This window comes from Cylas formicarius, unplaced genomic scaffold, assembly GCF_029955315.1.
Source record: "Cylas formicarius isolate icCylForm1 unplaced genomic scaffold, icCylForm1.1 PGA_scaffold_6__28_contigs__length_40554024, whole genome shotgun sequence".
Taxonomy (NCBI): Eukaryota; Metazoa; Arthropoda; class Insecta; order Coleoptera; family Brentidae; genus Cylas; species Cylas formicarius.
In genome coordinates this window covers 13,523,937-13,668,115 of record NW_026844347.1, presented here as the reverse complement: position 1 = coordinate 13,668,115, position 144,179 = coordinate 13,523,937, and the positions used below count along the sequence as shown (strand labels likewise).

Genomic DNA, 144,179 nt, shown 5'->3' with positions numbered 1-144,179 from the left:
GAGAGATACACGACTTGGATATGTTTGAGATATTGGGAATTGCATGACATAAAAGAACATTGGCCATTGCTTTTCAAATATACTAAAGCGCAGAAAGTTCACTTACTCATTTTTTTTTTAATCATAAGTCAGAAATTCTGACATAAGTCTCTCGTAATGGAGCATCCGATATATAGCCCAATCCATAAAGAATGGGCAATCTCTAAACTGGAGGTACTAGACACCGAAATGTTATGATTAAGCTCAACTTGCCTCATACAAATGTCTCGGACGTTCAATGTTTCACTTTTACTCTAAAATTCCAAGCTCAACTTTGTTTCGATTAGTTAATGTTCACTAGAAAGGAAGGACTGAGGTGATAAAGCGATAATGAACGGGTTTGCAATAGTAGTAGATTCCCAGGGAAGTGTGTGAGATATATGAGATTAGTCAAATTCCATCATTTGAATCATTGCATTTACTGGAAGTCGTGAAACATTGCGCCAGTTTTTGCACAAAATGAGATTTAGATTTATAAACATTGATAAGCGTAGATGCATTAAGGAGATCCAACCCTTGGTGGAGTGGAGACAAATTCATCAATTTTGCGTAGAGAAACGAAATATATATTATTTAGACGAGACTTGGTTCTACACCTACGATGTTGTGGCGCATTTGGACGTATTGCATAATTTTCAAAAAGTTCGCTTGTCATATCCTGATGGTAGTCCAATAGCCAGGATACCACACCACATCTTTCTGGATATGGATGAATGGATATTCTCTTCCTGTAGATTCAGGTATAGGGTTATATTTTATACTTGCGCAAGGTTATACCACCTACAGGGGTTAACTGGAGTCACCGAGAAAAAATGTTAATACGAAAATTGTATAAGTTTTTTATTTTGAAAGAGAACACCCTGTATATTTTATGTTACGACAAAAGATCTCTTTCTCCTGATTGATATTTGGTTAAGCCGTTCTTTAATTATTTAAATTTTTGACTAACCAAACAGATGTTGATGGAGTTGTCCAGGCGTTCAGTGTGATACATTGTTACTTTAAATCGACGCATTCGGTTAGGAAAATGGATTACTTGGAGGAAGAAAAGCTTCTAGTATTTCGTTATTATTCCAATAACAATAGAAATAGCTGCAGTTGAACGGCAATATCGTCAGATTAATCCTGAGCAAGCCCCTCATCTGGCAATTTAATGAAACCGAAAGTCTCAGTCGACAAAAAAGAATCGTTGTTAGAAATGAAGATGACAACATATTAAATTAATTTTATATTATTTTTTAGGAAATTCTGAAAGTTCAATCTCAATTGTTGCCACATTATTTGGTAAATGGAAATCCACGTGAAATTCAACCCGTAAAAATAGAGGGTCGTAGATCAACTTTTCTTGATGGATATCTGACGGGCAATCGATATTTAGATTTAACTCAAAATATCGTGGAAAAGTATTTGGAAATTCTTCCAGTTCGCTAATACATTACATATATAGGCAATAAGATGGGGTACCACCCCACAGTTACTGAATACCTAAATGACAACTAAATGTTCGGACGATGTAAAAAATGATAAAAAAAGACATTTTTATATGTATTTAAAATTTACGCACATTACGATAGCGCTTTCTGTTCAGGCCGACCCCGTAAAATTACTGAAAGAGATCGTCATATTCTGGTCAAGATTTGTAAAACTAGCAGACGAAGCGTTTTACGGCAAATTCAAGCCCAATGGAATCACGAGGCAAACTTAAATGTCTCCATGGAATGTTGTAGACAATAAATGCACAAGTCTGGTTTGAGTTTTTATAAGGTAAGATTATAATTTTTCCTGTTTCAATATAAAAATTATTAATATTCTATGATCTACTTTTGTTAAAGGCAAAGGAAAAACCACTATTAACGTCTATTCTGAAGAAAAAATGTTTGGATTGGGCAAAATCTAAAATATCCTGGACAACGGAAACGTGGAGTAACGTTATCTTCAGCGACGAATCAAAATTTGATGTGTGTGTAGGTGATTTTCGAAAAAGGGTGATTCGTTCAAAATCTTTCCTTTCACAAAGATTGTCTAAAGCGCACCGTAAAATTTCACCAGGGTGTTATGATATGGGGGTGTATGAGTGGTAAAGGGGTTGGCAACTACGAGTTTATTGATGGTACTGAAAATGCAGAAAAATGCCAACAAATTTTATCAAGAGGTTTGATTCCATCAATAGAAGGATCTTGGTTTATGTGGTTACAAAATCCAACTCGTGCAAGAATTGAAGCCAAACGATCATCAAGTAAGGCGTAGATTTGTCGAATGGGCCCAAAACGAGATTGCCGTTGTTCCCGATTTTAATAAGCGAATTTTGTTTAGCGATCAAGCGCACTTCTGGTTGAATGGCTACGTCAACAAACAAAACTGCCACATTTGGAGCGAAGCCAATCCTCAAGTGTATGTTGAAACAACGTGACATCCAGAAAAACCGATTATTTGGTGCGCTGTATGGACTGGTGGAATCATTGGTCCGTACTTCTTCGAAAACGATGATGGCCAGAACGTTACAGTCAATAGCGATCGGTATAGAGCTATGATTACTAACTCTTTCGTTCCAGAATTGAATAACCATGATGTCCAGGGGATGTGGTTTCAACACGACGGCACAACATGTCACACAGATCGTGCCATAATCAATTTATTGAAAGACAGGTTTGGTGACCGCCTAATTTCACGTTTTGGACCTGTGAATAGGCCTCCAAAATCCTGTGATTTAACACCGCTAGACTACTTTCTGGGAGGCTATGTAAAATCATTGGTCTATGCGGATAAGCCACAAACGCTTGACTATTTGGAAGACAACATTCGCCGTGTTATTGCCGATATACGGCCACAAATGTTGGAAAAAGTCATCGAAAATTGGATGTCCAGATTGGACTACATCCGCGCCAGCCGTGGCGGTCATATGCCAGAAATCATATTTAAAATGTAATGCCACAAGATTATCTTTCGGATAAATAAAATTTATGTTAATCGAATAATCCATCGTTGTTTTATTGCAACTTAAAGTTCTATACATCGAAAAAAAAACACCCCTTAGTAATGCTAGTTATCAGAGCATTTTAGAAAAAAAGGACAAACGAATAAGAAAGAACTATTACAAGAGTTCCTTATTTAGGCATGACCTTTATTTTCATAAGATAATTATACAAGAAAACAACTAATTGTTATGGTTAACCAAATAGTATGATAAAACTTATTTCGAGAACGATATCATAAGAAAATGCGTTATTCTAACCACTATCATTTATCACTTATCAATTAGTCGCAATAATATAAATTCAAAAATGCCGGCCCATGTAATTGATGAAATGAAATGAAATGAAATGAAATGAAATGAAATGAAATGTGAATTAATGTCAGAGAGCAGTAATTATAAAAAAAAACTTGAGACAACCTCGGGGACAACGTAAGACTGTAATTATATTCTTGGTTGATAATGACAGCATATATTCAAAATATTCCGACGACTAATTTTATTGAATATGCCACTTACTTGTTTATGTATTCGCGTATTTTGTGTTTCAATTGCCTTATTAGTACCCTGGACCGGTTTGATTTATTAACCGAAAAGTGGGCAGCGAAAACCGTTATTACATTGAATTACATTGAATTTATACCAATTTTTCGAAAATATTGAAGGTCTAATAAAATATTTAAATAGGAAAGCTTGTGCTTCAGTGTAGTATACGTGTAATGCCACGACAGCCGCAAGGCGGGAAAAGTCGTAAAATCCTCTACGTATGTATCTACGTACGTATCTAATCATCGAAGAAGAATTTGGGCGTCTGTCCGGTAAAACGCCAGTATTTTTTAGGACACCTGATTTAATCGAAGCCACTTTTGAAATGTATTATATAGTTACGCTTACGTTGATATTCCTCCAAAAATCCAGTGAGTACAATTTTTCTGTAGCTCGTCGGAGGAGTTTTATCTTCAAAAAGTCCCACGTAGGTGACATCGAACCCATGTTCGGCAAGCCCTTTTACCAACGCTGTCCCTAAAATATCGTGACTTCGTGTCGGCAAAGTAAAGAGCACCAATAGTCGATGACACTTCACCCCAAACACGAGATGAAACACTAATAGAAATTTAAATAGACGCATGTTTAATTTGCCAGACGTGCACTAATAAGTTTGTCGGATAGTCAGCATTATTTATTTGTCGCTAAAGTCGGTATAATGATTATTTGTAACGGGTCGGCACTGCTATTTACTTGGTGTAAGCGTTTATTAAATATGCGATAAATTTTAACATTTCAGGAGATTTTTTCAACTGTTGCATTAAAAAAAAGATTGTTTAAACTGAGGTTAAAGAGTTCGATCACTTGATGAAGCTTTTCTTAAAGATACATTGTCTAATTTTCTGGTAATTCAGTTAATTGCGAGGATTCAATCGTTAAAATTTGTTTTTGGCCAACCGCTAATCTTGTTTAGTTATCTAGTTACGTTTGCCTTAGTTTAAATGATATGAATAAAATATCGTAAATGTATATCTGTTGGAGAATGTTGTAATAACTGATAAAGGTTATCATCAAATATAAACCATACAGAGTGAGTCAATTTTCAAATTTTGTATCCAATTTTACGCACACCTAATACCTATCTCTTAATTTTCATGGGCAAAAAAAATAGAAAACAGGAATTTAATTTTAAAATGAACCAGTAAGTAGCTTGTTAAGTACAGTAACGAAAGTGAATATCGCGACTCTAAATGAAATTCAGAGAATTGAACTTTTGAATTTTTTGTTATTTGTTGTGTCGATCGGTTTAAAAACTTTTCCAAAAACTTTCTCCCCAGATTTTCATTACTTTACTTATTTTTGTTCTAATTCAAAATTTAGAAACTTCGTTTTTTTATTATACACATTTTATTTTGATTAATTCCCAGTGGAAAACATTGAATACTTATATTGTTCTTATTTTTTCCGGGAAATGTCGTATTGAAGTATAAGATTTTTTATCGGGCATATCAGACTGATTTGGATTAGAAACTGCAAAATAGGAATTAAGGGATTTTGAAAAAATTGAAATATATTATTTTGTTATTCAAAACCCAAGCCGAAAAATTTATTTTTTGTGGATGTTGTGTATGATTGTTTCACGGATCCCAATTATTTGTACTCCAATACCTACAATTTTATTAAGTTTATTTACCGTACTAATTAAACAAAAATGAGCTTCATCACTTAACAGTACTTGTATTTCGATCATAGTTTTATAAAACTGTGGTATACTGTTGGGATCATCTTCGTTCAGCTCCTGTAGTAATGTCACCTTGTGCGGGTTGTCCGATCTCAAAACTCGAACTTTAAATTTGCCGCAAGGGTGCGACTGTATTCGCATGCGCGGTAGTTGTGCGATCACGCCACCTGTGGCGAGAAAAACAGTATGCGTTTGAGTATGTATCCGTAAGCAGCATGAGTATGTATTCGTAAGGCATATGTACGAGTGTCGTGTAACAACAATAAATGTTCAGTTCACTTTTGAAGTATTCAATCAATCAATGGTCCTTCACCAGCGCAACTAGGTGGTTAATGGCAAGTGCGTAAATTAGTACGTGCACCATAAGACCCCACACGGGTGATTATTTAATACATGCAAAGCTATTTTCTAGCATCACTATTTGAAACTACTTCAGAAGATGCAACTTCACCTAATATGTTTCATCTTGTTTTCTTGTTAGTTTTTGTTTTGATTCAATAAATTTTCTCTGAATTTTGCTCACTGTGGAGCTTGTAATGTCCCTTTGTGGATATTGTGAGTGAAACAAATTACAAAGTTCTTCTTGAGTTCTCGTTTCGTCGCCATATCCAATAAAAATTAATCAATTCTCTGGGTTTCATTTAGAGCGCAACAGACAGAAGAAATTTATGTCTGTTTTTTGTTCTTGTCTTATTCATTCACTGTATAATATCCCACACGTTCTGATTTTCGCGATAATATGGTTTCTTTCTATGAGCTATACTAGCTTTTTTCTTTTACTGTGAAAGTCCGTCCACGTTTTGAGGAAAACGCCTAGTGTAAACAAAAACTTTTAAAATCCGGTACTTTTTTTGCAACATTTTGACACCAAAATTTTTAAAATCTGTTAAAAAATTAGCTCACATGAAGAAAAAAAACAGATAAGTAAATACACATATATTTTCGTGTCGTGTGTAAAAGCTCATTTTGATTATTCAGTTACTTGTTCCAAATTGAACTGCAAGTCAAGCGCTGTTCGACCAAATGTATTACCTTTAAAACAATATATAAAAATAACAAAACAAAAATCGTCCAAGAATTCTAGGACATAAACTTAAATAAACGCTGGACAAACGGCTAACCAACCACTCCAGGAGCTACTGTCCTGCTAGTTCCAATTCTGGCACTGGTTTACTGCAAAAAATGTTAAAGAAAAAATTATATACCTCATTTTGAAACAACATTTTTCCATATTTTAGCAGCCTGCTCTATATTATTGCCTACGATGAGATAAGATAAGGTTGAATATTTTCAATAGGTGACGACTGTTTTGAAGGTTAGGTGTCTTATAACAATAGGATTACTTGAGTTACATACATGCAAGGGTCTAAATTATACTTCTGCCGGTTGATGGCGCTCATTACTAGTTTATTTTGTTTATTTTCCAAAAAGTTTGCTATTCAGTTTAAATGAGAATTAAATTCTCTGTACGAGAATTCAGAAGAAAAATCGGCTCTGCATTTTGTTCAGTGGCGTACCGGGAGATAATTTAACAGGTTTTATCAACTAAAATTACACGTCACTCACTCTTTTGTGATTTCTATTTGCTTTTTAGACTGAACAATCCAAAATAACACGTTTTTATTTCTTCAATTCTTCTCGTATATTCCTTCATTTTCGAGAATATAAATAAAAAAAATTGTTTGGACTTCAGTGATGTTCGAAAATGAAAAAATATACGAATTTAATTGAAGACATGAAAAAGTCTTATTTTTCCTTGCTTAATCTAAAAACCAAAATTAACATTACAAAAAAGTCAGACGCGTGAGTATTTTTTGTATATAAAATTTGTTAAAGTATCTCCAAGTACCCCACCGAACAAAACAGTTTTTTTTTTGCTAAATATATAGAATTGAATTCTCGTTTTCACTTTACAGAAATAAATATTGATTTCATTTGATTTTTTTGAAAAAATTCGTTATAGTGACAGTTAGGGCCATCTAACGGCGACAGTATAAGGCTTAAAGGCTTCTTGAAGGGCTAATCACAGTCGTTCAAATAAGATCTAGTTATGAGAGTTTTTCTATATTGAAGTTCACGCTTCCCCATCACCTTATTTGAAGAGAACAAAAAAAATTGAAGACAAAAGTTGTGCGTGATATGCGTGGGAATGGAGTAGAACTAGTGTCGATATAGTTCATTTGTGTAAGTTATAGAGAAAATAGTAATTTTTATTTTTGCTGGACCAATAGAGCCCCTAGCTAATGCAAAGAAAATTTACAGCATTTTCACGTGGTCAATTTTATTATTAAATTTTTTGCGCCGCGTTATTTAGCCTTGTGGTGTGTGAGATACAGCCGCTATCTCGTTTAATTAAATATGTTTGATACCGCACCTGATTGTTGCCCGACGCCGGTGGGCTCCGTAAGACTCCACACTGTATTGTCAGGGTGACTTGGATTATGGCCACTAGCTTTAGGTTAATATATATAATATTATAGCTATAATATTATAGCTAGCTCTTTTTAATACACAATAACGCGTTTTACCACAAACCGAAACTCAATTTTACATACTCGACGCGCGTTTCGCCAACCAAGTTGGCATCTTCAGGAGAAGATTAAAACTGTTTTAATCTTCTCCTGAAGATGCCAACTTGGTTGGCGAAACGCGCGTCGAGTACGTAAAATTGAGTTTCGGTTTGTGGTAAAACGCGTTATTGTGTGTTAGTGCAGTGCCGACGGTTCCGGTTAAGAGTTTGAGCTCTTTTTAAGTTTAATTTTCAAACAACGTAAAAATTAAGACTGGAATAACATCTAACATAAGGCAACACGAAGATGTGGCGCATCCTTGTGCTTCATCACATACTTCATCCAATAAGCTGCTTGTTGAATGGAGCTCATGGGTCGATCGTGAAGAACACTTGACCGATAGTTTATGTTATCTCTGTATCTACAACTAATGAAGAACACAGTTTCCATCGTAATTATTTATTAATTATAAAACTTTCTCATATTAATTGAAATTAAATGGAACCTATTTTTTTTGAAACGGTTAAATTTATGAACAAATGTCAGGAACAGCTATAGCCTCATCATTATCACTAAAATTATGGAAACGCTACGTTGATGATACTTTTGTTATGGTCAAGAATCTCTCCATAACACAGGTTTTAAAAAATAATAATAAATCTCCCATTCTGATCGGTCAAAATCCGTTGCTAGGGTAAATACCTATTATTTTACATTTCAATCGCAAAAATGTATCATTGATTTGCGGATAAAATTTTATGAACAGAAAATGTTTGACTTTGAACAAAATTGAAATAATTGATAACTCGAAGATTAAAATAATTGCAATTGGCTTTAATTATTTATGCTTCAGTGTTCAAAATAATGGTGTATGTGCAAGGAAAAGTAAACAAAGAGCTTAACTTTGACAATATGAGTTATTTCTTGAGAATATTTTCATATGCCGTAGGCATACGAGTATAACAAAGTTTATTTGTCCTAATTATATCTTCAAACATTGCCCAGCTGCAAACTCACCACATAACAAGAATTTCAACATATTGAATTAAAAGTTGACATCTGACTGTCTGTCGCAATAGTACGGGATTGGTCGATATCTTCGAAAAGGCTGACATACAATAATGTATAAAATATTTATATTTCTGTTTTTTTCTTGTGTTATTTCAAGTGCTACAATACTTTTTTTTGTGCGAACTTACAGAAGGAAACAATCAATGCATTTGATTTTGATTGGAAAGGTTTTGACTATTTGACTTTTTTTTTATAATTCTACCTATGCGAACAAATACAATTTACAATTTTAATCATCTTTTAATTATTGTTTTTATTAAATGTATTACTACGGTCACTACAAACATTTCGAATTCACATATAAAAAAAAATTGAAGGGAAAAGTTAAACATAAAATTTCTCAAAAGATATTTCCCCAAAGCGCTTAACTAACGCTCTGTATAATATATCTGGTTGCTCACTGTGAATGATCTATTTGAAATATGCTGGGAACATTATTAATTCCCACTAAGTTGGTATTACCTCAACTACATAGGCGTAGATTTTTAGGTTTATAATATTGCATCTAATTTTGTTTTTTAATACGGCCCATATCATTTTTATAGGATCGAAATTACTATGATGGTCTTTAAAACTTTTAATTTTCAAGTTCACTTGTAATGTTCTGAGCCGTACTTCACTTTTTTTTTGCTGAAAGCACCCCACTTTTCCTTCAGTCACAGTGTAAAACGCAGTTCGATGAAGACTTTTGCCACTCTTTCTTTATAGAGTTATGATGGTCGAATCAAGCCTCCTCTAAATAATAAATATTTCTTTGATAAATTTGAGGTATATATTTTCTTTAGTTTTGTGCATTTCGTGCAGAAATCGGCGCAATGTCTTACGACTGCCAGTATATCGGCCATTTTTTTTTAACTTTTGTTGCAATAATTCAAGTGGCGGAAACTGATACTGTCAAACATCGCACCAACTTCCCCACTTCTCTGCGAATCCAATCTATGTCACTATACTTAAGCACTTTCATTATCTCTTGTCAAATCGTTCCTTCTTTTTTAGTGAATCATGTGACTCCGCTGCAATATAAATATACATTATAAAATATTCATTATCCTTCTTTGCTATGTTAAAACTTCAGGAATATTATAATAAACGTTTACTGATGTTTTTTGAATTTAACTACGTAGCAACTGCATGTGCTATTGTCCGATAATAAAGACAACATTATTAGTATTATATAAATTTTTCCTTCATATACTTCTCAGAGCACATATTCAAATGGTTTTGGTTCATTACTCCCCTTCATTCCGTTATCTAAATTGTCTTCAACTCACGGTCACAAAGAATAATTGTAACACCACTAATGGCCTAGCGTAATTGATTTAGAAATTTCTAAGGTGTCGACACTACTAAAATAAAAATACCTCCCTATACTGATAAACGGTTTATTGAAGGTAAAATGCACTCCGTTTAAGATAAGTTATTGAATTTTTTAGATGGCACGGTGTTCTAATATAAAATTCAATATTCGTAACCCAGATTATTGAAGTTTCCATATACCTCTCTTTTTCTCTTTGAAATAAAAATATGATGGATGGATAAATATGATGATATATCAGCATCGGAGTAATAAAACAAGAATGGCAGATAGGTACAGAACTTGCGTATTATAATGTGAGTATTTAAGGGAGCATGTGCTATAGAAAAGTTGTTCATAATTAATAGCAAAATCCAATTCCACAACGGAAAATATAACCTTACTGTGTGTGCGTAAGAACATCTAAACAAGTAGTTCGAGTTGAATGCTAAATGAAAATTTTGTAAATGCATATTCGATATATGTCTGCCCTCCCTCCACGCATGAAGATGGAAAATGTAAAAACTGTATGAATGGTTTAGTAGGTTAGCTGGGGTTATCCATTTCCGAACTCAGGGTAATGGCTGGTACACAATAAAAATATTGCGACTTTCAAGGCAAGTCATTTTAACACGATGGTTCAATTGCTAGTACATTCTTTAAATCTTGTTTACTTATACTACCCCTGAAGATGAAATAGAATATTAGGTGTAGCTTTTTTTCTGTATATGTACATGAGTAAATGAAATAAAAATTAATCAAATATTTATGTTCGAAGTAGATAATTAGCCAATACTTGTTAATAGCAATATAACGTCTGCGTCTAAAATTCATATATATTTTGGCAGTATATTTTATAAATTATAGTCGTTTTCTATGGATTTACGATTTAAAACTAAAAAATGAATATAAAAAACATTATTCTCAAAATGAATGGTTACAAATTAACATAAAATAACGCAATTCAGTTGTGGAAGTTAATTAGAAAAAAGAGAAAATTAGTTGCTGATCAATTTGATTTTATATCAGGACACCTACAAGAATGGAACAGACAAGAACTGCAAGTATTTGCAATAACGGTAATACAAATTCGTGATTAAACAAAATACGGATTCCAACGAAAATAACTAAAACAATATACAAGCAAGTTGTTAATGGTAACCGACAGAGAAGGTCCCTATAATGGAGACCTTATTTTACGTAATAGCTAAAACGATAGAATTAAAATTTATACTCTGAAGGTGAACCGAATTCAAATATTTTGTATTATTAATAAATATACTTGGTTGAGATCATTTTCCCTAGTGATTATTTTTTTTAGATCTGTCTGCAAATAAGTTTGATAGTTGCATATATATAAAAACCTTGAAAATTTGGTTACCTTTCATCAGTTACAGCTCCAAATGCTCTGTCGATTTTTGGCATATTTTTCTGTACCATAATTAAACAATTTAAGATTTTTAGGAGAATATTTATACAGCTAACTTTTAATTAAAGTTTTATAGCATTTCTCTTTGTAAGTAAAGCATTTTCTTCGGTGGTCATTTCTGAATTTTGCATTCTTTTATTAAATCTACGGCTGGCTGTTAAAATAGCATCATCTTGACATGCATTTGCATATCATTAAATCGTCTGCAGACTTTCATTTTCAACTAATAAAAATATTAAGAAAATAATGTTGAACTTCATTTGTTTTTATTGAACAAGATTAATTCCTAGATGCTAGTAATTGTAATACTATTATTGTCCTTATTTTTCCTGCGATGACAGCAAGGATTCACTTTGCTAAAGATGCACTTTATATTCGCGAAATGAGAGCAAGGTAGCAATTGATATTAATACGTAATAATAAATAAAAATTTCACACAGCATCTTAAAGTGACTTTTGGATGACTTCTAATAGACCATGTACGGAAATGTGCTCGGAAATGTCAAAAAAGGTGATATTGACAGAATAATGTGAGTATTTCGCAAAAGAGTCATTGGTAGGAAAGAGGTTTTTACATTCGTATTTCGTCGTTTTCCCAGAACATTTAAAGAGATCTAGGTATATAATACAGGCGTAAAAATGCCGCATCCAAACTTATATGCGGTCTTTCAGCGGCCATATTGGTTGTTGAATACCACAAGGTCATGTTGAATGCATCTTGTCACAATTTTTTTCGTAGTTGCTTCATAAGTTTATGTATTATTGGCATAGGCAGGATCTCTATACCTCTAGGTAGCTATATGGCATGCTGCAAAAAACAAAACATTAATTTTAAATGATGGTTCTCGATTCAGTTTCACGGGGTATGGGGCATTACGAGCATTGGCTTTCTTGCGTGTTGTGATTGATTTTTCTTATTTCATTTTAAAATTGATTGAAATTCACATGCCAATCTCAATTTGTAAGCTACGTGAATTTGTGCGATGTGCACCGGCCATTATACCGATGAAAAAATAAACCCCGACCAGCCTGCAAAACCTGTTTTTTCAAATGTAATAGCCTTTTTATCTTCAGACGTTCGACAGGCATTGGAAATATGCATTTGTTTAATATTTTTTTACTATTTCATTTTTTGTATAAAGTCAGGTGTCATCGAGTGTTAGTCCTGTTTTCCTTGCCGATGCCTAGTCATAATATTTTGGGGACGGCTTTGGCAAAAGGACTTGTTGAATATGGGTTCGATGTCACCTATGTGGGGATTTTTGAAGATACAATTCCTTCGACGGGCTACAGAAAAATTTTGCTTACTGGAATAGCGGACGAGTATCAGCGTATGTATCTTTCTTCCACTGAGTGGTAAAACACTGCCAATGATAGTAGTATAGTAGATGACAGTGTATAGTGACTCACTTCTACAAGTTTTCGGGTCAGGGGTTTGTGGGCGATCGGGTATTTTCGGGAGTTTAAAACATTGATGGTATTTTTACTTCTTGCATATTATGCTAATAATTCCTAAATCGATTAAAATTACTTAAATCTATTTTTTACAAAAATTAATTAAGCAGTTAGAAAAACAAAATCGTTTGGTTTTTACTTACTAGATTGTGCTTAAAAATAAAAAAAATGATTTGGCCTGCAGAAACGTGAATTTACACACTTATTTCTTTTACTACCTCTGAAAGAAATTTTTGAGTTAAAGAATTATTGTGATTAGTTTTTTTATAGTTCAGGTAAGTGAAAAATATTTTACATCGTTATTTTTAGTTATTTTAAATACAAAAGAAATAAATTTTGGTATAGGATTAATTTACATTTTTAGTAAAGTTGGTGTGAATATTAGGTTACTTTAGCAATTTTGAAGGCTTTATAGATCTAAAAGCTGTACACAATACCGCTATACCTTTCGTTGTAATTAACTACGAAGACATCATCACAAAAAACGATCAAGGAAAATTAGAACGCCGAATTGAAGACGATAAAATTGGAGATCAAACTGGTTTTGAAAATGATAATGATTTAAATGCTTTGGAAATAAAAGCCTGCCAGTTAAGTAAAGAGCCTCTCCGAACACTTCGAAGTGTTTTCGGATCGCTAGCATTGAAGATGCCAAGTGAGATCTTGGCGAAACGTCTGCAGGATTCCAGCCGTGGTAAAAGATTATGAATTTATTTCAACTTTAAAACATTATTCAAAGTATCATTAATATAAGAAAAATTTTACAGGAAACCGACTTACTTTTTTTTCAAATTTTTAGGAACATCTATATCCCAAATACCGGACCTTGTTACACTTACTTAGATATTAATAGAAATTTTTAAAATGCCGACATAAATAACACATCATCTTCATCAATAAAACAAATAAAACACTTTTTGTGTGAATATCGAGAATATTGAGAATTTAACAATGATTTATGAAAACCCTTGACTGAATAATTAAAAAGAGTTCAAATTAAATGAAATCTGCTACGTACATTGTTAAGAAACTAAGTAACAATATAATTCGATTATTAATTCAATTTCAATAAACGCTGAAATTCGCTACGAGGGTTGGTTTTTTCATAGAAAGGGGATGAGTTAAGCCTGTTTTAAATCTTCGGATCTGTATTTGGGTTCCCATTGGGAGTTAAGTAATAAAATTTCCAAACTATAATTTTTTTTTCTTCTACTCATCTTTTTTATGACTGTATAACCCAGAGGGAAGACAACCTACCCTAGATAAGTTTTCTATACTTAAAAGTAAAAAACACAACCTTTCCCAAATAGGTTTCCTATATTTAAAAGTAATTTAATTAATCATAGTGTAAAAAAGATTTTTCATAAGAATGCTTTTAGCAATATCTTTTTTCTACCCCCTGCGGTATAATCGAGAGAACATGAGATTGCTCCAAAACCCGTGCGGTTATTTCCATGAAATGTATGTCCGAAGGAGCTCAGATCGTGGAACAAGAAACTCACGTGCTAAAGTTACGCTTTCCGGGGTATACTTCGGTATTTTACAGGCGGGAGTTGAAAAAGTATAGTATGCAATACGTTTGGTAATCTTTTCAAGTCACTAGAATGCTGGTTAGCACCTTTGTTGCATAATATACTACTAGCTCTAAAATCTAATCTCGACATTATTCAGGCTTCTTATCTATTATAATCTGTGAAAAAAACCACTTTCTTTAGTTGAGAGTAGATTTTTCTTCCATTTTTCAGATTCCAGTCAAAATCGGCTCCTCTAAAACATATCGTACCTAAAACCGCATCAAAATTGCAAATATCAGCTTAAACCATCATTTTTTGATACAAAGAGTTACATATTCATGTCAATATCTTTCAAATACTAGTCAAAATTGGCGTCTTTAAGCATTATAGTAAGGAAAACCTTAATAAACCATTAGATTTCAACATAAAACCCCTTTTCTGAGTCAAATAGTTGCCGATTTCGATAAGATCCCAGTCAGAATCCGCTTTTTCGCCTCTTATTGCACGGAAATCTAGCAATATATATATAGTCGGTACGATTTGTGAGTACAGAAAAAAAGAGATTCCTTAGGTATACCACAATTGTTTAGTGATCAATGCAAGGCAGCCGTCACTAACGATTATATTACTTTGGAGTAAGAGAGATAGAATCAGTTGTACTTTGCGCTTATTAATTCAACTAGAACGCCCATAGAGATGGATTCATGTATTTTCTATGTAATAATAGAGCAGTAGGTGATTTAAGTAGGTGAATTCACATGAAAAAGTTATGAAATTTTTTTAAATATTCTATTGTGCGAAAACTCTGTCCATGCAATAAAAATTAAAACAATACACTATGCAATACAATACAGCTTTTCCAATTTTCTATCTAACTCATAATTCCTTTTTTTCTTGTCGATACATTTGGTACAAGTCTAGAATGATATCGTGCATTACCTATAATTATTCGAGTTTCGGCGGCAGTTTTTCAAAAATACGACCCTGTTTTCTACTAGACACTACTATAATTATTCGATAAATCGTGCTATCTCTGTTGAGTGTAGGACATAACGGCGTAATAGACAAGGGTAGAAAGGTAAATGGCTGGGTTTTGCCATTCTTAGTATACGAGTGGAAGCAGGTAAAATATTGGTTTTATGACGGATTATGACTCAAATGGCAGTTACCACACTTGTTGCATAACAAATTATTTTTAAACACGGTGGAATTTATACGTTGCTTCAAATATAAAAGGTTGCAATAATTTAAACGTTATTATTTCGCATTTTAGGGATACTGGCAGGTAAATTTAATATGGTGGATATGGAACAAAAGTCTCCGTTCCAGCATATACCCCTGATGAATGAAGTGGGGAATGCGTTAACGGAAAGTGTCTTAAAACATCCAAACATGCAAAATATTCTTCACTCGAATGAACATTTCGAGGCCGTCATCATTTCTCAGGGTCTAAATGATGGATTAAAAATACTCGCTACCCATTTCGAAGCTCCGCTAGTAATTTTCAGCAGTTTGGGTCCGAATCCTTGGATCAACAATGTCGTGGGCAATCCTGAACCTCCCAGTTACGTTCCAAATGTATATTTAAGATACTCCCCAGAAATGAATTTCTTCCAGCGATTTTACAATTTTGTTTTTGGTATCTACAGAAAATATGATCTAGATTATGTATTTTACCCTCAACAGGGTAGAATCGTTAAGAAATATTTCCCGGAAGCGCCAGATTTCGACGAAGTACTGTACAACGTGTCACTAGTTCTTTTGAATTCGCACGAAAGCGTTACGCAGTCAGTGCCTCTAGTGCCAAATATGATCAATATTGGAGGATATCACCTACGTCCTCCAAATAGTCTTCCTGAAGGTTTAAAAGAATTTATGGACAATGCCACAGAAGGAGTGATATATTTTAGTTTGGGATCCTATGTAGATCCTTCATTCATACCAGATTCAACATGGGGAACAATTTTAGGAGTTCTGAGTTCGCGAAAGGAAAAAGTACTTTTAAAATGGCCTTACGATTTCTTAGCAGATCAGCCACACAACGTCAATATTTCAAAGTGGTTCCCTCAGCAAGATATATTGGGTAAGTGTAGAGGGTATTTTAGTCAAAATCCATTTTCTAAGCTACTACTTTACATGTTTCGCACCGTTAACGTGCATCATTTTAGCTCATCCGAATTTAAAACTCTTTATAACGCATTGTGGACTTCTAAGTCTTACCGAGGCTGTTTATCATAGTGTGCCCATTCTTGCCATACCGGCAATAGCAGATCAAAAGTTAAATGCAGCTCACGCGGAATTTTTCGGTTTCGGAAGAAAAATATTTTTATCGGAAATGACCGAAGAAAACTTTCAAAACGCACTGAATGATGTTCTTCATAATCCCAAGTAAGTAAACGGAAAACTCTGAACAAAATTAATATTAGTACAGAATAGGTTCAAATTCTAAATTCAACTTACGGGATACAGCACCTACTCTCACAATTGATCTGGAAGTGATGGGAGTCTTTATTTGCCTAATCAGTCAGTCCCGTGATGGTGTGACCACCAACCTTGGGACATGTTCAAAAGATTGTTAATATTATCAACAACAAAATCATTCCTTATTGCTGTCCACATATTACTCCGATTGTAAAATTTTGACAATTCAAAGAGGCTTGCCCTAATATTTGGAAAGAAAAGTAGGTCAAATCATCTAGAAAATCTAACAACATTGTTTTTAAATAGATTAAAATCCGATAATCCACAATCAAGCCATCTTATCTTAATTGAATAATTCTTGTCTGGAGCATATTTTTCTTGTAACGGTCAAATTTTTGAACAAATATCAGCTATTTGTTGAAGATTTTGAGGAAAAAACTCGCGACACCTTAAATCTAAACCAAAGTTATGGAATTTTTACGTTGATGATACATCCACACATACAACATAGGACATACCATTGATATTCGAACCTAATAATAATTTCTCATAGATAGATATTTTTATTAATAGAAAATCAGACCTGACATTGGGTTATTTCGTTTATAACATTAAAAGGCCTTAAGAGTAAACTCAACCGCAGTTGATGAACACAACCATTATACCGGACATCAAATCTTATTAAATAAAATTAAAATTCTTGCATGTAATCAATTCTTCTACCAAAGAAAAATCCAAGAAATCTTTAAAAAACCAATCTTAACAACGACTCAGGTTATAACTTTCACCAATATGGCAATCAGGTGTCTAAGAGAATGTTCGTGGTCCTCCTTTACGCCCCCTCAAACAGAGATAGAATGCGATGGCGTAAAATGCGATGATTTGAAAATAGTTATAGAGTAGCTTGTGCAAGTCTCCTTGAAAAAGTAATACGTCAAAGTAAGTTTCGAAAAAAAATGCGGCTCTTTTGAACATAACTGCTGATAAAACGAATTTGACGGTTCTAGTTTTAAGAGACCATCCAAAGCGTTCAACACGGTAAAGCATACTTTGATGTCTGGTATCTTCAAATCTGTTGGTTTCGCTGACATTCTCTTAAGGTTATGGACGAATTGTCTTGTCCACAAATCTGATAGAGTCAAAATTGATTAAATGATTTATCTCGTGCTAGGATCGTTATTGATCTTTTTCCGCTGGTTTTTTAGGTTCGTTGTTTTTTTTACTCTGTCTGTGTCTAATACTGTGTCTGATACTAATATTTTTTTATCTATCTATCTGCTCTGAGAAAGAGAAACATGTGAAAACTTGTTAAATAATAACGCACTGTACATCAGTACCATAAAGAAACCTTCATGCATGCTTTCTTGGTTGGTTAGTTAGTTAGTCAATTTATTCCAAGTAAAGCACGTAATTTCGGAGTAATCTTTGACAGTCTACTTTGGTGCATATAAATTGTTGTATAGATCATCTGCTTTGTTTAACCTGAAACCTGAAAGTTGAGGGTAACCCTCATCGTGAATCGTTAGAAGTACTTTGAAATAATGATGTTAGACAGTTTAGCGTGTATTAAACAAAAGCAAAGCACAATCAGTACAAGATTACATTACTACCGAAACGCAGATGATCCCGACTGTAGACGACAGATTTGTGATCATCAGATACTGTTTAGCGATTAAGCTACGTGTTGTTTAAATGAAGCGGTAAGTAAGCAATATTGTGTGATGTGATAATATCATAGACAATATCTCTCAAAAATAAATGTTTGGGTAGGGATTTTGAATGACAAAAACATTGGCCTTTTTTTCTTCTGTCAAAATCTTACTGGAGCCCGATATTTGCAATTTCTTCAAAATGATCCCATTCCTACTCTCGTACGTTCTTTCCCAAATAGAAATCAGCCTGACATGCCAGTTAGAAAGATGTAGTTTCAACAGGATGATACTGTGCCCCATTTTCTACAGCCGATTGACATGAGGGTGCATATTTAAATATGGTATTTCCCGGACTGCAAGGTCCCCAGATATTACTCCGCTGGATTCTTTTTTTCTGGGGATAGTTAAAATCAAAAGCGTATAAGGCAAAACCGCAAAATTTAGATTATTTAAAATGTAGAATTAGACACGAAATAAGTCAAATTAAGCAAAATATCCTGAGTAATGTTTGGAAGGGTTTTTAACCGATAATATTGCCCAGAAGTTAGGGGTTAGCATTTTCAAGACACAGTTTTACTCGCCACTAATAATTGATTTTTCTGGATATTTTGAGTTAAGCAACTTACAAACTTCTTCTTGAGTTCTCGTTTTGTCTTCATATGCAATAAAAATTAATATTTCGATTTTCTGCGGAATACACCCGATCGCTTTGAATTTGCTTTTTAATGAAGCTAATGTAGAGTAGAAAACATTTTTTAGCAAATGTTAGTTTTTTAGTTAGTTGTATGTGGTGAAGATATTAAAGCGGTATGTATTTCTTTTAATTAGATTATGCCGTTTTTGATTAGGTTTACAAATTTGTTTTAATTTTTTAATTAGAAAATAAGATTATAATGTTAGAAAACTGTGTTAAATTGTATTTTAATTACCATTTATGCATACATTTACAGTCGTTTTTTCTTTTCTCCAATCTCGCTTTAGATATAATTGTTAAGAAATTAAGCAACGAAGTTGATGCTCTCTGAAAACTTTGATTGAATTGTTACATAATTTTAAGTTCAGACGACTTTGGCCTTGACTGGAACGTGTATGGTTTCTAATGAATACTAGTTACTTAATGGCATTGAAAGGCGATAACAATTCTAAAAACTGCATCGATTGTTAAAATTGTAAACAGAGTTGTATGTAAATTTTTTAGACAATAGAATTTTAAAATTCATGTCAATATATGAATATGTTCAATTTCCGTTTTTAGATACAGAGATAACATAAAATATCGATCAAGTGTTCTTCACGATCGTCCAGTGACCCCCATTCAATTGGCAGCTTACTGGGTGGGGTATGTGATTAAGCATAAGGGTGCGCCACATCTTCGAGTTGCTGGTGCCCGGATGCCTTTCTACAAATACCTCATGTTAGATGTTATTGCAGCCATAGTTTCCGCCGTATTTATCGCATTATTTTTAATCAGAACAATATTTGGAAGAATAATGAAGCCCAACGCTAAATATAAAGTGAACTAGCTGTGATACTGAAACTTAAACGCTTCGTATTTAATAGAATTGTCATATTGTGAATTAAATAAATTAAAATTAAAACTTTTTTAATCCAATTTTTATTTGGTTATTTCTTGATAGTTCTAATGGGTACAACATTTTTTTAGATATATGTGGGGCCATTGTTTCTCCAAAAGTAGACAAGGATTAATTTTACTGGCGTTTTGAACTTCCATTGTCTAAAAAGAACGTTTTTTAACACTTATCTAGCCTGCCTATTTTTAACCATTATTTTAAGCCTTCTTTATTTGGTTATTTAATAAAATGTAATGTTAATTTTTATACCAATTTTAAAAACATGGAAACAGTACTTGCGGAACATGGAATTTAGTTTACTAAAGATGGGAGAAAATTGATTTAGCAATGTAATGTGGGTCAAATTTTGAATTTTATTTCTCAAATGAAAGCGGTAGGTTAAAAATCTAGCTGCTAGATAATATAGTGGCCCTACCACAGTCAAAATTGATGCGCCGCATTGATATATTTGTAGGGAAGGGAATGACTTTTCACGCATGACTCTGTTTTTAATAATAATAAATATAAACGTTTAGTGCTAGCAGCATGAAAAATTGCAATAGACATACATAAGTGTAAGTAAATTAGGAAAATATGCAGGCTTGAAATAAAAGCCTCATCTAAAAGGAAAAATCATTGTTCCAGATAGCAAAGATTAAGCTTTATATAGTAAGTAGATAAACAATAAATATTCAGCAGGGAAGGAAAAGGGAGAAGGTAGGAGTAAAAGGAGAAGTTGAATAAAAATGAGCGAGTATTGAGTTGGAAAAGAAAAATATGATCTTCTAACCTTTTCTGTGTTGGTACAGTCAACAATTCCATATCACTCAAATTAAGCTCATGGATGTTTGCTCTAAAGGAAATCTTATTAAACAGATAGCGAGATGACTTATTTTTAATGATCTTGAAACAATAAGACGCCATATGAATCTATTGTGCATATCGAGCCAGCAGTCTTTGAATTTCATAAATCAATCTCAACCATGAGTTTTGAAGTTTTTGAATTCCTCTTTTATCGACTGGATCAAGGCAAGGGCTATGAACACTGGAACAATGGGTCAGCTGTAGACTGGGAGGCTGTTAGTCGAAGAATTTTATTCAATTTTATGAAATGAACTGTTTTGCAAAGTAAAAAATTAGCGGAAAGAATAATTGAAGAATGCGGTAGTTACTTAGAGGAGGGTAATATTTTATCTATCGTCTAACAGTACCTTTTAGAAAAAAACTATCCTCATCCAAATATTCGTATTAATTAAAACATAGAAATTTAATAAATGGAATTTGCAATCGGATTAACTCCCATTGACAGCAGGTAGAAACAAAATTCAACTTCAATTTGAAATTTTTGGCTAAAAGTATTGTTTTCAAAAAGTAAATAATTGTAATTTGTTTAACATGTTGCTTTTCAAGTTTGCCATGGCAACGTTAAGAAGTATTTTATTGGTTGAAAATTGATGGAGTCAAATTTTAACTAATAATACCACTAGAGATCAAATTATTTATTTAATATTTTTAATAAATTAATTTTCAAAATAATCATGGGTTCGAAAAACGTTTCGGATTTAATTTGACCTCGAATTTTACTGGAAATTTCTATAGAAACGTGCTTTGCTCTGTAAATTTGTCAACAAAATCAATTTTGATTGTTTAAAAACTAGTGGTGTGGAATTTTCTTAACGAATACCACATTAGGTCAAATTAAATCCGGAATTTTTTTGGCCTATAGTGGGATTTTGTTGATAAATTTTCAAAGAAACGCATGTGTCTATAAAAATTCCTGTTAGGTACCCACTAGGAAATAAATTGCACTAAAATTCATGCGTTGCTATGGAGATCTGCCAAAAATAAAAAGCGTTTTAATTGGTTAAAAGTAATAAAACATTTTTTTTGAAAATTAGTTCTAACTTTTCTACGAACAATTTCTTTGAATTTTCTATTGTTGATTTTGACATTATTATATATTCGCTAACAGTTTTCTGAAATACCAAAACAGAAAATGACCAAAGTGCTAATTTACTATATATATAGAATAAATATGCTTTTAGCAGAATATTTTCACTGTTATCAATTTCAATCAGTGTGTTTGTAATAGCTGCAGTGTTATATAGGAATTCTTGTATAAATGTCTATGAAATAGTTGTAACATTGTTCTTTAAGAATTATTGGTATTTTGCTCATAGAATATTCCCATAATAATAGCACATAACGAATTGCTCTGTGCTTCAACCTTCACAAAAAGAATTTATAATTTTACAACCCTAATACAATAACAATGGAGCTAAATAGTCTTGTTGCTTAAAAATTATAAAGCAAAATTGTTAGTTGAAAGCTCGTTGATATTCAAACTAAAAAATGTTGACGTTGGCAAAGCAACCGCCCTTGGGGAGTTGACATCCTTAGGGAGTTGAAGGTTTTGCTATGTTTTTTGCGGCAACAGTGGTGTTAAAGATAGACCGGCACAATGTGAAATTTTAAAATGTTCGCTATTTACAATTTATTAGCAACAAATTGATTAAAGAAAACTCGGTATTTTCTTTCCGTATAAGTCAATCACGAATAGCGTTACTAGGAAATCACACCTTTTTAAACAAACAAATCTCATTTATCTAAAGGTTCACACATACCATATTAATTGCTGTTGCAATTATTAGCGCTAATGCTAATAGAACAATTTTTTGTTGAAATAAAGGTGTTATCTTTGTTTCTAATCATTTTAAGAAATACATTTTATTTGTCGTTATGTCGCAAAAGGCCCTCTGGTGGCGATACAATAGGTCTATTTTAGGGTAACGTTGACGACCTAAGAAACGCTTTTTTCGGCGACCCCAAGTTTGATAAAATCCGTTCAGTCATTTTGAAGCCATTGATATTTATTTAAGAAGATGTTCCCCAACACCTTCCCAATTAATTAAATTTACCCCAGCTTTAAGATGGCATATATTTTAGCTATTTGTTATATAAAGTTGTTTCTTAAAAAGCAGGATTTAAAATTCAAAAATGCTAACAGGCCCGATGGCATCTATTCTGGAAATTTAAAAATAATTTCCAGCATTTTCTCTTGATCGTTTGTCATAAGGTTTTTCACGAACGCGGAGTGCCCTTCTTCATTGCCCACCTGGTGCATTAAGTGTAATACTTCAAACATTAGATTAAAAATATAAAACGTATATTTTGTTTTCCAATAGCATCAAAGAGTAAAGAAAAACATAGGACAAGAAAAATCCATTGTTGGTATTTCAGTGCTCCAAAATTGTTTTTCTCATTCACCATTCAAAGAAATTTGAGAGTTGTTTTCCTCACTTAGTGAGTTGAAGGTTGTGCCATGCCTTTTGCCTAAAAAGTTGCGTCAAAGATGGGCCACCAGGGGTTTCAGTACAAGAGAATAACGAAAAGCCTTGCTTCACACATATCATATCATATTAACTGCTTTTGCAATTCCTAGCACTGATAGGCATGAATCAAAACGGTATATTGTGCTATCTGCATTCTGCGTATATGTGTATAAGCTAGTTTAAGATCTAATGGAAGTTTCTAGTACCCAAACAATATATTTCCGATAAATGATTAAATTATTTGATAAGTTATGGGCATGCAATTTCGGTAGTTACCCATCATTAAATCTACTCACATGGTTAACGCGATTGAAATTTAAATATTTCGAATTTCGTGTGGACAGTTGGGCAATATTTAACCATATTGAATGAGTCTTAATTATAATTTACATTTTAAATGTAATAATATATATATTGTTAAGAGAACAAAAATGTGTATGTAATGATAGTCTATCCTGAAAATATTCTCAAAGATATGAAATCATATCTCGCGTTTGCTTGGAAATCTTTTGTTGAAATAAAAGTGGTATCTTTGTTTCTAATTCCTTGAAAAAATAAAGTAAGTTTTTCCTCAAATTCTAGAAATTTTTCACTAGGGCCTCCTTAATTGCCCACCTGGTATATTTCGACATATATTTTCTTTTCTAATAGCATCAAAGAGTCAATAAAATCTTAAGACAAAAGAATTGAATTGTTAGTATTTCAAAGGTCCAAAGTTTTCTACTTCTACACTATACTAGTGAATCGATTTTGAACAATGAACAATCAAAAAGCTGTTTTGCCATTCACTATTAAAAGAAATTTGGAGGTTGACATCCTGACTTAAATGGTTGAAGGTTTTCCCATGCCTTGTGCCTCAAAAGTTGCTGCAAAGATGAGCCACCCGGAGATTTTCTTTCCGTATAAACCAATAACGGATAGCCTTGCTCGGAAATCATACCTATTTAAACAAACGAATCAAATTTATCTAAAGGTTGACATATATCATGTTAACTGCTGCTTCAACTCCTAGCTCTAATAGGCATGAATCAAAAATGTATATTATTATATACATTAATTTGTCAGCTAGTTCACTATGTATAACACTTCTAACATCCGCCTACCAAATTTCTTTTCTAATAGTATATAATATAAAATAAATGAATGTTGTCATTTCAAGGCTGCAAAAATTTCTAAACTAATTAATCTATTTTCATAAACTAAGCAGTAATGTATAGGGAATTGAAATGCCGTTTTTTCCATTCACTATTTAAAGGAATTGGAGGGTCACTTAAGGAGTTGAAGGTTTTGCCATGCCTGTGGTCTCAAAAGTAGCATCTAAAATTTTTTGCTAGTTTTTTTAGTCATAACAGATCCACCAGCCTGCCTACAAAATCTCTCCTTTAAAAACAAATAAATCACATGCCATGCCATGAATCGAAAAGTCATATTCTACGCAATTATCAAATTAAGCTATTTTAAGATTTAATTGAAGTTGGCAGAATAATATAAACTATATTCTATATTACAAGTTATGGCCGGTGCAATTTTGATAGTTACCCGTCGTTCAATCTACTTGCTGCAATAGATTATGTTACTACGTTATTCGTCTATGATCGCCTTTACTTGCGATCGGCAGCAGAGAAACCGAAACGTTCCGGTACTACAAAACACTACGCAATAAAAACCATCGAGATAACATCGAGTTTTTCCGTTAACAGACCAAATATGCTTAGTCCTGTTGATAATGCTATTAGTAGGGAATCAATTTCTGTGGTGGATATTTCTTATCGGTTCGATTTTGCGATGTCAAAGTGCTCGTATACTGGGAGTTTTCCCCATGACGGGCCGGAGTCATTATATTTTGGAAAGCGCCCTCATGAAAACGTTAGCAGATGCGGGACATGATGTAACCATAGTGAGTCCCTACGCCGAAAATTACGTACCCAGAAATGGTAGTTACAGGGAAATATTGCTAACGGGATTTTTGGAGGCATATGCAGGTAAAAATCGCATTCTATACGCTCATTGCGCGGATTCAGGAACACCGAATATGTTATTGCGCATTGAAATTTTGAATTGACTGCTAATACAGACTGTCAATATCGCCATTTCTTACCGACTTCATTTTGTTTAGCCTCTGTTAACAAATGTTTGTAAACATTGACCCAATTTTTGTGGGTACCAGACAGTTGGTCATTTTTTTTAACAGGTTTTTGCGGATTTAAGGTTCTTTAAGATTAAAATGTAATAAAATGCATGTTTGAAAATTTCGTTTGCCAGTTTTCTCCTACAATTTTGAAATTGATGAATTGATAGTCGATACACCTAATACAAACCTTAATAGCTGCCAATGCATACAAAATATAAACCTCAAATGTTAGTTACCATGCTTATTTTAATTACATTTGCAAATTTTCGCCTTAAAAATGTTTATTTACGGTGTAAAAAAACCTTAACGTTTATTATACAGTGAATAGCTAAAATATAGAACAAATTCATTTAAAAATTGACTATTACATTTCAGGAAAAATGCTCGAACACATCTATCATCATTTTTTATTGCGCATTTTTTTCAATAAACACTATGTATTCATTTACTACTTTTTATGAACAAGATAATAAAAAACAGAAATTTAATTTTAAAATGCCGGTAAAGTTCTTAAACTCGTAATTATAGTTCTGTCGGTAATGATTCTTAACATGGCGAATCCAAATAAAACCGAAAAAATAGAAATTTTAGTTTTATTCGGTATAGAGACAAAACAAGAACCTAAAATGTTTTCATTTTTTAACGCAAGATACCTATACAATTCAGAGAAAATTTACAGTGCCTGTAAAGGATCGTCTACGGCCATATATATGCAATGCACTTAAATGGTGCGGTAAATAAACAAAGTTATGGGTATTGGGGTACAAATAATGCACAACATTCACAAAAAATAAATATTTGGGCAGGGATGTTGGATAACAAAGTTTTTGGATCTTAATTCTTCGATGAAAATGTTATCGGAACTGGATATTTACAAATTTAGATTTGGTTTCAACAGGATGGTGCACCATTTTGCTCGAAGAAATATTTAAATATGGTATTTTCCCGACAGTGGATTGATAGATGGGGATAAGTAGAATGACCTGCATGATCTCTAGATATGACTCCGAATTTTAGCCTCTCCGAATATTTAAAATCAAAAGTAAATAAGAAAAAACTACAAACTTTAGATGCTTTAAAATTTAGCATGAGATTCGAAATGAGGCCATCCTGGAAAATTTTGCAAACCGTTTAGTATATTGTCAAGAAGGTAATGGTAGTCATTTGCAACACCTAATAAAATAATTTGTATGGCATGCCTTGTTTCTATCATTTCTTTTCAATTTTAATTAATGCAGATGTCGTAGTTGGTATTTTCAAATTTTTTACTTTAAACAAATTACAAACGCCTTCCATGTCCGGTGCACGTTTTGCCTGTATATCAAATAAAAATTAAAATTTCCATCCTCTGAGTTTCATTTAGATGCTCCATATTCGCTTTCTTTTGAGTAAGACACAGGTATAGGGTATCCTGCATGAATTACGAGTGCAGTTTGTCGCAAAAGTCGAAAATGGATTTGAAAAAATGGTATGGACGTTGGCGAACATTTCTCTTGATTTGCAATAGCTGGTTTTTAAATGAATTTCTTCTATATTTTTGTCGTTTATTGTATATTGTACGTAAGTTGGAGGCAAAGAATGCTGCAAAACATAAGAGGCAGTCATCAGATATCAATTTTAAAGTATATCGAAAAATATTATTAAAAAAATGTTGATCAGAACTACGTTCAAATATTTAATTATATCCAATCACATTAAAAAAATAGTACTTGTGCTTGTTTAACATTGTTCTCATTTTGAATGATTATGTATTTATTGTGATAGACTTCGCGTTTCTTAATATATATTTTTTAATTTTCCAATTTAAACAACAAATAAATGCATCGGAATGAATCACAATATTGTATTTTAGATTTTAGAACATGCCTAACTTTTTATGGAGACTTTGATGATAATAATAATAATAATAATAATAATAATAATAATAATAATAATAATAATAATAATAATAATAATAATAATAATAATAATAATAATAATAATAATAATAATAATAGTGGTAATACTAATAATAATAATAATAGTAATAACCTTGTATAAGGAAAATTGTCCTTGAATAGAAATAGATAATTCTAGTATCAGTTCAGCCCTTAGATGTAGTATACAAAAAGCCATTAAGGTTTACTTACAATTCATTTAACTGTTAACCAAAATAAATTATTAAAACTGCCCTTCATTAAAAAGAAAATTTTTATATACAATAACCTTCACGCATTCTGCCAGGATTTCAGTTTTTGAAAAGGTCTTTTAAACAACTTCCTACACTTATCTGCCATCTTGCCAAATACAATAAAAACTATATGTGCCATTGGAAATTTTAAATTTGCGACACACACAGTCAGAGCCGGCAAAAACGAAAATATTTTTAAATTGTACAGCAAGACCAATTATGGCTATGTCAAGTTTCACAACAATATCTATTTACATCTTATAAAATTTCTACTGGACCGCCACCCTGGAAAAGAGTAAATTAAAGAAAATTCACTTCGCAAATATGTGAAATGAAAATAAAAGTTGTTAAAAGTGTGTATATAACAAATAGAGAAAAGTAAAGGAGGAATATTTTACAATATTTGGAAATGTGATACAGATTTTCCGTTCCCTTCATCTAATCTTAACGTGCCTGGTTGATTTCTCTATCACAGAGCCCTCCAAATATTGTCGACTTCTTAAAGGCAAACTATTTGGAATTACTATGCCTAAAGGTCAATAATTAAATATGGACAGAAGTGGATATTTATTTTTCTAATAGTTCATGTGCATCAAAAAAAACATGCTTTGTATATTAAGAACAATCAATGATTTACAATCTAATAGGAATGTGCGGCAATTCCAAAAACCCGTAATGTGACGGTTTTCTAGAGTGTACCATTCATATAATGTTGGAAATAAATTATTATTGCAAAGACCGCAAAACGTAATTTATTCATTTGCTATTTTTGCATCCTAACATTACTCTATGAATTCCACAGGACAGCATTTTGTATGTAGCATGAGACTTTGAAGCGGGGATAACTTATTCATAGTTTAATGAGATTAGTTTCAAACTTTAGCCTGTTTCAAAGCAAAAACCAGCGTAATTCGAATGAAAAGACATTGCAATTTCTATATTTTTTGCAAAATCCAATATAACAAAAAAAGTATTTTTTAAAATGATTGTTTCAACGGAGAGCGGAATAAAGTATTATTGGAACTAGCTTATACAAAGTTCGAGTAATTAACCGAACTTTTACAATGTGTCGACTGATCTAGGTATATAACTAGTTTTAGTTACACGGTGTGCTAAATATGTAATGATAATATAACATAATAAAAGTAAGAAATGTATTCTAACTTTATTATGCATGCAATATGCAGTTTTAAATGCTAAATTTTACAATTCCGACTTAAAAAACGTATGCAGAAAAAGCATAACAATCACGTCACAATTTTCCCTCTACTTATGGTTGTTGATATTGTTAACATGTCGAAGAAGTGTGTAATTGTATAACCGAGGAATAAATTCTGTCACCACTAATTTGATGCTAATATAACTCTTTACGGAAAAGGACGGAAATTTGGAATTAGGTAATGGCCAAGAAATCCTTCATATGAATATCTGGGCATCACATTCGACAACACTGGAATAGATGCAATAAAATAGAAAAACGGATAGTCAAAGCCAAAAAAGTAATAGGGACTCTGAATGGTATCCTATGGAGCAAAGAAATATCCAAGAAACGGAAATTTAATATCTATGAACCAATGGTAAAAAGCACCCTTCTATAAGGATCAGAGACATAGAGAATTTCCGATAGACATAAGAAAAGGGTTGAGGCTATCGAGATGGATGCAATTAGAAGATCAATGCGCATTTCACGAAGAGAAAGAATAAGAAGCGATACCATAAAACAACGGATGGGATTAGAAGGCACAATAACGCAGGATATAGAGAAAAAACAACTTACTTGCTACGGACACGTGGAAAGAACGTCAAATACCCTATGGCCGAAAAGGATACTCCACTGGCAACCAACAGGTAAAAGAAAACGAGGCAGGCCAAAACTAGAGTGGCGAAAAGCTATGCATAAATGCATGAGTTCTGTATATATATATATATATATATATATATATATATATATATATATATATATATTTACTTTTTTTTATCGACTTTCGTCGAAATTCGATTAATATATCTATATATATATATATATATATATATATATATATATATATATATATATATATATATATATATATATATATATATATATATATATATATATATATATATATATATATATATATATATATATATATGATGACACTATATTCCGGGATATCATCCGTTCGCTCGTTGAACTCCGACTGGAATCCTGCATCCGACTGGAATCCTGCAAATCTTGCATCCGACTGGAATCCTGCAGACGTTTCGCCAAAATCTCACTTGGCATCTTCAATGCTCGCGCTCCGAAAACACTTCGAACACTGGGAGGTTGTTAATTTCGCCCGATTGTAGTTGCGATGTCCCCGTTGGCTGCTGCGCATCGCTCTGCTGTTTGATTATCGTTCTCCACGTGTTGGATAAATGCAGAGCGTCGTCTCTCGTATTGAGGTGTCCGGACTTTTCTATTTCGATGGCCTCTCGTATAATCCTAGTCCTAAAATCAGGAATATTAGCTATTTGTTTGCAAGTGCCGAAATCAATTTTATGGCCTGTCTGATGTTGGTGCTGAAACAACGCAGATGTTGTTTGTTTGTTTCTTATGGCTAAACGATGTTCCTCGAGCCTGGCTGAAATTCTTCTGTTGGTCTGTCCCACATACGTCAGGCTGCACGATCCGCATGCTACACTGTATACTCCTTGGTTTTCCAGAGTAATTTTTTGTTTTGGGTTTCTTAGTATTGCTCCGATGGTATGGTCAGGTTTGTATGCCGTTGATATATCGTGTTTCCGTAATATTCGGCCGATTTTGTCAGTAACCCCCTTGATGTATGGCAGGACAGCGATCGATCTTCGTTGTTGTTGTTGTTTACTGATTGCCTTGCTGATGGTGCGCCTTTGGTATCCGTTTTGTTGAAGACAGGTACTAATTTTCTTCAGTTCTTTATCTCTGTTCCTCTCGTTTGTGAGCCTGAAGGACCGAGCAATTAATGTATTTGCCACTGCCTGTATCTGTGATGGGTGGTGATGAGATTTAGCGTTCAGATATCTATTAGTGTGTGTTGGTTTTCTATAGACAGTGTGTTCCAAGTGTCCATCTTCGGTCCTTGTGATGTGCACATCTAAAAAGGGCAGACTGTTATCCTCTTCAAGTTCTATTGTAAATTGAATCCTTGGGTGAATGGAATTCAGATGATCTAGGAATTTCAAAAGCTCCTCCTTGCCAAAAGGCCATACAACAAATACGTCATCAAAGTATCTTGTCCATAGTTTTGGCTTCAGATTTGCCTTCTCTATTGCTTTCTTTTCGAAGTAAATCTGCTGCTCCATCTATTTGTCTGTAAATTTTCCCGTTGTGCATAAAGTAAGCGTTTTTCAGGCAATGTCTTGACAGATCCATTATGTATGGCGGAAGATCTTCGTTTTCTTCTATAAGCAAGAGTGCCTCTTCTACTGGAATACTCGGGTAGAGGGATTTGACATCGAAACTTGCCATAATGTCGTCCTTGTCCATCCTGAGAGAACCTAAAATCTGAGTGAAATGTTCTGAGTTTTTAACATAGGAATCTGCCTTTTCCACTATAGGCTGAAGTGCACTGGCCAGATGTTTTTCCAGCTTGCATAATGGTGAGTTAAAGGCGCTTACGATTGGACGCAGGGGAACCCCGTATATATATATATATATATATATATATATATATATATATATATATATATATATATATATATATATATATATATATATATATATATATATATATATATATATATATATATATATATATATATATATATATACTACAAGTACACATTGACAATGCAGTATCTACACTTTTTTTTCAGCGATTTAAATCTGCTTACAAAGCCGTACCTAAAACAAGATTGCTTTAGAAAAATCGTTTTTTGTTTTGTTTTAGAGAGACGCCTTATTTTTGTATCGTGTTCTTGTAGATCACTATGTAAAATTCTTGAAAAATACTTGGCGATATTGGAAACACATTTTTTAACATGGCACAGAATGTCCAGAACACCCTGTACAATATGCAAAAACTTTAAATAGAAAAGTTTTAGATGTACATACAGGCTACATGGTCGTGTAAAATATACTGACAACTCAAACAGAGCCTTCTAGTTATAGTCAATTAACCTTATAAGGGAACTCAGTCTTAGTTTTTTGCGAATATCGGGCGATGTCTGGAATCTTCTATTTCGAAATTTTTTTGGATCACATAAACAGTTTTGGAGGATTGACTTTTTTCTTAGACCCTTTCAAACGCGATTTTTAATTTTTTAAAAATACTTTCCAATGGCAGCATTGAAATTTCAAAAGGAACAAAAAATTTGTTTTATTGCATTTTCGAATTCCACGTAAGAATTTAAGCAACTTTCACTAATCATTCCAACACTTATGTGTCATTTTGTTCCCAAAAAAAAATAGATTTTTTTTCTTCAGAAACTGCGCTTCGATTAAGTGTGATGCCCTGGCGTAATTACGAATAATTCAATCAACACTTTTACAGGTGATAACTAGTGAATGGATTTAAAGACTGTGTATGTAATACCGGCAATATTTTATACATACCTACCTACCATCAACAATTGCAGATTAGTTTATTTGTCGTAGTTTTAAGGCTCTTTCATGTTCTTTAGTATAGTTAACATTTTTCGTCCTGTTTCTCCAATGTATGCCGCATGTGCATGGAATTCTTTCAACTCCTTGTGTTTTCGAACTGAACTTTGTCTTCGATAGGTCCAAGATGTTGCCGGGATTTTTGAACAAGGGGTAAATTTGGTTTTGAAGTCATATTTCTTAAGAATTTTTAATATTTGGTCAGTAATATTCTGAAGGTAAGGAAGAAGCACAGTGACAAATACATGGCAAACAGACTTATTTTATTTGGGAGGCTGTGATGAAGTGTATTTTGTAATGGAACGCTTAATATCCCTAACTAGAAAATTATTTGTGGGAATAGCAGATTTCAGGTGTTTTAATTTTGGGTCCACTGAATCGGGTTCAGATGGTTTTAGGGCTTTGTAAACAGGAAAGTTAACTGCAATTTTATATCTGATTTTCTATTCATAAGAATTATATTATATTAGTAAAACATATGTTTGAGGTTGTAACCAATGATTTATTAGAAATACCAAAGGGAATGGACGAACTTCCATTGTCTTTTTGTTTTTGTTTATACAACGTTTCGGCCAGATGTAGCAGATGAACTCTAATTTTAATTCTAAGATTATGATGCTTATATATTAGACTACGGAGTTCAACGGTGCTGGAGTCGGGTACACTCAACCGTGAGGTTGTTCCGTCAGAACAATACTGGTGCACTCTATTAAGCGTTGCCAGATTGTAGGTACTTCGAAGCTTGGATTGCTAGAGATGTTTCCATTGTTTTTAATGAAATACAGTTTCCTGATTCTTGCGCCTTTTCCAATTTGGATTTCACCCCTCATGGTGTGTTTACTATGTTTATCAAGTCTAACGTGTAAAGGTCTGTTTGTTTTTCCATTTACAGGGTATTTGGTAGAGACGCTCTTTCTCTTGAGTCGATGTTTCTGGCTTTGTTCTTGTAAGTATGCTTCTTAATGTAATGTTGTATGTGAGAGAGAGTATACACCTCACATCGTTCTGAAGTTGCTTTCCGTTTACAATTTGATAATGTTTTGTTAATACATTTTTGGGTGTAGTCATTATGGATCAATATTTTTAGTACTACTTAAATTTACATCGAATGATGCCTTGTCACTGCATATTGTCATTGCTATTTTGCAGAGTGCTTGGATGATTTCTAGTTTGCTTGCTTTAGAACGATTTGACTGCATATTTAAATACTATCCGGAATGTGTAGGTTTCCTATATACAGTGGTGCTAATAGAGCCACTATCTCTGCTTCCTAGGACATTTAAAAAGAATTGAGATGTTTGAGAAAGGAATCTATCGGTTCCATTCCAGATAATGAAGGTATGACCAAAATATCGAAGCCAGACCCTAGGTTTAACAGTGCCCGGAACGTTGTGTAAAAAAAATAGGAAGACAATGCAGGTTCGATAATCTCTTGGTATTTCTGGAAAAACATATGTTGGGCTTATAGACTTTAAACGGCTAAGAATATACTATTTACAAATCTTCTGGATTCCTCCTTCTTCGGTTGTTTATAAATCAAACTTGCTGACGTCTTAACAATCACTAGGTTGGCTTCTTTAGAGCTAAACTAAATAAACAACCGACTCAGAAGAAATCTAGAAAATTTGTAAATAGTATTGCAGTAGCCTATGGAAGTTTTCTTAAAAAATTGGCATAGAATATCTCGGAGGGATTCTCTACCATGAGGCCAAATGACAAACGTATCATCAACTATCACAAATCGACTTTTTTATTGTCGGCCCGAATACCTCGCACTTCTAATTTAGAGAAAGGTGATATTGGATATCGCGATATGCATTTCTGTTACAGAAAAGCAAATGGAAAGCAGGCCAGCATTATTAACCTGCAGGCGACGTGCACCAAATTTTTCAAAATAGTATGGTACAAATTAAAATTGTGAAAAAATGACATAAGTCAATGCAATAACATGTTTAATTTAAGTAACATAAAAATAAAAAAAATCTTAATAATAATCGGGAATTAAAAAAAGTGGCCACCGCTCATTTCTAAACATTTTCTTAGACATTTTAAAAAATGCTGTTGAACAATAAAAAATGCGTCTAGCTTATTTCTAATAATTTTACAACCGTTGATTTTTTTTTTTCGTAGATCATTGATATCCGTTATAGGTGTTTCATTCACTAAGACTTTAAGAGCCCCCAAAAAAAGAAGTCCATCGGATTAAGGTCTGGTGAGCGAAGGGGCCAAGCTTGAGGTCCGCCCGACCTATTCATCGATGTTCAGATTCTTTCGTACAGCCAATATAAAAAGGAGTGGAGCGCCATTTTGCATTAACCATAACCCATTAAGCGATCCGTTAAAGAAATGAGGTCCTATAAGATTATCTCCTATAATCCCTGGCCATGCATTTAAAGAAAACTTCAATTTTAGCATATTTGTTTTCAATGTTCCACTGATGCATATTTCGAGAGTTTACAATGCAATCACTACTGAATGCGTTCTCTTCAGTGAACAAAATGACATTTAAGAATTAGAATTTGAAATTATTCCTACAATTTGATTGCATAAAATTACTCTCGATTGCTCATCACCTCATACAGTGCTTGACCCCTTTGAACATAAAAGGGCCGAAGTTCATTTTCACGCAAAACTTCCCACATTGTAGAGCAAGCAATTCTTTCCTGAGTAGCAAGTTTTCTCGTACTCGTTGATGGGTCAGCCTCCACATTCTTCCTTCTCTGGCAGCGGTTCTTTTATACCTTGTTCTCCCTTTATTCATAGTATCACGTTTGAATGATCCTCTTTCACCAAGTCTTCTGTGTATGTTAATAAATGCCCTAGCAGAAGAAACGTTTCTATTGGGTTAAGCCTAGATATAAAGCCGCCTTGCTTGATCTACATTTGCTGTTCCGTAGCAAAAATGCATATCGCGATATTCAGTATTTGAATATTCCTGATAGGCCATCACAGTAGCAGTTGGATAATGAGCTCTTTTAATAGAAACTATTTTTTAACGCATTGTGACAATGACTTTTCCAAATTTCATTAAGTCGTGTTGGATAAAATCACATTTACGAGTAAAATTCGATCCGAGAATAAAAAATCGATTTGTGGTGAAACGATCATACTTATCAACTTAAAATAAGAGTAATAATTTTTGAGGATTTGTGATTCTACTTAAGGCAATCTGTTCTATTTTGCAATATCAGTCTAAATAAATAAAATACCAGATTTCTTAAACACTTTTATTTTCTAACGATGAATTTTACTAAATCAGGTCTGTGTGTAAAATACCAGCTTATTCCGTTGAGAATTAACCCCACTGCTTTAAAAAAAACTGACAAGCTATAACTCGGAAAATATTGCGATTTCGAATTTTTGTTACTTGGCTTACTACCATTATTTTACCACGTTGAATCTTTCCTAAAAGTTTTCGAACTCAATTTTCGAACACCCTGTATAATTAGGAACAGAATACGAACCAGTTTCAGTTAAGCTTTGAAGAAGCCAACAAGATGACCTCCGAAACATCAGCAAGTTCGATTCATCTCCCATCAACGCAGGAGAAATTCAGAAGCTTTCTTAATACTATGAACAAGTTCTAGTTGAACACAGGAAATTCGTATTGAACCATTGTTATCTTAATAACTTTGTGCCACCCATAAGATAACCCGTATATTTTCTAAAACCACCTAACAATGGTCCCTCTTTATACGATAGCAATTTTTTTTTGAAGATTTCTTTATAATCTAGTGTTTGAAAGACTCTGTTTCCGTCGACTATTTATTTTTTGCGATCAGAATATCCTAGCAATACCGCGCTGCTATCTAGTCTTCTTGTCGAATTGTGGTTCGCTTTTATAGGGTGAAAGCGCCTCCTGGCGAAAAGTATTAAATGTTCGCGTTCTTTGTCGTTATGCGGTCTGTGTAGTCAGGCGCGCACTAGGGATATTTTTAATTTCAATTCAAACAATTCAATTTTACTTGATTTTTTTTGTTTCAGAGAAGAGAAAAGCCATCAATTTATTCGACAGTCCCCGACTGAACGCCATTAAAGCAATATACTTGGTTAATAAAATTGGTTTAACACTTACGCAGAATACGTTGGCCCATGAAAACGTTCAAAAGCTAATCGAATCGAAAGAAAAGTTTGATGCAGTCATAGTAGGGCAGTTTATGAACGATGCGTTGAAAGGTCTAGCTCATTATTTCGGCGGCCATTTAATTTTATTCAGCTCAGTCGGCTCCAGTACTTGGGTTAACCATCTGGTCGGTAACCCTTCTTTGCCGTCCTATACTCCCGAGATCTTAATGAGCTTTCCAGCGAAAATGACGTATTCCCAAAGGTTTAGAAATACATTGTTCAATACTGCATTCAACATAATTCAGATATTAATATTTCATCCGAAACAGAACGAAATATTGCATAAATATGTGCCGAATTCTACAGACTTGGATGACGCCTTGTACAACGTGTCCCTGGTGTTGCTCAATTCTCACGAAAGCGTATCTTATCCGTCATCGACCGTCCCATGTATGGTGCATATCGGAGGATTTCACATTAAGCCGTTAAACACACTTCCGCAAAGCCTGCAGGATTATTTGGATAACTCTGTCAACGGTGCCATATACTTCAGTTTGGGTTCAAACGTAAACAGTAAGGACATGCCAGCTGATAAAAAGAACGCGTTCTTGAATGTGTTTAAGCGACTTAAGCTAAATGTTCTTTGGAAATATGAGGAAGATTCTTTAGAGGATTGGCCGAAAAATATTAAAACTGCGGAATGGTTTCCTCAACAGGAAATTTTGGGTAAGGAAACATAAATTACTTATGATTGCATTCTGGCGGAATATTCACCACGTATGGATTGTGTTTGATTATCGTCCGAAATTTATTACTACCTAAAAGCTAAAAGAAACTTTCAGTTGCTTTTTAAAGAAATTTATAGAAGTGTTTACTGATCTACTGATGTTGAAAAATATATGAATACAGTGACTCATAATGGCTTTTGTATATGTAATGTCTACTATTGGACCACGTACGGATGAACAATAGTCTGTGTGTCTGCTGGGATTGTATTGTATTGTATTGTATTGTGATCATAGAAAGTTAACAAATCCTGCATCTGTAAAGGATAATGAGGTAAGAGTTCAAAAAGTGTCTTAAACCAAAACTTGTTTTTTGGGACATTTATGAATGAATTATTAAAGGAATAAAAGATTCTAACTCAGATACAAAGCATGTTGAAAATCGAGATGTTTATTTGGCGGTAAAACAGAAATCGCTAACATGTTTAATGGATACTTTGTTAGTATCGATAGTAAAACAGTTTTGCAGTATTAATAGAGGGAAGTTGGGTGATTCTGCCTATTTCGGTGAGATTGAAATAAAGGAATCAAAGAAGTGAAACAGACAACCTAGAAATCTCACAGATAATAAACCACTTAAACAGTAAGACCTCAGCAGTCAGACATATACATAAAACCGGATTATTCAGTCTGGTATATAATAATCTTATGTGTATCAGAATGTATTAAGCATGATAAATATCAATATCGATTTTAAGTACTCAGTATTTTTGAGTAAAATAGAAGTAACTGTCATTATTTAAATAACATTTATGAATTTGTGAACTATGAAGTACATCATCAGGGCTCGATAATTGGTCCACTGCTATATGCTTTGCATTTAAGTAGGATTTAATTGTCAGATATTATAGGTAGTAGGATTACTACCTATAACTTGCCTTTACTCGATAAGTAACAAAGCTACAATTGAGAAAATCAAAACTGTAGATTAAAATTTAAAGAATATATAAAAAAAAATTAAACAAATAAATAAAATGTATAATCTAATAAAACTTTACAGAATTATGTTGCTTACCTTCCCTACTTTTCCAACATGTAAAACTCTTCTAAAGTTTATTAGGTTCCATTTTTGGAGTTATATTTTAATGTTCCTTCAACTTTTTGCAACTTTTGCTGTAACCAATGCGTTTTACTGCAGCTACTTCTTTTGGTTTTTATGTAGTTTTGGTTAGTTTTGTTTGGTTCAGTTAAAAATTTTAGTTTTATGTTGGCAACTATATCAGAAGTTTTTACGCTTCCACGGCTTTTAACGGCTGTTTTTGAAAAGGATACTAATATTTAACAATTTTTTTTTTTGTAAAAATTTATCATATCCGTTTTGACTTTAATATTTGGGAAGTTACAAAAATAATAAGGTTTTATCTCTTATAGTTTATAAAGTATAAATATGTTAATGTGCCGCAAGAAATTAAAATCGAAATAAAACATTAATGACATGACTCCAGATAACAAGTAGTTTAAAAAATAATCAACTGAGATAGATATAGAAAAATGCAATGTCATAAGTTGGCTAGATTTGATGTGTGATACCTTAGAGAGTTACATGACAAAAACGCACTTTCCGAACGAAAAAAAAATACGCAACAGTCAAACTGCTGGTGAAATTGTGTGACAGAATAAATGTAATTTAATTACTCCGTTTAATTTCAGTCTCTTAGTGTTGGCTTGACAATCCCACATTTATACTTCTTATTTCGATAAAAATCCAAATGTTTTGGAAAATTGTTTAATCCAAAAAAGCAATAAAAAATATGTTCTTATAGCGAATAAAATAATTTAATTGTTTTCAAGTATATAAAGAGTGTTTTACGCTTATATTTTATTTAATACATTAATTTATAAGTTGTACACTAGCATAGAAACTAGTCATAGTACAATCCAAAAAGTTTCTTCAGATGGATCTGATAATGATAACATGCAAAGACGGAAATTAATAACGATAACAGTCTAAGTTGTTATTAACTCATATCCCTAATACACTTGTAACGTGACATTCCAGCACATCCCAACGTCAAGTTATTTATCACCCATGGTGGGTATTCCAGCACGATTGAAGCGGTATTCTACGGCATACCCGTCATCGCAATTCCAATATACGGCGACCAGAAAATGAACGCCGTTTATGCGGAGACCGGAAATTTTGGACTGTCCTTAAACTGGCATGACATAACGGAAGAAAATTTGTATTCGAGAATACAGGAAATTGTGAATGTACCGAAGTAAGCTCAAAAAATAAAACATGGGAAAGGTGTAAGAACATGCAGTTAAATGGCAAAATATTAAATAAATCCATTTAAAAATTGGATATTATAAAAAAAATGCTCGAACACGTCCATCATAATTTTGTCTTGGGCAGAAAATATATAGCGTGGGTCAAAAAGTAGATGCTGATACCAAATTTCGTCTTGTAAATAGCACAACGTTTTTGTAAAATCCGTTTTTGAATTCTGTGTCCCTATTTTTTACCTTTTACGAGAAAAAAATAAAAAACAGAAATTTAATTTTGAAATGAACAGGTAAGTAGCTAAGTGTGGGAATATTTAAATACAATATTTCCCTGACAGTGGATTGATAGAAGGAGATCAATACAATCGCTTGCAAGATATGCAGATATTACTCCAATATAATTTTTCCTTTCAAAAAATGTATAATAAAAAACGCAAAATTTAGATGATTTAAAATTTAGAATTAGATACAAATAAAGATAAATTAATAAAAACATCATTAGTAATGTTTTGAAATGGTTTTTAAACCGATTTAGATATTGTCAACAAATATATTGAAAACCTAAAAAAATAAGTTCTTCGACACGCCCTGCTTCTATCAATTTTCTCTCAATTTTATGGATATTTTGCGTTAACCAAATTACAAAATTCTTCTTCAGTTTCCGTTTTGCCTCCATATCCAATAAAAATTAAAATTTCAATTGTCTTGGTTTCATTTAGATGTGCCATTATTTCCCTACAGAAATGTAATTGTAACAATTTAAGAACTTACTGGTACTAGCCTGTCCATTTCAAAATTAAATTTAACTTTTTTATTATTTTACTCATAATAAGATAACTGTAAGGTCTGCTACACGAATTAATTATGCGTGGGATTTGTTCCACAATGTAATTTTGTAAGTATATTTTTTGAGCCACCCCTAATATTTTCTATTTATTGCAAAAAATGAGCAAGAAAAAATTCGTGCACGAGCATACTGAAATGCAATATTTGACTTCTAAATGAGTTTGCTTCATATTTTAGCCATTAAATGTATACAAGGATAGTAGTGCTTACATATAATTAATACTCCTTGTACATAAGAATGCATAAGTCGATTCACTAACGAAGAAAGAGAGGCAGAACATTCATGTCTAAGAAACTCTGGGATGTGCCTGTATACTGTACTATTGAAATTAAAGTGTACCATAATATTAGCATTTTTTGCATCAAACGTATACTCACACAAGAAGCGTCTAATAGAAGGTATTTTGAAAAATAATGCTCGAATTTAAAATCAAATTGCAGTGTTGATGTCAGAAGTTCTACGTCAGAACTGCCAACCAAAACAATGAACTAAGCGAAAATCTTCTAGTTTTATACGTGGAAAATCATAAAAGCATTATTTCTGTTGTTCAATGTTGTTCAACCAAACCTGTGTTGCTTTAAAATTTAGTTCTTATGTATTTAAAATTTATATAAAATGATTTTTTTTTAAATTTTGCATCACTATGATTATACAACTATCTTTAGATTTAGATCCACACATGGGTCTATCATCCAAACCTCAATTTCTTTCTACCAGCATTTTATAGTATTATTTCGATGGGTCATATACTTTATAAATGGGTTCTATGTACTTTTCACATTTTTTATCATAAATGTCATTGTTCTGTGTGTGCATTTTTAGATACAAAGAAAATGCCAAAAAACGATCGCAATTGATGAGAGATCGGGAGATTCACCCTATGGATCGCGCCATCTACTGGATTGAATACGTAATAAAATACGATGGAGCCTACCATCTGAGAGTTGCGTCTTTAGAACTAAGTTGGTTTCAGTATTATTTGTTAGATGTGTACGGACTTATTTTTTTATTTATATTTGTTATTTGTCTAGTTCTTAGAAAGTTGTTTGTATTATTGTTCTGCCGAAAAAGGAATGCACTTCAAAAATTAAAAGTTAAATAATAAAAAAATGTTTACCACTAAACAGATTAAAAAAAAAAGTTTTATTAGTATTAAATGATGATGAAAGAAAAACCTGATACGCAATCAATGTTAATTTATAAAAGGTTGGTTTTATATGGTATGTATGCAATTTTTATTTAGAAAAGAATATTTTAATAAAGAGAATCTAATTATTTAAAAAAGTTCACTTCTCGCGAGGTTCTGTTAAACCGACTTCTATAAAATTTGTTTATTTGCAATGCGTTTTACTAATATTTCTAAACTAACAAAGCAAATGTTTATCTTTGTGTAAGAGTGGGAGAAAGCTGAGTTCTACTTCAGTGTATAGTAAGTAGCTGATATACTGATACCTATAGTTTAGTTTAAGCAATTAAGCAATGAATTTCTTTTCATTCTTCTTCTCTACTTCGTCTGTTAACCATATTTTTTTCAAAATTTGTTTTTCTTGGTAACTAACCTGTGTTAAACTGTAATGTAATGCCATATTCTATGGTTTTTGAGTCCCAGATTAGCTATGTGCTTTCTACAGATTATGGTCTTTCTAAGGATTGTCCGAATGAACTGCTATTACGGAAATTGAGTGAATGTTTTTCCAGATGCATCTAGAGGAAATGAAAATAGAGTAGAAATATGAGTATTTATCCCACATTTTAAGATTAAATCAGGGTTGATGTTGAACAGCTATATTAACATTTTATGGCTAAAACGGCGGCAATTAATCATGGACTACAATAAACATGAACTTATAAATTAAGAACATAAAAATAGATTAAAAGTCCTGTTTCACCCTATTTTTCTTTGCTAGGTTCCGAACCATGCTGGTATAGAAACACGAACACGAACGGAGCTGTTAAAGACAATCTATGAATTTCCTTGTATTTAAAATGGAAAAGGATGGGTTTTTACAAAGGAAAAATTTATTAAAGCTTCAATCAGGATCTGATCCGATCCGATTAAACCCTGGTTTCGTGTGTCGAATCTCACTAGAAAACAAAATAACTACTGTGTGTAGATTAAGGAGCAACCACTGCTATTACTGGCCTATCTGTACCAGAAGTAGGAAATTTCCATTTTCAGTTATTTGGTTGTGTGAGGCATTGGAATTACTCTCAATCCCTTAATAGAGTTCTGATTAATGCTTTTGTCCCTCCCTTAATTCTTTACCTTTTGCTTTATATTCCCCATGTAATTTGAAGATTACTGCTAAAGCAATTCTAGCTTCTCAAAACTTTCTAAGTGCTTTGAGCTTGTAGCTTTTGATATAAATCAACTAAACTAAAACTATAATTTTACTGGCACATTATTATTGTTCTTAGGACTTAAGGAAGATGCTTAGTAGATCGAATAAAAGCAAGGAAGAATAAAAAAATATACTACGGTTTTAGTTTAACCTTGAGACCGATACGAATGCTATTGGATGAATAAAATAAGCTGTTACTGTTACTGCAAATTTTGAACCGATGCCTATAAATTTGAATTTATTTGGCAATATTTTGCAAATGATTTTTGTGATAGTTCTATGTATGCTCTGTACCTATTACCGCAACACGAGGTTACTGTTTACTTAATTTGAGCAATGATTATTTTTATATATAATCTGTAGAGAGATCAACTGTCACTCAACTGTTACTCATAGTTAGCCAGTGAGATGTGCGAAGTAGCACTAAGCTTTCTAAAAAATTGGAGCAATCACAAAGTGATCCCACAGCAATAACTGAAAACTTCATATATTATAATTATCTTATTATTAATCTGGCAATGGTATAGTCTGCATGGTCATGCTATTAACGTTTTTATCTGCCCTTAGGCATTTTTGGGCCAATAAATCAAATCGGCCCAGGATAGTAATGATAAAACTGACACGCAAAGTACATCAATACATTATGTAGTATCGTATGTATTATAAAATTGTAACTATATTAATAATTAATACATATTAAATAAAATCAATCGTCATAATGTTTTGAATCTGAGCTGTTTATTTAACAGCTTTAGTTAGTAATTGCGATAATTATTATTTACAAGGTGAAAAAGAAAATAACAATTAGGGCAATTAAGTAGCAATATTCAGCAAACTGAAACTATTCGGGACGAACAAATTTACACAGAGTTTTTTTGTTTCTACTTAAAAATAGTTTAATTTGAAACGAGTGTTTGAAAAGACCCTCTGTCGACTCTGTACCTGAGTCATAGGCGAGGAACAGTTCTGTTGTCTGGGTTAAAAATCAGATAAATAAAAAAAAATTAAAATTATATGATACTTCAAATTAGTAACGTAATGTAATTAAAACTTTTGATAAAAACCCAACAATTACTACAAAGAAAGGTTTTAAATTTACAGGTTAATTCTCTATTTATTAATATCATCTATTATTAGCTGTTGGTGGCAAATAGTGGGTGAGAACTCGTTTTTTTATGAAAAAAATATTTTTATTTCCGAGATACAGGATATTCGAAGAAGCAAAACTGAGTCCAATCAGTGATGCTTCCCAACGGTTTTGCAGTAACCTAAAATGCCTGGAATTCCTGTCTTTCGTATTTTGTGTTTTATATCCATATTTTAAAATTTCGTATTGTGACTTCTAAAATTAACTACTAAAATTTGATTGTCAAAGTTATATACAGAATGTCGAAGAAGTGCGTCTGCAGATTATGTTTATTTTGGATTCTGTCGTTAATTTTAAAAGTATTTTGAATAGCATATGGTATAAACAAACTTGATAGCTTTTTGATATTCGCCATTTTGCGCAAGTCTACAAACCCTATGAAGAAATATAAACTTGCATAAAAAGGAAAGCCATAGCTTCAAATCTGCTTCGACCATAAGCACAAAACGTCATAAATGTAATCGGTAAGCCACTTGACACGCATCTTGTGGTTGTTTGTGCAACTATAAATGTTAAACTGTCCATCGTAGCTTCTGTAATGGACTAGATAAATGGTGTAGCGAAAAGGTAACAAACTCCCTGTATTCGCTACCAAAACAAAATGCGCCAGAAAATGAGTACTTAAAAAGAAAATAATAAGAAATATCTTGCTTTTGGTAGTTATGGAGAGTCAACTTCAATTTTCTTAATGTATTGGCGGACGAATTCATTGAAAAACCAATTGAAATGTGTTGCATTAGATGCACCTTAAATTGTAATGAGTAAATTGATGTGTGCATGTACGATTTGCACAAAAAGCTTGAAAACCAAAATCGTTTGCTTGCTCACGCCAAAAATGTTGACTGTAATAATCGGCTTTTATATTATCGGTGATTCTGTTATTTTATTTCTATGTAATTTTTTCTGTATTTAAATTCGTTTAAATTGCCAGAAAAGAAAAGGGATTTGTAGAAAAGCTCATTGAACTATATAAATCAATTCCTTGCTTTTGGAAAGTGAAATCCAAAGAGTAGAGTTCAAAAAATGTCGGGTTCATTACTTAATTATTTAATTATATTATTATGGGAGAAAGTGGCTCTCTTTCTAATCGAAAATTTTTGTTGTTTTCTCTTTTTTGACACTTCATTGAAGGTAATTCGTCATTCTCGTTCATGGTTTTGCTTGCACACTCCACAATAATCGCATACGTCTAGGTCTACTGTGTAGTGGTGACTGAGCATTAAAACGAACATATCTACTCTGTTTTATTTGTGCCAATTTGCAAGGACAAATCAACTTGCGTAAATGGCAAGAGCGTCAAAACCCACCTTTAGGGATTGTTTTTCTTAACACCCGTTTAATTTGTTTTAATTTAAATAAATGTTTAATAGAAAATATAAATAATAATAATAATACTCTTTTATGAGAATTGAGATAAATCAGCTACTCAACATTAACCCAACACAATTAATCTATATATTATAAACCTTTATGACAATACAATGTGTAACAAAAGAACCCGAAGTAATGAAAAAATAAAATATAAACAAAAGAAAAAGAAAGTAATTAAATATAGAAATAATTAATTAAAAGACAAAAATCCCAATCAGCACTTTATTTATCTAATATCATGCCTTTACTGTTCTTCCGAAATAGTTTTAAAGATGGTAAGGCAAAGAACTGTCTAAGCCGATTAAAAGTTTTTGCCGCATTATTATTAAACCCCCGCTCGTAAAAAGTAGATCTGTGTTGAGGCACAGTTAGCGTATTCTCTTTAATATTTACATTATGATTCACACAGTTTTTTCCTAACTTTAAAGTTCAATGTATAATTATTGGCAAATAGAGTCTTAAGTATAAGGTAATTCTTTCACTTAAATTTGAAATGTGCTCACTAAATCTGAATGAGATGTCCACCGTTGCTAATAAGTTTTGGCGTTGATAGCAAACGACAAGGGTTCCCCATTTATTTCAAGTATCTTTTCAGGAAGTGCATTGCAGAGTCGCGAGCAAAGAGTAGCGCCTAAGGTTTATCCGCATTTAACCTTAAAGTATGTCTCTCACTATATGTAAAAACCTCCTGCAGATCGAAATTAATATCTGCTTCAACTTCATCATAATGGAACGGATGAAAAAATTAAACAAGCTGGGTATCGTCAGCATATGATTAAGATTGACAAAACTGCGGCGCGGTACCCAAATAAAATATATACAGTAAAAATAATAGCGACTCCAAGATTGACCCTTGAGGCGCCCCTGATACCACTTCACCAACTTTCGACACACCAGCTGTCGTCCTAACAACTTGTCTTCTATTTTGCAAGTAATTGTAAAAGAAGGGCAGTGAACCGTCAGATGGTCCAAAGTATTGCAATTTAGTGCATAAAGGTGAATGACCCGCACAATAAAAAGCTCGATAAAAGTCGAGTAGAATTTGTATAGTCGCAAGTTTGTTATCTAAACTCTGAAAAATTCAATCTGTCACATTTAACAAAACTATTGCGGTACTGTGTCCCGGACGAAAATCCGATTGACAAATAGATAGGATGTCATTATTTTTAACAAATTCATAGAGCTCTAAATAGATAACCCTCTCCAGAATCTTGCTCAACACAGGTAGTAAGCTAATCCGCCTTAGATCATTAAATGATTCAGGAGAACTTACTTTAGGAATGGGACACACAACAGCTGTCTTCCAGCAGGCTGAAAAGCAACCATTCTAGAGGCATGAATTTATTAAGTGGGTTATATGGTTAAGTAGTATGGGTAAACTCAGTTTTAACATTAAAAGTGAAGATCAATTAATTCTCGCAGTATTTGATTTAAGACTAAGGTAGCTGACTCTATTTCGTCAGCTGTAGGGAAGCGAAAGTGATACTCAGAAACATTATGTCGCGTGGTCTGAAAGCATTCGGCATCGGCATGTGTACCAGAAAAAGCCCCAAGAAAATGTTGATTTTGCGCCGCGCAATCCAGCATGTTATCTGGTAACTCCAGTATTTTTTGCGTGAGAATATGTGCAGACTTCGAACTTTTCCACATAGTCCACGCATCACGAGACCCGACAAATTTCAGATACGCTGCTTTTCCACGCCTCAACGAGGATAAAGCCAAATTGCAAAGGTGATTATAGGTATTCCAATTGATTTATTCAGTTTATAATTTTGAACTGCTCTACCCCGCTCTAGAAATATTTCCCTAAGAGAATCTGTAAGCCAAAGGGGCATGAGGCGGGACAGTCTCACGGAATGCACAAATAAGTCAAATTTTACAATAATCTATAATTGTAACTAAATCGATTTTTTATATGACTACACCAATGAAGATACACAATTAGAAGCCAGCAATAAACGAATTTCAAAATATTTAGAACAGTATCGTTTTCCATCCAATGTTCACAAAGGAGATTTTAATGTTGCATACTCCAAATAAAAAATCCGTCAACAGTAATAAATAAAATAAATCAGCTGAAAGAATTTAAATATAACTTTTAATTTAACGCTAAAATAGCTAATTAGTAAGACTTTTCCAATGATAAAGTCACGGGCGTGTAAAATCCTTTACGTGATTTTTTTTCTTATGTTTTGTATACATTATTATTACTATATTATGCTGACGGTCAAGAACATCAACCAGGTGCCTCCAACACCAGCAGAACCAGGTCAACCATAGAGGCGCTCTGAGTTATGATATTCCATAAGACAAGATTTTCGCAAACCTGTATGTTTGCTATATGTATCGCCAATCAAAAGTCTCTCATCATCATACTATTCATTTTTCATAGCGATTTATAAATATGCATTATTCAATTGAAAAAGAAAAGTTTCCGCCTTTCGGAGGTAAATATAGGAGTTCATTTATGTAAGAAATCATTTTTTTTATGGAATATTAATACATACTCAATTAGATTGGGTATATATTAAGTTATGAATTTCATCTAGGGAATTTCTAAATTGAAATTAGTGGAGTTAATTGTATCATACAGGACCCGCCATTCCCGATGTGGACGCAAGCAAAACAATTTAACATGTATTTGTAACAGATTACATTTGCAGATCGCAATTAAAATTACGACACGTAAGCAATTTATTTTTATAATCACAAAAATCCTTATGACAGGCAAACGTTGTAAATTAATTGGCACTCACGGATCTGAAGATATTCACTAATTTAAATTTATAAATTCCGTAGATGCAATACGTTAACGACTGTTTTGTACTTGCTTAGGAGACCTTTCACCTGGTAATTCCTATCTCTGTGGCATTCTTGTGTGGTCTCCGACACGCTTTAGTTCCCGCCACATTTCCCGAAAAGCAGCAGTGACTCGTGCGTGAAAATATTTATGCAATGAACGACGTAAGTTATTTGTTGTACCTTATCATTTATTTTTAAAATTACTAAAATTGGCCCAAACAAAAGCGTTTAAAGGCAGCGACATTTTCGGTCTCCACGAAATAACTAAGTGCTAAAAGTCAAGTTAATTTAAGGAAGAAAAATATTTTTATTAATATTTCTCTAAAATAGTTAACAAACAAAGCTTTACATAGGTAACTTACGACCGAGTCTTAAGTAGTCTAAGTAGAAATAATAATAATAATCCTAATGCCGGTTAATATGTTGTCTACCCAAGTTTGTTTATATTTAGGACGCGTTCCACCTTAAAAGTGCAAAATAAAATACTAAATCGGTTGGTCAGTTTTGGCTCGGTTTGATTGGTCTTGGGTTAGTTTCGACCACCCTATATGGGAGTCCTGCATATGCTAATAAAAGAGGAACTTGCGAAGCAACTATGAAAACACAAATTTGAGATGGTCTATTCAACATGTGCATGTGCGGTGTTTATATATCCAACAAGGCCGTTGACAGCTGGTCAATAAGTATAGATAGTGACGCTTCCCGCACGCTAATTAGGTATTTTACAGACGGGAGTAAAAAAAAATATTGTTTAATTTTAAATTATTTCCGAGACTAAACTGTCATTTTCTTTAGGGACATTTGATTTGACGCAAGAAGAGAGTGGTATTTTCATTTGATGTTCAGTTAAAGTCCTATATTTTAAATTTCAATCGAAAAAATGTATTACCCATTTTGGACAAAATTGAAATAATTTATATCCCGAAGATTAAAAAAATTGCCATTGGCTTTAATTATTTATGAGTTTCAGTATAGAAAATAATAGTGAATGCGGAAGGAAAAGTAAACAAAGACCTTATCTTTAACAATATGAGTTATTTCTTAAGAATATACGAGTATAATAAAGTTATTTGTCCTAATTATGTCTTCAAACATTCGTTAAATGCTATTGCAAATAACGAAATATTTTAAAAATTAAAATGTTTGCTGTTTTCTTGGGAATTAATAGATAGCTTTATCCGCAACAGTTACTGGAAGAATCCTACCCAAGGTAGATAGCGCACTAACAACAATAATCAGTACCATGATTTGCCCAGTTAAAAACTTACCACATTACAATAATTACAACGTTTTGAATTGAAAGTATACTTTTTACTGATGCATTAGTACGGAATTAAAACGGCTGGTAAGTAAAAACCAGCGTGGGGTAAAATCTCCGAAAACATCCGATTGTTCTCAAACCATAGCTGGGAAAGAAACTCACGTGGTAAAGTGACGCTTCCCGCAAGATGGATCGGTGTATAATTACAGAAGGAAGTGGAAAAATATTATTAGGTATATCGCCAAGATAGATAGATACATAGATTACAGATAGATAGATGGCATAAATAGATAGCTAGATTTATTCATGATAATGCACATTATATAGTGCATACGTAATAATAGCGATATCATTAACACATTTGATAAACACAGATTCTTTAATTATACTTCAATTTACAATAATTCAATGAACTTAAAGGCAATCAGGTCCCGTATTGGGAAGACGGATGTTCTGACAAAATAAAAAAGAATTTATTATGTAAATTACCCAAGAAATCATATTTAAGGTTTTGAAACGGCCACCAGGAGGAGTAATTGCCATCTTGAATTTATATAAACAATTTTCTGCAATGCAAATATAATCGGAAAGTGGTGGGGGTGCTCCACCATTACGGCAAATAAATGTCGATAACTCCAAAATCGATTTCGATTTTAATAAACCTAAAAGATGCTATGAATAAGATGATGTTCTTTTTTTTCATCATTATATAGTCAAAACAGAGCCCAACAATGCAATGAAAATCAAATATTCTATTCAATTGAATATTTTTATCTCAACCTAACGGAACGCTATCCGAATATTATAGAAAAAAATTGACACCATTTGGGATAAGATCAACCATATTTTCAGGAGTAGTAGGACGAGTTTGATAAACCATTACTTTTATTCTACCACAAAGATAAAACTCCAGGACAGTAAGTTCTGGAGATCTGACACGGAAGCAGACTGTCCCTGGCCATCCAACTGTTTGGTCTAAAAAATGCCTAAAATGTTCAAATAAATTTGGCCACTAATTTTACAATTAAAGACGTTCCTCCTCCGATTTTGATAATTCACATCACGCATCCAATCAGGATTGAATTGACTCCTCCATCGCTCGAAAAAGTAGCTTCCTCGGTCCATTATAATCGAGATAAACAATTGGGATCCTTATCTACCATAAAATTTAGTTTACAGTAGTTTAATCTCCTACCAAAATCAGTTACTAAAAGAAGCTAATGTAATTTCGATGTTTTACTAATATCCAAATCGAAACTTATTCTTTTTGAGCTTAACGCGTCGATTTTGTCTAGGCACTGGATTAAAAACACAAACACAGAAAGGAAGTTAATAAAATTTGACAAGCATTAAATAACGACATGAAGGATGCATATAGGGTTTTTCAGCCTACTAAATAATAAACTTATATAATAACACGAAAAAAAATTGATTTTATGAGAGTTTCGATAATTAAGAATAAATAATAATTTCTGTCAAAGGATATGCTTTTTTTCTTTTAAGGTTTGCTAATTAATACTTAAAACGTCAGTAATTAATAAAATGAGCAAGTCAGTCAAGATAAATACAATCGGTCCTTTTCGGGAGGATAGGAATGATACCAATTCTAGATGCTAATATGAAAAACCCACTACGACTTATTGACACTTATGAACACAACAATATGGTTTGTGAGGTAGATCCAAGGAGTTATATCTCATTAGCTGGTGAATGAGGAGATTTGCATCCAGTTCATTTGGGTGAACTGTCAACCGGCTGTGATGATCTTTCTGGTAATTTGGCACATTCTTCAATGATATTTACAGCTGATCTAAGCAATTTGGATTACAAAAGTTGCATCTTTCTGAAATTAGAGTTGCTTGCTGACTCCCGCAGTTGTACACCATAAGACCATATAGGCATTATCATAGCTTGATACACCAACACCTTGTTCGTGAGGGATAGTTATGATGGGCAGCCCATCAACCAGTACATTTTTCTGTAATTTAGTCCGAGTCGTAATATGTTTTTCCCCAGGTTCTTTTTGGAGAAGAGGGCAATTGTTGATTGCAACAGGAGGAGAAGTATTTTGCTTGAGGGTGAATATCACATGAACAGATTTGAAAGTATTAGTTTTGATGCGACAAGTTTTCATTCATTTGTCGATGTTGTCAAGGTGGTGTTGTAAACATCCAGATCCAGTTTCAGTAACTTACAGTAACTAAACCTAGCCTAATCTAAATATAAACCTAAACATATAAGGATATCACAAGCTAGTAATAATGTTTACGATATTTCAATAACCCTTAGAGTGGAGTTTTTTCGGGGGCACATTAGGTCTACACACACGGGCGGTCCTAAGGTCGGGTGTTAGTTAACTTAAATTGTTTGCCTAATAACGCACTCGTATGCTATATCTTAAGAATATACGAGGCAATGTGTTATTTTGTACAACTTCGATAAGTAGAATATAGATATACAACCAGTTAAACCACTATCTTTGTTAGCGCGCTTATTAGCTCGGACAATTATTTATTATGAGGGTAGTTATTCGTTATCTTTGAAAATTGTTGGCGACCATATATAACGTACGTGTTTTTTTTGAAAATATTCTTTAATTATGTGGGTATGTAATCATAATTGTTTTCATTAAACCTTTCTTATCTGTTATTCATTTAGCATGTAAGGAAGTTCCCGATTGGTTAAAAAATCCAAAAGCCGAATATATCAGCTATAATATATATGGAAAAATGTGATGACACTATATTCCGGGATATCATCCGTTCGCTCGTTGAACTCCGACTGGAATCCTGCAGAGCGATGCGCATATATATATATATATATATATATATATATATATATATATATATATATATATATATATATATATATATATATATATATATATATATTTACTGTTATAATTTTATTTTATATAGAATTTTTGACTAATTAATACATATTAAAATAAAAAGCACGAACTACTTGAAGCTTTTCTTACTCTCAGCAACATCAACAATAAACGACAATAAAACCGATAACAACGATAATTATTAAACTAACAATAATGAAAATAGAATGTTAAGTAAATATGAGTTGTCAATATATTCACCATAATTTCCCAAACATTTTCTAATATTATCTCTCATTTTATAATGAATCGCATTTAAAATAAAGTCTGGATGATCTATATTGGGCATGAATATTTCTTGTTTATTCTTGTGCTAAACACTCGTATATTTTCAGTTCTGTCACTGTCACTGCTTTTTTAATCATCCCCACAGCAAAATATCAAGAGAGTTTTAATTCCAATCCAATGGTTTTATCTGTGAATAAGTGGTTAGCAATTGGACCGACATTGTGGGGCGGTGCGCCATCTTATTGCGAAATCAGGTTAATCTATTGGAATACGCTCCAAATAATTTTTGATGTTAAATAAAATCTAAATATCGATTATTTGGTTGACCAGTATGCCACATTCCATAGGACCCGATCTACGACCCTGTATTTTTACTGTTTAAATTTTATGTGGGGTCGGATTTGCCCAGTAATGCTTATTTTTCCGATTAAATATACCTGCCGTCGTCCATCAGCAAAAATATTTTTTCCAAAAAAAATCGGAATCCTCTTTTATATGCCTCGACATTTCTTGACAGTGTTGTCACCGTTTATATTTTTTCCTTCAGATAAGCCTTGAACTGAAATAAATTTGTAGGGGTGATATTTATAATATTTTGAAGTGGACTGAATCTTGTAATATGACATTCCCAATTGTGTGGCAACAACTGAGACTGAACTTTCGGGATTTTCTATAAAGTTATATGAAATTAATTTTATTTTTAATTATAATTCATTCATTCGCAAAAGAGCAAAATATTCATGGCACCATCTTGATTTCTAACAACTGATCTCTTTTTTCGACTCAGACTTTTGATTTCATTAGCTAGAGCCAGCTAATGCATTTGGTTATGTCAGCTGAGAATTTAAACTTAAATAATTCAAGAACGACTTATCCATAGATCAACAGCCTGTATATTTTTGAAATCAGAAGAAAAAGATCTTTCGCCATAACAGACAATATCCGATCAAAAATAATAAAATTGACAATGTTTCTCAAGTATGCGATGCGCATTTGTTTTCTTTTACAAGTCTAAAAGATAATACTGCAAAATATATACTGTATTCAAAGTTTCTTCCGACAACTTCGGTTGACTCCTGTAGGCGAGTATGCGAAAACAAAAAATAACCCTGCACTAAGTTGGTTGATTGGCATCGCCGCTCTTATCATAAAAAGCTGCTATGTAAAAAGTAAGTCGAAAGTGGAGAAATCAAATATGTGTCCGTACTAAAACATTATAGTCCGATTGTGAAAACAGAGTTTCATATTGACGTAGGGATAACTTTCAAGAGGACAACTTAAAACTAGTGTATTATGCCAGCACGGGATGGAAGCTTTTATCAATTGCACAGGGGATTTTATGACTGTCCCGAAATATTAAGTTACAAAAAGTTCCCCTAAAAAAATTATCAACTTTGCCTAAATTTTGAAATATAAGGGAAAACCGGAAATTTCAGCATTTTCGTATATATCACAGATAAATTTAGTTTATACCTAACTTGAGCTACAATTTATACTTCCAGCGAAAATGTTAATATCATGAATGTCTCTAATACTTCGTTAACTGAAAAAATATTTAACGAATAAAGCGCTTATATAGTGACCGGTTAAAATATGGAACAAATTCATTTAAGAATCAGATACTGGACCTCAAGAAAAAAGCACACCTCCAACATATTATTTTCTTGATAGTTTTCTTGCAGTAAAGAGAAAATGTACAGGGTGGGCAAAAATAAAAAATAAGCAGCACAAGTAATGTCAAATTGACACCTATAAGTAAATCTGAAAAGGTTGGGGCATTCTGTGCACATTTTTTCATGAATTTACTTATTTATATTTTATTAGAAAGTGGAATTCAGCTGGAGCTGAATAATAATAACAAACAACAATAACAGAATTTTTTTTATTTTTTTCCTACTTTATTTCCTACTCTGCCGTTTAGATAAAAATTAATTCTGTTTATGTAAATTTGACAATCAAAGCCTTTAGCGTGTGCCATTTAAATGTTGAATGAGTTCGTTGGTACTTGATTTTACAAATAAAATATATACTAAATCGCTAAAATTCATTCAAAAATCACGGATTCGATTTCAAGAATAAAACTCGCACACGACTATCGTCCCCGATACCAAGTCAATTCTTTTTAATCCATTTTCGAATTCTGTGAAAAGTTTCAAGCCAATTCATATAGTACACCCCTATACCCGTCTCTTACTTTTTATGAGCAAAGGAATAAAAACAGGTAAACAGCTAGTCATAGGTTTCTGTTAATTGCAGCATTTTGGAGATCTTGATCTAACCACGAGCGCTTCTTTCTTTCTATTCCCCTTTTTCCTTCGATCTTACCTTGAAGGATAATGTGTTGGAATTCATATCGTTCTCCTCATAATATGTCCCAAGTAGGATTTTTTTTTTACTGTTTATCACTTCGTAAAGCTAATCGTAATCGTAAAGCGATCTTCTAATTATGCTTTTCGAAGAACTTCTTCATTTTTTATACGATCTACCCATGATATTCTCAGCATTCTTCGCAGACAACACAACTCGAATGCTTCAAATTTATTTACAGAATTTGCTTTTAATGGCCCGGCCTCACCCCATAAACAAGAACTGGCTAAACATAATACCTAAGGGTTAGATATCTTACTTTTTCTATTCCCTTCTGTAAGTACCTAATTATTCTCTGATCTAGCTTGCGGAAACTGTCATTTTACCACGTCAGTTCCGTCTCACAAGAATCCAAACCACTTGTTTGAGAGCAATCGGATGTTTTCGAGATATTACCGCACAGCTTGAATTTTGACGTTTATCAATTCTTTATGTCAGTGAATGTTTAATAAACAAGTGACATAAAAAGTTTACCAAGCGTGTTGTTGGGTACATTTTTGCAAAACAACACGCATAGATTCAGGGACATGACCGTCAGAAATTAGGACGAAGACAGTCTTCTAGAAGATTTCCTTCATCATATATGTTATTAAAGAGTTTAGAGATTACATTTATATTCTGTTAATTAATAAATTGGTACGTGTCAGAAAACATATAATCTGGGCTTGGGGATTTGCAATTCTTAATAAGTTTTGCCGCGTGTCTGATTTCACTTTCTAATATATTTGGTCCAATCAGCTCTTATAATTGAATAGTTGAGTTGTTGCTGGGGATTTTCCAATATTTTGTCTGCATCTGCTACTATTTCATTATTTTCAACTCTAATAACCTGTAATGGATTTTTCTGATAGATCCCAGTAAGTTCTTTAACTGTTTTATACAGGTTGAAAGTATCATTAGAATGGTTGGGATGTTCAGCTTTTTCACATCGTTCACTAAGTCATTTTTTCTTTTCCTTTTTACTATTTTTCACTTTCACCTCTAATTTTATTTTTGATTCTTCTTTGTAGCTCTATAGATTCTACACTACTGTTTAGAATTTTGCATTTTCTTCATTCTTCTGTTAGACCTAATATTTATATGTTCATCCATTTGCTCTTTGTTGGGGGTTTGTCATTTTGGACAAACTTTTTAAAAGCTGTTTTCATTTTATATATCAACATTTTTTTTTTTGGTTTTGGTTTTTGGTTGATCATTTAAGTATTGAATGTATTGTAGTATTTATTGGATATCGAGACAAAACGAGAACGCAAAACAATTAACGTTATCTTGTGCGAATGATACTTTTCTTCTACATAAAAAGATGCAGGATGGGGATTATCCTCACCTTCTAACAAAACGTTCATTCCTGTGTTCTCATTAGTTTTTGGACGATCTGTCAATTTTGTGTCAATTTTACTCACTGCCGAACTGCCGAAGATGTTTAGCATTCAACAAATTACAAACGTCTTGAGTTCTAGTTTTGTCTCCATATCAAAATTTCAATTCTCTTTGTTTCGTTTAATAAAACTGCTCCAATATATCGACATTCCCAATAATCAACTAGACACCATCATTTCGGCCAGTGATGTTGAAGAATATATATTAATATAAAAATAGCTTATGAAAATCTAAACGAAAAGTCTCCTCAAAATGACAAACACACAACAAAGAGCGAACGAACGGCCAGAGAAATCTCAGATCTAATGGACGAACGAAGAAAATGCAAAATTCGGAGCGGTAGTAACAAATATAGCTACAAAGAAGAATCAGTATTGAAATTAGAAATAATGAACGAAACAATGAAGCTATTTTAAAGCGGCTCAATGACAAAAATTCAGCTTCCAACATGTAGTTGTCTGTATTAGATGCTGTTGGAGCCAAAAAAGTTTTTAAGAAATTAATTATTTAAGTAAGAACAAATATTATTACTGTACGTACATAATTTAAATTGATGGAACGGTTAATATATAATAACTATTATAATACGTTCTACTCCTACTTTAACAATGTATATAAACATAAATAAATTTCCGAGAGGAAAAAAGGAAAAAGAACGAATGTTAGTGTACGTGTGGAACAAAGAAAATTAATAAATAAAAAGCGTACCATTTATTGTAAAACACCTCAATGCTGACTAAATAGTTCCGGATTTAAATTGTATTTAAACGTTCCAAGAGAAGAAATCATTTACTAAGTGCAACTTGCGTTGTTGTACTTCGAGGCGGTATTTTGTCTGCGCGATGTAGATCCCGACTCTGACGAATTTTCCGGCTGCGCGCGAACAAAGGCGGTTGCCATGGTTACGGACGGACAGTTGGCTCGCGCGGCATAATTAGCGCATTCACTAGATCGAGAGTCAGCAAAACTTTTTTCTAACATTTGGTATTTTAATATTTTATAAAAGAAACATGTTGCATGCAGGATACGCCGATTACGCATATTTAGCCACTTTATATCTCAGAGTTTATGTGTTATATGTTCCCTACGACGGATCCCAAATATAAGGCGCAAGCAGGAATTTTGTCACAAAAATTAAGGGGTAAGAAAACCAGAGATCAGCACAGCATCTTTTTGATATTGCTATTGTGAATACTAATTTTAGAACAAAGCATCCGACCTAAAGTTTTGATGTTATATGTTCTTTAAATCGTAGTTCGACAATATCTTAATATTTTTAGAAATGTAATTGTGGCAATTCAAGAACTTTGCTGGTACTAGCTACTTACGACGTAGCTGTTCAATTCAAAACTAAATTTCTAGGGTACGCAACGTGATGTCGAATTCGAAAATCAAGTTAAATAAACGGCGTTCTATTAAAAAAAGGACCATGGTATCATCTAGTTTTTGACCCACCCTGTGTATTTTATATTTACTGCAAAAAAAATGAGCAAGAAACAAAAATATACCGGAACAAAGATCGAATGGATGACTAGATAAATTTTAGATCTAACGGAAAAACGAAGAAAACGCAAAATTCGGAAAGATAGTAACAAAGGCCCACAAAGAAGAATCAGAAATGAAATTAGAGGTGCAAACAAAAACTGGCTTACTGAACGATGTCAGCCGTCTTAGTGATACTTTCAATCTACATGAAAATTAAAAAAAAATACTGACATATATCAGAAAAATCCAGGATAGACTATTAGAGATGAAAATAATAAAATAGTAGCAGATGCACACGGGTTATCGAAAATCTGGAAATAACTTTTTTATGGACCACAAAGCAACATCGGAAGAGCCGACCGGACAAAGTTTATTGGAAAGTGAAATCAGACACTCGGTAAAGCTTATGAAGAAAAGAATTGTGTTCTGTTAAAAAAAGAGCATAGTATCATCTAGTGTTTATGCTGGACGTGTGCGAGCATTTTTCTTGTATTCCAATACCTGATTTTTACATGAATTTGTTCCGTATTTTAGCCGTTCATTTTATATCGCAACTAATCCCGTTGGAACTGGGCAAACACGGAGACGATGCGGGTCGATCTCGGCGAAAAGCCGCACTTTCTCTCTAGCCCAACCCAATTCTGCGTTCAGTATGCATGCTGTCGCATTGCGTTCTATTTCTTATTTAGGATGGTAAGTCCTGAAAGCGACGGGGTTATGTAGTGGTGAAATAGGTATGTAATCCGAATTGTGTTACAATTTATCAGGCTTTTTGTTTGAGTCGTCCTTTCGCACACGATGCTCGTTACATTTACTTACGCCAGATGTCACGCGACATTTACAGGGCCGCACTTAGCAGTCGTTTAAGTCAGTAAATATAATAGCTGAATTATCAAGGCAAACACGTAACGTTTGTAAACTGTGCTAAAAAACAAATTGGAATTGTATTGCGTCTGCGATCCTGTCATAAGTGTGAGAACATACTTTTTGATAAGTACACCAAATAGCATTCCTTAAAACTTGTGGAAATTCTGATATTATATATATAAATATAAATAGTTATAAATATTTATAGGCTCTAAGAAAAAGATTATTGATTTGATTTATAAATAAATAAAATAAATTTCATTTACATCAGTACCTATGCCTATGTTTAAATAAAAATATTTAAATAAAATAAGGAGAATTAGACCTGGTAGAGTTTTTGGTTCACAAAACACAAAATTGAGTGAAATATTAATTTTTCTACAACCGAGCGAAAATGCTTTGATGCATTCTCAATAGAGTTCCAGTACATTAAGAAATTAAATTTATTTATGACGATAATTATGGTGAATTAATTATGCATATGATGATTTCATTTTGAAAACTCTTGGTAAAAGGTAAAAAAAATATATATATGCTGCACAAAAAAAGCCAGCAAGTTTTAATTTATTACTGATAATATCAGCATTGTTTTTTAAATCTTTAACGCAACCAGTGTTTACTGGATTTCACTTCTATCTGACCGAATAAAGAAAAAAATGCAATGTAATGTAATATCGCTTTATGTTTTTTTAAAATTTTGAGCTGGCAAATAATCCTCCCCATACTCTTTAGGCCCGACGGGATTTCTTAAACACTTGGTTTTATATACTTGCTGATTCTAAACACAATTTATCAATATTAGATGTAAAAATAAGTTCCCTACCGTATGGGACTTTACCCGTATTTCAAATTAAGAGTTTTTGCCAACTCATTGACTTGGGTGTATCATATCCGGTATACGGAAGGACATGCTAGATTGTGTCAAATAACTGAGACGTGATTATTATTATCTAGAAAATATTGAAAATGCCACTTATTTTTGGCTAAATTTTAATACCTAAATAAAGATCTTGGACAGCTGCTGATAAAAAATTTTCAAGTAAAGCGATAAGCAGAAGGCATTGGTAATGTTTATCGCATATTTTATTGAATATTACTCAATAACTGGCACTTTTTCGAACCTATCTTGATGTAGTGCCTTTCTTTCAATTTGGTCCTTTTATTTTTTATTTATTACGACATTTGTGTTTGCGAATTTTTACAGCTATTTCGCATTTTAACCTCTATCTTTGTCGATTTGTACAGTATCTAAAATTTCCATTCCCCCCTCCTTCCTCAAATTGTTTATTACACCTTTTTCTTGATCTACCAACTTCCCTTCTTTGCTTTGGGGTTCATTCGACTATTCTCATTGGCCATCTCGTACTCTATCCATTATGGTGACTTATTCTCATTCCACTCTCATTTTTGTTGCCATTAGTTTTTTTTAATTTAAAACTTTCCTCCTAATAAGTTGTTATATAAGATAGATAATATAAGACTGTCTATCAAAAAGTTGCATAATTTAAGTGTTAATAACATGCTGTGAAGAAAACTAAAAAATTGCCATCACTTCTAAATATACGCAAATGTCGATTGTCTTTGTCGTTACCACAGTACGACATTTTGTTTCAGCGAAATTATCATCAAATTCATTAGTTTATATGGTCCATGAAGAAACTACAGCATGTATTTGTTTTTTAAAACAAATGCAATGATGTACCACACAATGTGATTCTACATTGTTTAAATCACAAAAAGGTTAAATTATTAATGTTTTGGTTAAGTATGCACCGACTACAAAAAGAATATTATAAAGAATGTCCAAACACAGATAACACCTTGCAACTGTCCAATATGAAATATTTCTTAACAATTATAATGTTACTAAAGGTTCGAAGAACTAGTCTTCTCTAAACGCTTAACAAATTCTAAATTTCATCTGGTGAAATTTTTGTTTTCCCAAAATAAAATGAACAGTAGATTTCGCCATTTCATCTATGCGTTCTATTTTTCTAATCAACTAACCAAAAAGAAAACAAGATTTATTTTTGGATAAATCCTGGAAAGGGTAACCATTCTTCTGCCTTAAAATATTATGCAATATACAAGCTGCCCTGACAATCAAAATAGCAAATTCTTGCGAAACATTCAAAGGGCGGTAAAAACTGCCAGATCTAATAGTATCAGAAGAACAGCTGAAAACTACTCTTTATAGTTGAAAAACGTGGATCCACTGTCTTCTATTCACTGATCCAATGAAAACTAATTGAAAGAGTTAAATCACACAAATATCTGGGGGCCTTGATTACTGAAAATAACGAACGACTGGACAAATTAACGGTAAAAAAGAAATAGCAGCACATGCTTTTATTAAAATGAGGATGTTGCGTTGCTATGTTTTTTCCGTGTTCCTGTATGGTATGGAGGCATGGACTCAAAAAAAATGTCAAAAAAACTAAAGCATTCGAAATGTGGTGCTATAGGAGAACGTGGAGAGTATCATGAATGGACAAAGTGACAAACGAGGATGTGATGTCAAGAATGGGGAAAGAAGGTGAACTAATAAAAACTATAAAAAGAAGGAAATTGGGACATCTCGGTCATATAATGAGGGACGAAAGATACGCGTTGTTATAATCCAAGGAAAGATCAAGGGAACGAGAAGCGTAGAACGTAAGAGAAATTCCTTTCTAAAAAAATCTGAGAAATGAGTAGTATAGCGATGATGTTTTCCGACCTCCGATAAGAGTAAGAACCGTAAGAAAGAAGTAATGGAGACTGGAAAAAAATTGTTTAAAGTTCTTAATATTTCTAATCCCAAATGTACATGCAGGCTCATATACAACAGCTTGGAGGTGTGTTTATGGAGAAAACTATTACCATCGAACTTATAGAACATTAGAATTTTACAATATCAAAACAGCAATCATTAAATCCAAAATAGTATTATGAGGCTTGTATGGTATGCTCAAAATACAGTTCTTTTTCTTGCTCCACATGTTTAAGGAAAAATGCCAGATAACATTAAACAAGTCAGCAAATTACGTGCAGGGTGGTCAATTTAAGAGCAGAGTATACCATATCTCGAAACCCAGTTTATTTAAATACAAAAGTTGTTTGTATTGAATTTTTTTTTATTTTAATAATTTTAACTTTTTTATACACAGGGCGGTAAAACAAAATTATATTTTTTTAAAATAGAACACTCTACATTTTATTGGATTTTTGGACAGTCCTTTCAAAATCAAATTCGACGATAAATATGACTATGGGTCTGTGATGCACGTTTCGAACTTATTGGCGATCATCTTCAGAATTCGGGTTATATTTAAACCACCTAACTTTGAACTTTTTTCGATCTATTATTTTTACGAAAATAATACTTGTTTTGCCACTTTTCGCAAAATGAAACTTTTCTCAAGTCTCTTAAATGAGACATTCTGCATATTTCAATGATATAACATAGTACGGGTCTCTGAATTACCGTTTCGGCTTAATTGACAGATAAAATTAAAAACCAGATTTAAGATTTAAATTATTAAGATATCAAACTGTTGTCCACTTGTTCACAACCGTTTTAGAGAATTGTTAAGAAGTCAGATTAAAAACAGAATATTAAGCTGTACTTACTTCTTCGTCTAAATGTCTACGTGAAACGATTACAAAAAAATAACACCAACTACTAATGCCTTACAAGTAAAATTAATTAAATTACTTTTCCAATATGTCCGCCGTTTTGCAGAATACAAGTAGTGTATGCTATTTCTAAATGTTATATAGTATTTGAGCCGTAATTCGTTTCATTCAGATGGTGTGTTGACGCGCAAATTCGTTCCTGCACTTCCAAAACTGTTGACTGTTTATCTTTGTAAACCATATCTTTCAATGTGCCCCACAAAAAAAAATTCATCGGGGTCAAATTTGGACTCCCCGCTGGCCAGGAGATGGTTCCGTTTTGCCCAATCCACTCTCTGAAATTTTCGTTCGCAGCACTTCGATGGTAAGGAGCGCCATCCTGCTGATAAATTAAATTTGGATGCTCTCTTTGCGGAATATTATTATGTATAAGTGGCCGAATTTCGTTCCTTAATAAGATTAAATATTGTACGGATGTTAAATTTCGTTGATAAAATATGGGTCCTAAAATTCTAGATCTCCAGATTGCGCACGGATCTTGTCCCCTGCTTGTTTACTTCAAAAACATATTTTTTATTTTCTGAACTCAAATAATGCGTGTTTTTTCTATTAAATAACACCGTAGACGTAAATATTTATTCATCTGTTCAAATTATGTTTTGGAATATGTTATCTAAAAAAAACCTATCCATCATTATATTGCAAAATTCGAGTCTTAAGTTGAAATCTGCTTCTTGTAGTTTTTGTACTGGTGTGAATTTAAATGGCTTATAACTGTTAATTTTAACATGTTCGAAGGGTGGTTCTTCTTACGTCTATATCTGAAACGGCAACGCGGGTGGATTGTTCGATAGATTCGTCCTTGGATCGTACCAGTAGGTTCAGTGGTTTGCCTTTAGCAAGTGTCTATGATGACTATAGCGTCGCCCTTGTCCGCTGGAAGGATCTTGATGCTCACGTCTTCTGTAAGTCTTTGATGGCTGCTTATTCTTATTTAGTCGTATTCGTTGTTAACATCTAGAGGAAACAAAAAGACCTTTAAACGTTAAAATTGAAGAAAATAGGAAACACACAACGAAGGGTATGGGTATTATGGACCCAACAACACAACATCCCAGGGAGCCTCATTAGAAAAAGCGCAAATCTAAGGAAGCTTGTTTCATTAAAAACAGTGGAAATAACTTTAGCCATCCATGCGTGGATATGTTACCGTGAAAGTCCGAAAACCGCTGATTGTTAGGATATACCAATGAATGTCAACAGCCACCAAGTTACTTGGCGTATGTGTGATAAATTCATCAAAAATCATTTTATTTGTAACTGTCAACAGCGAATGTCAACATTTATCATACACTCAGGTTCAAAAGATTTTTTTATAAAAAGGCAATGAAATATAATTTCATAGATTATTTTTTTGATTAAAACATGAAAGAAGTTTTCAAATGAACATGAAGAAATTATTGAACAAACAAACACAACAAACATATGTAATACTAATATAACAATAAAATGCATTTTATTTCTTTAACTAGAATTTAAAAGAGCCTAGTAAATGTATGGTAGCCTTATTTATTGCGACAACTTAAACTAGCATGACACATTGAATTACACAAAGGCCTCTTATTTTTGCAGCTATGTTTAGACGTGGAACATTTCTTTTTGGTGGCTGCTTGAGCTAAAATCTCATCCATGGAAATTAAATTTTCCTTGCAAATTCGAGGTGCCATTTCTGTTTGCTAATTAATCACCAATTTGGGCCGCAGATTTTTTTTAAGGTTCGCAACTTTTTTCTTACTTGGAGTAGTAGATTTTCTTTTGCAGCTTTTCAATTAATCAGTCAGTGTTCGAGTGGAAAGCGTGGTGACTTGTAGATCAGTCGGCATTTCAGATCAGGACGTGCTGGTTTGTGGATTAGTTAATATATGAGGTAAAGGTGGATATTGTTTATATTTATTGTTTGTTACTTAGTCAATTTTAATCGTTTGCCTTCCTTTTTAACTTGATTGTGATAGATTTAGACTATTTTTGGCGGTGACAATTGTAGTGCAGTAATGTATATAAAACCGGCAAAAGGTTTTTATTTATATTTTTAATAACATAATTAATGAGTAAAAAATTTCAGTAAGAATATGGGTAAATGAACAAACGAAAAGCAAAAATCTCCAATACTAGAAGTTTTTCTAACAAAGAAATTAACTAAATATTGACCCAGAAATTCAAAGGAAATTATTTTGATATTATGGGTTATATTCATATCATACCAGGGAGTAGTCCACTTCATTGTCGCTTCCACAATGCTATACGAGCCGACATCCTCTATCGAATCGTACACTTGAAATCAACAGGTACAATAGGTACAATACCCTAATAGTAGCAGTTTTCCGGAATATTAAAGCACAAGAAAATTCCCTTTTCCACCACAAAACTGATTAAAATTTAATTGAAACTAGTGAATATATGAGCAATAAGGAATAAAATGAATGATTAGAACTGGTTGCACACTTCTACTACAATATTCTATATGATTGTAGGATCAGAGGTTGTATTTTGGTCATCCAACATCGAACATGGTCATCGATATCCACATAGCGCGTAGTTCCGACTTGACTTGGTTGCTGAGTTTTCTGCCATTATGCGAATGCGGGAGCACCAAATATTAAAATAATGTAAAGAAGGCGGTGTGCTACTTCTTCCACTCTCTTAGTAAACAATTATAAACTTGTAATTGCCATCGCTGTGTGTTTGCAAGTCTGTCAAATCGACAGAAGTCACCATTGAATTTACAATGATATCCTCTTTAGGTGCACTGCTTCTCATTTAAATGGAGAATTACGACTTCGTAGGTAATATTTTTGTATTTGACTTGCAATTCTGCAAGCAGCCTCTATGGCTACATAATACTGGATATTCGTTTCATCTGGTTTTAATGCCACAATTAACTTTTGTTCGTCACTCGCTTTTAAAATGTCAAAAGCTTTCAAACGATCCTAGTCTTTACTTTACTTACCTACTTACTTTTAGCGGAAATTACTTCAGAAACGATTTCGGATTAACTTTATTGAGAAAACTAAAAACGATTGTCTTCTCGTTTACTTATTATTAGGGTATTTAACTTTTCAAGAATTTGATCACGGTTTACTGCACAAAAGCCTGTTAGGACCTGTCGTTTCCGACACCGACCAAAACTTATATGCGTTTGTCGATATACACCGGTGAAGGAATGAATTGATAATAAAACCGATAATTGTTCGGTCTTTCACGAATTCCTTTGGTGTCTGTTGATTATAACCGGTGTATGTCAACAATCACTAATTTCGGACTTTCGCGGTATTAACAACCTGGCAACCTTTAATACTCGTAAAGAGTTTCAATATTGATGACCTACCGGAACAAGCTTAAGCTTGACTACACCCAACTCCGTTACGAGTATCCAAATAGTGTGTGAAAGTAATATATCTCGTGTATTTTTTGTTTTAGAGCAAAATACTAAATACAAAAGTTATAGAGGGCGATTCATAAATATGGGGGAAATCAAACTATACCCAGTCACCCAGTGTAGAGTTGTAATGATCTATCATAAATGTTTTCGGATTTATAGCCACATAACATATGTTACTGTATCATAACAATCGTTCATAGAGGGTGAGTCAAAATGAAATAGGTGCATTATGTTTAATTACTCCTATTAATGGTTCTTCAATTTTATCAAGCATTGCCTATACCTAATCTTTTTACGAATAAAATACTGAGACATTTCAAACCGTGCGAAAATATCAGAAAAGATTGAGAACAAAGTAAAAATATTAAGTTTATTCAGTGCTTAATAAAATTTAAAGAGTATTAATAGGAGTAATCAATGGAAGTATAATATACCGGATGTTCCACTTGATTTTTTGACGAAAATTAATATTTTTTATTTTGACTCACCCTGTATAAAGGATTTGAACTAATTTCAACACAAGTATAGGATAATAGACTGTCCGCTTTGTAAAATTTTTCATAATGAACTTTCACCCGTAGGAAATGGCATTAAAAATATAGAGTGTTAAACACTACAACAACCCTATTAGATAATTGAGTATAAATGGGAGTATCTATGAATGCCATCATATATGAATAACCATTTATATTTTAGAACAATTGTAAATTATTTTATAATTTTGGTAGTAAACATTTTTTTTTCTAAAAAATAGTGAATGATGTAAAAGATGAGAGAGAAGCTGTGTAAACAAAAAATAACGCACTTTAAATTCGATAATCTCTTAGTTTTTCTACTGAATCATTGTTTACCACCTTCAAGTAATAATCGAAATATAAATAATTAACTAATTTAAATAATAAAATTGATGCAAATTCTTGATAGTGTAAATGCTGGTGTGTAACTAGTCAGCGTTATTTTCGTAAGAATAAATTTTCAGTTCCATCAAGTTTTACGTTAGCGACTTGTTTAATTTCACCGTCCAATTTGGCTATTTTTGTTTAATTTAACAATATAACAATAACCGAACAGATAGATCATATAATACAACACGTATTTGCAAACAAAACCAAATAAGGCAGAAATTCCGAGGGTAATATTGGAATATTCAACATTCTTGAGAACTAAAATCATCTAATTTGACGTATATTGCGTTCCACCAACAGACAGACTACCGTAAATTATAATCCCATTAAAAGATTATGTGCGACTATCAAGTTTGTAATCGGATTAAATTTTCAGATTTACTTCAAACGTGATGCTGTGTAGTAAAATATTGTAACCTTCGCGATTTTGTCTTGAAATAAAAAAAAAATGTTTATGGGAAAGTTCATACAAGCCTATCTCAAAAATTACTTACTTGTCCAGTTTCTTCTTTGGTATTTGCGAAATTCGCTAAACATATTTTGAGGTACATTTTACCAATATTTTTTTCTACTCCCGTCCGGAAAATATCTAAATACGTAGGTAGCGTGTGGCGATGTAGCATGCGGGAAGCGTCATTTTTCCACTTCAGTTTCACTTCGGACACTTCCGGGATTTTACCGCAAGGGTTTAGTAGGAGCAATCGGATGTTTTCGAAGGTATTTCCATGTGGCTGAAGTTAGATTTGGATTTGGATTCGGATTTGCGAATATTACAGTGGACCAGTTCGTTATTTAATTTAAAAAACGTATTCCTGTGGAAATGCCGCGAAATTAACCAAGGAAATATTGTAAGGGAACTCCCAGAAACCATGTTCAATGTTGCTATAGAGAAACTCCTTTTATACTCGCATCAATCCAACTAAATCGTTATATTCATTTCACAATCACAAAAAAATCTGACGTTGTCCACTCCAGAGCCACTTAGGAGGGCTTCAAAATGATGTACTACTCAATCACCTAGAATCGATCGGGAAGGTATAAAACTACCCCCAATAGTGAAATAACCAAATATTCGTTTTATTTATTTCGGAATCTCAAAGAAAGCTGACATTGTCCAAGATACTGAAATAGACCATTGAAAATGGTCTTCAAGCGGTCGGGAAGGTATAAAACTACCCCCAATAATGATTCCGAAATAAATAAAACGAACAATTGGTTATTTCATATATTAGGGGTAGTTTTATACCTTCCCGACCGTTTCAAGGCGGTTGAGTAGTACATCATTTTAAAGCTCTCTTAAGTGACTCTCTAATGGTCTAATTCAATATCTGGGACAACGTCAGCTTTTTTTGAGATTGAGATTTTTGAGAAAAAAAGTGCTCAAATGTAATTGCTAGAAGAAAATGCAGAAATGTTGGTGCGAAATACAACTGTTTGACAGCACCTAACTTTATTTTTGTTTTCGACATGCAATGCTTTGCATTTTATTTTTTTATTCTGAAACTGTAAGTTTGGGGCTAGTGTCTATGTCAATCACTGAAAAAAAAATATCCAGATAGTTTTTTTTTAATTAATTTCGAAAAATCGATTAAATTGATTATTTGCGACTGTATACGCGCTCTTTACTAAACTGCATTTTTTTGTCTGATTGAGGTTGTACTTAGTGTTTAAGGATTAGGAACTGTAGTAAAGAGACATTTAACGTCAAAACTAACTTTGTAACGAACATTTTAAAAAGCGCACGCCCATATGTGGCACCGCACGTCCCAGACGTAGCCGTCGCCGCGACCCTCCGCGCTACCGTGCATCAGACGAACCACGGAGAAGTAGTAGAACACCGACCGCAAAGGGTTATGCAGCGACTCTCGGAAAACGCGTTTAATTTCGAATATTTCGTTGTCCACCCGTAGTATTTTACTTGAGTTCGGAATTACATAGTTGAAGTGACACATAAATTGTTTAATTTCGTGTACCCGCAAACCCCACCTTACAACTTAATTTAATTCTTTTTAGTTCTTAAATATGCTTGCGATAGCCGGCACAAGTAGATTTGTTTTGTAAATTTAGGAAAGATCTTCGTAGTCGAAGAATTTTAGGGTCTTGCGGAGTGCCTGTTTTTTTATGGATTCCTGAAAAGATGAAATTCTAATGACAGATTCAATTTTGCGTCCTATCCACTATCCGACTTGTAAATCTAAAAACTTCCCTGAAGACCCTTTCATTTTGATTGAATACATTTAAGAATAAATCTCAGGAACAGCTATGGAATATTTTGAAAAAGCAGCCATTGATAAGTTGATGATGTTTTTGTTATCTGGTCACACAGCCAGTAATCTCTTCAAACATTTTTCTATCTCCCGCTATATCAATCTCTAGCATTAAGTCATTAGTATTAACATATATGGCAAAGAAAATGATGGCCATTAGTACCCGTCTCTTTCTACAAAAAAAATGGCTCACAAAACCAATATTGGCTGCATTATTGGACCCTGTTTAATGGGGGAAAACTACCTCTAAAAACGGCCTTCTAGTGGCAGGCGTCGCGCAATCTATTTCTCGTCAATAAGTCGTGTTTTTAAGGTATACTGCACCCATTCCTAGAAACCCGCCGGTAAAACAGTAACATTGCTGATTTTGCGATTAACATTTTAGATAAACATAAATTGTTCAAACCAAAAATTTCATAAAATGACTTCACAACAATAGATATAGATAAGGTTGTTAAAATTTCTATTGTGTTTTTGGAGGTACTAAATGCATTCTTAGCAACATAGAAACATTGTAATACCACGAAATCTGTTGCACATTCGTTCATAGTTCTCAACATATTGATTAAGTTGAATAAGCATGCTACTCATTAGTAGCGATGTCCGGACCAATAGAAACTTGTCAAGCGCTTAATATTTACGAGCCGCAGTGTAGATAGTGTTCTAAACGTACGATTAACCATCGGAACATTCTTATCAAACCCATAATTTTCGTTGATCCTGCGTTGGAATTTTTGACATTTTAAAGACGGCGAACTCGTTATCGATTTATTTGTTTTACCTATAATTAAGGTAGTTACCTAAAAAGTACCTATGTCTTACGTTATGTAATATAACGTTATACCATAGGTCAGAAACTCGAGTATAAGTCGAAATCAGTGGCACTACAATATGACAGTCTAGAAGTAGCTGTTAGATAAATTGAATGTAGTGGCCGCAAAGTACATAAAGTTGTTACATTTTAATGGGTTCTGATACGTTTGCCTTGGTCAAATAAAACGCACATAAAATTTACACACCACACTGAATACGGTGGTCGTAATTGGAATGTTTTAATTGGAGAAACCTATTTCTGAACTAGGTAACACGGGTTCGATTTTTAAGAAACATTAATGGTTAAAAGCGCAAGGCAATATCTTCACCAAAAACGGAGATATAGGTACGGCGTTTTTCCAAAACGTTGGACTCGGATATAAACATTATTAGAAAAAGGATAAAAACATAATTTTTTAGAAGCAACTGCGGTGGCGTTCTCAGATGTGTTCTACAGTTCTCCGTTTTCTTATAAATCAATACAAATTTCTGCTTTTATGCAGCAATCATAATTGACTAAGGTCTTAAAAATGCTAGTATCTAGCCCTTTACGGGCATATCTGGAGAGTTTTAACAGAAAAAACTTATTTTTAAACTAGATAAAGCAAAATCTATTTACATATTAAGGGCTAGATTTTTGAAAAACATTTAATGGTTAAAACAGCATGGCGTTATCTTCACTACCAACCGAGATATAGGGCCTTTTTGATTGTTATCTGCGCTTGGAATCTGTGATGAAAAAAGTCTGAATTATAGGGCATTTTTTGTTTATGTTTTAATAGGCCGTGAATAATATTTTGAAAAAGACGCCAAATAGAAAGAAAAAATAAAAATAATTAATTAAGCACTGGTAATTAAAAAAAAAGGCCAACTCAAAACAAGTGAAAAACACAAAACCTAAGAACCATTTAATAATTTTATTTTAATGTAAATGATCCAATTAAGGCAATACACTAAAGGCACCTTTTTCATACTAAATAGCAACTATTCACTTACTTTATAGGATTGATGGAAGCAAACGCTTCTGGAGTGGCTTCATCCAGCTCTGCTTATGCTTGGACAATTGTATCCTTAAATATAAGATCTTTTAATCTCCCCTATAAAAAACAATCTAGAGCAGCACACGATCTCGCAGGCCACAGAATGCGACCTCTAGCTTCAGTCCAACATTGTCCAAACTCTTCATGTAAAAGTTCTCTTATAATCGGGACGTTGTGAGCGGGGCAACCATCTAGCTGAAGAAGTATGCAAGAATTAATGGTAAGTCTTCCAAAATTGAAACAATACATGTTTGCAATATATTTATATTACCATCCGCTGTCATATTTTCATTAAAAAAATAAGCTCCCACAAATGTACCTCGATGAATTCGTCTCCATGCATTGAATAAAAAGCGATCTTGCTGATTTTAATATACCACACTATTTTATGATAAACCAGTTGCAGTTCTTGTAATTAGTGGACTTTTCTGGTATATGGCTTGAATTTATGTTTTTTTAAAGTACTGAAAACTTCAGGTTTTCAGCATTTGTTGCCCTTGGGAATATTCTTGCATTTTCCTATACTTCTCTAATTATATTCATGTCCCTGATTTCCTGTTCTTCAGTTAAGTCATTTTGATTTTGTCTCTTGACTTTTTGGAACTTATCTGGTTAGTGACGCTTTGGATATATATTGAAACAAATTTATTGGCTGCCTCTGCATTTTCCTTTGACAAAATGTAACACTTTATCATATCCTACAATTCATAATTTTGGTACATTTTAAATTGCTAAGTGAACTAAACAATTTTCAAAAGTGTCGAAAATTGAAAAATGCCATATATCTTGGTTGCTGGTGAAGATATCGCCATGCGCTTTTAACAATTAAATGTTTCTCGAAACGCGAGACATTTACGTCGATTGTAAGTCGATTTAGCTCTATCTAGTTCAGAAATAGGTATGTCCTATTCAAACACTCCAATTACGACCACCCTATACATTTCTCTATTTCGTAACACAACAAAATCTTCCTAGAAAATTTAATGCGCATCTGGTCACACTTTGGAAAATGCCACAGTCAAAATCAAAACGGCGAGCAGTAGAGTTCTGCTCAGAACTGTCTAGAATTGTCCAAAGTTTAGGTAATCAATGTCTTGAATTTAAATTTTACTGTAAAAATAAGCTATAATAATAAATTAATTAAACACGGACAAAATAATGTCAACCTCTGGGAAGCTGTGTGTGCTATATATGTAGAGAGTGATAAGCGAATTGAATAAAATGGCCTTCATAAAAAGAAACTGAATGCATTTGTTCACAGTAAACTTTCGTTTGCTTCAGTACTCTGGAATCCTAATTATAACATCCACATCATGCTTCTGGAAAGAGTAGAAAACAGATTTTTAAGATATCTTGCATATCACAAATATTGATTACAACCATTTTCTTCAAAACAAAAGAACGCTAACAGACCTGTTAATGCTCCACAAAGGTTTAAAAGGTTACGATGACTCTTGAATACCCAGGCAGAATGCAAGAGACTGAGCTCTGTTTGATATTGTGCACTGTCGGGCCAACATCTCTTGGATACAAAAACAGAACTCTCCAATGAAAGGTTTTAAATGCCGTATTAAAAAATATTTTTTAGGATATAGTGCGATATAGGATACAATAATTCATATTCACATAATTGTGATAGTCTTTGTCTGTTAGATTGCATAATGCTATTAACTAAGAAAGAAACTTCCACTATTTCCAAATCCTCCGGATTCCTAGTTTTCTTTAAGTTTACATGATGATGGCTATAGGTGAAATGCACAGTGTGATGCAAATTGGAGCTCACTGGCATTACTGTAGCCCTAAAAGAAATCAGCAGGCGCAAAGTTACTTGTAAAACTCAATGTATCTGTACAGATAGCAAGCAGTTAGTTTTGGTACTTCATAGACCACATTTTAGTCAGAACTAGAGCTATAATGTCACCGTGCCCTCATTGACGCGTCAGTCGACCATATGGTCATCCTTAGTTTGATTAAAGGGCCTATGCGTTACAGAGGAATTCATGCCGCCCACTCCGTGGCTCTAGTGACGTCAGTCATTGTTCGGCAGACAATTTATTAAACAATTCGACGAAACAAGAACCTGCTATCCAAACAATTAGTAGCTCGACTATGTCCAGGAAAAAGGTACAAATGACCATAGGGACCATTGCTTACTTAACAACCCCAATGCAAGTTGGATTTCAGTAGCACTCCCACGTGCAAATCATATAAATCTCCATGGGCAATCAAGGAGACTGTCATTGCCCACGAGAAGTCACTACTAGGCTACTAAAGCTGAGTGTTCTGGCCCGGAGGGAGAACAATGGACCTGCTGAGATCTTAGTACTGTGGTACCCTCCTTCACTTAACACCTTTAAGTTCTTTTATTCTTAATAATAATATAAAAATAAAAAAATATATAAAAATAAAAAAAATCTATAAAGATTGGGGTGTGTTTTTCACTGGTTTGTTAGGACCTCCCAGAAATTCTTATCGTTGCATTTTGTGTTCAGAAAATATATTTTTTTGCGATTACGTCAGAAACCGCCATTTGGTGGCAAGGCCGCACTCATGGAACTATGGGTAGCCTAGAAAAAGCACTTTTTAATTATTTTAAATTTGTTAGAGTGCGTTTGGCTTTTTTGAGATTAGCGACAAATATTTCCGAAAATGGTTGAAAACACTTTTTTTTAATAGATAGTGCAAAGCGCATTAAAGAAAAAAGATTCACCCTAACCATGGTTAATATAATTTTTTTTTAAGGAAGCTGGCTTTCCTTCTTTTACTTACACCTTTTACTTCTTCGGCTGTGAATGCTGAAGAACTGTCCATTAAAGTAAATATGTTGGAAAGTAAAGAAAATGTTTAGTATATGAATAATTGTCTCAAACTAAATTTGGATAAAATTCAAAGCATTGTGTTTTTCTCTAATTGCATTTCAAATAGTGGGAAATCAATGATTGCTTGGTATTCGGACTGATGACTACCTGAATTGGAAACACCATATTCCGGATCACATATTTAGAATTTGCCAATATTGCCAATAGGATTGTCAACCGTATTTTCAAAAATTTATAGTGATGATTATAGTGCATCTTTATCTACTATGAGTTATTAGAGACCCACAGAAAGGAGAATAATTCCGATTGCTACATTTATTTCACTCATTCTGGAGATCTGATTAGAGAGCGTAGGTTTAGCTTTAGAAAATCTTAGAACAATTTTCTAGTTCTGAGACTATCCAACGGCTGCAAGGGGTTTGAGTAGTCCAAAATTTAATGAAAGTATTAAAGCATACCTACATCATTAACACTGTCAGCAAATTTGAGGCCTTATAACGTAGTGTAGTTTTCATTCGTACTAGATAAGTTTTTTTTCCTTTTTATATGTTATGCTTTGTTGTACTCTTATACGAGATGTGTTCAAAAAGTAAGGTGACTTTTGTAATTGGACAGGTTACGTACATCCGATCTTTGATATTTTTTTTGTTATGTTGGTATACACATCCCTAACATATGTTCACAGATTCAGTCACTTTGCATGTTTCCTTTTTTTTGTGCTGGAACAAAGAATTTGCATAAAATTTTGTGTAAAAAATGGCACACTGTGCTGCATTACACGTGACAACGGCATTTGGTGAATTTACTTTGAGCAAAAAAAACAATGTTTTTAAGTGGTACACGCTGTTCCAAGATGGCCAAGAAGACGTCGATAACGAACCTCGCTCTGGATGTCCCAGCACGTCAATAACTTATTAAAGAGTTGCGAAATTGAACAAATGGTGTTTTTCCAAAATTTTGAGCATGAAACGTGTAGCAACAAAATTGTTCCGAAACTGTTTAAATTTTGAACAAAAGGATTGTCGAAGAAGCATTGCCCAAGAGCTGTTAAACGACATCAATGACGATCTTGATATGCTCAAAAAGGTCATAACTGATGACGAATCATAATTATGACTTCGAAACCAAAGTCCAGTCGTCCCAGTGGAAGAACGCAGTATTGCCAAGATCGAAAAAAGCACGTCATATTCGATCAAATGTCAAGGTTTTGCTTACTGTTTTCTTCAATTATCGTATTGTAGCACATCAAGAGTTCTTACCACAAGGTCGTACGGTCAATAAAGAGTATTATCTTGAAGTTGTGCGCCGTTTGTGAGAAGCAATACAAAGGAAACGTCCGGAATTGTGGGAAAACCATTCATGGATTTTGCAGTACTGTAATGCTCCAGCTAACTCATCGATACTTGTGTCTTGCGCAGAAACAAAACCACAATCATGTTCCCAAAACTCATGAAATGAAGGGGATTTGGAACGATTGAGGAGAAACAGAAAATATCACCGGAAGAACTCAAGGCTACACCAGAAAGTGCTTACCAGAAGTGCTTCGAGGATTGCAAAAAACGTTGGCACAAGTGTATTGTATTTGGGGGGAGGGGGTTACTTTGAACGGGACAATGATAATTAAATAAGTACTATTTGTTAAAACTCAAAGCTCGCCCTACTTTTTGATCAGACCTTGTATATTTGATGATTTACTACATTTGAACATTTTCTGTATGAAACGCAGTTAACAAAGAAATCTAATCTAATCTAACTTAAAAATCAAGGTGCAATTCTTCACCATGATGGCCATTTTCTCTGGGCCGATTTACTTAATCATTTTTTTTTCAAACTTTAATACAGTACCTCGATGCCTAATCTAAGACCCCCGTGCCTTTTCTATTAAGCATTTTTCCTCCTGTCTAGTTTCTAATGTCTGCTACGAATCGGTTGTTGTTGTAATTATATGATTTCTTGTGAAAAATAATTTGAAAAAATATTCGAAAATTCATTAAAAAATGCCTTATTGCTGTGACTGCACTAAGTTTGTGCTTGTGCGTGTGTGTATGAGTGGGATACCAGTATTCCGAGTTATGTTTTCGTTATAAGTGTGAAATTAAGGAATTTACACAAGGTCGAGATTACAGCGAATTAGTTGTGCAATCCCAGATGAATTAAGTGTTATTGGTGTTTGACCTAAGATTCGAATTATTCAATTAAAAATTTCCTGTTTTTCTGTATATTAATGGGTTGAGTCTTTATTGCGCCATACAAGTCTATTGATGGCTAATACTTTACTACATAAATAAGGCTCGTCGTTTTGTTTTACAATTTTTCCAAGAATATTGATTGATAATTATCTCTGTACGACAGAAGGAGCTTTGTGTATTAGAAACGAGTTTCATTCAATGTTGAATGTGTGGTGGTCCGCGTTTATCGGTGCGTATTTGCAGGTAAACGATTAAAATATGGAAAAACTTTATTTGAAACTCAGGTATTCGATTTTAAGAAATATGCTGGCCCACTAGAATTTTTTTTGCGCATTTTGAGCGTAAATATAAAATATACGGTGTGGGTCAAAAAGTGTATATGTCGATGTCAATTGCCTTTTTTTAATGGAACACCATTTTAAAAATTCAACCATACATCAGGCAGCTTATTATGAGCAAAAGAACAAATGTACAATCAAACAAAATAAATTAAACTCAGAGAATTAAAAATTATTATTTCTAGTGGATATGGAACTCAAGAAGAAGTTTATGGTTTGTTTAACACAAAATATTCAGAAAGATCCATGACATGATCCGCCGTAAGTAAAATTGAGAGAAAATATAGAAACAGAACATGGCAAGGAAATTTTATTAGGTAATGATAATGCCTAGAATTAACTTCTTGACAAATCATTATTCAGGATATTTTATTTATTTAAATTTTAAATTCATCTAAATTTTAAAGTTTTTTCCCTACTCACTTTTAATTTTAGATATCCGCAAAGGAAAAAGTTGAGTGGAGTGAAAATTACACTTAAAAAAAGGAACATAGCATCGACATCTACTTTTTGACCTTGTATATTGTCTTACTGCAAAAAATACGTAAGAAAAAATTACGATGACTTGTACCAGCAATTTTCTTGAAATCCAATGTCTCATTTTTAAATGAATTTGTTCCATATTTAAGAACTTCGCTGTATATATTCCATTGTTCCATACGTTCAGCTTGCTTCAATTTTTGTTGAAAGTTCCTAATTCCAACGTGCTTATGGGTGATATAAAAACAAAAACTGAATATCCCACTAAATATTTACCAATTATAACGTTAGATATATATGACATTTTATAGGTTGTATATGAAAATTTAAAATTAATTGTTTCTATCGTAACCAATTATGTTCCGTTGCTTATACGGGTTTCAACATGTTTTAGAATTTTCAATGCCTGCGCTATAAACGCATATTGTAAGTTTTTAATTTCTCTATTGATTGATTTTTTCCGAGTACGCTGGCGTCAGAGCAATCTATGACGTCAATAACCAAGGGGTTAGTTACACCTATATAAAGTTCTAAAAACTTACCTGTCCGTTTTTGGTTAGTTATCCCACATTTTCTTCGGGGTAACCCTGATCAACCCCGGTTATCTACTATTATAGTACTAAATGTTAAATTCGTTTTTTCTGAGACTATTACTATAATATTAATACCCCGCAGTTAAATAAGTTTCTTTTTCAGTGACTTAACTAGGCAATTGCTAATGGTTTACATTCACATTTTCTGAAGTTCTACGTAAAAATGAAATTAAAGCAGCATATATCCGATTAAAAAATATAAACTTTCTAATAAGTTAGTCTGTCTATAGTATATTTGACTTTAATAATTTAAATAAAAAATAATTCAATTCAGGGTTTTTCATTAAAAGGTAATTGATGTAATTTAGAAACAGCTTTCAACGTTTGGAGTTAAGGCAAGTGCAGAGTGTTCTTCTGTTTGAAAATATTTTCAACATGTTGTCACTTCCGGTTCAACCGGAAGTTGCTGCCAGCTTGCTTATTTCAAATTGAACACCCCATATATTATTAAATTTATTAATTCTGTGTGAAATTCTAAATATATTTTGTGTATAATGTCCTATACCAATGTCCAACAGTTTCTGAAATATTTCACTTTGAAAAAAAAATATACCTCCGGCTTAACTAACTTTGAACGTGCATGTTTTGGCAATTGCTGAAAATGTGATAGAATATGATTTAGCAAAATTATTTTAAGGAGGCTAAAGTTCACATTTTTGTTATTGCTGTTGTGTACTTGTAAGCACGTTGTCCAAAATTAGGCTGCGAACATTCACATCCTTAAAGTCGATTTTTTCAAATGGGACACTATGTAACTTTAAGTGTAACCAATTCCAGGGCTTATTTCTCTATCAAACTGAAAGCAAGTTGACAGCAACTTCCGGTTGAGTCGGAAGTGACAGGTCGTTGAAAATATTACAAAAAATAAATACACTTGGCACTTACCTTACGCTCATATTTTATTACCATTTTATCACTTTTGTTGTTGTTCCGGATTACAAGTACTTTGAAATTTGGAAACGGAAACGCAAAATATTACGTCGAAACTGACGCGTCCAGTTGATTACTATCGGATTAATTAATCAATCTTGTCTTACGATTTTCGTGTATTGTTAACATTTCCTATAATCAGAGCAATGGTAATCCGATATATGGCAATAAATTATCTACCAATATATTTAATCTCTGGATTTTTGATAATATATAACGGAGGAAACTTTTAATAAATCAATTTTGTGGTAAACGAATACCGAACAAGTGCACAAAAGCGGTGAGTAAAATAAATAGTGAATATTGTCAATTTTAAACAATTCTTGAGAAACATGGAATTAACCACTAGATATAGAAAAATTTCGAGACACCTAACAGTTTCTCAAATTATTTTCAAAGAAAATATTGCCATTTCTTAAATTTACGTATATATTTTGAAGATTGATTTTTTATTTGTTTGGAAATAAAAGTGAGTTGTGGTTCCCCAAATTTCTCAAAACCGTCTGAAAATTTTTTTCTACTCACCGTCTCGTATTCGGAAAGTGATGTTTACCAAGTATTCTACATGTTCGAAGTTATTAAGAAGATCCAATTTTAGGTGTATTGAAACTTTACTTGTTACCTTAATTTAAAAAAAGTAGTTTCTAATAAGTGTCCGAAAAACAATATTTCACTGTCGAGTCACTGTGATCACAATACATAAAAATAGAGACGAATGTTTTAAGGATTCATGAATCGAGCATAAGTTAGATCAGAAGTTTATCAGCGTATTGCATAGTATGTTTTCTCAACGACCATGAGCATGCATTCATTGGATGACATGTCATGTGACAGTCAGAACTGACAAAAGTCATTTCAATCGAAAAACATCCGATCGCTTCCAAACCCGTCACTAAAGTACCGGAAACTCTTAAAGTGGCTCGCCAGAGTTTTTAATAAAACTGGCATTTTAATGTGTAATAGAGTATTGCAGAGTAAAGAATTGAAAACGTACATCCGAAATGGTACGGTTTTAAGGTGCGGCCAAATCAACTACTTTATTTGTCCAACATGTTCAACCTATACATCATCTAACTTTTCGTATGTGCCGTGTTTCTCTCCTTTTATATTTATAGGAGAATCGTATATCGTTAGCTTTTCAATTTCTTTCGCCCAAATTTTCTAAAGTAAACATAAAACCTTATATATTTTCGCCATTATTGAAAAAGGCTGAAAATGGTCTTGTTTTAAAAGCCAAATTATTGTATGGAAAACGGACAATTACAGAAAATATATGAATACGCATCGGACTCAAAAAAGTGCCCTGATAAAAAAGTTATAGGTCAGTTTCTAAATGGCCGAAACACGCTATGCGCTTCCATTGGGTGTAATGACTGTAATAATGTTATTAATTGCTTTTAGTTAGTTAGCAGTTAACCCCACTCTCCTTCCAATGACAGTTTTGACGTTTTTACAAGATTAGCACATAAATTTTGACTTTAAAAATATAAGTTATTATCGCTTTTCTTTATTTTCTGTTTAGGTTTCAGGAATATTATTTATTATGTTGTCATAACTATATAGTTATTACATATTATAAATTTTGGCAAATGTCTTTTCAAACAGTTCTTTAAAATTTAAATACGTAGAAACAATAATAAAGTTAAAAATTTAATATTACCTAAATTCTACCATCATATCCTCTGGAAACGATTGCCTCCCAGCATATATTCAATTGATTTTTTTTTTGATTCGTTACTCTCCTCCATTCCGTCGTCGAAATTTTGTTCAGCCTACAGTCTAAAATAAAAATACCTCCCTGTACCGATAAACACTCGTAAATCTGCATTTTATTGGTTCATTGACAAGTACACTATAGTCCAAGTCACACTGAGTATATAGTGAGGAGTCTTATAGAGTCGTGATCTATCTTAAATCTCTGTATGGCCAATTAATAAAGTACTAATAATACACTTTTTCAAAGCCTCAGTGTGACTTTGATTATAGGAAGCAATGCCTGTGTCAGTAACTCTGAGACGTCATAAAGAACTTTTTGTAATTTAATTGGAAGTTTGTCCATTTCTAAGAAAATTTTACTCTACTATTTTTTACAGGTTATAATGAGTTTTCGATACTTCTACAAGTTGTCTGTGTTATTAATAAGCTAGATTCATAGTAACAATAAAACTTATACGAAGAGCGTTAGCAATATTTATTTTTGCTGTCTTTACTAGAAGAGGAATATAATTGAATTTAGTTATAAAAAAAAGAAATCGCAACAGTATTTCCAACATTATTATTGTTTATACATACGTGTCTATCAATTTGATCTGCACGTTAACGTTTTCTACTTATAGAATTCTGACAGAATAAGATTTGCAATATTCAAAATGGCTATGAAGGAATAAGTTTCAATTTTGTTTATCTTATAAATTCTTAAAAATGAATCCTAAGTATGCCAACAGGTACTTAAACTCAATGTTAACCTTCAGTAATATTTGTTATAACTTTGTGACTAGTTGATGTTTTTCATAGTTGTCATTTAAATAATATATTTAGATAAACCTCTGTAAAATGTGGTTAACCCTGATTGGTGAAAGATAAAAATCCAAATGTCAAATCTATAAAAATAAATATTTATCTTTCAGTAATGATATTTTATTTTGCCGTTCAGATAATTATTTCATGAACTGCTCCGAAACTGGTGCACCTTTTTTGAATATGTCGAAATCATATGATATGTTTTTAAGAATTAATCACCCACGATTAAGTTTATTTTTTTTTGGGACGATGGGGGCTTTCATAAACATATAACTCACAATTTTAAATAATTTTTAGTGTTAATGCAGTGCTGAAGGTTCCAGTCAAGAGTTTGATAAATAATTTTTTATTTAGCATTTAGAAACAAAAAACCTCAAATCGTAAAAATCGTAAAACTGCCACCAATAAGACTAATCAAATCCGTCATCTAGACCTTACGCCTGATAGATTCAAATTTTCTCACATCATAGCAAAATTTTCTGATGTACAGGGTGTTCATAAAAATCAGTTCTTAATAAAATCTAATTATTTATGGTAGGCATTTTAGAAAAATTGACAATAATTTTTGCAATAGCACACAACTATTTCATTAACAGGTGTTCAAAGACGGGAAAACCAGAATTGAAATCAATGAAGGTTAACAAATCAAATGAAATTGGGAAAAAGTTTTTGTTTGTATGACTAGAAAAAAACTTTCTATACGTTAACTAAAAAATTTTCTTCAGAAATTCGTTTCAATAAATCATTCCATTCATCATCAGTTTCATTTCTTTTTTATTCACTACCCTTATATGCCAAAGGAATTCGATCTTTATAGAAACTTGCTTTTATTTGCGTACATGAATAGTATACCGGATTAGTAAAAAGTACCTGAACGCTTAAATATTTCCAAAACTGCCACACTTGGAACGACAAAATTTCATACCTGAGGACCTGGGGGTTCTTGAACATGAAGAATTTAAAAATATACAGCAATGTTGTTAAATTTCTTGATGATAATCTTTCTATAATTTAATAAACACTGGAACTGTAGAAAAGAGAAGGACAATTTGAAATAACAAGTGAAAAACATGAAACCTAAGAACCATTTGATATTTTAATTTTTGATATTACTTTTAATATTTAATTTCAATATTTTTGAAAACAAAATTATAGTGATTTTAACCTATTAAATGAAACATAAACAAAACATAAATACCAAATATCAAAATTAATACTTTTACTTTAATTATATTGAAATGTTTTAACGTAAATATTCAGTTGGGTGCCGCCTTCTTCAATACACACGTAGTTAATGGCAACTATGCACTAAGTCGATACGATTGATGAAAGCAAACGCTTCTCAAGTGGCTTCCTGCAATTTCGCTTTTGCTTAGAAAATTCTATCCTTAATATATAAGATCTTTTAATCTTCTCCCATTGTCCAAACTCTTCATTTAAAATCAATACTAGTTTGAATAATTAATTTCAGGTCTTCCAAAAATGGAACATACATTTTCGCGAAACGTTTATATAAGCATACATTGAATACATTGAAAAGAGTTACAGAAAATATAAGAAAACAATTAGGCTAGAAGTTGAATTTTTACTAGAAGAAACTTCAATAGAGGTTTAACCTCCCAAATAGCACACGGACGGAGAAGCCGACGAGACTCGAGCGAGTCCGGCACGGCACGACCGCGAGTAGTTGCGTCATTGGTTGCAGCCGAACAGTGTTGTCAAAAGGGATCTTATAACAAATATATTAATTTTGTTTTTGTATTTTTTTTACTTAGATAAATCCGTATTTTCTGTTATATTTTTATTAAAATAGCGTTTCTTGACACGTTCGTATCCAAAAATAATAAAAACAAGTTGATTTTAACGGTTTGATTCCAGTTCTTATTAGGGCTTGCCAACACTGACGTCGATTTAGATGTCACACATTGCCAATCAAATGTCTCCCAAAACACAACTAAACTAAACTAACTAAGTATTTTCCTTCTTAGTTCTTAGGTTTCATTTTTTCATTTTTTTCCCTTATTTCTATTCTAATGGTACCAAGGGGATCTCCTCAGACCATCCATTTAGAGGATATCTGTGGTATATCGTGTACAGTAAATCCGTGAGCTATCCATTCAGAGGATATCCGTGGGATGTATTTTACAGATATCATTAGGATATATGTATATCCTAAGAATATCATCATGTCCCGGGACATGCGACTTAAATGGGACATTGACCGGATATACTGGGGATATTATGTGCTATCTGGGCTATAAGTTATATATAATATATACTGACGCCGACGCGGTTGCTAAATTCTGCAGTGCTTTTCCATACCTTAGCTCCTTTTTGTTCCTGTAAATTTAATATTATTTCGACATATTTTGAGAAAATACTGTCGTAAAGATGCCGCATCCAAACGTGGACGGTCTGTTAGAAGCCATGTTTTTTTGTTGAAAGCAACATCTTATGGTTCCAACGTCAGAATTTGCCATTAGAGTTGCTATTGGTTTCAAACGAAATTTTAAATCTCGCGCATGCGCACTTTGAATGGACCTTCTCAAAAAAAATTACATAGCTGCTTCATGAGTTCCTGTACTGTCCACTCTATATGTCTAGTAGGTATATGACATTAACATATCATACTTTTCATAATTCGTTGTGTCCTCAACTGACACTCTCAGCCATATGCACGGTCCAGTATATATACAAAATATGCAAATGTTACAATATACAAAAAATTTCTCTATATTTCCGCCTTTTTTCATCACAGATACTACTAAATCTATATCGCTAAAAAGGGCTCGTCAAGGGCATTTTTCAAATACCATATCCAACTATCATTGGCACATAAAATAAAAAAACTGTATTCATTAACAAGAAAATGGATAACTGTAGAAAAAAATCTGAGTACACCACTGCATTTATCTCGGTTGGTAGTCAAGATATCGCCTAAAATTAAGTTTCATTGCGTAAAAACATATTTCCGATTTCCGATACAATGTTCAATAAAATTTTGACTTGTGTCCAAAATGCAAAAGCTTTTTAAAGAATCCATGTTCAATGAAACTATTTTATAATGTTTTTGTAAACTGTCGCAACGCGTATAAAACTGAGGAAAAAACATTCCAATAAAAGCATTTTCGAAAACACAAAAGATTTTTTTAAATAAATAATATAATTGTTACACGAAAAATTGAAGTACATTTTAATAACTAACCTATCTTTTAGGAATAAAACATTAGGTGAACTATTTAATTATGTAGATTGTTTTATAGCTTAGCCCCTTGCTGCAGAAGCAATATAACTTTATTGTCGTTTCTCAATTAAATATTTGTATTACGCTAATTAAACAAAGGATTTAAATACATTTTAGGTTAAACTCGGTTTTTCTGTTTGGAATTAGTTAAATTGCTTTTAATAATTTTATGAAAATCAATTTAATACATCTACAAACAGATTTTTTCCATATTTTTAACTTCGAATTTGCCATTTCATCGGTTTCAAGCGATACAACACAACACATAATAGCAAAGACAACTTTAAGCCCTTGTTTAATTTAAGTAGTGAGTCGACATATTTCGAACTCTATAATTATTATTTCGAATTTTAAAATCGTCTCGTTACCTCGTCCTTGATTTTACCAACGCAATGACAATGCTTGCCAAAATATTTTTGAATTTGCGGCTCTCTAGAAAATTGTAAAATACTTAAAACCAAGCTTTGAACTTTGAGTGACTCTGTTTAAGCTTGCACGTATTTGTTACTAAATTAAAAATGAAAAAAATCCCCATTTTTCTGTTTTATTCCGCTTGTTCCTATCCTCGCGTGCGTTATTAAATTTTAAATTATTTTCTAGGCAATTCAACTCGGGATGCCATTTAGCCAGAACGGCCCAAGGAAATCCCCAGTTGAGACAATCAGCTCCTGATCACAACTTTAAAAAATCGATACATTTGTGTACGGGTCGCCTTGAACCATTCTTACGGCTCAGTCAGTCCACAACAAACCGCAAATAGATCGATTTTTCACTGCGTGGAGATAGGAAAACGTCGCGATGTTTTCAATCGTCGGAATGTTTAGAGGGACAACCCCTCAACTGATTGCCGTATTCTTCAGTAAGTATTTTGTCGAATTTTTAATCGGTTATTTTAAATCGATTCACACCCTTATAAGTAATCGTCCGAATAGCGCAAGAAAAGGTATTTTTTGATTTTTGCTATATAGATAGTGAACAAAACTGGACCATATATATAATCGCAACACGCAAACAAAATTTGCCTCAGAACACAGGGCCGAATGAACCCTATTTTAAAATAATATTTTGATCGATTTAATTTAAAATTGGCAACCTATTTGCGATTGCCCAAAGATGCAGTTCAGGGTCATCTCATTCGTTTCAAAAGTTATGAAAATATGCTAAGTACAATAGTTGTAAAGATTGCTACTATGCACAATTTAAAATTATTTTAATGGACATAGGGTGGCCCAAAAAAGCGTCTTGAATAAAACATACATTTTTCCAATATTTCAATTTATTTAAAAAAATACTACAGTAATTGATATCAGTGTTATTCGAAGATGACTTAAAAGATACATGTAACGGAATTTGAATTAGATGCTACAAGATGTGTAAAATAAACGTAAAATCTTGATATTCTCAAACGGCACTAACGGAACATAGGAAATACATTGTAAATTTTTAGGTGGTATGATTAACTCATGTGCCTAGTTTGAATAAACCAACCATCAGTTATTAAATTAAATATAATGGCAGAATTGGGCCTCAGACATCAGCTCATATTTTCTATGACCCTATTTCCAAAATTGGAAGACGTGAAGATGGACAATGACATATCAAATAAAATTTGGTTTACAATAAAAACAGGCGCATTTGGTTTCACACATTCAAAATAAACTAAGAATATTGGTATATTATTATGTTTTTCTTAGGTTCAAACTCATACTCGGTTTTTAAGATCGTCTTGTCCCTTAAATCGTTCTTGGAATAAATTTCATTTAAGTGATTATACCGTCCAAACAAGGAAGCTTCATGGAACGACTATAAATTTGACCCTCAAGCCTTTTATTAAAGATAATTAATAATTATAACAAAAATACGGCTACAAAACATTGATAAAAAGAAACATTAATCAAAACAAACATTATATTTTAATTAAACAACAAACAACCCTCCATTAACAGATATCCTAACCGATCATAACCGATCATAAAATTCATTTTTAACATTACTTACTTTTGATTAGTGGATATTGTGCAATCCTGTCACATTCTAAGAAAATAGCGTTTTGTAACTGGTTAAGTTATTCAAATTTAACATTTGTATAGATAACACTTTTCAAGTGACCCCACAGAAAGAAGTCGTTCCGCGAGAGGTCGACTGACCTGGGTTTCCGAAGAATTCGGCACCTTGAGCGAATAATATTTCCGTTAAAAGTATTTTGCAAATATTCCCTAATCATACTGGAAATATGGTACCACATTTCTTGATTTTTGCGAAAAATTTCTTTTAGTAGGGGATCAATTTGATTTTGTAAGTCCAAACAGATTTCGGCCGTAAGGTTATAGTCTATAAAAATTGGCTCAATAATATGATGTCCGTAAATTTCCACCATAAGTTTTCTTTTTTTAGAGTTCGAGTATAAACAAAACGATATTCATTCTCTTGGCTCCAATACCGACAGTTTTGAACATTTGGTTCATTGATGAGCGTGAATATACAATCATGAGTGAATCCTTTTTTTTAAATCCCCACCATTATTTGCAAAATGCTACTCTTTTTTCTTCATCGCCCTCTCGGAGCTCATGGTGCTTGTTCGCAACACTATAGTTTGATGTTTATTTACAACTTGTCCAAGAATCCGCGTACGGATCATTCTCTTTTCCTCCACATGAAGTAAAATGTTCAAATCTCTACTGTCCCTTTCTTCTGCTATATTAACGTCATTTCCAGCTAACAACTAAAGATTGGCGTCTTAAAATTTATTTAAACGCGGCACATGAGTCACAGGTCCTTTCAAAAAGTTCCAATACAACTATGCTACAAAATGTACAAGGGACTGAATATTTGGGCACCTAAAAGTTAACATGCAATCATCCGGTATATTATTATTTTAGCTGATAGAACTTACAACAACGTTGCACTTTTGTTAAGTATATTAATTACCTTTTATTGATATTTTGCGAATTATATTAACTTTTCCGATATTAATTTACCGTTATTTCTGTCTAAGAGAGCAATAGTCTTATTTGGCCATAAAAAAACTGTTAGTTTACAAAATAAGCAGGAGAAAGAACTTTGTTGGAGCGGTAGATAAGGCAACAGGCAGTTATTAGCAATTTTATTATTAGCAAAAAGTAACTAATATTAAATAACTATTACTGCTTATCTTATTTTTTAATTAATATTAGGGCGCAATTAGTCATCAAAACTGTGCCCTTCTACTTGGATACACATATTTTCTTAGACGCTCCTTAGAATAAACGGTGTTATTCTACTGCACGCATCCCAAATCCTATTTTCTATATCTTCTGGTGACAATGACCACCTCTTCCTATCCATTTCCGTCGGCAACGATTATTTAAAAATTCTAGATGATATTGCGGAGGAGCCCCATCTTGCTGAAAGCACATTCGTTAGATCTTAATTCAACAAGATGCTTAAACTTCAACAAAAGTTTAAACATCTAGTCCCGTTAAATGATTTATACTAAACATTAAGTTTTGGTTTTGCACACGCCGCACCTACATTGGATCGATTAAGTGTTGAGTAATAATTCATATTATGATGATCAACTGCACCGCTACTGCAAATAGTAGCTTCATCAGAAAACATTTTTTTATACAAAAAATTTGGATCGGCTTCTATTATTTGATTTATTTTTAGATTTTGTTCAAAACCACGGTCTAGAAGTTCTTAGTGTAATTTCATATGGAGGGATGATATTTGTGTAGCGGTGCGATTAACATAGATTGGGATGTGTCACATAAGTTAGCTACTTTTCGGCTAGTGACTTGGCGATTATTTTAAACTTGCGATAAAATTCGAATTTACCCCTTCTCGTTTTTCATATTATGTACAACCACTAGCATCAAAATGTTGTATTAAACGCTGAAGAGATTTTCTAGTTGTCTAGTAGTTGTCCTTGTAAAGTCTTACTGCCAACAAAGTTTTTTTTTATTTAGTAACACCACAATAAATTTTATTTACTCAGTTGTCAGGTAAAAAATTGTCAATACCATTTTGGCATGGCAATTAATGTTACAGTAATAGTCTTAGACAGATAGAAAAGTAGAAATTTAAAAAAGTTAAAATAAATCGCAAGTGTTAAAAATAAATATATGACATACTTAATAAAAGCTGTAGCTTTTTGTAAGATATTTCAGAAAAAATAATAACAGTTATAGTGTGCCATTTATGAAAATCGAGATTTCCCAATTTGAATTGATCCAAATTTATTCGTTAATTTTGAACGCCCTGTGCCATTTGATTCAAATTCCGTTGCATTTTTTTTACATCTTTTCGAATAATATTGATGTCAAACAAGCGTTATCCTATTTTTTTTGCAACTGTGCAAAAAGGTTGAAGAATAGAATTTTAAAAAGAATTTAAAACAAAATTTAAAAATAGAAGAAAATGAATGTTTTATTAGTTTTGCAGAAAATCGAAAATATACAAAGTAGATTATTTTTTTTTAACTCATTTTGGAATTCTGCGTTAAATATCGCGCTTAATTCATGTTGCATATCTTATACCTATCTTATCTTTTCATGAGCAAAAGGGTGAGGAATTTAAATTAAGAATTAGATACGAAACGAGGTAAATTAGTAAAAATACTCTGACTAATTACCATATTACCATATGGTGGCCTTTTCCAACACCTAATAAAATAATTTCTTTACATGCCCTGTTTCTATAAATTTTGTCCCAATTTTTCAAACTTCTTCTTTTCTCGTTTTGCCTCCATATCCAATTAAAATTAAAATTTCAATCCTCTGAGTATCATTTGGATGACAGAAATGTAATTGTGACAATTTTAGAACTTTACTGGTACCTAGACACTCCATTTAAAAATTAAATTTCTGTTTTTTATTTTGCTCATAAATAGTAAGAGATAGGTATAGGATATGCTACGTAAAGGCGTACAGTGGTGTGGGAAGGGGAATAAAACCAATGCGAGTGCTGGATATCTTCTCAGCAATGTGGATACTGGAAAATTGGACTGATTGTGATCTACGTTCGATTCTGGATATCATTATTCACATCTACACCAGTTCAATAGAGGTAAACTATCTTAGTGTACAAGATAAGAAATATAGATGGCTCATATTAGGACAATATTTCGTAGGTGGGATCCTGTTGGCTTCTTCAGAGCTCAAATAAAACTGTCAATTCGTATTGTAAAACCATCTGATTCTAAGGCTGACAATAGCAGAATATTCACTGTGACAAATAATGTAATATTGGACTACTTATCAATCTATAAAAAATATATTAGCTTCAAGCTTAACAAAATTTTATGATCCGTAGATTACTGTTGAAATATTCAAATGGTACATTTTATCGCAAAAGCAACAAACGACAACGAAGTACTTGGACTGTCTGAATCATGGAAGTATACCCGCCCTTGCTTTAGGAGAACTTCTGCCACTGCTTTAGTTAATGGTGGCGATATTTCTCAATTAACAAAAATGGAGAATGAAAAAGTAGTAAAGTAGTAGAAGTATATATAGACGGTTGATATATATATTTTTAAATCAATAATTAATAGGTACTAAAAGCAAGTTTTGGTTAGATCCGGGTCGAAGCCTTTATCTGCATCAGAGTGATCAAACACTTCATATTGACCACTTTCCGAATCATCACATCTCCCGCAAGTAAAGTTGGGATCCTTGCTGTCGTCGGCATTTTGTACAGGGTGGGCCGTTTATCTTAAGATCTTATCTCAGAAGCTATAAGGGACGGAGCCAAAAGTTAAATACAAATCTTAACTGAGATATTACAAACGGTTAATATATTTTAATTTTGTATATACAGGGTGCTTAATTTTTCGTGGGTGAATATCAACTTTCTTATTTTAAATGTAACATAATATATGCGAAAAATGACGTTTACAAAACATACAATATCTGTCAATTTCTGCCTTCGGATGCATTTATTGTTTCATTTGCTAAAGTTTTAGACAAAGGATTCGAATAACGGATTTCATAAGAACCATATTAATACAGATTACGCAAAAAATAAGATTAAAAATGAAATTAAAAAAACTGCCAAAACACTTTTTTTTACATGAAAACTCCCTATTTTTATAATCTTGTCATTAACATTGACATTAAAAATTAAGGCAATTTTATGCAAGGTGGTATATTCCCAATATAGAAATAATAGAAACCCTGTATATTACTTGTATTGCTCAAATCGGAGAAAATATTAAACAATAATTTTTATCCTAACAGTAATTATTATCCCCTGTAAGCTATTAATTTTTTATTGATTGTTCGTTAATAAAATATTCACCAACGTCGCGTATCGCTGGTCTTATTCGGCATAAATACATTTACATAATACATTCATAACATTCTGAAATGATAAATCATAGTGGTAGCACTTTAGCACTTGTTTTATTCAAACGTCACCTTACACTCATTGAACTTATTTGGCAACAGCATATTATTTGTGATAGACAAATGTTTAAAAGGAAATAATTCAAAAAGTAAAAATATTAGGCATATACAACCTTATTTAAAATTGCCTTAATTGTTAATGCCAAATATGACAAGATTATAAACACACAAACGATTAGACTTAGGTATAGGATATTATACACAAAATACGTTTAGAAATTTGTATAGAAATCAAAAATGAATGCTCTATTTAAAATACGAAAGTTGATACTCGCCCGCAAGAAATGAAATATCCTGTATATACAGCGAAAGTTTGTAATACCTCCATTAACTTTTAAGTTAGTTTTGATTAGTTTGGGGCGTGTAAATTTTTGTACGCAGGTTTTAGATGTGCAGAGGTTAACGCAGAGATTCAGGCTGTAGCGGCCTTAAGACCAAACTACGACAAATCTAAATCTATTCATTCAATCAAAATTTGTGTGGAACCTTCCGGTTACACTGTTAGTCTTGCTTACTTCTAGTCAAAATTTAATTTTTATAACAAGGAATAGAGGAACAATCAGGGGATTCTCTAAACAAAATTTCATTATTAGCTATATTTTTATCTGAAAATTTACGGGAAATCACATTTATCAATAAATTCTTATTATCAATTATTTCTCTTATTTATCTATAATTGGTAAAAATCATTATCTGCTTGTACTTACAAATTGACAATAATTAATCACTTTAGGCGAAATTAATTATCTCCCGGGTACAATCCATTTTAAAAATACTTGATGAATATCCATCCGCTAAAGTTTTATTCGAAAAAGTGCCACTTTAAACATTCAGCTTCATTGACCACAGTCTCGACACACTTCGGACGCTTCCGGTACTTTAGTTACTGGTTTGGAAGCGATCGGATGTTTTCGGTAGATTTTGCCCACCTTTAGTATTTTAATATTTGCTAGTGCCAACGGTCACGTTACAAAGTAGATGTAAACGTATAGTTTTGGTTAGTTTTGTTGATAGCATAGTTAGTAAACTGCTTCAGCCACTCGTTTATTAGACACTCTCACCTTGCAAGTTCCAAATCCTACTAGTAATTAAAATTGCGTTTATCAAACTGAAAAAGTAATTTCAGAAATTATGATAATAATAATCATCATTTTTTGCATCTATAAACAATATTAAACAGAAATTATATCAACGAACAATATGTAGTAATGTAATATGGGACAAGAAGAAGCTCTTTTTTCGAATTTTGTGTGTGTTTGTCAAATGTAGCGGACTCTACACTTTTTTTTCTTTTTATGAGCAAAAGATTAAAAACAGAAATGTAATTTAAACTTATGAAGCAACTACAAAAAAAATTGAGAAAGTCCATTCATCATGCTCATTCACAAGATTTAAAATCTTGTTTTTAATCAATGCCCTTGCGGCACTGAACAGCTAAAATGGCCGCCGACAGATCTTCAATAAATAAATATACCTAAATGTGGATAAGAGTTTTGGAAAAACTAGTTAAGGTTGTGGAAATCGCTGTTTAAAAAAAAATGTCGCATAGTGTAGGTTACTGGGTAAAATGTGGAGGAATGTGCGGAAATTCGTTCCTTTCTTTACGAAAATATCAATGCGGCCTGCGGCCCATCAATTTTTTACTTTAATATTGAAATTATCTTATCTAATAACTATATGATTATCACAATTGGGCATTCTTCGAAGTAGTACGGCCACCGTATAATCTAATAGCTATTATCGCATTAATTACAAGGCCAAGTATTGCAAAAAGTGATGGTAAATCATTATAATGAACATCAAAAACTAGAAACTGAACGTATATGTCATAAAATTTATAACAACATATGTTAAGCAAGAAGAGAATACAGCGAATTATTTGGCGAACGTGTGTTGTCAAGAAACACATTCAGATATATTGAAAACAACTTCAAGCCAAGAAAATCTGTTATTATTTCGAAAGTAAAAAAAAAATCATTCAACTATTAAAAAACACCGACACCAATGTTATAAAAGTTTACCCGTTGAATAGAAGATGGGAAGGTTGCTGTTTCGAGAAGATATGACGGGATTGGATGATTTCAAGAAGATTTTTGTGGACTGCTGAGGCCACCCTTACAACTCCGAGAATATTTAACAGGCACAACAGCCATCTCTATGATACCCAGAGTATTCGAGGTACTGCAGAGATAAAAAAACAGGGATTGGTCCAATTATTTTTCGCGGTGGTCTAACAGCAAAAAATAGGACTGTAATTTTCTGAAAGGTATTCCCTTAAGACAATTTTACACCATCAGTTGGCACCAAGACGGTACTCCACCGCATAGTGTTGCGTCTGTGAATAATTATCTTAATGGCCGTTTTCAAACATGGATTGGGCCACAGCTGTGTGGCCCGAAATAATCCAGATTTGACTTCCCTGGATGCTTTTGTATGGGGAACACTTAAAGAAAAAGCCTACGCTGCCAAATAATCCCCTCTATTCTGTTCTTCTTTGAAATATATTGTTCTTAATCTTTTAAAATAAACTTATAATTTGATTTTTTTTCCATGGCACAATAATAAATTTGTACTTTCTTGTATCTTCTCTAATATCTTCTTTTGGTCTTCTAGTTCTCTGACGATGGTCTTCGTTTCTTCTATGTTGCTATTGAAGTCCAATGTAAGTGGATTGGAGTTTAGTGAGGTGTGTCGATTATTAATATGGTATAGATTCAGTTCTGTTAGAGTTATATAGGTATAGGTTAAGTTATTTGATCCGTAAAAATTTTGATTCTCTTCTCTTCAAATGAAAAAGTTAAGAGGGGAGGCGAATTATGAATTATGACTAATAAAGACATTTTTGACGTTTGATAAACACTATCCTACTCACTATTTTGATTCGGCATGAGCGGAGCGCAGCGGATCACTGGGCAAGTTGCATAGTATACTTTTTCTACGACCATTAGTTGTTGGGACGTGTGACAACATGAGTGTCAGAACTGACATCACCATTAGCTAAAATCTACCGCAAACTTATTATTGTTCCCAAACCCGTGACTAACCGACCCAACATCTTAAAATGATACTTTTCGCACGCTTGATCAGTAGAAACCCATAGAAATAAAACCAATGCTTTGTAATGTTACTTTATTTATTGTTACCTAATAATAGTGCTAAAACTACTAATCTTCCCTTAAAGGAATTGCACCCCCTTCTGGCAAAAGTTCTATAAGCATCGTTCTTTGTTGCTTGAAGTTCCAACAAAAAAATATTTTATGATTATTATCTATGATTTAAACAAAAAGTGTTTTCTAATATTCCGCTGCATCATCAATAATTATCAATTACCATCAGTATTTTGTATCCCCTAACGGACTACTTAGATGTGATGACGTCAATGGATTTGGCTGAGCCACCTAAAGCCAGGAACAAATTATTGGCACGTGAGCTCACGTGACATGGAAATAACCTGTCTCCCACTTAACACTGTTCTGTAAACGTTGATAACAGGGATTTGTTCTGATGACAAATTTGAGCAGACTTTCCTACCTTAAACCTGACATTGGTTTGAATGAATTCAGTGTACTCGTATTTCACTTATTGAGTTTATAAAAACAAGTTATCGAATTTAACATAAGTCGTGACTGAACCGGGAAAATATGATTATGCAACGTGGATGTTAAAACACTCGCTTGCTTGTTTTCTGTCTATTCAGTTGGTTTGCAATATACCTCTGAAGGCCAATGAAATAGTTGGAAATCTTATTTGCGGGTTTAAGTGCGGACAGATAACCGCAGTATAATTATACAAAAGGTTCGTAGTTGGATTGATGGAATAGAAAAAGATAATATACCAGAATTGGTATCTTCGTTAATCAATGAGAGGCATCAAGAGAACTTGTGTTGAGGCAAATTGAGTTTGAGCAATTTTCCTTAGAATATTGTATGCTACATTTTTTGCTGGTTTCTTGGCAACAAGTGTGGTAAATTTCATTTTAGTCACGAGTTTATTTGGCACGAGCGACTTAGAAAGTTTACTAAACGTGTTGCATAATATATATTTTTTCTGCGACAGTTAGTTTTTGGGTACATTTTTGCAAAACAGCACGATTGCATTCACTGACATGACCGTCAGAATTGACGAACGTCAAAATTTAGTCGGTCTAGTAAAATCTCCGAAAATATCCGATTGCTCCGTGCGGTAATATCTAAAAAATTTCCCAAGAGGCTCGTATCCGTGGGACACGATACTCACGTGGTAAAATGACACTTTCTGCACGCTAGATCAATGTATATTTAGGTAGTTTACAGAAGGGAGTAGAAAAATTTACTTTAAACAGATTAGATGCAAAAAACTTTAAAAAACTCTATGTACGTCTGGATTTTATAAAATAAATAATTAATAAAATTCTTTGAGGCTCTAGAAAATGTGACCCTTATTCCAGAATTGAGAGTTAAACGCTGGGGGTTTCATAAATTTTACGATGAATGTTTTCAAGTTTATTAACATACCCTAAAAATGGTGAGTTCAATTATTTAGGCATAATTAAAATTGAATTTCGAGCATATAACTTCTTTAAAAACTTAACACTGTCAAGCCCTTATATAGTGTGGAGAATAAAACCCAGGCTCCTAATAGCTAGATAAATCAGGGACCGCAAGTACTTCAAAATTAATCACCATTTAAGCGGATTCAATAGTTTCCTACTGAAATTTATCTCTTCTCATCGAACGCAGGTAGAACGATCGGCATTTAGGTCAATATACGTAGTTTGCCCATAGCTATTTATTTCACTATCCATTCGCAAATAATAGCTATAATTAGAGGGCATGACTACGAGATCTAAGAAGAAAATTATAAAAATGTTAATTTAATAAGTAAGAGAACTTTGTGGTTTTGTTCTTCCCTGGCCAAAATCATATCATTTAAGGATTTCGATAGCAGTTCACTTACTATTACTTACTGTCTCGGGTTGTTTATTAGAGATTTTCTTAGAATCACATATTTTTTGCGGCTCCAACGAACTTTGCTGGTCTTCCTGAATTTGTCTTTCCTTCCTGCAATAATTGTAATACAGAAGGTCTTTCCAATTTCGGTTATTCTCTTTCATCTTCACCATCTTCATTTTTAACATGCCATTAGTAGTCAGATCTTTAAATTTGGACATACTACTTAACTGAATCCTCAGTTTTTTTTGTTATTTCTATTACTTTCTCTTGTTGTCCCCAATACTTGAAAAGATGTACCGTGCGATGTGTTCAAAATTTTCAGATTTTTGGGCAATAATGCCTAAATGGTAATTGACGTTATGCTTTCAAATTCCATGATCCTGTGGGAGCCTCTCCTCTCCAAAAAAATGTAGATCCGAATCATATTTGAGGATCCTGGAGAATTTAAGGAGATTATATACATAAAGACTCCATCTCCCTAAATGACTTCTACCGTTCAGTTGATGAATCGGACAAATACGCATTTTAATCTAGACCCATTAGGATACATTTCTAAGGTTGGTACACCAAAAACGACATACGCCTTCCTTCCTACCACGCTTGAAGAAATTGTTGCACCATTCAAATCTATTGCTCCGCAATATTTTATTATTATTATTATTATTATTGTTACTATTACAATAATTCAATATCACATTGCAATGACTGTATAACCTAGACACCTAGGCGTATGGGGCGGGATAATTTAATCCTAAAAATCAGAAAATTTAAATTAACTAAACAGCCAAAACTGGAAGAGTATTCCAGAATATAATTTTTGGCCCCTCCAGAAAATATCTTTTAAATTTAATTAATTTTAATTAAATTTAAATTTTTCTTACGTATACAAGAACCAGAATACAACATTTTGGCACTAAATAAACTATTGTTGATTATTTCAGTCCAAATGCCTGCCTGGAAGAATGTTTATTAATGTATATACATGTATCCAAGATAAACAATGTACTCACACTGCAAATATCTGTACTATAAAGTAACGCAGTGGAGTATAATTTGAGTCTTTTAAACATAATTTTAAATATAGCATTTCGTATTACTCTTAGAGACTGAAGATCAACACTTTACGTTTCCCCCTTATTATGTCACTCCCAAATATTTTATAACATTAGTTTCTTTAATTGGTTCTACTAAAGTGAGACTATATTGGGACGTTTTTCCCTGTTATACGAAAGGCGCATTTAGTCTTGTTTATATAAAGGGATATATTAAAAGTTTCTAATAACAATATTACTCTTTCTAAACTTTTTTCAATTTTTCACAATTTTCAATTTAACGCCTTTCCAAAAAGAATTACCACAAAACAATCACTGCCTTCCACGTCAAACTGTCCTAATTCATTTATTTGCATGCATACATACACACACATTCAATAATAGAGGCCCTAGCATAGTCCCTTGCGGAATACCCATCTTGACAAAACTTTGGTCATTCAAAATGTTTTTTATTTTTGAAAATTGGGTTAGTGAGCTTCACAATTGCGTCACTGAATGAAACCAAATTTATGTTTAATAGATCATTACTTCTAAGAAAATCAAAGAGAAGCTTAGGAAGATATTTTAAAAATATTTTACTTAAATTTGATATTACACTAATTGTTCTTTAATTACCGAGATTCGATCTGCATCCTGCTTTTGTATATAGGTAATAGTATAGACGGATCAACAATACTTAAGTATAAAAATTTAAAAAACATTTTTTACAAAACTTCTGGATTCCTCCGGCGTCGGTTTTTGCTGAGTCGAACTTGCTGACGTTTCGCCAATCATCCTGTTGGCTTCTTCAGAGCTTGACTGAAACTGGCTCGTGTTTTACTCTATACCTGCTTATATATTGTTTGATGGGCATAAACACCGTCTCGGATGTGTTTATGCCCCTCATTTAGAAAATTAGAGACTTCGGTAAGAAGATCGACGGACAGCAGATATTTGTCAAACAGTGATATTTAAAAGGCTGTTTTTAAATCAACGCACGATTATTCAAGCTTCTTCAGCGGAAGTGAATTTGAAAATTTGATCTGTTTCCATGCTATTCACAAACAGTTGGGAATAATACTATGGCCTACGGCCCATTACCGACGCCCGTCGAGGAATTTTTTCACCGATAACAAAAAAACGGCCTCCCCCGTTTCCCGCGCAGACCATTCGGGCCTATCCGGCATCCATACCGGCGTGAACAGGAAAAAAGCAGCGGAACCGAACACGATTAGACCTTTAAAAGTACTAAATCCACTCAGTGGAAACCGATTCCAAAATTTTGGACGATTACAAGATATTCTGTCGAGAGCGAACGGAGGTTAAACCGCCATGTGGAATGCTCACGACAGAATCCCGAAAATTTGATCCCGACAACCGAAAATACCACTAAGCCGCTGGGACACAACCACAGTCCACAAGAAATTACGAGTTTGTTTGACACTAGCGGAGCGCAGCGGAGCCAGTATTTAATAAACGAGTGACTTAAAATGTTTACCGAACGTGGTATACTTTTTCTACGGCCGTTGATTTTTAGGTACATTTTCGCAAAACACAAATTTAAACATCCGATTGCTCTCAAACCCTTGCGGTAAAATCCCGGAAATGTCCGAAGTGGCTAGGATCCGCGGGAAACGAAACTGACGTGCTAAAGTGAAGCTTCCTGTTCGTTAGATCGGTGTGTAATTAGGTATTTTACAGACGGGAGTAGAAAATAGTATATTATGTAACAAGTGCGTAAACGGCATTTGACTCACGAGTTTATTTGAGACCAGCGGAGTGAGTGAGTTAAAAAGTTTACCGAACGTGTTGCATACTATGCTTTTTCTACGAGCGTTAGTTTTTTGGTACATTTTCGCAAAACAACACCAATACATTCACTGACATGACCGTCAGAATTGACAAACGTCAAAATTCAAAGCGTTGGCAATGTGGCTCGAATCCACCGGAAACGAAACTGACGTGGTAAATTGACTCATAGGTATTTTACAGAGGGGAGTAGAAAAAACAGATTTTTGGGTCTAGTTTTATCAAAAACGGCTGCTACCATTCGAAAGAGCGGTGAATTACACAACAATTTTACAAAAGACCAACTTTTAGCAAAAATCACTATTTTTGACCAAAATTGATGAACAATTTTTTAATATTGTATCTAGAATATTCTTTAGCCGATTGTAGTGTATTTTTAATGGGGTAATTTTCACCGCTCTCTTGAAAGGAAGTAACCAACTTGCCCCAATGCCGGACCCAAAAAAAATGTTTGGCTTTTTTTCAAACATGGCAAAAGGCCACTAAAAAAAATTATTTCAAAAATCCTGAAATGAGAAATGTAATGAAGTTTTTAAATGTAACATTAGTTTTTAAATATTTTGGTAAAGTGAAGCATTAACAGACAAAATATTTGGTGGTGTGTTTCCAGATTTATTTCAGTGAAATACTTACCGTACCTATGTTCTTAAATAACAGATTATTATATTATATTATTATTTTTTTTTATATAAATTCTTAAAAATCCATAGGAATCGGAAATACTTGTTCCGAAAAGTTACCTACTGCTGCATTTTTTGAATATTAGAGTTGGACAGCTGCGTATCCTGCCATTCTTTTATCAATATTAATATTTTGTTTTCAAACCTAAAGACAACTGTTCCAAAAGGAGTAAGCGTTGAAATTGTGGTTTTGTCACTTTCTGGCAGAACTTAAACTAGTATATCCTTGTCATGGATATTAAAATAAATTATTTGACGGCTATTTAAAATGCTTATAAATTACTACACTTTAACGTACTTTTTACTCTGCAGATTGAAGGATTTATTTCTAATTTCATATAATTAAAAATTTCGTTTCCTAGTCTTTCAGTTCAATCCTTTTATTTCCCGTTTCATTTTTATCAGTCTTGTTTTTCAAGTTGTTAAACTTTTTCATACCTGTGCTTCATTCATCTCTATTCTAAATTATCTTTCTAGGCATCGTTTTATTGCAGAAATTAAAATTGCTTCCTTTTTTTTTTTCAATATCGGGTATGTTTGATTGAACATTAACAAATGTAAACATTTTAACAGATTAGATGGACATGAGACGGCACTGACAAATATGATAAAATATGTTCATGTACATCTAATTAAAATACGAATTAGATTATTCATTAATCACCAGTGAGAAAAAACAATACAAGTCATAAAAAAATCACAGTTAAAACGGAATCACCCACATGTATTTAGCGGAAACATATAAAGAAAGCAAAACCCGCCAACACTAATCAAATAAATTTGAGAATATAAATTTGCACCGGCAGTTTAGACGCTTCTGTGAAGCCCGACGTACGACTAGAAAATAACAAAACCACCCTGTAAGTGGTCAACTTAGGAACTTGCTCCTTAATTGCGCTCAGTCGGCCAATATTTTCGACGTTCATTCGAGTTTCAGCTGGCCGAGCGATGCCGTCACAATAATGACGTTACCACCGGCAGTATAAAAATAAAACTTTATGAAACTCGTCCGCAAATTCGGTTGTAGTTTAACCTGGGTGGTTTACAAATTCGCGCATAAATGTAGTTAGATCGCGGTTTATTTATTTTATTATTGTCGTTTACGTTGTTATAGACGTTTATTTATGAGACTGGATTCTAGGCAGTTGATTCCCGTACTTGGTAGTAAGTATAGTTAACTATTTTGGTCACTTAGGGTATTTTTATTTGACATAATTTGTTTGATTTTTTGAAAATGAACAATGATCGAAAACTGTGTTTCTAAAATTTATTATTATGTACCCATTTTGCGGGATATCAAAGCGCTGAGTGGAGTTAAAACATAACGGTTTAAGTTCTGGGGGGTAGGTTAAAAAATAAACAACGCCAAATTAAAAATTACAAAATTGGGATGTGGGTTTCTGAAATTCTGAAATTTTTTATATTTTTGGAAAATCTTTTGCTTTATTCCATTTTTCATTTCTTTAAATAATTCCAACTGTAAAATCAATATTAATATAATATTGTCAACTATTTATTCGTTATTTGATTTTATGGGCGTCATATATAATATTTCCTAGGAAATTTGACCTGCAAAAAAACAGTGGTGTGTTGATTTCTTCCCCGATTTGTCCCCTGTTTATTTACCTATTTATGTTTGTTATGTTATTTACCCATCGTATTGAAATTTATATTTACATGTTATTCAAACGATATTTTCTTTAAATATTTGTTAAAAATATCATTAAATAGAATTAGATAAAGTAGTTTCCTGATACGAGAGGGCAATCAAATATAAATTTGCAATGACGGTGATCATTAAAACATAGAGGTTATGCCGTAGAATTCGGATAAATTGCAATGATACCCCGAATCGAACGTAAATTAGAGTCACACTAACTTGAATACAACAGATAGATAGATTTTTGTGCTTGAAAGTAGTGTGATAGGGGCCTTACTTGTTTAATGTTGGGTAGTTCATAACAATAAAACATATGATAATTACACATGATTATAATTATAAAAATGCTCAGATAATTGAGGTTGAATTGAAGTAAATGCACAGTTATATAGAAGGAACAATAACATAAACTGTAATAAAAATTATTTATTTAAAAAAAATCTACCATTTACAATACACGTGTATTTGTGAATTTGAGCTGTAGTCATTAGAGTTCAGAGGAATAATAATCAATAATAATAATAACAGTGTTTTCTAGCATGTTATCGGTTTTCCACATTCCTTCTTTCATTTCAACCACATGAAGCACCTTTTTTTATATGATTTTAGTGCATGAAAGCAATGTGACAGCGACCTTACTAGTTTCATATTAGTTAGTTTATAAAAATAATAAATGTGATAACTATATATGATTATAACTGTAGAAGTAAACACAAACTATTAGAGAAAGAAGAAAAATATGAAGTTGGATAAATTGCAATAAATAATATTTATTTCAAAAAAATATACCATTTATATTATGTTAGTCATAACATGTTTGACGCACTTACCGGCCCTCATTTTAAAAGGGGTTCTATATCGTTTAATTCACAGTTATATGGGGAAGAAGAAGTACAAAGAGGTATAATCAAATTTACAATCTTTACATATCTCATCATATCTTTCTGAAATTGCTTCTTATTTAAAGTAAGCCAATGAAATATGTCATTTTGTCCAATGCAGGTATTACGGCGGTCATTTCATCCTCATTCATTACACTTTCTTTTCTCCCTTGGTATTAACGTGTATGACAAAGAAAATAATACTTACACATTACTAGCCGTCTCACTTTAATCAAAATTTGCCTCACAAAATGGTTATTGGAATTGCTGACAGGAGATGAACTTATATGGAATTTTTATATCTATTTAACTGAGCATACTTTCAGAGATGTTCAGGTAAATAAGGTGAAAAATATATATAATTGGGATAAATACACGCACAATAATGTTTTGGATTGGGAGCTTTTACTCTTTTGTTTTGTTTGGGCGTGAGTTATTGATGCGACCTATTTGGTGCCGGTTTCATTTTTACTTGGCTGAAAGATTTCTTCAGTGAAGGTGAAGGTTAACCGCTGCAGAAATTAGAAGTTTGACTATCGTGTTCAAGTTATAAATATACTGTCATTGATGAAGATTTAATGACTCATCCATTTATTAAAACAATTTTTTTTTGCGAAAATCTCGGCATGGCGTTTACCACGATGAGTTTTGTTAAATTCGAAAAAACACACTTCACGTTTAAACGTAAAGAATTTCATTCAATTTAATACACCCATTAGTTCCCATCGATATCGAGTAAACATTACGAAACCAGTAATAGAACCCGAACATTGAATTGATTATGGTTCTTCGAAACCTCCATATTCATTCCACCGCTTAATTAAAAATAACATTGTAAACAATTTTGGAAATATGAGGAGTTATCATTGTATTACCGGTATTCACTTAATTTTAATGACAATCAAGAACTTTCAAAAATTATGAGAGAATGGATAACGTGCAAGTGCTTAAATATTTATATTCTACATTGCACCTAAACTAATAGCTCAAGTTATTGTTGAATTGTTCAAGATTTCAGAAACCTGAAACCTTACTTTGTCCAAATAAACAGGCAACAATTTTTTCAATGCCTTATATCATCAATGTATAAAAGAAGTAAAAAATTTGAGTGCCACAAGGCACTGACTGGGGCCATTGTTATTTAATATCTATGCAAAAGCACTCTGCAATCTTGATATGGGGGCAGGGTATAGACTGATGACACAGTATTACTTCGGATGAGGCTAAACAGTTACTGGTGCCTGGCTTTAATAGGGTGAAGTTTCTTCTTCACAGCTATGTGGCCTTCTCAGTAACTTCTGTTTCGCGACAAGATTTCAATAAAATAACAATAGAGTCATTTTAAGAACCTATTAGGGGAATAGATCCACTAAAGTATTTGGCAGTTATAGTTGACTAAAATCTTAAATAAAATTATCACTGCTAATACCTATGTAAAAAAAATAGATTTATTCACAAATTTTACTTTGCTTTTTATTTTACTTATTCGGATACAGAAAGGTACTTCATAATTTTTATAAAGCACTCATAGAACTACTACCATTCCGTTGTGAAATACTGGTATGGGGTGCCACGTATAATTTGTATTTAGACCCCCCCTGAAGGTGGTTCAAAACTAGGTTTTAAAGGTTAACTTTCAGAAACGGAGATGGTATTCTACCCGCCTAGTAGAGATATCTTTAGAATAAGAACAAATTATATTTACAGGGTAAGCAACTTTGTCTATAACAACACCCACAAACAAACATATCAAAAAGTCAACGTCGAAAATTATAAATCAAAGATTTGTAAACTACCTTAAATATATTATGCGATTCTTAAAAATATGAGAGACCTAAAAATTCAATATTTATTTAAGAAGACTAGTACAATGTACATTTCGGAAAATGTAAATAATTTATAATTAAGGAGTCTAGTGTAAGATAATATTTGCCATTTGGAATGTAAATATATGTTTGTAGTGCTTAAAAAACTTAATTGCGTTGCATTACATCATACTAATATAATGGGCACTGCACCTAAGAGGACTAATGGCGTTAGGTCATTTTAGGCTATGAAAGTACGATGTACTGTGATGTACCTTTACTTATTATTAAATAGCATTATATTATTTTAAGGTGGAAGCACTTTAGGGTCTCGAAGAAATTGTAGGCTTTGATGACCTTTTAGATAAATAAAAAATAGGTGAAACTACAGAGAAAGTAAAAGTAAAAGTAAATTGTTAATGAACTTTTTTGGGTTAGGTTTTTAACATTTTTCACTAGCTCAAGCACCCTGCGTTAAATATTTCCCTGTGCAGTACTTGCCTTGGAAATATTTGTTTTGATGCGGATGCAATCAATCATTCCCACAACAATTATGTTTTTATAGAAATGAATCTTGCTGAATAAGGTAATTAACATTTGATTGCTTCTATGTGACTATAAGGATTGGACTTACTACACGTATATTAGAATTTTATAACTTCCCTATTCACTGCCACTAATATTGATAAATTGATTTAAGTTTGGACATTTACAAATCAAGAATCCCTTTTTCCCTGGTTATACTTTTTTAACTCCGATATTCTTCAATCTCTTGTACTGCCAATATAGTGCTTGGGGGAGGGTTGGTGGGTGTCTAGATGGGCCAGTTTCAGAAACATTTTTAGACCCTTGCCCTAAACGCGGCCTATTTGGTTACACAATTTGTCTTATTAACAATGTCAGCAATATTTGTTCCGTAGTATTTGTAACTATTGCTAAGTTCATTGCAACAAGGACGCCTTACTTATCAAAAACACGCCGCCATAAGTTAGAGAAATATTTAGGAAAAATTACATATCGAAAATGTCAAATCTCGAAAATTTAAAAACAAGCACCCTAGACATATTATTACAGTTTGAAAAATAATTTCAATACACAACGCAGAGCTACTAATCGTCAATGTTGTTGGGAATATCGACTTGCAGCAGTAGTTAAACAAAACAGTTAATTGATGTCATTTGTTGCATCGGACCGACAAATTTATGGTGGTTCTAGAAATAAACTTCTTTAAACTATTAGGCAATTTTTTTGAAGTCATATTTTTTTGTTGAGTCACTAATATTTAGAAATAATAAAAATAGCCAACCTTATACAAAATTGCAAAATTTTTATTTATTTTTAATTATCAAACGCTAGATATATTTACATATATTTAGAAATTCAAAACTTGACTTTTGACATAAACTTTAAAATATGACAAAAACAGCAAGACTAATATATAAGATAGCTACTATACGAAATCTGTCCAGAAGGTTCATGGTAAGACAAAAACGGCTTAATATACAAGGTGTCCGATTCCAAAAAAGGAAGTTGATGTTTGTTCATACATAACGTATCATATTTTATATCAAATAACAAAATAACATTTTTAAAGCATAAGAGAATATAAGTGAATTAATATTTCCAAAATATAAGTGAATTTAACCAACTTTTGTCTTTAAGTTTTTTATTATTCATCAAAATTTCACTTTTCTCTAAACGACTTATTTCAACTACAACTCTCAGCAGCAGCAAATCACTCAACTCGTCAGAACGAGTGCTTCTAGTTGCACTTCGTAAGAAACCTGACTTTATTTTACCTTCCTGGGTCAGTGACCTCTTTCCTCGCAAATAAAGAAATGTGCAACCGTATATACCGTATACCGTATATAAGTACCACTTCACCTTGACTTAACACAGCATCCCGGTTTGTTTCTATTATTATTAATTCTATTAATGTTTCTGTTCGTTGGTCTACCGGTCTAGGGTAGAAGTAAAGAATCGAACTGTGTAAATGTATATTAATTATAAATAATTGTCAGAATAGTTTGAATCTGTGGATATAATTAATGTTTTTACGTTATCTCAGGTTTATTTTTTATTATCCTCCAGTTCACGTACATCAGTAGCAGACTGAGTTTTAATCACTTTACTTCAATTACATTGGGGGAAATTTTTGGGTTTATATTATTGGGTCTAACTTTGTTTTTTAATTCGGCCCATATTATTTCTATATGATTCAAATCGCAGTGATTTCGGGGATATTCTTTTTTCTCTAGTTATCTCCATTTCTCAGCTAATTATAGTTTCCATGACCTCTTAGATTTTTAAAAGACTTGCCAACAAATTTTGCATTAAAAATTAATAATTATTAGCGGTTTTTTTCTTATTAAAGACAAAAATATAAGTGTTATATTCATTTTGCTTTCCTATCCTCGCAAAATAATTCTCTTGCAGCATATATTCAAATTACACTTTTTTTTGTCCGTTCCGTTTTCTAAATTTTCTTCAACCTACGGTCTAAACATATCAAATAATGACTGTAATACCACTGTAAAGCCATTTATTGCTCGGTTTATTCAGGGTAAAGGATTTTCCGTTTATGAAGGACAGTACCTTTGAGCATGTTGCAAGCATATGGGTGAGATTTCTTGAAGAGTTATTGAACTCCATTGTGAAAAAAAAGTTTGGTACATGTGACCAATATGGTTTTCGCATTGTACTAAAAATAGCTAGTAATCATTTTTCAAAGAAACTTTTACTGTAATACTTTTTACCAAACTTCTGCATCCCTCCTGCGTCGGTTGTTTATAAATCAAACTTGTTGGCTTCTTCAGATGACTGCTTTCCATATTGGTGAAAGGTAAAGACCTAAGTCGCGGTTAAGATCGTTTGGTTACTAAGAGATTTTTATAGATTCTCGTATTTTCCGAAGATATATGCAAGAATGTTAGTTTTATCGTTGCGTTCGACATTACAGATGTTAAATATTCCCAAAATACACTCCACCACAACTTTCCAAAAATAATGAGTCCGGAAACAACCCCACACTGGCCAATGTTGCTCAACCTTACAATCAAAACATCAAATCCAGATTTATTATTCATCCAAAAATCGCTCAATATCTTCAATTCCAGTCGCGAAATTCTTGATACGCCAGTGATTATTAAAATTAAAATTATTATTACAATCTCCAAGCATTTCTAAAGAAATTTAATTTCTTAATTTTTTTCAATGCGACTTTCGGTTTTCGCATTAAAAAAAAAACCTCTTCCATTTTAGATATATATTTTGAAATTAAGCAAAATATTATTTGTTCAGACAGTCAGTGGCACGCCTTTTTCCTTAAAAAAATAATAACATTTGCATTCATTTTGTTAGCAGATTTGATCTGATAAAAACTAATTATCTGCGTGCTGTCATATTAACGATATATTAACGATTGTTATGACCATGCAGAGAAGTTGTTTTTTTAAAGCGAAATGCGTATATCGGATTGAAAAATTTTATTTTAAGAGAAGTCAGTGGCGTACCATCAATTTGGTACACTTAACACACTTGATACATAGTATATGTATGTGTGCTAAATGTCATTAAAATATCTAAAATGGTATTACAGATATTAAAAAATATATTTTATTTTTGAAAACTTTACCACCCTGTTTTTCAAAAGTTGAGACGTCTAAGACGTTCATATGAAGTTTTCTCGCCTCTTAATTATTGACATTTAATTAGAAAATACCCTGTATAAGGAGGTACAGAATAGAATTCAAGTTAGTTTTAGTTAAGCTCTGAAAAAGCCAAGAGAACGATTGAAGAAACGTCAACTAGTTTGATTTATAAACAACCGACTTTGGTGGAATCCACAAGATTTGTAAATAGTAGCTATTAATAATGGAAATCAGCAAAATGTCAATTTTGGGTTTTAATTTTTTTTGCACTCTCAGAGATCGGTAAATAGTGAAACTTAGTCGAAATAACAAGTACGGTTACTTATCATTGTTTTGTTTTAAGTTAATGTAGGTCACTTCTAACCAGCCAATTACCGTTACTACCATAATTATGATATCTGGTGTTTTAACAACTCCTTGACAATTTTCAAGTTTGTTTCGTAGTAAGCGAAGGTTCTGAGTGTACCAAATGTGAATGTATAAAGCAGTAATGGCTAATGATGTACTACTCAATGTTCCTCTTCTTCAGAACCTGGATATTTATTGTTTATATGCAATAATAATAATAATAATAATAATAATAATAATAATAATAATAATAATAATAATAATGATAATAATAATAATAATAATGATAATCATAATTATAATAATAATGAATGGTCAATGGTGAATCTGATGAATTGGCTAGGACTGCGTTGGTAACTTATGCTTTTGGTTATCGTATTTGGCTAAATATTTTTAAAACTAAATATCTAAAAGACATCCACATAAAAATTGATGTTCCATACGGAACACCCTGTTCATTCTTGAATAATCGAAAAGAACTTAAAATTGCTATTTTGCTCGAGCCCTATTCGAAATGGTGAATTTTAACCACTTTGAAGAAGTAGAATTTGGCGGCGCACACTTGTTGATTTCCTACAAATGCTGACCATACCTAATAGGGTTTACCAGAAATAAGACATAAAAGTTACTATTACGTGTTTAATACATCGTATTTTAGATAAAAATGCTGTATTGAATTTTGGATCATATATTTTTATAACAGTTGTCGCTATATACAAAAATATTTTGTATATTCTTGAACCCTTTTAAAAAATGACTTTAAAGGTATAACTTAAACACACGAATATATTAAGTAAATATTTCAGCAACTTAAAATGAATCATATTTTGAGCTATGTGATATACTTTTAACTTTTTGATAAAACTATTTTTAGTACCCCATATCTCAGAAACAAATCAACTTCTGAACCGAGTTTATAGAAACATTTTTTCAAGAAATCACCTATCATTTGTACATAATATGTACATGTGCAAACCATTTAAGCAATTTTAAAATCACTCAAAACGTCACAATTTTAAAAATTAAAATGTTTTCTTCATTATTTTTGCTATCGTAATGTACATTTTACAGTATATTTAAGATTAAGAAATATGACGAAATCAATAACAGACATGTTATTGTATTATAAATTTTTGTTATTAATTAATTATGACATTCACTGATATGACCCCCAGAATCGAAAAACGTCAAGCCGTGGGAAATATATCCAAAAACATCCGAACCGCCAGTAGACCTAATTACCTAATTACACACCCATCTAGCCTGCGGGAAACGTCACTTTACCATGTCAGTTTCGTTTCCGACAAATCCGAGTCACTTCGGATATTTCCGGGATTTTACCGCATGGGTTTGGGAGCAATCGGATGTTTTTGGAGATATTTTTCACGCTTTGAATTTGAACTCGTTTATTAAGCACTCGCTCCGCAAGGGCCAAATAATCTAATGAGTCAAATGCCGTTTACCGCACTTGTTGCATAATATACTATTATCAAAATATTGACGTGATGAAAATATTAACGCAAACAAGAAACCAAAAACCAAGTTTCACGGGGCACCGTAACCCAGCCATAATTTTACCAATATCAACTTGACAGTATTTTTTCTAGAGTTTATACAGAAATTGTGTTCTTTGGCACTACTATAATCGTCACTTTTCCCACCATTGCAGATAGGAACCTAAAAATTCATTGCATCAACTGTGCTTCACCCATAACTTCGATAGTCAATTAAAGTTAAAATCTTAGCAAGCAAAGAGGGAAATATTTTTTGGTGACATTAGCAAGCAAACAAGAATTTAGTTTAAATAACTATTGCTGTTTTTATAATATTTTCCAATTTCAATAGCCACCGTGCAGGTATATTGTTCAACAAGTTTAGTATACTCCACTTTAGTCACGATTATGATGTGAGACGAGTGCCACAGTGTTTAGTCAACGAATGTCTCAAGAAATTTATCTACGTGTTGCATACTATACTGTTTCGACTATCATTAGTTTTTGGATACAAAACAGCAGGAATACATCCAATGACCATTTGAACTGACAAATGTGAAAATATCAATAGTTGTTCAAATCTGATGTGTTAACTTTTAACTTTTTGCCCATTCTTGACAATTTAAAATTGGTTATTTTGGGATAGGTAATAGAAATAATATCAAATTCTTACCTAGTCAACTGTGTTATGAAGACCGTTTTGAAAATTAAAATTAAATTTATCTTATTTTAGGGCAGCATGTAATACGGTTATTGATTAGAAGATTTGCTATTGACAATCTCCTGATCCTTATTATGGATGATTAAAAAGCACTAAGTTTATGTTTGTTTATTCTATTTAAATTGTTATCTCATTTTAACATATTATTACAATGTTTGTCAGTCTAAGTACTTGGATATATTTTTATGTAACCTAAAAATGAGTTGTTAGCAAGCGCGCAACAAAATATATATTAAGCTTCTAAGCTAGTAAGACATAATGAATCGGCCTTCTATGTAAGCCTATGTGATGTAAGTTGAGTAACGTAGTCAAAGTTTCAATTGCAATATGTCATACAGCATGTCCTTAAAACATCTCATAAGTTTGTGGTTTAAGTGATCCTGGTATGTAGTTATTTAACATTAATAGTCACCTGGTTAATTAAGTTTCATTCTTAAATGGGCGACTTTATTGTGGGTCTTGTTGAAAGATGGAAATAATTTTTGAATTAAATAACAGGTATTTACACAGCTCAAGACAGAAAATTTATTTTCTTCTTCTATTTACTTGCAGATTATCTACAGCAGTAATATAATAAGGGGTGTTTTTTTTCGATGTATAGAAGTTTAAGTTGCAATAAAAAAACGATTGATTATTCGATTGACATGAATTTTATTTATCCGAAAGGTAATCTTATTTTAAATATGAGTTCTGGCATATGACCGCCACGGCTGGCGCGGATGGACGTCCAATCTGGACGTCCAATTTTCGATGACTTTTTCCAACATTTGTGGCCGTATATCGGCAATAACACGGCGAATGTTGTCTTACAAATGGTCAAGCGTTTGTGGCTTATCCGCATAGACCAATGACTTTACATAGCCTCACAGAAAGTAGTTTAGGGGTGTTAAATCACAAGATCTTGGAGGCCAATTCACAGGTCCAAAACGTGAAATTAGGCGGTCACCAAACGTGTCTTTCAATAAATCGATTGTGGCACGAGCTGTGTGACATGTTACGCCGTCTTGTTGAAACCACATCTCCTGGTCATCATGGTTATTCAATTTAGGAATGAAAGAGTTTAGTAATCATAGCTCTATACCGATCACCATTGACTGTAACGTTCTGACCATCATCGTTTTTGAAGAAGTACGGACCAATGATTCCACTAGCCGATAAAGCGCACCAAACAGTCAGTTTTTCTGGATGTAACGGTGTTTCGACATACACTTGAGGATTAGCTTCGCTCCAAATGCGGCAGTTTTGTTTGTTGACGTAGCCATTCAAACAGAAGTGCCCTTCATCGCTAAACAAAATTCACTTATGAAAATCGGGAACAACGGCAATCTCGTTTTGGGCCCATTCGACGAATCTACGCCTTACTTGATGATCGTTTGGCTTCAATTCTTGCACAAGTTGGATTTTGTAAGCACGTAAATCAAGATCCTTCAGCAAAATCTTCCATAAAGTGGATGGACACAGATCCAATTCCTGTGCTCGATGGCGGATGGACTCATTCTTGTCTTCCTCAACAGCAGCAATAGCTTCTTCTGTACGCACCGTACGGAGTCTCTGGGGATGCGAGTTATCAATAAGAGTAAACATGGTGCGAAAACGTTCCCTGGTTAATCGAATTAACTGCTCTGATGGACGATTTTGTCGACGATAAAATGGACGTAGTGCGCGATACGTATTCCGCACAGAACCATTATTTTCGAAATAAAATTTCACTATTTGCAAGCGTTATTCAGGCGTGAGTTTATTCATGATGAATTGCCAAACCAAACTGAGAATAAATAACTTGACAGCTGTTAAATCGTTCGCCATCTTGAACAGTAATGCCAATTTAAAGTTCTATACATCGAAAAAAAAAAACACCCATTATAAGGAGTTCCATTTCAAATCTTCATTGTTTTTGATATACAGGGATTCACTGAAATGACATATAAGTTAATGAATGAATCTCAGGATGGAGGCATAAATGGCAGAAAGATTGCTCCAAAAAGTGCAACATCATATATTATACTTACTTATTATATACCATAAAGAGTTCTCGATTAATTTTTATAGGAACATCGGTAATCTCATATTAAAATTTATTTTCAACCCAAAAATTAATTTCTTTTAATACTAGTATTAACGAGAGATACTTCTAAATATGGAAAAAACTGCGTCTTATTACGTTGTCTGTTAACATGCAAAAGGTTTTAATACTGAATCTAATTTACAAAAAAAGTTTCTTTTTTAACATCAAAAGAGTTTTTGGCACTTAAAAAAATCACTAACCTTCGACAAAAAAAAGAATGTACCTACATTACGTTGTACACACATTCTTCAACAAATCTCGTTTTCGTTATTGAGCAGTCGTATCGAAGAATATCCAATTTAATTCTTGCTTGTGATTTGCTGTACACCAGCTACGAAAACTTCCGGTTCATTCTAGACCGGATTACATTCTATACATTACAATATATTCAATTTCAATCAAGATAGTAGTACAGTGTCAGTAAGGGAACCGATGATATCCCCGAATAATTTTCACTAATTTAGTGAAAACTTCAAAATATCATGAACATGTCACCAATAAAGCTCGTTTAATTTTATTATAATTATGTTTGTATAACACTTTTGTAGTAATAAAAGTAAAATGACACTTGTGTTAACTAGCTAGCGGCGGCTAATTAGTTTACAACATTGACATTGGAGTAACTCGCTCATAAGAGGTTTTATTTTTAGTATTCCATGAATTATTAAATTATGTACTTACATCATGTATTTTGAACATTGAACAAGTTTTAGATGAGCTCTGACAAGAATCCGACATCGGCTTTTTTCTAAAAGAACCCCATTAAAATTTGAATCTACTGCTCTACAGCAAGCAAATAAAATTGTCAAAAAACCTAACAAATACCTAACAAAAGAAAACAAATTCGATAAAAATATTTTACTAAAGTGATAAGTTCTTAACGTGGGCACACTCTACTGTGTTTTTCTTTGAAAATTCTGAAAGTATTTCATGTATAACCCTCTTGGCGATATTTAATATTTTCGGATGTTTTAAGATGAACTAATATTTGTATTTTCCTCCTATACGAAATCCCTTATCTTTTAATTAATTAACTGTTTACAAATTTGAACAATAATTAATCATCATCATTGAAGAAAGTACCAAGTAAACTCAAATTGGAAAAAGAGTCAAATAAGTCGGTTCGGTTTTGTTTATTTCTTTGATCAGAGATAATGAACTGAATGATGCTGAGATCATGCGGGCTGCGGAATTTTTAATTGTAGTAATGCAAACGCATTTCCAAGTCGTTTATCCATTCAATTGAAACTCATTAAAATAATTGACCTAATAGAATTGGACATTTACGATTAAGAACGCAAATGATTTTAATAGCATCATGATGATCTCCGTAAAGCCTTTCATTTTCAAAGTTACCGACGGTAATTTTTAAATTATACTGGGTGTTCCAAATTCGACTGTCAACGTTGGGATCTCGAAAATTGTAGGAGATACAGGGCAGATTATTATTAATACCTTCCACGAGATCTGGAACACATCCTATTCACTCTGCTGAGCAAATTGACTTTTTCGGCCTCAAAATTCTTACACGATATTGCACAATTCCTTTTACCATTTTTTTTATTAATGGCTAAAAAATAATATTCTTTTCGTGTTCACTCAAACCAGAGAAGCTATGCAGCTTATGTCTCTAAGTTTGGTTTTAGTGCTAAATAAAAACTTCTGCAAAGGTTTTAAAGCGGAAATAATTAACAGAAAATTATATATATATATATATATATATATATATATATATATATATATATATATATATATATATATATATATATATATATATATATATATATATATATATATATATATATATATATATATATATATATATATATATATATATATATATATATATATATATATATATATATATATATATATATATATATATATATATATATATATATATATATATATATATATATATATATATATATATATATATATATATATATATATATATATATATATATATATATATATATATATATATGATGACACTATACTCCGGGATATCATCCGTTCGCTCGTTGAACTCCGACTGGAATCCTGCATCCGACTGGAATTCTGCAAATCCTGCATCCGACTGGAATCCTGCAGACGTTTCGCCAAAATCTCACTTGGCATCTTCAATGCTCGCGCTCCGAAAACACTTCGAACACTGGGAGGTTATCGGCGGTGCGTGCGGTATTTATACTCTGCGCCGGAGATGGTAACGGTGCTGCTTGTGCGTGGGGGGAGGTGGCTCCGCCCCCTGAATTGTCGCGTTGTTAATTTCGCCCGATCGTAGTTGCGATGTCCCCGTTGGCTGCTGCGTATCGCTCTGCTGTTTGATTATCGTTCTCCACGTGTTGGATAAATGCAAAGCGTCGTCTCTCGTATTGAGGTGTCCCGACTTTTCTATTTCAATGGCCTCTCGTATAATCCTAGTCCTAAAATCAGGAATATTAGCTATTTGTTTGCAAGTGCCGAAATCAATTTTATGGCCTGTCTGATGTTGGTGCTGAAACAAAGCAGATGTTGTTTGTTTGTTTCTTATGGCTAAACGATGTTCCTCGAGCCTGGCTGAAATCCTTCTGTTGGTCTGTCCCACATACGTCAGGCTGCACGATCCGCATGCTACACTGTATACTCCTTGGTTTTCCAGAGTAATTTTTTGTTTTGGGTTTCTTAGTATTGCTCCGATGGTATGGTCAGGTTTATATGCCGTTGATATGTCGTGTTTCCGTAATATTCGGCCGATTTTGTCAGTAACCCCCTTGATGTATGGCAGGACAGCGATCGATCTTCGTTGGGTCTCGTCCTGCACTCTCTGTTGCGGCTGTTGTTGTTTACTGATTGCCTTGCTGATGGTATGCCTTTGGTATCCGTTTTGTCGAAGACAGGTACTAATTTTCTTCAGTTCTTTATCTCTGTTCCTCTCGTTTGTGAGCCTGAAGGACCGAGCAATTAATGTATTTGCCACTGCCTGTATCTGTGATGGGTGGTGATGAGATTTAGCGTTCAGATATCTATTAGTGTGTGTTGGTTTTCTATAGACAGTGTGTTCCAAGTGTCCATCTTCGGTCCTTGTGATGTGCACATCTAAAAAGGGCAGACTGTTATCCTCTTCAAGTTCTATTGTAAATTGAATCCTTGGGTGAATGGAATTCAGATGATCTAGGAATTTCAAAAGCTCCTCCTTGCCAAAAGGCCATACAACAAATACGTCATCAACGTATCTTGTCCATAGTTTTGGCTTCAGATTTGCCTTCTCTATTGCTTTCTTTTCGAAGTAAATCATGAAGAGGTTGGCAATCACAGGTGAGAGAGATGATCCCATTGCTGCTCCATCTATTTGTCGGTAAATTTTCCCGTTGTGCATAAAGTAAGCGTTTTTCAGGCAATGTCTTGACAGATCCATTATGTATGGCGGAAGATCTTCGTTTTCTTCTATAAGCAAGAGTGCCTCTTCTACTGGAATACTCGGGTAGAGGGATTTGACATCGAAACTTGCCATAATGTCGTCCTTGTCCATCCTGAGAGAACCTAAAATCTGAGTGAAATGTTCTGAGTTTTTAACATAGGAATCTGCCTTTTCCACTATAGGCTGAAGTGCACTGGCCAGATGTTTTTCCAGCTTGCATAATGGTGAGTTAAAGGCGCTTACGATTGGACGCAGGGGAACCCCGTCCTTATGGATCTTTGGGAGCCCGTAGAATTTTGGGCAACGACTCGGGACACCTCAATACCTCAATACGAGAGACGACGCTTTGCATTTATCCAACACGTGGAGAACGATAATCAAACAGCAGAGCGATACGCAGCAGCCAACGGGGACATCGCAACTACGATCGGGCGAAATTAACAACGCGACAATTCAGGGGGCGGAGCCACCTCCCCCCACGCACAAGCAGCACCGTTACCATCTCCGGCGCAGAGTATAAATACCGCACGCACCGCCGATAACCTCCCAGTGTTCGAAGTGTTTTCGGAGCGCGAGCATTGAAGATGCCAAGTGAGATTTTGGCGAAACGTCTGCAGGATTCCAGTCGGATGCAGGATTTGCAGAATTCCAGTCGGATGCAGGATTCCAGTCGGAGTTCAACGAGCGAACGGATGATATCCCGGAGTATAGTGTCATCACATTTTTCCATCCGTGAATCAATACGTGAGAATATATATATATATATATATATATATATATATATATATATATATATATATATTATATATATATATATATATATATATATATATATATATATATATATATATATATATATATATTCTCACGTATTGATTCACGGATGGAAAAATGTGGTGACACTATATTCCGGGATATCATCCGTTCGCTTGTTGAACTCCGACTGGCATCCTGCAGACGTTTCGCCAAAATTTCACTTGGCATCTTCAATGCTCGCGCTCCGAAAACACTTCGAACACTGGAGCGCGAGCATTGGAGATGCCAAGTGAGATTTTGGCGAAACGTCTGCAGGATTTCAGTCGGAGTTCAACAAGCGAACGGATAATATCCCGGAATATAGTGTCATCACATCATATATATATATATATATATATATATATATATATATATATATATATATATATATATATATATATATTATATATATATATATATATATATATATATATATATATATATATATATATATATATATATATATATATATATATATATATATATATATATATGTATATATATATATATATATATATATATATATATATATGTATATATATATATATATGTATATATATATATATATATATATATATATATATATATATATATATATATATATATATATATATATATATATATATATATATATATATATATATATATATATATATATATATATATATATATATATATATATATATATATGTATATATATATGTATATGGTAAAAAATGGGTTAAAAATCGCTCTATAAATAGATTTCGATTACCGCTCCTGGTGGCATGTTCTCTTGCCAAATCTGTTCACACTCTTGAAGATACAGTATGCCACTACTGTTATGGTCCCACATGGTTCTTGTGAAGTTACTACAAGAATGTCTTTACTGCCCTTCAGACTTACAACTTTACTAGGTACATTGTTTAATTGAAGCCCTGAATCGCCCATATTGAAAATATTTAGAAGTTTATCTAGAAAGTAATTCTCTGTGCATATGCTATGAATATAGCTTTTACAATAACTCAACTTCAACGTCAAGTTTTAGCCGATTTCTAATAAACATTGGCTGAAATTAAATACTTTGCAAACTTTTTTGGTACTTACTAACTATATGTCACCAAATATCTTGGACAATTGTTGCGGCTGCAAGATTTCACTTTAACCAATTTAAACTTCACATAAAAAATTTAACATAAGTTAAATCACCTTGCCATTTGTCAACCATATTTAAATATACGTCCAGTAGCCCGACGAGACATTTTGGAATTTTGATGATATCGAATTTTAAAAGCATGTTTATGTTTCAGGTACAATCGGAGCTATATCAGATGGAATGCACTATGGATGGTCCGCACCCTTCCTCCCCGTGCTGGAAGGTGAAAACAGTCCCGTTACAATATCACATTCCGACGTCACCTGGCTAGAAACGATCTACTTGATCGGTGGCTTGGCCGGCCTGCCAGTTACCATTTTCTGCGTCGACAAGCTAGGAAGAAAAGCGTCCATTCTTCTCGCGGCAGCAGTCAGCTTAGTAGCTTGGATATTGATCGCCGTTGCCAACAACGTGTGGTACATCTACGTGGCTCGGTTTATGACCGGTTTATCTGGGGATGTTGCATTTGTGGCTGCTCCCATGTACATCGCCGAAATAGCTGATAAAAATATTAGGGGTTTTCTGGCAGGCACAATATACGTTATGATGCTGGTGGGCATTCTCGTAGTCTACGCGGTAGCACCGTATGCGCCATTTTACGTTTCCTCGATAATCGGTGCAGGTTTCGTGATCATACAACTAGTAGTATTCCCGTTCATGCCCGATTCACCGTATTACCTTCTTTCGAAAAACAAGTACGACAAAGCGAAGGAGCACTTGAAACGGCTGAGGTCGTCTGGCAATGTGGATAAAGAAATGGAGGAAATCGCGGGCGCCGTGAAACGCCAACGAAGCGAGAGAGGCAGACCTCAAGACTTGGTAATCAACAAAGGCAATCGTAAAGCTCTGGTGATCATGATAGTATTAAACGCGGCTCAGCATTTTAGCAGTATTAGCGTTATGTTGATGAATCTCCATTCAATCCTCAAGGAAGCGGAATCGACGTATATATCGTCAGAAATCGCCGGCATCCTGTTCTCCGCACTGATGTTGATAGCCGCGACCATTGCTGACGTTATTTGCGACAAATTCGGCAGGAAAGCGTTGCTCATATCTTCGAGCCTGTTGAGCGGGATTTCGTTGTTGGTGCTGGCGGTTTACTTTACCTTAAAAAATACGGGTTACGACGTGAAAGATTTGTCTTGGATCCCGATAGCGGCTGTCTTGATATACGCGGCAGTCTTCAAATTCGGCTTGGGCATTATTCCGATCGTGATGACGGCCGAACTGTTCCCCGCGAAAGTGAAAGCAATGGGCATGACGCTGGCTGACTTCTCTTATTTGTTATTCGGATTGATTTCCGTCGAGCTGTATCAAAAACTCTCCGACGCCTTTTATCTCGATTTGCCTTTCTACATATTTTCGGCGTCGACGCTTTTGACCGCCATGTTTTCGTGGCTGTATATTCCGGAGACGAAAGGCAGGACGCTGGACGAAATTCAATTTATATTGAAGGGAGAACCGGTACCCGAAAGAAAACCCAGCAGTCAACTCGAGAAAGTTGAAAATGGTATCGAGGACAAGGATATTACGCTAACGCATATAAGCAAATCAGATACTTCCCAAGATGACGTTCCTGTTAAGTAACTGGCTGAATTCGACGATAACGCTACCGTTTATAGTTTGTAGTGTGGTTCTGAATATATTTTTTTGTGAACACTCGAAACCCTTGTCATAATCGTTTTCACATTCATTGCTTTCGATTTGTCTTTAAGCAATCGCATTCGAGACTGGACGAAGTTGTTAGTTTTATAACAATTGCCTATGTAGTATTGTAAATAAAAGTAGGGTAACAAATTTAAAAACGCGACATGTGATAAAATGAATTGTTAAGTTTGATAAATATTATAAATTCGACGCCAGCCTAAATTAAAGCCTATATTGCATTTTGGTATCTTTATTTCGAAGGTAAATATACTGCGTGATACATAATTTGAGCAATGGTTGACAAATTACCGAAAGATTTTCTAAAAAATAAAGAAATACAATTAAATTGTGTAATGCGTAATTGTCGAGTCATCATGGGATCCCACCCATACCACCGATCTAAAAATGTAAGATTTTCAAAATCTTCTTGTATCTAAAAAATCCAGGATACATTATATTACATTTTTATTTATTATTATTATTATTAGCGCACTAATTACATCTAATACCTTTCCAAAAAACTAAAATAGTTGACGGTAAGAACTAAAAAAAATACTAAAAATGAATTAATTATCCTTTGGACTATATTTACATTTATAAAAAACAGCGCATGGTGAATCAAAGTTAATATCACACAGCAGTACGGTAAAAGTTTAAATATATTTGATATATTGGTAATCTGGACATCATATTGGTTCTACCGTAAAATTATAAAAATGGTCATCACGACGTGAATTTTAGTGTGGAATAAAAAATATTCTCTCCAGTAGGGACGGATATTCTATAGACCGCCTTGATTATCCGTAGCTTGACGACAGATAAACAAATCCGTCTAATCTTAAACAGTTGGAGCCACAAAAGACAATCTCCAAACTAACTGATTTTCGTTGATAGGTGAACATACATGAATATTTGCGTTTACTCTTTATAAACGTTTAACAACAAGCTAAATGGTCGAGATGTTTTACAGTTTCGAACATAGTGCCCCAGTAATTTTGATACGTTTGGCGGCTTCAAGTTAAATTAATGTGAAACACGTATCAGAGCTCTCCAAGGGCATTCCGTTGAGTGTATAGTCCAACAACATGATACAATTATTTTAAATCTAAAAGAGTAAGGAAACCAAATTCGACTCTTGAAGGACTCTTGACGTACCAACAAAATTTGATAACATCCTCCGCGGGGGATGAGACCAATGTGAACGAACACATTATTCACAGTATTCACATTATTGAACAGTGTGATTAAAACTAGACTGAGTAAATACACTTGCAAGGAACTCTGCAAAACCGCCAACTATTGCTTCAGGAGTATGAAAATTTTGATTCATCTAAACGTATTCATTCATCTTAGTCGTACCTTTCATTAAATCGACGTAATTCCAAAACTGGACGCTCGGCTCCATCTCTCAAATATAGATGTTTACTAATGACTTGATTTATAAAAATTTTTGTAAAAGAGAGTCGTGCTTAAACTTACCATAATTTTTATGAGCAATATATTTCTGTTTACTGTTGACTTCAATTTCGGATTCAAAACAATGAGGATAAGATCTTTTATGTTGCCTATATTTAGGTACAGTCTGAGCAAAAATACTATTTAAGACCACATAAAATCAGACATACTCTAGACCAGCTGGTCAATTAAATAAAGCAAGTACGGCATCATGCATGAATAAGGGTTACATTTCCATTGGCCTTAATGCAAAATTTGATTTTGCAGTTGCTGAAAGTGCGGCAACGCGACAGGTTACAAGTTATTAATGTTTGATTGATTGTTCTTCATTATGTACAAAAAAAACGGCACCCAAACTATAACGCCCCTAGTAACCGAAGTCCATGGAAAATTAAATTCAACGCATTTCTCCATATTTTTGGCGAATGTGAGTCTATAATTAAAGAGGTGATTCTTTAAGGTGATTGAATTCATTCCTGATTCCACTGAGATTTTAAGAAAATTTCAACTGAAGCTGATCAATGGCAAAACCAACCCAGGACGATAGGACAGTAGCCCAAAACCTTTGATTCTTATGATTAAAAAGTGCAGTGCGAGTCTTGACTTCTACTGTTCAGTAGCACCTGACGAAGAATGTCCATTCTAATATCGACCCATTAGGATTAGGATATCTTTCTAAGGATAGAGCACCAGGAATGTTAGAAGTCTCCCCTTTAATCAGGCACTAGAAAATTGTTCCGATATTGAACCATATGAAAAATAAAAAAGCATAGACCGTAAAGTGAATGTTATGTTGTGAATGCTATGTATTGTTATTTGTATTGACAAGACCCCTTTTATCTCGATTTGCCTTTCTACATATTTTCGACCTTTTTTATAGCCATCTTTTAGTGACTGTATTTTCTGGAGACGAAAGAGAGAACGCTGCACGAAATTCAATTTATATTCAACCGGTCCCTGAAAGAAAACGAAGCAGTCAACTCGAGAAAGGTGAAAATGGTATCGACGACAAGGATATTACGCTAACGCATATAGGCAAATCCTATGCTTCCCAAGATGTTAAGTAATGTATTTTTTGTTGACCACTCAAAACCCTTGTCATAATCGTTTTCACATGTATTGCTTTCGATTTGCCTTTAAGCAATCGTATTCGACATTAGACGAAGTTGTTAGTTCTATAACAATTGCCTCTGTAGTACTTGTAATATGTAATGTTTGCCAAAATAAAAGCCCATATTACATTTTGGTAATGTTATTTCAAAGGTAAATGTGTAATATATAAATGTATATTTTTATTTATAAATATTTTGAGAAATGGTTGTGATGAATGCTGAATTACAATCGGTGTTAAACGAGAAATTATCGAAAGATTAAAAAAAAAAAGAAACACAATTATATTTGAAATATTCAATAACAGCCCTGATAAAAATTATTAAAAAAAAATAGTTCAGTTTATATATCATGGCTTCTAGAAGAAAGTTGACTGCGCCAATAGATCTTACGTAAAAAAGAACCGTACCCACCACAGCAATAAAAAAATGTAGGATTCTCAAAATCATCAGAAGATCTAAGTTACACGACACATAATTTTTGCGCTCTAACTACATCTAATACCAGCCCAAAAACGAAAATGATTGATTGCAGCAATAAAAAAAAAGCCAATGATGAATTAGTCATCCTTTGGACTAAATTAACATCACACAAGCCAGCAGTACGAAAGTTTAGGCATATTTAATCAATTGTCCATTTGGCCAATACGACTTGAATTACAGAGTGGAATTAAAAAAATAGATTCCACATTAGAAATAAATAGGTGACCATATAATAGATGAATATTCCAATTTACTTCTTATAAACGTTGTTTATAGAAGTTTAAGGGTAAAGATGATTTATAGACCTCTCTAATTTCGAATATAGTATACCAAAAATGTTGGTGCGCTTGTCGGTATTGTTGATATGTGCTTAACACCTGGATTTCTGAACCGATGGGGGTATACTCGAACAACATGGGACATTATTTCGATAAAAAGACAAGATACGTGCACAGAGCACCACTGATTTAACATGAGCAAAACCTGTTTTGTTTTTCCTTACAATCATTGTGACTAGTGATATCCAAAAGTGGGTTTAAGTCATTCGCAAACAACAAATAAGGTAAGTTTAACGTTATAAATAAATCGCTGATGAAAATCAAAAAAAGAAAGAAACCCAAATTCGACTCTTGAGGTCCTCTTGACGAACCAACAAAATTTTTAGAGACATAGCCTATATATTCAACAAAAAGTTGCCTGTTGTCGAGATGACATTCTATAAAAATCAATAAATCACTCGAAAGTCTAATATTCTGCAACTTACGCAGTAATATTTGACGTTAAATTTGCCTTCGGCATTTCAGCGTATACCACACCGATCTGTTTTTGTCCAAAACTTGTGTGATCTACTGATGTGGTGGTTTCCCGAAGTTGCACAGAATTGCAACAGGTCTGTAGTTTTTAATAAAATTAATAGAAGACAGCCGATGCGTCTTCTATTAATTTCAGAATCGGACAGATTTAAGTTTTTTTCCATATGCCTGGATAAACTTGACATATTTGAATATAATTCAATATAACCGGAGGAAGCAATCTTTTACAATGAAACTGGGAATACTTTTTACTCTGCCAGTAATTTACCACGAACAATGTGATTAAAGCTAGACTGCATTATTCAAGACCAACCGCAAAATAAGCAGCAAGAATCCAAGCACCACACGATCTACATCTCCACCGAAGTTATATGTTAATGGACATAATTGATATAATTTGTTCCCTTTGGTACACTCTCAATTTTCCGATTTGGAATACATTTTTTGCGGATTCGTCTACTTTTTGCTTTTCTCTTTTTGCTTTTTTCACCTCCAAATATGGCAGCAGCGAGATGAATGGTAGTAGTAAAGATGGTTGTTTTCTTCTTATTTTCTGTAAATCTGGTTGCTGAATGTAAGTTTTCCAATGATGTGTTTTTTAATTGAACGATTTACTGTTATTTCTGATAAAAATATATCGCTGAATGACAAGATGTTCTTCGTTGACTCCGCTTTGTGTCTCATCGAGCACGTGATTCTTGGTCTTGCTAGACTTCGAGTGGCAGTGTACCTTCATGCATATCGGGACTTTTGCTTGGTATAAACGACGAGTCTATACCTTTACTGGCTTTAAGCGACCTGGAAAAGGCAGAAGACAATTTATCACAGCTCGTCATGACCGTTTTATTGTGTCAGCAATAATAGGAAATCGTCCCCTTAATACGATTCAAGTGCAACAACAGCTTCGTGAAGTATGAAGAGTGGCTATTAGTCAGTGGACAGTGAGAAGAAGGCTACATGAAAATAACTTGACCACAAAAAGGCGTGCAATGGGTCCATAACTTACTCCATTGAAAAGCCCGCTTCGCTTTGCAAGAGATCATCACAATTGGTTATCGGAACAAAAGTGTCTGTTCTGTATCGAAGACCAGGAGAGCTATTTGCAGAATGCTGCATAATAGAAAGCGCTGCTTATTGAGGTGGTTTCTGCATGATCTGGAGTGCAATTTCCATGGACTGATGAACCGACCCAGTTTTCATCGGTTGGGGCGATCATGGTCAAGCCAGAAGAGGTTTTGCAGTTCATGTAGTTCCTGTCGACTACATTCGGGAAGAATTCGGATCTAAATAAATGTTTTGTTTGGGAAGTTCATTCAGTTTGCAAGTTATGCTTTAATGCGTTAAACTATAAAAAAGATAAATGGGACGGTCGGAGCATATAGAAAAGGGCAATTCTAGAATGTAGGAAACGATCAGCGTAAAATCATATAGGAAAACTATTTTAGCAGCCTTTTTGCCGATGAAAGACCTGATATTGAAAATGTGGACGACAAAAATCTTACTGGATTTCCCATCACAAAAGAGGAAATTATAGGAAGAATCAACGTCTCCATACATAGGAACGAGATTGGACCAGACCATATAAATATTGAGTTGCTCAAGCTATTGGACGAAAAATATGTCACTGTTCTTCAGAAGATATTTAATTAAATCTATAATATAGGCAATAATCCATACACTTTGGATTCAGACGGGGTTCAGGCATTAGGAAAGCATTAGTTGCCACTCAAGTATTAATCCAGAACGTCAACGAGAAAAGACATATTGTTGCGTGTTTCATCGATTACGAAAAAGCATTCAACAGAGTTCAACATCATAATGTCATCCAGATCTGAAATTGACTCCACATAGAGTGAAAATACATATTCGTTGCATTCAAAACATATACTGGAAACAAATTACTGAAGTAAAAATTGGAAACGATTTCACAGATGCAAACCAATCCGTATAACGTTCAGTAGAGGTACAGCGAGCTCAAGGAGAACGTAACCAGGGCGTCAAGGTGAATGGTGTGTGGGTCAACATTATGCGTTAGGCGAGCGACACAGTTCTAATTATATGGCCAGGATTGTCGGGATTGCAGTAAGAATATGGGGCTTCGTATGAACACCCAGAAGACGAAATTCATGATAATTACTCGTAAGCCACAAGAATTTCAAAACGGAAATCTGACACACGGCAATCAATCAATAGAACGAAAAAAAATTAAATATCAAGAAATCAGGTGTCGAATTTATAAAATGCTATGTCTGGCATATGCCATGGAGATGAGAAATGTAAGCAAGATTTGAAGCATTCAAGAAGTGGATCTCTAGTATACTGAGAATACCATGAAAAGAAAGAGAAACAAACGATGAGATCTAGAGAATAATCAATAAAGACCGCGACTAGCTGGACATCAGGACGAGTGGACAAATGGGATAGCGAATATCTATTTGTGAATATGCAGCAGAAGAAGTTCAATTTGCTGGCTCTTGCCTGATTAACGGAACCTGTTTCTGCGGCTTCTGTTGTTACTTCAGTGATACTCTTGCTTCCCAAATACGTATTTGTTTAATGGCAAGATACCCGTATTTTTAAATCCATTCACACCTTCTTATTTTGAAGTCATGCGATTGTAAGCTTTAGCAAGGAGCTCTGCGATATCACTTACATCAATTTCGTTGTACTGATAGGACTTCAAAGAAGATCACATTCTTTGGTACTGGACAGTTTTAAAATTTGGTTGGCCAGTTCTGTCTCTTGTTCTCCATTTAATACTGGTTTCCTTCCGAATTTTAAATTCTCGAATTTAAGTTCTCGGAAAGCATTCCATTCTGACAATACACAACGATTTCTATTACGGGAGTTTTTTTTTTAATATCTGTAAAGAAAAAATACGGAGACATGCATGATGCTACTAGTGACCACTGGCGGTTAATATTGCGCGCTACAAGAACATCGTTGTTTTGAATGTAATAACGCCTAACCTCAAACCAATATAGCAATTATATTTCTTTTTATGTCACATTTCATTTTATAAAAAAGGACCTTTGAGTAATGCCACAGGTTTTATTATTTGGCCGTTAAAGGAGCAAAAATGAGACACACTATACATATAGTACAAAACGTAACAACCGATTCAGCCTTCTAACTTGCGTGTTCCTTTATGTTCCCATGGATTTTCAATAGCCGATAAATCTGGTGACCTTGTAGGATATAGATTTCATCGTTTTGGTACAAAAATGCATTTTTGCTATTGCTGAAGTTGCGGTAACGGAACAGGTTATAACACGTTATTAAGGTTTAATTGATCGTTCTTCATTCTGTACAAAAAAAATTGCGGCGTCCTTTTCCATGTCTTCTGCGGACTCATATAAGTAATCAACTGACAACACATCAGAGATTTTGCTAAGCCTATATGAATTACACATACTATATACTTCTTCATGGCTCACAACCTAAACGTCATAATTGATGTTTTCTAGGTGTAGAAAGTTTTACATAAACTGTCTCATTATGTATAAATGAACATTATTTATAACATGAAATAATTGTGCAAATGTAGTGTAGTTAAACTTCAACATACTTGGAGTGAACATAATTTCCATAACATATTTTACTATAACTCTTAAAATCCCCTAAAACCTGGAGACATATGTTTGGAAATACACGAAATATCCAAAAGTGAAAAATTTCGGTAATGGTTACTTCCAACAGGAACAATAGATGGTCTATCGATGATTCCACATTAATGACCTAACCCCTTGGTAAAGAAAATATTTTCTACACTGGGAACATTCTTTTCATATTTTCAAGGATTAACATATTCTTTAATTATTCCATGTATATTGGATTATTCCGTATAACAGCAATTTCCGTATTTTAAGTCCATATATTTTATTATTGGGCGTTTGATATTTTCTGCACCTTGCGCATCCGCCAAAAAATTACTTCTTGACATTAACCTATGATGTTTTCTAAAGTTTCTAAAGTTGAGTTCAAAATCCTCTCGGGTTATAAAATCACTCAAAAATAACACCAACAACAACGACAACGCCAAATTAAGATCACCAGTGGGAGAAATATTATAAACAATTGCTTACAGAACATAGACAACAATTTTTGGAAATAGATGAACAGATTAAAGGAGAAGCTGATATTAGAGGAATTTGTAAGGGCCATCAAGGCCTTAAAAAATGAAAAATTTCCCGAACCTGAACGAATACCGCCAGAGCTCATAAAATAGGAAACAATAAAAGCTGTTTCGTATGATTCACCGTATGTTTGCAACAGTACAATACATGCAAAATTAGACACTATAATACAGAATAAGATAAGAGATCAACCAAGCTTCAGAGCACGTGGATTGACAACATTATACAGACTACAACACTGTAAAAAAGCAAACCGTGGATCTCGCCTTTTTAGATCTCAAAAAGTATAAAACTATCGAAAGCAATGAAAGAAAGATTATATTTATACTAAAAATTATATAAGATGGAAATCAAATAGCGTTAAAGTGGGAAGCAAATAGCGGTGAAGTGGGAAGCAGAGTTTCTAGAAAATTCCATACAACTTCGCGTACGTTATTTAAAATATTTCATGAACCATGAAAAAGGAAATGTGATAGGAATGGAGGAATACCAGGGATATTAGAAATATTCATGTATATACACATGTTACGAAAATTATTACAACAATAAAACAAGAGTATTTAGTAACGACAAGCGTAAAAAAAATCTGTTTGCAAATTGATGATAGTATCAGCATAATCAGAACAAAGAAATTTAAGAACTTATTGTTTACGATTACTGATAAAGGAACAAAGGAAGAAATAAATAGCAACGTTGGTGAGACATATTACCAGAAACACAAAAATAAAAATATATAACACTGGATTATAAATAAAATATACCAACATAAGTAAAGGCAACAGAAATATAGTTTTGACGAAGAAGATGTAGATTATCTAGAGGGAGATTGGCAACACCGAGAAGACTGGAAACAGAAGTTGAGAGGGTCGAGACGGCGAAAGCTGTAGACATCCATAACATTGACACTGACTGGCGGTTGGTCCAATTGGACACTTTTAAAGAGAAAGTTTAATAATAAATAGTTCAATAGTTATCGAGATACGGACAAGTTCGGCGCACACACAACATCTGGGGATAAACAATAACGAAAGTTCTATTACTTATAAAATGCAGGCGATGTGAAGTCCTGAATTGCTCCTTTTTTATTTTAAATGGATGACCGCGTAGGCGTTCATCATTGCTTAAGACCACAAGGGGCACGTCAGAAATTATTCATGCGCAAACCTATACATTTGAATGAGATTCTCTCGCAGCCGACGCTGACTTAATGTTGGCAGACTAAGTATTTTGAGACGGTCATCGTAAGATGTTTGTCTAAGTTGAAGTGGCAAGCGCGTAGCGGTTCGTTGCACTCTTTCCAGAACATCACAGTCACGCAATAGCCATGGGTTCCAGACTGGGGAAGCAAATTCCAGAATGGGGAGAATATAAGGACTAGGAGTAGGATTTTTAAAAGTCTTTTTTAACAGAAATAACGCGCGGTTTGCTTAGGTCCATCTGAGAATCTACACTTGACACAAAGTTTTCATTGATATAATAATTTAAACCGGGATTGTTCTTGCCAACATGCAACACAGAGCACTTTTGAGCATTCAGCGGCAATAGCCAAGTTGAACACCACTTGGAAATAGTATTCAAGTCCAAGTACCAATTTGAACTACTACTACTACTACTACCGGTGGCATAAGAACGCCGCTATCCACTATAGCAGTTTACCCCCCACTCGGACCTTTTCAAATTCGAATAATAAGCGTCGAGGTGGCACTTTGTCCAATGCTTTGCTGAAGTCGAGGTAAACAATATCCACCGGATCACCTGAGTCAAGAGGTGTCACCAGTGATTCAAGCATGTCAATGTATTTGATATGACTGATCTGCCGGGAACAAAGTCATGCTGCGTGCGCTTATTTTTTATGTCCAAAGTCCATTGCATTGTTTAGAAATAACCACTGGTGGTTGTTTTAACACATTTCATTTACACGTTTCCACAAGCTTTTAATAAACTTGAAATATAGGGTGGTCTGTAACCAAAAGGTCATACAATAACTGTAGATTCTAGACATCAAATTATACAATTCGAGCCCAAAATGCTCTAAAACGTTGGTAGTTTAAAATTTGATTTTCAGTTTATTATTTAAATTTAAATTATTAAATTTGGAAGACAAATGTTTTTTGGCTGTGAGAAATCTGATTCTGAATTTAGTTCTTATGTTGCTTGTAAAGGGCGCTAGTTGCACATGTTTCAACTTTGCAACATTACAACTTTTTTACCCAAAACTTTTCCGCAATTTTGCATGAAATATCTGATGCGTTGACTGTTTCTAAGAGAAAAATGTATTCTTGTTTTTTATAGAAATCTGCTTAGTTTACGACAAAATCCCAATTGAATTTTTCACTGCATGCGGACCTTAACATAACGATTCGATTACAAAGTAAAGTAGGCTTTAAACCAAAAAGCCAAACAAACATAACCCACCATTCTCCGACAATTAAAAAAAAAGAATGTCCTGTTTTGTATTAATGTAATCAATAAATTGACAATAATAAATTCATATTTTCAGTACAAAATAAGAGGAACCATTTCAATAATCGACCAAAATGTCTGCCATTAACCTAAGCAAATTTCCTTAGTCTATTATGTAAATGCTGTCTTAGTATGAACAAGGTAACTTCTTTATTCTGAATGGCATCAACTTCTTCATGAATCTTCTATAGAAGATCCTCACGCGATATGATTTCTTGCTTCTAAACTAAAGTGACCCCACTAGTGGAAATCCATCTCGTTGCGGTCAGGGCTAAGAGGTGTGGGAAACGGTCATGCAGGAAATCTCTTACGAATTCAGTATAAGGGACAGGAGTCTGCATAAACAGTGTCTTGCCTAATTGCAAGTTCAAGTAGGATTGGCAAAATGTGTTGCAATAATCGAAAATATTCGTCACCATTAAGTAGAGCTTGTAGTTAGTAGTTAGTAGAAAATGTCATTCTCTAAACAATTGAAGGTTTCCTTGTTCCCAAGTTTCTTCAATTGAAAATAGCACGACTGGAAAAAGTTCCTTCCTCCGTAAACAATATCTTGCTTTGAAAAGCAAGTTAAGTCTTGTATGGATCCAGTCTTTCATTATGAAGGACATTTAGAAATGTTGTTTTGTTTATCGCTGTTCCTGCTCGCGAGGGACCTGTGTTTATTTCAGAATTCAGACCCAATCGTGCGGGACTACCCTGTATAAGATGCTACGACGAAAGACTAAAATCCAAAAAATTCAGAGGCTACAACTTATCTGCATACCAGGTTAGTAAAAAGTAAATATCTCCAGAACTGCCAAATCTGGAACGATAAATTTCAATGCCTGAGGGTTTTTGAACTTTCAGAATCCAAAAATGGTAGCAGTGTTGTCACATTTCTCGTCGACATTTATAACTTTGGTAATTAATACACCTAACTAAAACACTTAACATTTCCTGCCAATGTTAAAAAATTTCCAAAATTCTGAGATGTTAAGAAGTTTTTTATTAGCAGTGCATATGTCGTAGCTCAGGAAAATCGTCACGCGCAATACAATGCAGCAAAAATAAAAGCGGCATTTCATTAAAAATAACAAAATTATAACGTGTGACGTAAATGTGGTAAATCTGACAACGTTACACATATTGCCGGCGGAACCATAGGGAGCCAAAAATAATGAAAATTTATTTTTTTAAAACTAACCAAAACTAACCAAAACTATTTTAGAAGACAATTAAAAACCTTTCAAGTGGAATATAATTTTCTTTTACCTAAATGTTCCTCCGAAATAAAAGCAAGATTCTCTAAAACTCGACATAATTGCCTTAGGAACCAATGAAATTCATGAACAGTTCGATTGAATATCTTAATTTCAACCAATAACACCCGTCATATAAAATCGATTAATAAGATTTGGAGGTGTCGAACAACCAATATAGCTGGGGACAGCTATGTTAAAATTCAAAATCAAAAATAATATATTTCCAATTAGACTTGTGCCGAGACGTATCGGAAGTTGTCAAAATTGAAAGAGCATATACCTGGTAAAAAGTACTGGAACGCTTAAAAATCTTCAAAATTGCTCAAACTGGAACTGTAAAATTCAACACATGGGGGTTTTGAACATGCAGAATTCAAAAATGGTAACAGCATTATTGTGAGATTATATGCAATTACCTATTTATTTTCATTGAGCATTTGTTTTGGTTAGCTTGGGCTGGTTAACTCCCAGGTATTGAGTTTTTTTGTACCAGCTTTGGCACTTTTGGAGATAGTTAAGGGTTCCGGTACCTTTCTCTGAAACAGCGGTGTTGCCGTAGTTAATTAATTAATAGAAATAAAATTTTGAAATTATGAGGCCTTGCGAAACTTAATTCATTAATCAATTCATTGCAACAACATTGCAACATAAGATCAAACAAAAATTGCTACCGTAAATCATTGCCACAGCCAAAAAATGTATTAAAGCTATGAGAGGCATGACGCTCCAAACTACACACACGTCTAACTATTTTCTCAAGTAATGAAAGTAAATTTTCAAAATGTTGCAATAGCTTACATATTTTACCAAAATTTATAATACATAACGATTTTAATTTATTTTTGGAATAATGCAAACTATAAAAGGACGAAACATTTTTCAAAAAAATGTCCACAGTTATACTATTTACAAATCCTCTGGATTCCTTTGTTGATGAATCAAACTTGCTGACGCTTCGCCAATGACCCCGTTGCCTTCTTCGGAGCTATTTTAAAACCTTTTACAGGGAAACTGATGTTTTCGTACTTTCCATTTCATAGAACAATTAAAAGCCATCACAACCGTCTGGTTAATTTTGAGGTAGTACCTATTCCTGAGACTTTCAACAATCTGGAATCAGACCTTCTCATTTTAATTGAATAATGCTTGCCTGCTGCCTCTGTGGTTGAGCAATCCATGAGGCGGTCCTGGGTGGCTGGGAATAAGGAGGCTTGAGGAGGTAAAAATCCAATAGGGCTGACAAATAACCAGTCGTGGACCAGCTCATCCTGCCCAGCTGTCGTGTCGTGGCTAAGGGCCTGCACAGGGTATAACGGTGCCAACTGGCTTGTAGTCGGTTGATAAACCAGGCGTCGGGGCCGGCTCGACGAGTGGGCACGCGATGCGGGGGGTCTGAGCTTCACCACTTGGACCAAGAGGAGTAAACCTCAATAAAAATCCTAAATCCTACGGTGGGGGGTCGGGCCTAGGGGATGCATGGCTGAATAGAAGATCAGTCTCTACCGATCCCAACCCCGAGGCACCGGGCGCACCTCGGGGAAGGAAGCCTTACCTCTGCATGCGGGGCTCTGCAGAGGTGAACCGTTATGTTTCCCTAGCTACTCGTGGGACCTTTATGGAACCAAAAATGAAATGCGAAGTTATGAAGAAGGAGGAGGGGACCCAGGGGGGCTCCAGCAAGCAGGGGCGTCCTCAGGAAGGCCCCCTCCAAGGTCGATCCGAACAGGATCCCCAGGTCGCCAGCGGGGTGGAGGGCTCGGTACAAACCGGGAACACCACCTCGATGACACACCGCCCCAGACATAGGAGTGGGGCGGAAAAAAGGAGGGCGAAGAAGAAGAGACTCGCGGTGACGGTTTCGGAACCGCGGACGGGCTCTCTTCCGGCGCCCAGGAATCCTGCCACGCCGTCAACGGAGGGCTCCATAGGGGGCATACCGGAAACGGCAGGCGGGAAGCGGAAAAGAAAAATGGGAGAGACTACCCAGGTTGGGGCACCTGCCGGGGGTCGGCGGCCGACACGTGGCCCGGCGAAAGCTAGGCCCGGGAAAGGCGGGCCGTCCCGGGGGGGCTCTGAGAGCGGGGCTCAGTCCTATGCACAAGCGGCGGCGGGGGGGCATGAACTGGTGGTGGGCCTCAGAGGACAGGAAACTGACCTGTCTTCCGAGGACCTGCTGCGGTTCATAGGGTCTCTTAACCTGCGCATAAGCATGTATATCATGCAGGGGGGGCAATACACCCCTCCCCGGATAGGCTCGGTTAGGCTGTGGAGGAGCCACATCCTGATCGAGATGATGGATGAAGAAACCAGGGAGTGGGTTCGCATTGAGCTGATTAACGTCAGGCCCTGGGGGCTCGCAAACCTGGTGGAGGTCGATCCGGAAGGATTGAGACTGAGAAGGGCGGCGATATGGATTCCGGGCCTGGGGGCGGGTGTCTCGAATGAGGCACTAGTCCGCTGCCTGGCAGCTCAGAATGGCCCAGATTGCCGTGCCTGGAGGGTCTGGCAGAGGACGGAGGATGTAAGGGCACAAGGTTGGTGGTGGGCGTGGACGAGAAATCGGCAAGCGCCATCACGGCTAAGGGCTCACTTCTCTTCTGCCTGGCGACACAGGTAAAAGTGAACCTGGCGGCGCCGAAGCCGCAGGGGGGTGAGGTGGCCGCGGAGGGCTCACACGAGGAGGGCTCGTCCATGGAGGTTGGCGGGCCTGTCGGAGAGGCGGCGCCCACGGCTTCTGTGGAGGAGACCTCCGGAGGGCCCTCCGAGGAAGCGAGAACCGAAGAGGTATCTCAGATGGAAGTTGACCGGGGAATCCCATCAGGGTCCACCAGTCAGGAAGCGGAAGCGGAGGGAGGTGCTACCTGGGGCTCGGATTCGGGCTGAGGCTAGCATCGTGACCCGCAGGTTGTATTCCCGCAATAACATCTTCACGGGGATATTACAGATTAACCTGCAACACAGCAGGGCTGCAACGGCCCACTTATGCAGGAAAATTTCGGAGGGCGGTACATCTATTGTACTGATCCAAGAGCCCTGGATTGTAAAATCAAGGGTTAGGGGCTTATCTCTGGGAGGATCGATGCTGCATAGTGTCGACTTCTTAGAGGGCGGTCCCAGGGCCTGGATTCTAACCATGGGGCTGGAGGCCTTTTTCCTAAGGGACAAGGCGTCCAGGGACCTGGTTCCAAATCTGGTCAGATCCCCCACTCGGGACGGCGTGAGGGAGGTAGTGGTCGCCTCTGCGTACTTTCCAGGCGACCGCAGCTGTCCTCCGCAGGAGATCAGTGACTTGGTCAGCAATGCTCACCACGTTTTGTGGGGCAGCGCGGCAACGAATAGAAGGGGGGAGACCTCGTGGAGTTCATGGCCTCTGCAGGGCCAACAGAGGGGTAGAACCCACGTTTTTCACGACGGGTCGGAGCTCGGTCATAGATTTAACACTTTGTACCAGGGCTCTGCTCCCGGAAATAACTGGGTGGTGTGTCTGTGGGGAAGACTCTATGTCGGACCATAGATACATCACCTTTGGGTTGGAGATGGGTGTTCGGGAACCCGTTAGATTTAGGAACCCCCGGGCAACAAACTGGGAACTCTATAGAGAGGAACTCGCTTGGCGCCTACGGGGCTTACCAAGGAAACACCGCACAATGGAGGAGATTGACAAGGCCGCCGACCGAGTCAGCTCCGCTATGATGCGGGCGTTCGAGAATAGTTGCTCTGAGACAGAGGAGCATAGGGCGGGAAGGACTCCTTGGTGGAGCTCTTCCCTGGAGCGTCTCAGGAGGAAAGTGCGGAGGCTGTTCAATACAGCGAGGAGCAGCAGCCAAGGTGCGGACTGGGATCTCTATAGGGAGGTCCGCAGACTACGGGCATCACAGAGGAGGGCCTGGAGGGGCTACTGCGACGGAGTAATGAATACCCCGGACGCGGCTAGGCTCCTTAGGGTACTCAGAAGTGACCCTGCGGGAAGACTGGGGGTGGTCCGCAGGACCGGCGGTGGCTACAGAGCGGGACCAGCGGACACACTACAACAGTTGCTGAACACGCACTTCCCAGGGTCCGCTGATCCGGACACAGGGGGGAATATTGAAGCCGGGGGTCGTCTTGGAGGCGACTACGCCACGGCAAGGAGGGTGGTTACCCATAGTAGGCTGAGGTGGGCTATTGACAGCTTTGGCCCCTTTCGGCACTGCTGCAAAGGGACGGAGGTCTCCTGACCAGCCCGCTGATGGACCTGTTCAGGGCCTCCATTGCGAGGGGGTACGTGCCCGAGCTGTGGAGACACAGCAGGGTAGTGTTCATTCTCAAGGTAGGGAAGAGTGACTACACAGACCCGAAGTCGTACCGGCCTGTTTGCCCACCAGCTTCATTATGAAGACTCTGGAGAGGCTGGTGGACCGGTATCTGAGGGACTGGGTGGAGCTGGAGGCTCCTTTAGAGCCAGCTCAGCATGCGTACCGAAGTGGCGGGTCTGTGGGCTCAGCTCTTCACCATCTGACTTCCAGGTTGGAGGAGGGTATGGGCTCGGGACGGCTGTCGGTGTGCGTGTTCGCTGACATCGAAGGGGCTTTCAATAACACGGCCCTGTACTCGATCTGCAGGGCGGTGGAGAGTACTGGAGTGGGGACGGCCATTGTAAGGTGGATCCGCTCCATGCTAACCGACAGGAGGGTCGAGGCAAGACTGGGTGGGGAGCAGGTCTCCATCGGTTCATCACGGGGTTGTCCACAGGGCGAGGTCTTGTCCCCGTTCCTGTGGTGCCTAGTGGTGAACGAGATATTGCATATTCTGAGGGAAGAACGCGGGGTCTATGCTCAGGCATATGCAGACGACCTTGTGATAATGACGCAGGGGACGGACGTAAGGAGGATGCAGGGGCTCCTGAACGGGGCATTGGCAAGATTCTCACAATGGTGCCTGGACAGCAAGTTGGCTGGCAAGATGGAGATGGTCATCTTCACTAGGAAAAGGAAGATGGACTGCAACCTCAACATTTCGATGGATGGGGTGCCTCTTTCTGCAAGCGGAAGTGTCAAGTACTTGGGCGTATGGTTGGACTCTAAGTTGACCTTTCAGGAACATATAAGATCAAGGACCAGGTCGGCCTTTGGAGCTCTGTGGGCGTGCCGGAGAGCGGTAGGAGGCACTTGGGGTCTGGGGCCGAAGATCATGCAGTGGATCTACGGTACCATGGTGGTGCCTATGCTCACGCATGGGGCAGTGGCATGGTAGCCGGGGACCAAAAGAGCGGGAGCAAGGCTAGTTCTTGACAGACTGCAGAGATTGGCTTGCCTCTGCATAACGGGCGCCATGAGAACGGCGCCCACGAGGGCCCTGGAGGCTTTGGTGGAGCTGCCCTCTCTGGCGGATCGGGTGCAGATGGAGGCGGCCAGGACAGCTGTGAGGCTGGCGAGCTGCGGGCTCTGGAGAGAGGGAACCTTCAATCGGGGTCCGTACGACATTTTAGAGGGCTGTCGCGGAGATCGCGGAGTCATGGGCATGCCGAGTGACGTCATGATCCCCGAGATGACCTTCTTTGATAAATTGACCTTTCTCTTTCCATCAAGGGAAGATTGGAGAGAGGGCAGAGTCGGCTCCTGGGATGGACTTGTCTGGTACACGGACGGGTCCAGAATGGGAGATCTGGCCGGAGCTGGAGCGTACTGCGAGACAACGGGATCAAGCTTGTCGGTCCCTCTGGGTCAGTACTGCACTGTGTTTCAGCCGGATATTTTCGCTTTATTGATGGCGGCCAGAGAGGTGCTTCAGCTCAACTACGGAAGCAGGAGAGTCTTCTTCTGCTCGGATAGTAGGCGCTGAAGTCAGTGCGTACGCTGAAGTCAGTGCGTACGCGCTCCTTGTTGATAAAGGAGTGCAAAGGGGTACTGAGGAGGGTGGCTGAGGAGAGAAAGGTCACGTTGGTCTGGGTCCCGGGTCACACCGGTGTCCGGGGCAATGAGGCAGCGGACGCCTTAGCCAGGGAGGGCTCCTCGCATAGGCATATAGGGCCAGAGCCCCGCTTGGGGATCGCCCCGTGTGTGAGGCGGGGAGCTCTCGAAGCCTGGGCGAGAAACCGGCCCGCGGGGGGCTGGGGAGTTGCTCCGGGAATGAGGCAGGCGAGGCTTATGATGGATTGGCCCGCCCTTCCTCGGACCAGGGAGCTGCTTAGACTGACCAGGAGGGAGTGTAGAGCACTAACAAGGGCCTACACAGGACATTGCAGGCTTAGGAGGCATCTCTGCTTGCTAGGCATTGGAGACGACCCGGAGTGTAGGTGGTGCATGGAAGGGGAGGAGACCCCGTATCATCTGCTCACCGAGTGCCCTGCCTTGACATGGGCAAGATTGGGAGTCTTCGGAACGGCCCTGATCGATCCGGACTCAGTGCACGGTATTGGGCTAAAGGAGTTGCTGTCCTTCTACAGGAGGGGCGGCATTCTGGACGCCCTCTAGAGCGGCCTGGGGGCACAACGGGCCCATCTGGTGGCCTAAGTGCTTGGACGCCCGCGAGGGCGCCAACCTTTAATACCAATACCAATACCAATGATTGCCTGGAACACAATTTTCTTATAAAATTCAGATTTTTGAACAAACGTCAGGAAGAGCTATGGGTTCTCATATTTCGGGTTGGGTGTTATTTGTTATGAATTCTATGTTTTTGACTCGAATTATTTAATTTAGTTTTATAAATATTGATATATAACCATATTTAGACTTTAAAAATATTTTATTAATCAATCACATCCACAACTATAAGGCGCTTTAATGAAATATATTAGATTGATGACCTTGGGGAGATTTAACCGACTATATGCCCATAAAAGAAGAAACAACAAAGCAATATATAACTATTTAGTCGAATAACAAAACTTGTGTGCTACTGTTACTACTACCTTAACATACGTATTACCACTGAATTAGAAACTAATAATATCCTCCCATTCTAGTTAATATTTTTTTTTTACAGACAACCTACGCACACAGACCGCATACATGGTCACACCACCATCCCGTCCAAAAAGCTTATTATTAACGCTGTTGTTGACAGAGTCGTAAAACACCTTACACATTACATAATTTTCACATTGGAGTTTGGAGCGTTCCATCACATAATACACTTCACCACAACCTTCCAAAACAATGAGTCCGAAAGCAATCACACACTTGCCACTATTGTCCTTTCTTGTATTCAAAACATCACTAAGCACATATCAAAGGTTCTTAAGAAATATAACGTCAAAACCAATTGTCCAAAAATCTCTCAACTTCAACTTCAACTTCGATACATTGGAGAGATCGGACGAAAAATATCAACTAGACGCCAAGAACATGAAAGAGCCTTAAGACTACGACAAGTAAATTCATAAGGAGTTGCCAAACACAATCACGAAACCGGAAATTAAATTTTATTAGATAAATTCTTCTACCAGCGAACAATCTATAGAAATCTATACGCAACCAAACAGCCCTAACCGCGACTCTGTCTTCCATCAATATGGAAATCAGTCATCTGAGACAATGTTCGCGCCCCTCCTTTAACTCCACTACCTTCTAATAATATACAAGCAGGTTCAGAGTAGAATGCGAGCCAGTTTCAGTTAAGTTCTGAAGAAGCCAATTGGCGAAGCAAGTTCGATTTATCAATCAACATCATCAAGAAGCAAAGCATTAGGAATACACAAAAGGACGAAAAATGTGAAAAAATCTAAGCTTTTGAAGAAACAGTAAATTCTATAACAAGAACCTATGATGGTTACTTCCTTCGACATCCCGCATATCAAATTATTTATAAAATCGTGAAACATTTCACTCTTCTTGAACAGCAATCCCTATAGAGATATTGTTCAGCCAAGATAGTCTCATACATGTTCGACGGGATTCATGTCGGGTGAGCCAGTTCATTCGTTGGATATCTACTTCCTGTAGCGTATTTGCTAGCCTTTGCGTGCGATGTGGTCTGGTATTATCGTCTTAAAGAATGAAAATTTTTGCAAACTCGTTGCGCTGAATAATTGGTTCGATAATATTTTCTGCGTATATGGCACCTATCATTGCCGGATCGGTAAGAATAGGTGGGGTACGGCGATTATACTATATACTACCCCCCCCCCCTCCCAAAACCACAATGTCAAGGGTAAGTAGGTAAATTATTGGACAATTTATGACTAGGAATTTTTTTAAATCAAAATGAGTACTTAATTGTTTATATAGGTTGGAATTTGTAAGTAACTCAAATTAGTTTTAACATTCATTATACCATCACAAAAAAACTTAAAAGAATCAATATTCTGGTCACGGAACAGTCGGCGATAAGAAAAATAACGAGGTTAAAAAACATTGTTCTATGGATCTACGTTTGTAATTTACTAAATGACTTTCACTTTACATGTAGCATTTGTGAGACGGTATTTTGCCACAATATGCTAAAATTCCGTCTACTGTTTTTCACGACACATTGACGTTCTCTCAGGTGTAATAAGTTGAAAAAAAAATCTAGTGGGGTTGACGAGTTCCCTGGATTTCTTATAAAGAAAGTTTTAGGTGAAATCAACAAACCACTCTCAGACACAGTCACTCTTTCCTTCTGTTAAAGGCTATTCCCGTTTATTTCTAAGAAGGGTTAGATTATTTTTATATTTAAAAAAAAAGATCAAAAATGTGTCAAAAATAACTCCTAACTTTAATTCTTTTGCTGTGAAATCTTTTCTGAAATTGGGGATCTTTTTAGATCTTTTTAACTATCTGGACGCGTCATTCAGCAAAGCCGCTACTAGGTGGATGTCCTAGTGGTGACTTAACTGGATTTATACCATTAGCTTGACCAAAAGACTTGAATTAAATAGTGGACCTCCATCTGATACTATCTCTACTGGTAAACCAAATGTTCCAAAAGTTTCTTTCAATTTAGCATCGGTTTTCGAAGTTATAGTATTATTGGTCATCAATTTAACCGCTAACCATGTTTTATCAAAAAGAAGCATGTATGTAAAAAATCTATAATATGTGGTAAAATTCTGATATTTTTTTCTGGTTTCACATGATAAAATGAATTTCTCATAATTATTAAAATTCTTTAAAATTCTTAAAAATATACTTATTCTTAAAAATATTATATTATAAATATATTCAACAATCGACTCTCTGCTTTTTTAACGGACATTAAAATAATGTCAACAACTCAACACGGTATTCAAAGTGGTCAAAATACAATGACAGAAGTACACTCATTTTACGGAAAACGCTCTCAGTAGAGCATTCCAGCGTCATCCTGGATACGATCGTATGAAGTGGTGGGAATGCTCTTAGAGGGGGTTAAACCTTCTCAACAAACCAGAGAACAACATGAAACAATAAAAAATGCCGGCAATGACATTTGTAACGTACTTATGGAGTAGCTTCCCTAACCATAGCATGTGCTTCAAAATCAGTAGCTTTGGGATTCCATCATCCTCAAAAACATGAACAAAACTAAAAATTAAAATAAATAACAACATCACCAGAACTACCGAAAAAACTACAATTTTAGGTCTTATCTTCGACCATAACCTAAACTTCAAATATCACTGTCATCATCTAGTCTCAAAACAATCTTGAAAAAATTAAAACATATATTTAACCAAAAACAATTAATCCAAATCTACCAATCTAATGTAGAGTCTAGAATACGATAAGGAGTGTCTTTTTGGGGATGGTCAACTCATTGTGAAGATGTTTTTATGGCCCAGAAACGGACAGCAGGTGACTCCTCAAGAGACAGCTGCAAACCTTTTTTTAAAAAAAAAAATTCTCAACCTACAAAAATAAAAACCCATTATTGAGAAATTCAGAATTACATAAATTTAACACTAGATCTAGGAAAAATTTCTGCGTAAATATCAGTAGGTCGAACATTTCATATAAATCGTAAAAAAATATAGGACCAGTGATTTTTAACAGGCAGAAATAAAAAAATGTGAATTAGACACAAACTTTAAGTCAAGACTAAAGAATTGCTTAGTTGAAGAGTTTTTATAATAACATGGTATACAGTTTGTAAAATGATTTAGCTTTAAGTATTTTATACCTTTCTGTGACAATTCCTATACAAATTGTAGAAACGCAATAGTCATAATCATTCAGATTAATAGAACAGATCATTCCAAAATATAAAATGTTCATACAATAATAGAGAGAATTATTTAATAACTGTCTCTTTTATTTCTGAGGTTACGGTTGAACAAAGCTGTAAATATGTCTTATGTTAATAAACTAAACTGATCTATTGAAACTCAACTTTAATCATCCAGTTGTTATAACAAGTTTCTCAAGAAAAGTGCTTTTGTTACTTGGTAGGAAGATGTCTCTAAGGTTCCATGTAAAAATTGCCTCTGTCCATGAAATTTATTATAAATAGGCACATAAATAAATAAATAATTATTTGAAGCAAATCATTCTGCGTTGTAGATACTCAATCTCAACTTGCATATAATTGCCACAAAAACTGCTTGGAGTACCTTCAGTTGCTACATTTTCGTTTCATTCTAAAATTTCTTCAATAAAATTTGAGCTTTTTGTTAACGAAACGTAATTGAAAAATCTTGGCTTCGGGGGAATAACAGCAAACATAATTTTATCGCAATTAATGGTAATTACTGTATATAATTTACAAATTTCCTGTGTCGCCACCAAATTTGTTGCGGAATTTACTGATGAGCGAATAATGACCAGGCAATAAAGGTAGTGCATCGCGTGCATAGATGAGTGTTTCGGAATGAGCGAAAAACTGAAAAATTCAAAATTAAATTCTGGCCGGTGACACGAACGTAGCAAATATTTTAAGTCACCAGGTAACAATAATTTCGAATTGTTAGAACGCAACTTGGTCCACGGCGATGTAATCCGTCGGCTAGTCGATAAAAATAACTTTTTCATTCCCGCAATTGATATGATATAATAATTAGGCGAAACGAAATGCATATGTGTGAAATAAATTGGCTTCTATTAAACGGATTGGCGTTTTAACGATTTCTTTAAACGAAATTAAACATATATTTGAGTTATAGCACTTTGTTTCTGAGATATTTTGCTTTATTTTATTAAATTTTAGTACATACTTACTTAGGTGTGTTTTGGCAGGCACCAGCAGTCTAACTTAGCCGAAACACATATTTGAAAAACATCTAACAATCAAGTTACAGTTTTAAGTCACTTAAGAGTCTCTTTTAACATTTTTTTTATAAACTTCACTTCCGCTAATACTTGTCCAATCTAGAACTCCTTAAATTTTATAAAAATAGGAAGTATCCCCGGGTGGTATCTCAGGTCTTCTCCTATTTACGATTTTTCATACAGGATTATCATCTTTATGCCGACGACACTCAACTGTACTTTTTCTGAGAAAAAAAAATTAACGACACAAGCAACAGTTTTGACTGTCGTTTCATTGGCACTTAACCCTAATAAATCGGCAGCGATGATATTTAAAAATGAAAGCAACGCAAAAACTCTGTTTTGCGTTTTGCAGCAGTTGTAAAAGTTTATGACTTACTCTAAGTTCCCTTCTAAAATTTAGAAAGCACGTTACAAGCAAACTAAAAATTGCACACAGTAATCTAAAATTAATTTTTACTATCACAATATACTCATTGTAACAGCGCATTTATAAATTCTTCTACTAAAGAAGATGAAAGAGCCTTAAGACTATGACAAAATCAACTCATTAGCAGTTGCCGAACACAATGATGAATTTGAATCAAATCTTATTCGAAACTAACCAAAGAAAAATCAGATAATCCATAGAAATCTAGCAACTAAACAATTTTATCCGCGACTCGGTTCTTAACATTTCATCAATATGGGAATCAGTCATCTGATACAGCGTTCGTGCCCCTCCCTTAGTTCCGGCCCCCTCAAACAATATAGCATTGGCTCTGAAAGATAAGTTGAAAATATGATGCTACCAAGAATCATTCCCGTTTCAACCTAATTAAACCTTTACTTAGTTACTTCCTTCTTCTTAATTTCCTCCCACTCCCACTCCAAGCTTTGTCTATTCTGCAACATGGCTGCAACAGTATCTAGCTATGCTACATAAACTTCTCATGGGAAGTTGGTAACAACATTCCTCAATCTGCCCCCTGCCATATATGTCGATTCCCGTTCTTCTATTTTTCCTTACGCTATAGTCGGCAGCAAAGAATAATTGTGGTTGGTGTAATTGGTGACTTTGCATATCTTAATAATGGTTAGAAGCTTTCGTTAGTGTCTCAAAATTTGATTATCGGTATCCTTGGTTTACGTTTCTATGTATCAGCATTGAGAGTATATGACGAACTCTTTTCGAGCCATTTCTTTTGTGATCTTTATATATATATATATATATATATATATATATATATATATATATATATATATATATATATATATATATATATATATATATATATATATATATATATATATATATATATATATATATATATATATATATATATATATATATATATATATATATATATATGTATATATATGGTTAGTTGTCCTTCACATTTTCCATATGTTATTTTTTGAATTGCTTTTAATAGTAATTACAATGCATTATGGTTCATTAGGTTTATCATCCGATAATCGCCAGTGTTTTAAGGTTGTTCTTTTCAGGCAAAGAAATGAGAACTGACCAAAGTCACACCTTCAGAATTCCCTCTGCTTCATATATCTTGTTAAAAGTTTCGTGAGGCTGTTTAAGTTCTGTTGTCCAAGACTTTCCAGAATTCTATGCTGACGGGTGCCCCAGCTTTATTGATTTTTGATAAATTCCATGTGAGCTAAGTGTCCCATTGTATTGTCTTTTTTGAATAATTGATATTGTTTTTCTGTTGTTTTGCTGTCAGTTTTTTAACTTTTTCTTCAAATGAAAGAAATTGTGGTTATAATTTTGTGTATTAATCTTTGCCGTTGTGTTCACGTTTTTTACCAAAAGGATTACGATTTCTTGATTCATTTATGGCTTCTTCGCAAGTTGCGCTTTTTGCTATAGCAGTATCAGTATATGTTGGCGATGCTATCCTTTGCAATCAATTCAATAAACTCTATGTTCCAGTGCAAAATTCCGCGCAATATTTTCGACCCTGCCTTCACCATCCTGGAACCTTCCATAATTATATTGAGTTTGTGCTTCTTCAAGTTTTAGTCAGCTTATCTAAATCTGTCAAACTAACCAAAACTTGTCTCTGACTTCTTCTTCACTGTCGGTTATAGAAGCGTATATATTTACCAAGTTGGTATTTACTTGGCTTGTGTGTATTTGAATCAAAATTATCATCTCATTTAAAGGTACGAAGTGCGCTCTTCATCATAATACTCACACCATGTTAATTTTTTCCTGAGTACCAGAGCGCCATATAATGATGTATGCAGTGTTATACATTTGGTATCGCATTTCGCTGAGACCAGGAGCCTCTGTGCATCCACCTATCAAACCTTTCTTTCTCGACTCGAAGCTTATATACTGTTTGAATGGAGCGGAGCTAAAGGAGGGGCATGAATATTATCTCGGGTAACTGATTCTCATATTGACTTGACTCACGGTTAAGATTGTTTGGTTGTTTCGAGATTTCTATGTATTCTCGGATTTTTGTTTGGTAGAAGAAATATCGAATAAGATTTGATATCCGGTTTCATGATTGTGTTCGGCAACTGCTAATGAGTTTATTTGTCAAAGTCTTGTAACCATAAACCGCATATGCATAACTGAAATGGAAAAAATTCATCGAATCATAATAATCTAGGGTTAGCGAATAAAACAAATAGATAAATAAATAAATAAATAATGATAAATGATAGGCTTGTATAACGCATTGATTTGTGACGCCTCAAACACAAATCACTATCAAAGTTAGAAAGAATAGTCCAGCAGACGATAAATAATCATGACTTGCCTAGCCTATCACAACCGAAAGGTCCTTTACATTAGAGAATACGCCAAGAAAAAGCCAATTCACAAGCGTCTATCAAAACACTGTGTTTATTTTACTAGTGTCGATAAACTAAAAATTTGAAAATCATTGCTTGTCTTGCCATTGCCATTAGTGGTGTTACAATCATTATTTGTTATGCTTAGACCGAAGAAAATTTCGACCACAGAATGCAGGAGGGTAATGGACGAAAAAGAAAATACTATTTGGATATGTGCTGCAAGTGAATCGTTTTAGGAGTTACATAAAATAAAATTCATATGATATTTTTTTTTCTTTATTATCAAACAATTGCACATACTGTTTCTACGTATTGAAATTATAAAAAGCTGAGAATACTAATAATTTATATTTTTTAGTCAAAATTTGTCTGCAGATTTTCTAGAGTGCACGTAAGCTGCCACTGATAGGACATTAGAGTGGACTTGCTTTGCAAGGTCA

At 34.2% G+C, this 144,179-nt stretch overlaps 4 protein-coding genes across 9 annotated transcripts in view; 3 read left to right on the top strand and 1 right to left on the bottom strand.

Moving 5' to 3' along the window:
* LOC132702812 (UDP-glycosyltransferase UGT5-like) overlaps positions 1-5,844 on the bottom strand; it is a 13,081-nt gene extending 7,237 nt beyond the window's left edge. The window contains exon 1 of the mRNA XM_060671605.1: positions 3,905-5,844. Coding sequence (XP_060527588.1) covers positions 3,905-4,139 — 235 coding nt within the window. The 5' untranslated portion in view covers positions 4,140-5,844. The remainder of the gene's footprint in view (positions 1-3,904) is intronic.
* Positions 5,845-12,654: 6,810 nt separating this feature from the next.
* LOC132703098 (UDP-glycosyltransferase UGT5-like) lies at positions 12,655-20,120 on the top strand. Its single transcript, XM_060672163.1, has 4 exons — positions 12,655-12,872; positions 15,784-16,593; positions 16,679-16,898; positions 19,839-20,120. The coding sequence occupies exons 1-4, from the start codon at positions 12,722-12,724 to the stop codon at positions 20,104-20,106; spliced, it is 1,449 nt and encodes a 482-aa protein (XP_060528146.1). The 5' UTR covers positions 12,655-12,721; the 3' UTR covers positions 20,107-20,120.
* A 5,035-nt stretch (positions 20,121-25,155) lies between these two features.
* On the top strand, positions 25,156-43,275 carry LOC132703096 (UDP-glycosyltransferase UGT5-like). 2 transcript variants are annotated; one of them, XM_060672161.1, is made up of 4 exons: positions 25,156-25,468; positions 36,378-37,184; positions 39,243-39,462; positions 41,139-43,275. In XM_060672161.1, exons 1-4 carry the CDS (start codon positions 25,213-25,215, stop codon positions 41,416-41,418), a joined length of 1,563 nt encoding a protein of 520 aa, XP_060528144.1. In that variant the 5' UTR covers positions 25,156-25,212; the 3' UTR covers positions 41,419-43,275. The 2 variants fall into 2 exon arrangements, with proteins under 2 accessions (XP_060528144.1, XP_060528145.1); XM_060672162.1 differs by lacking the exon at positions 25,156-25,468 and adding an exon at positions 29,346-29,635.
* A 4,764-nt stretch (positions 43,276-48,039) lies between these two features.
* Positions 48,040-118,327, top strand: LOC132702814 (facilitated trehalose transporter Tret1-like). 5 transcript variants are annotated; one of them, XM_060671606.1, is made up of 3 exons: positions 48,040-48,140; positions 84,252-84,510; positions 116,596-118,327. In XM_060671606.1, the coding sequence occupies exons 2-3, from the start codon at positions 84,450-84,452 to the stop codon at positions 118,026-118,028; spliced, it is 1,494 nt and encodes a 497-aa protein (XP_060527589.1). In that variant the 5' UTR covers positions 48,040-48,140; positions 84,252-84,449; the 3' UTR covers positions 118,029-118,327. The 5 variants fall into 5 exon arrangements, with proteins under 5 accessions (XP_060527589.1, XP_060527591.1, XP_060527592.1 ...); XM_060671608.1 differs by lacking the exon at positions 48,040-48,140 and adding an exon at positions 58,270-58,323; XM_060671609.1 differs by lacking the exon at positions 48,040-48,140 and adding an exon at positions 75,775-75,789.
* The last annotated feature ends 25,852 nt before the right edge of the window (positions 118,328-144,179 follow it).

Coding starts and splice junctions, on each gene's coding strand:
- LOC132702814 (XM_060671606.1), top strand. CDS start 84,450: ATGTTTTCAATCGTCGGAATGTTTAGAGGGACAACCCCTCAACTGATT. Junction 84,511..116,595: donor ACTGATTGCCGTATTCTTCA/GTAAGTATTTTG, acceptor TTTATGTTTCAG/GTACAATCGGAGCTATATCA.
- LOC132703096 (XM_060672161.1), top strand. CDS start 25,213: ATGCTATTAGTAGGGAATCAATTTCTGTGGTGGATATTTCTTATCGGT. Junction 37,185..39,242: donor TCCTCAACAGGAAATTTTGG/GTAAGGAAACAT, acceptor GTGACATTCCAG/CACATCCCAACGTCAAGTTA. Junction 39,463..41,138: donor GAAATTGTGAATGTACCGAA/GTAAGCTCAAAA, acceptor GTGCATTTTTAG/ATACAAAGAAAATGCCAAAA.
- LOC132703098 (XM_060672163.1), top strand. CDS start 12,722: ATGCCTAGTCATAATATTTTGGGGACGGCTTTGGCAAAAGGACTTGTT. Junction 12,873..15,783: donor AATAGCGGACGAGTATCAGC/GTATGTATCTTT, acceptor TTCGCATTTTAG/GGATACTGGCAGGTAAATTT. Junction 16,899..19,838: donor GATGTTCTTCATAATCCCAA/GTAAGTAAACGG, acceptor TTCCGTTTTTAG/ATACAGAGATAACATAAAAT.